Genomic DNA, 126044 nt, shown 5'->3' on the forward strand with positions numbered 1-126044 from the left:
AAAACAGTTTAGGGACCATGTCCCTTGGATTGTTTTGGTGGATTCATAGGTTTTAACAATTTGTATCAGAGCATGTACTTTCTAAAAGGTTAACACCTAGAAAGGATCTCTCGTTATGTCTGATCCACCAAGTCTTGAGAAAGAAAAATATATCGATAGGCCACCAAGATATTATGAAAGGTGGAAGGCAAGGCTGTCTAGGATTGAGATGCTCACTACTGAATATGAGCTCTTCAAAATGAAGGATGGAGAGTCAATTTTTAATATGTATGCTAGATTTTCCTCAATCATTGATGAGCTTCACTCTCTGGGTAAAGAATATGAGGAAGAGTCCCTTAACCGCAAAATGCTGCAGGCATTACTAATGTCATAGGAAAAGAAAGTATGTTCCATCGTTGAATCCGAAGATTTGGCAAAAATAACTCTTAATGAGCTTATATACGATCTCAAGACGTATGAGCTAAAAACGAAGGTTACCAAGGAGGAGGATGAGAATAACCCAGGAAATGAGAAGTATGGATTAAGTCTCATTACTAAGGAACTTTCAAAGATAGGATGCTGCGGCAGAAATGCTCAAGAAGGAAAGGAAAAGAACCAGGTCCCGGTCGACAAGCTCAACTCAAAAACTGCTACTAACATCATGGTAGAAGAGGCTCTGGCTGCTGGGGAAGATACCTCAGACAAATCTAAAGATGAGAATGATGCTGGGAAGGCTTCCTCAATGAATATTGATGGGGAAGCTTCATAACATGATTCCTTCCTTGCACTTGTGGCAAAATCTGAAGATGAGGATGACAATGAGGTAAATCTTCTCGATGTTCAAAAAAATCTAAAAAACTACTCTCAAAAGAAGTTAATATCTCTTGCAAATGTATTGATTGATGCATATCATAGCCTTGTACATAAGATTCTCTAACTGAGGAAGCTGATGTCTTAGAACAAGCAAGAGATGATATGGCAGTCACTATAGTGGATTTAACGGAACAAGTTCAGGAATTATCTAGAAATAATGCTCTGTTAAACAACCAAATGAAAAAATGGATAAACACGCCATGGAAAAAACAAGAAGGGAACGGAAGTAAAATTCATCTTGAGATTGAAAGCAGACTTGAAAAGGCCAGGATGAGCCTCACTGATGAAGTAGATAAGAATAGAGTACTTCAAAAGGAGCTAAAACAAGTCAAAACTGAACTTGAGATGTCACTCCTTTGTACCTTACCCTTAGATAAAACTGCGGCTAAGCGCAATGACGATGATAGAAAATGGAGTTTTGGTGCTAAACAAGTCAAGAATTCCTATAATATGCAGAGTAAATGTTCCTCCGTGACTCAAAATTGGTGGTGCAATAATTATGATCATGTCGCTCATCATGAGGACTTGAGTAAAGCAAAAGGTCAGCCTGCACAGAGAAACAGAAAAGATGTTGAGAGCAGACAGAGAAAATAGGGACCTGGTCCTCGTAAGAAGGAGAATGTGTTACCAGTATGGGCGAACAGACATCTAGTTCACCCATTTTATCAGTACTTGGGACCCAAATTGTCTTGGGTTCCTAAGACCAATAAGCGATCATATATAAAGGCTGGAGTGAGAGGGGGGGGGGGGGGGGGGGGGGGGAGGCAGTCAATAGTGGTTGAAACATGGTGACTGCTCTAAGGAAATGATTGAAGAATTAGAAAATCCTCTCTTACTCAAAGCCTTAAAAAGTGGGAGCGTGATACACCCCAAGATGGTTATCAAGCTTGCGGATCCGACCTTGTATCAAAATATTGCTTGAAGGACTTTGAAGATGCATGGAAGGAGGATTTGAGGCTTGAAGGGATGCTAAAATGGAAGTACAAGACTTCACTTGGAAGAGTACGTGGAGCATGGAAAAAGAGGTCATTTATGCAAAGGGGCTATTTTTGAAACACAAGCTCATATGCCAAAGAAGACTAAGAAGACCCTTATTTCATTAAGGGTAGTTTTGTAATAATCATTATTAGTCTTTATTCTTAACCTAGTATAAATACTACACTATGTCATTTTATGAGGGTTAGATTATGTTGATGTATGAAAATTTGAGCAAGTGCTCTTTGTGAGGATTTTTAGGAATTCCTCTTTCTTTTATGTTTGAAACCTCTGACTACTTTGGATGAGTGAATCCAAGTATGAGTTCAATTTTCTATCCTTCCTTGGTTTATTCTAATAGCTAAATGTATATTTGATTGTTAGTTTTAACTTTTCTCTCATATTTCTCCGTTAATTTCTATCTATCCTACTTGTGTTGTTTAATTCCGTATTTTTCTAATTTGAATCGTATCATTTGGTACCAGAGCCTAGAATAGATTTGTTGAAAAAAACTAGTCTTGGGATTTGTTACAAAAAAGAAAAAAAATTGCAAAATTAGAAATTCCAAAAATAGACCTACTGTTCTAGGTGTTCTTTTTGAAGTAGTATCTTATTATGTGAGTTTATACCAGTCACGAACAGATCTGAAAATATCAAAAAAAAAAAATGTGTGTGTGTTTTTGGTGTTCTACATGACTGCGCTGCTTGACGTGTCGTATATGTGACGTGAATGTTGTTGGGTTACTGGTTTCGGGTCCTTTGGATCTAAAATATACAAATTTTATTTGTTGTTCAAGTTTTATTAATTTGGGTTTGGGATTTCACCATCTTTGTACTCATTTGGGTTTTGTTGTTTGAGCTGAGATTGATTCACAAACTGATCTGTGAGTTGAAAGAATACCGTTTCCGGGCTCACTGTTGAACGACGTTGTTAAGTTTCTTGTGGTTGTTTGAATTCAAATATGGAAAATTTCAGTTGCAGCTACTAGTTTGTAGAGACTAAATCTGGAAATCCCATTGTTGTTGGGTTCTTGTGGTGCTCGGACTTGCGAAATATCGAGTCCGAGATTTGAAGTGGCAGTTATTTCGTTTTTCGAAAAATTGATTTGAGCTAGAAAAGTTGACAAACAAAGCAGGTAACACACTTCCATGGACAGCCATTGTTGAAGAGCTTCGGAGCTCAAACTAGAACCTCATACCGAGCTCACTTGGCCGAATCTGTGAAGTACAAATTTGAGTCTTAAAAATCTGGAAGTGAAGACGGTTTAACGCTGAAAATAGCAAGTATTCATTGATCTGGGCTGAGCGACGTGAAGGAGGCATTCATTAAACTCCATTATCAAAGCTTTGGAGTTCAAGTTAAGTTGGGTTTCCAGATCGTTGAGGGGTTTGTTGGCTCGCTACTTATTTGGAAACCATTTTTGTGCTTGGCAATGACTTTAAGTTCTGAAAAATAGAAGAAAATTGTCCGCCATTGACGAGCTCCGTTGAAGCTTTGAGTTTGAAGTTTCGGGTTGCCGCAAATGAACTCCTATTTGAACGGGTGATATCTCAAAAGAATCGAAACTTCTAGAGGAGTTCAAATCCTGATTTTGGGGGTGTTTGACTGAGATTTGAGGTGTATTTGGGTTAATTTACAGCAGCTGCTGTATGAAGAAGAAGATGAACGCTGCAATTTTCAAATTTTGCAGAAATAACCCAAATTGTCCAATTTGCGCCTAGTGACCAATTCTCTATCCAATTTTGAAAATAGCATTTCCAGCTTGCTTGTCTATTTTTTTTTCTTGTTAATTTTAACTACTTTAACATTTTTATTAGTTCATATTAGTGTTAATTTAGTTATTTCAGTCCATATTTTTCATTTCGTGCTAATTCTTTCGTCTTTTCTATGTTATTTTCGTTGTGAATTTTATTGTTTCCTAGTCCGTTTGTTTTTGTTTATCCATTCTTCGTGACACATAAACTCCACTCCGGACCGATACTTGGAGCTCATTCAAAGGACAGTTGAAGTTGTGGTTCTTGAGATTGAGGATCTAGGCTACGTGTGCGAAAAGGCTTGAGTGGTGAGGTCAATTGAATGAGATCACAAAAGCCATCGACCTTTGAGTGATACACGAGCGAAAATTGAGTGAAATTGATTGAGTGCCACAAATAAAGGTGAGGGTGTGATTGTGAGGTCCTTGTCTTATACTAACCACTCTTCTTTGTTTTAAAATGTCTTTAATAGGTACAAGGAGTTATATGGGTGGGATGGATGGCTATGAAACTTTGAAGTATATTCCTTCTTGTAACTCTCATACTAGTGGAGTATCATATGAATATTGTTATGATTAGTTGAATGAGGGTCCTCAAGATGTAAGGGGAATTGATGTGAAAGAAGGGATTTGTAGATTTGAGGTGGATATCAACTATCAAAGGGGATATACTATTGAGGTGGGAAGAAACATATTCGAAAATTTTATTAGTCCCGCGGTTGTGAAAAGGTTGGGTCTACATTGTTATCAAATGTCTCCTCCAAAGTTCTTCAATGGGACACGGATCAATGAAGTGGTGGAGAATGTATATATTAGTAAAGGGAAATATTTTATAGTTCGCCAATTTGTTATGTGTTTCCTTTGACCACTTGTGATCTATGCTTGGGATATCCTTAGTATAAATGTGGTTATGATCTTATTTATGAAGATGTGCGTAGAAGATTCATGATTCATACTCATTGGGGTTTTGATGAACGCCTCTTTAAGGAATTGCCTATCTAAAAACCTCAAAGGAGTAAGCTTGTGGAAGCCTACCAAGAAGAGAAGAGAAATGCGTCATCTTATTCTACTCCAAGTAGAAGTTTCTATAAGTCCTCACATGATGACACATCAACAAGTCCTACAAGTTCAAGAAGCCATGAAATTAATGAAACAAGTGTTGGCTTGAGAACTACTCAAGAAGTAAGCTCTAAGTGTTGTGACCAATCTAAAATGAAGATGTCAAAGAAGTCAAAAGATGGATCTCTAAGTCCAAGGCTTGAAATTGATTTGAAGGGTCATCCTAACCCTTCAAAGGGCATTCTTGGAGTACACCCTAACTCCCCTAAAGATGAGAGACAAAATATTGAGAGGAGTAAGGGAGAGAAAAATGGCAACTTAAGAGAGGAAAAAGGAGAGAATGTGTGGAGTGATGTGAGAAAGTTGTCACACACTTCTTCTAACTCTAACAATTTCAATATTTCTTCTTCTATTTGTGATGTCTCTTGTGTAGGTACTTTTGGAAGCAAATCATTGTTGGAGGATCCAAAGGGGAATGCCCCTAAAGAACCTGAAATTTTCCCACGCTTAAAAGATAAAATGGAGGCCAAGACCATTTCTTCAATTGGTCAAGTGAACTTGAAATTGGGAAGTCAACGTAAAGAAGATCATTTTCTTGAGCATCAAGGTAAAATAGCTATCCCTAATACTTCAAGTGTTTATTATGTTATGAATGAAGTACTGATACACTAGTTGATCCTTTTGATGACTGAATTGAATCTTCTTGCAAGATTAATTTGTGTCCATCTAGTGTTGACAATTGTGTTATGAATGATAGTGCAATGTCATGTGATAAGAGTGCTCATACACTAGTTGATCCTTTTGATGATCGAATTCATTCTTCTAGCAAGATCAATTTGTGTCCACCTAGTGTTGACACTTGTGATGAGAATGGTACTATGGTTAACACCTTGAATGTGAGTGGTGGCTTGTCTTTGTGTAATCTTGATAATTCATCTTCTTGCATTATGAACCAAAGTGATTGTTATCAGCATCCACTAGTTGATCTCAATTGTGTAGCTAATGAAGTTCTTTCTTGTGAGCTTGTGAAGCTACAAACTAGTGATGTGAAATTTAAGAACGTTAGTGAGCTTGAATGTGCTTCCTTGAGTAATTGTTTAATTCATGATCCTATTGCTACATTTTCTCATAGAAACACTATTCTTGTTGCTAACTTGATAGAGGACGGTTGTCTTTTTGCAAGTGAAATTTAGTTGTCTTGATTCCTTATCTTGTAAAGGCATGAACTCTAGTTGTGCAAGGAACTTTGAGTTGAGTTGGAAGAATGCGAGTGCAATGTCATGTGCTGGCAAGAGTAGAAAGAGTACTTTTCTTGAAAAGAAAGATAGCATGATAAAAATCCATTCCTTGTTCTATTTCATGAATTCCATTAAGAACATTGGTTTGGATGAATATTGTGCTAATTATCCCCTTGTTGATGTGGACCTTTCTCTCTTGAAAAAAGATGATCCTTTAGTTGAGGAAGAATTTGATTTGCTTGATTATTTGAGAAACCCAACTAAATATTATTTGTCACGACCCAACCCCATAGGCCGTGACTAGTGCCCGATCTGGGCACCCAAACACATCTATCAAATGCTATCTCAAATTTTTATCAAACGCATTCAAGTATATAGCAGAAGCCGACAAGGCTATATTTCAAATTTAGATAATTTCCAGAAAAATTTCGGCAGAGTTTCCTTTGTTTTACAGACTATCCAAATTAACCCTGCGCACAGATAATACCAACAATGACCACCCAGGGCCAACAAAGCAACATTTAAACATATGCGGACCGGCCGCCGCGGTGAATGGGATCGCCCAAACACAACATATACACGCATCCGTACAGAAAGACCCCAACCCACAAACATGTCTACAGACCTCTAAACAGACCGACAGAATCATATGACGGGACAGGGCCCCGCCGTACCCATGAACGAGAATATATAAATACAGTAGTGACAGACTGTACCAAAAGATGGGCTCTGAATAAAAGAGCGCTCCAAATGGCAGAAAAATATCCTAGACGGACGGATCAGCAAACCTGTCGTCGGTACCTGCGCGGCATGAAAACGCAGCCCCCGAAGAAAGGGGGTCAGTACGAAATATGTACTGAATATGTAAAGCCTGAATTACAGAAACCAAAATCATAACCGGAAACAGAACGAACAGAAAGGAATGCAAAAATCCAGAATACCAAATGCATATTTCAAAACATAAGGAATGTGTACAGAAACATATGCCATATCATGTCCGGCCCCCGCCAAGGGACTCGGTAGACAGAACGTGGTCACCCTCCCGACGCTGGTGCCACAACACATAAGGATCAGAATAGGGGATAACCCCATAACATAGCATGTCATGTCAAATGGCCATATCGGATCATATCATATCATATCAAATAGTGTACATGGCACAGCATACTCCACAACCCATGTACACGTATACCTGCCCCCTCACCATCGAGGCACGGCGAACAATGCAGAGGAATACGCTTGACAACATATCCTGGCCCGGGCTCAGTGAAGGAAACATTGAGACATCCACGAGTGGAGTAGTGAGAAACTAATGCAACATGAGACATAATACATTTTACAAGGACTCGATGGAGTATTCCGAACAACAACCGTATTAATGAAACCGCACGATAGTCACGGTGCGTATATTTCGGATAACAAAAATAGATTATGTGATAATAGTCTTCTTGGGATCATTTCCATATTCCAAAATAATTTATAAGACTCAATAGAATAACTTAACAAGTGTCATTTAGTAGTCAGAAGAGTAGTTAAGACGTTTCCTTTAAAACTTCTCAAAATAGGTTAAAATGCAATAAGAGTGAAATCGAGCATAGTGGGCCCACCTCGGGTCAACTAAAGTGATAGGCTCAATTTACGTACATTAAGTCTATAGAGTCATCCCTGGAGATCTTCAAACAATCTCCTAACTTTCCAAGCAATTTGTGTAAACTTACCAAATTCTTTCAACAAAACGTACTTATAGGATTCAATTCTATTGAATGAAAAATGAACATTTTCAGATTTAGTTTGCTATAAACAGAATATCCCCCGAGGTTCAATTTCAAACCTAGTACATCTAGGACATGCCAAGAGAAAGAAAAGGATAGTTTTACATACCTGTCGACGACTATCCGTGAATCCCTTTTGCCTCGTTGCTCTTTTCGCCTATTTATATAAAAGTGACGTTATCGTTAGTAACTATATTTCCTAGTTCGCCACTCTATAGTTCATTCTTCTATAGGACCTACATTCCAGTCTATATATGTGTTCTCACTTAAGTATTCTATTATCTAGCATTTTGGCGAAAATTCGGCAGCACTTCCCCTTATAGGTTCACCTATCCAAATTTCCAATTGTGTTCCTGTAGACACAGAAATACCAGCAACAATACATGGGCACACTTATACTTTCAATTCCTTCAATCCAATAAAAAAAAAACGACAATATGATCGTATCAACACAATTCCAACTTTAACTTTCCAATCTTTTCGCCATATAGTTCGGGACAACAACAACTATAGCATCAAATAAATCAGTCCACTAATTTCCCTTACACCAGCCCCTACACGGCTTCAATACCAACATACAAAATTCCATGATTTTTATTCATTTCCACACATTACCACACGTTCAAACCATCCACAATATATGCAAAATAATATTGAACATTACTTCATATAAGCCTTTCACACGACTAACTTTAAATTTCAACAATAACATTTCAACACCAACATACACAATTTCATGCATCAAATTCATATTTGTACATTCACAACACATTCAACTTCATCCCAAAACATATAGAAAATGATCAATTTTTACCTTAACAAGTTGGTCCCTTAACCTTGCTATTCACTTGAATATCCACAACACATTGAGACATTAATCACACTTGGAACTTCAACAAAATTTTCCTCCACTGTTCGGCTAAGCAGTTCTGGCCGAGGACCTCCTTCCTTCTCCAACTTACTTCTTTCTTTCACCTTAGGACTTTGATCAAATTACAAAAATAATTTTTCTCCCTCAAACAACCATGCTGGCCGAAACAGCCATGGCCATGTTTTTCTTGCTTTTAAGCTCACTTTGACAAATATGAAATGAAAATGTTCATTCCACTGTTTACTTAGTCACATATGTATGAGCTCCAATCATCCTACACGTGCCCTTCTAAGGTGGATTGTATTGGATGATTTCATTTTATTCATTTTCTTAACCTCATGCGCATAAAGTTTGTCACCTAGCTCGAGTTCCTGGAAAAGCTTTGCACCAACATTGTTAAATTGTAATATTAAATTGCCCTAAAGATAATACTGTACAAAAGTTGTGTCCCTAAATTTAATCAACCAGGACCACCTAAAAGTAAGTTAATATGTCATGACTCACAATTAAATAACCAAAGGTGGTGCACAGCAAGTAAAGACATGTTAAGGAATTAATTAATGATATATAGTATATACCAAGCCATGATCTTTGAAAAGCCCATCATCTGAAGGAATCCAAAACGGTTTTGTGTCTTTATCTGTGTGGGTTTTGTGATCTAACTATATGACACAGCCTGCATGAACCCCTTTTTTTTTTTTTACTAATTCGGGTGGGGCCCACATGGCCCCTTTAAGCTTAATTAATTAATGAAGTGATTTAAATTTTAATCCCACTTAATAATCTAATCATAGTTAATTTACCCCTAATCTCCAATAATATCTTTATACCAATAAAATTTATACACAATTTATGTTTTAATTAAAATTGAAAATTAACGATTTCTATTTCGTATCCGAAAATAATTCCGCCTTTAACTTGAGTCGATTTGCTTGCGGATAATTCGTCGTATAAATGTACGGGGTATAACATCCTCCCCCCCTTTAGAACATTCGTCCTCGAATGTCAAATTAATCTTATAGGGTCTTGTAAGCATTTTGGGGAAAATATATCACAAAGTAGAGGCTAGACCTGTCAATACACTTATATTTCGAAAAAAGACATTAGTATACCTGTATCCGCGTTTGGTAGCGCCTCCGGGTCCTGTCGACTAGTCAAGGCATAGATGCGGTTCGAAGGACCGCTTGAACTGGGAGCTCCGCCACGACCTCTGCTGCGGCCTGCTGATGTCGACGTACCCTGCCCCGCAGGGCGTATGGCTATCGAAGGAGACGATGACCCAGCGACTGACCCGGTAGGCTGCGCTGCACCTCCCAAATTACCCTTATACGGGCACTCTCTCACAGTATGGCCCTGGCGGCCACAAGAATAACAAGCACCTGTAGCACGGTAGCACTCTCCAGGGTGGTATCTCCCACAGTAAGAACACTGAGGCCTGGGTGGCCTCGTCTGACCGGAACTCCTGTCTACCCGCGAACCTGAAACCCCGGAGCTCTGGCCTGCTCCTAAATACCCTGGGCTATCAAATCTCCTGCCTGAGAACTGCGGAGGTGTGCTCTGTGCCGGCTGGGAAGAATGCCAGCTAGACTGCTGCTGCGGCTGAGGCTGTCTGCCTCGGGAATCTCCAGAATATCCTGCAGACCTGGCCCTCTTGGGCGGCCTCCTGTCCCGATCTCTGCTGGAATAATCGTCCCTGTGTCGGTCCTCCATACCCAGAGCATAGGCCTGTAGTCGGGCGATATCCATATCTGTCTGCAATGCCACCGCCATACAGCCATCAATCAAATAACGGTCTAACCCCATCACGTATCTGTGCATCCGATCGGCCATGTCTGCTACTATGGCAGGTGCATACCGGGCCAGAGAATCAAACTCCAAATTATACTCACGAACGCTCCGACCCCTCTGCTGCAGATGCAAAAATCGATCAACCTGCGCCCGCCGTAACTCTGGGGGCAAAAAGTGGCGGGTAAACGCAGCCACGAACTCGTCCCAAGTAGCTGGGGAAGCACCCTCACCCCTGGATAGCTCCCAGGACTCATACCAGTGAGCAGCAACATCCCGTAGTCTGTGCGAGGCCAACTCAACAGACTCAGTCTCTGAAGCCCTGACCAAGTCTAGTGAGCGTCGCATCCCCCGAATAAAGTCATGGGGGTCCTCGTCGGGCTTAGACCCAAAAAACTCTGGGGGGCCACATAATAGGAACTCTCGAACCCTCAGGCTGTCACGCCTGTCATCATCATCATCATCCCTCCGCCCGCGTCTGCGAGCCTGCCCCGCTACCAGTCGAGTCAATAGCTGAACTGCCTCTCGCAGGGTACCATCATCTGCCCCTGGCTGGGGAACTGGAGGCGCGGCCGTTGGAGCCTCTGGAGCTAATGGTGTAGCCGTCCCCCGACCCCTAGTGGCAGCGACTGGTGCTCCAGACTCCTCTGATGATGAAGACGTAGTAGAGTCTGCTGGCTGGGACGCAATATCACGCATCATCTGAGCAAGGGTCCGAGTACCCTTCTGAGCCCGACTGGTCTCTCCTACCACGCCCTTTTTCTTCTGGGCGGCCGTCGCCTTTTTCGGAGGCATCACTGAAAGAAAAGCAACAACGGATCAGAACAGAATCATCCTAATAGCATAGCTCTATCGCACGATCTTAGATTCAAAGGAAGGAAACACCATAAATGTCCTGCAGCCTCCTGTTTATAGATGTGGTGCACAACACACCGATAAACAAGACTCTACGAGACACGGTCTGTAGACATTCCGAGGACAAACCGCTCTGATACCACTTCTGTCACGACCCAACCCCATAGGCCGTGACTAGTGCCCGATCTGGGCACCCAAACACATCTATCAAATGCTATCTCAAATTTTTATCAAACGCATTCAAGTATATAGCAGAAGCCGACAAGGCTATATTTCAAATTTAGATAATTTCCAGAAAAATTTCGGCAGAGTTTCCTTTGTTTTACAGACTATCCAAATTAACCCTGCGCACAGATAATACCAACAATGACCACCCAGGGCCAACAAAGCAACATTTAAACATATGCGGACCGGCCGCCGCGGTGAATGGGATCGCCCAAACACAACATATACACGCATCCGTACAGAAAGACCCCAACCCACAAACATGTCTACAGACCTCTAAACAGACCGACAGAATCATATGACGGGACAGGGCCCCGCCGTACCCATGAACGAGAATATATAAATACAGTAGTGACAGACTGTACCAAAAGATGGGCTCTGAATAAAAGAGCGCTCCAAATGGCAGAAAAATATCCTAGACGGACGGATCAGCAAACCTGTCGTCGGTACCTGCGCGGCATGAAAACGCAGCCCCCGAAGAAAGGGGGTCAGTACGAAATATGTACTGAATATGTAAAGCCTGAATTACAGAAACCAAAATCATAACCGGAAACAGAACGAACAGAAAGGAATGCAAAAATCCAGAATACCAAATGCATATTTCAAAACATAAGGAATGTGTACAGAAACATATGCCATATCATGTCCGGCCCCCGCCAAGGGACTCGGTAGACAGAACGTGGTCACCCTCCCGACGCTGGTGCCACAACACATAAGGATCAGAATAGGGGATAACCCCATAACATAGCATGTCATGTCAAATGGCCATATCGGATCATATCATATCATATCAAATAGTGTACATGGCACAGCATACTCCACAACCCATGTACACGTATACCTGCCCCCTCACCATCGAGGCACGGCGAACAATGCAGAGGAATACGCTTGACAACATATCCTGGCCCGGGCTCAGTGAAGGAAACATTGAGACATCCACGAGTGGAGTAGTGAGAAACTAATGCAACATGAGACATAATACATTTTACAAGGACTCGATGGAGTATTCCGAACAACAACCGTATTAATGAAACCGCACGATAGTCACGGTGCGTATATTTCGGATAACAAAAATAGATTATGTGATAATAGTCTTCTTGGGATCATTTCCATATTCCAAAATAATTTATAAGACTCAATAGAATAACTTAACAAGTGTCATTTAGTAGTCAGAAGAGTAGTTAAGACGTTTCCTTTAAAACTTCTCAAAATAGGTTAAAATGCAATAAGAGTGAAATCGAGCATAGTGGGCCCACCTCGGGTCAACTAAAGTGATAGGCTCAATTTACGTACATTAAGTCTATAGAGTCATCCCTGGAGATCTTCAAACAATCTCCTAACTTTCCAAGCAATTTGTGTAAACTTACCAAATTCTTTCAACAAAACGTACTTATAGGATTCAATTCTATTGAATGAAAAATGAACATTTTCAGATTTAGTTTGCTATAAACAGAATATCCCCCGAGGTTCAATTTCAAACCTAGTACATCTAGGACATGCCAAGAGAAAGAAAAGGATAGTTTTACATACCTGTCGACGACTATCCGTGAATCCCTTTTGCCTCGTTGCTCTTTTCGCCTATTTATATAAAAGTGACGTTATCGTTAGTAACTATATTTCCTAGTTCGCCACTCTATAGTTCATTCTTCTATAGGACCTACATTCCAGTCTATATATGTGTTCTCACTTAAGTATTCTATTATCTAGCATTTTGGCGAAAATTCGGCAGCACTTCCCCTTATAGGTTCACCTATCCAAATTTCCAATTGTGTTCCTGTAGACACAGAAATACCAGCAACAATACATGGGCACACTTATACTTTCAATTCCTTCAATCCAATAAAAAAAAAACGACAATATGATCGTATCAACACAATTCCAACTTTAACTTTCCAATCTTTTCGCCATATAGTTCGGGACAACAACAACTATAGCATCAAATAAATCAGTCCACTAATTTCCCTTACACCAGCCCCTACACGGCTTCAATACCAACATACAAAATTCCATGATTTTTATTCATTTCCACACATTACCACACGTTCAAACCATCCACAATATATGCAAAATAATATTGAACATTACTTCATATAAGCCTTTCACACGACTAACTTTAAATTTCAACAATAACATTTCAACACCAACATACACAATTTCATGCATCAAATTCATATTTGTACATTCACAACACATTCAACTTCATCCCAAAACATATAGAAAATGATCAATTTTTACCTTAACAAGTTGGTCCCTTAACCTTGCTATTCACTTGAATATCCACAACACATTGAGACATTAATCACACTTGGAACTTCAACAAAATTTTCCTCCACTGTTCGGCTAAGCAGTTCTGGCCGAGGACCTCCTTCCTTCTCCAACTTACTTCTTTCTTTCACCTTAGGACTTTGATCAAATTACAAAAATAATTTTTCTCCCTCAAACAACCATGCTGGCCGAAACAGCCATGGCCATGTTTTTCTTGCTTTTAAGCTCACTTTGACAAATATGAAATGAAAATGTTCATTCCACTGTTTACTTAGTCACATATGTATGAGCTCCAATCATCCTACACGTGCCCTTCTAAGGTGGATTGTATTGGATGATTTCATTTTATTCATTTTCTTAACCTCATGCGCATAAAGTTTGTCACCTAGCTCGAGTTCCTGGAAAAGCTTTGCACCAACATTGTTAAATTGTAATATTAAATTGCCCTAAAGATAATACTGTACAAAAGTTGTGTCCCTAAATTTAATCAACCAGGACCACCTAAAAGTAAGTTAATATGTCATGACTCACAATTAAATAACCAAAGGTGGTGCACAGCAAGTAAAGACATGTTAAGGAATTAATTAATGATATATAGTATATACCAAGCCATGATCTTTGAAAAGCCCATCATCTGAAGGAATCCAAAACGGTTTTGTGTCTTTATCTGTGTGGGTTTTGTGATCTAACTATATGACACAGCCTGCATGAACCCCTTTTTTTTTTTTTACTAATTCGGGTGGGGCCCACATGGCCCCTTTAAGCTTAATTAATTAATGAAGTGATTTAAATTTTAATCCCACTTAATAATCTAATCATAGTTAATTTACCCCTAATCTCCAATAATATCTTTATACCAATAAAATTTATACACAATTTATGTTTTAATTAAAATTGAAAATTAACGATTTCTATTTCGTATCCGAAAATAATTCCGCCTTTAACTTGAGTCGATTTGCTTGCGGATAATTCGTCGTATAAATGTACGGGGTATAACATCCTCCCCCCCTTTACAACATTCGTCCTCGAATGTCAAATTAATCTTATAGGGTCTTGTAAGCATTTTGGGGAAAATATATCACAAAGTAGAGGCTAGACCTGTCAATACACTTATATTTCGAAAAAAGACATTAGTATACCTGTATCCGCGTTTGGTAGCGCCTCCGGGTCCTGTCGACTAGTCAAGGCATAGATGCGGTTCGAAGGACCGCTTGAACTGGGAGCTCCGCCACGACCTCTGCTGCGGCCTGCTGATGTCGACGTACCCTGCCCCGCAGGGCGTATGGCTATCGAAGGAGACGATGACCCAGCGACTGACCCGGTAGGCTGCGCTGCACCTCCCAAATTACCCTTATACGGGCACTCTCTCACAGTATGGCCCTGGCGGCCACAAGAATAACAAGCACCTGTAGCACGGTAGCACTCTCCAGGGTGGTATCTCCCACAGTAAGAACACTGAGGCCTGGGTGGCCTCGTCTGACCGGAACTCCTGTCTACCCGCGAACCTGAAACCCCGGAGCTCTGGCCTGCTCCTAAATACCCTGGGCTATCAAATCTCCTGCCTGAGAACTGCGGAGGTGTGCTCTGTGCCGGCTGGGAAGAATGCCAGCTAGACTGCTGCTGCGGCTGAGGCTGTCTGCCTCGGGAATCTCCAGAATATCCTGCAGACCTGGCCCTCTTGGGCGGCCTCCTGTCCCGATCTCTGCTGGAATAATCGTCCCTGTGTCGGTCCTCCATACCCAGAGCATAGGCCTGTAGTCGGGCGATATCCATATCTGTCTGCAATGCCACCGCCATACAGCCATCAATCAAATAACGGTCTAACCCCATCACGTATCTGTGCATCCGATCGGCCATGTCTGCTACTATGGCAGGTGCATACCGGGCCAGAGAATCAAACTCCAAATTATACTCACGAACGCTCCGACCCCTCTGCTGCAGATGCAAAAATCGATCAACCTGCGCCCGCCGTAACTCTGGGGGCAAAAAGTGGCGGGTAAACGCAGCCACGAACTCGTCCCAAGTAGCTGGGGAAGCACCCTCACCCCTGGATAGCTCCCAGGACTCATACCAGTGAGCAGCAACATCCCGTAGTCTGTGCGAGGCCAACTCAACAGACTCAGTCTCTGAAGCCCTGACCAAGTCTAGTGAGCGTCGCATCCCCCGAATAAAGTCATGGGGGTCCTCGTCGGGCTTAGACCCAAAAAACTCTGGGGGGCCACATAATAGGAACTCTCGAACCCTCAGGCTGTCACGCCTGTCATCATCATCATCATCCCTCCGCCCGCGTCTGCGAGCCTGCCCCGCTACCAGTCGAGTCAATAGCTGAACTGCCTCTCGCAGGGTACCATCATCTGCCCCTGGCTGGGGAACTGGAGGCGCGGCCGTTGGAGCCTCTGGAGCTAATGGTGTAGCCGTCCCCCGACCCCTAGTGGCAGCGACTGGTGCTCCAGACTCCTCTGATGATGAAGACGTAGTAGAGTCTGCTGGCTGGGACGCAATATCACGCATCATCTGAGCAAGGGTCCGAGTACCCTTCTGAGCCCGACTGGTCTCTCCTACCACGCCCTTTTTCTTCTGGGCGGCCGTCGCCTTTTTCGGAGGCATCACTGAAAGAAAAGCAACAACGGATCAGAACAGAATCATCCTAATAGCATAGCTCTATCGCACGATCTTAGATTCAAAGGAAGGAAACACCATAAATGTCCTGCAGCCTCCTGTTTATAGATGTGGTGCACAACACACCGATAAACAAGACTCTACGAGACACGGTCTGTAGACATTCCGAGGACAAACCGCTCTGATACCACTTCTGTCACGACCCAACCCCATAGGCCGTGACTAGTGCCCGATCTGGGCACCCAAACACATCTATCAAATGCTATCTCAAATTTTTATCAAACGCATTCAAGTATATAGCAGAAGCCGACAAGGCTATATTTCAAATTTAGATAATTTCCAGAAAAATTTCGGCAGAGTTTCCTTTGTTTTACAGACTATCCAAATTAACCCTGCGCACAGATAATACCAACAATGACCACCCAGGGCCAACAAAGCAACATTTAAACATATGCGGACCGGCCGCCGCGGTGAATGGGATCGCCCAAACACAACATATACACGCATCCGTACAGAAAGACCCCAACCCACAAACATGTCTACAGACCTCTAAACAGACCGACAGAATCATATGACGGGACAGGGCCCCGCCGTACCCATGAACGAGAATATATAAATACAGTAGTGACAGACTGTACCAAAAGATGGGCTCTGAATAAAAGAGCGCTCCAAATGGCAGAAAAATATCCTAGACGGACGGATCAGCAAACCTGTCGTCGGTACCTGCGCGGCATGAAAACGCAGCCCCCGAAGAAAGGGGGTCAGTACGAAATATGTACTGAATATGTAAAGCCTGAATTACAGAAACCAAAATCATAACCGGAAACAGAACGAACAGAAAGGAATGCAAAAATCCAGAATACCAAATGCATATTTCAAAACATAAGGAATGTGTACAGAAACATATGCCATATCATGTCCGGCCCCCGCCAAGGGACTCGGTAGACAGAACGTGGTCACCCTCCCGACGCTGGTGCCACAACACATAAGGATCAGAATAGGGGATAACCCCATAACATAGCATGTCATGTCAAATGGCCCTATCGGATCATATCATATCATATCAAATAGTGTACATGGCACAGCATACTCCACAACCCATGTACACGTATACCTGCCCCCTCACCATCGAGGCACGGCGAACAATGCAGAGGAATACGCTTGACAACATATCCTGGCCCGGGCTCAGTGAAGGAAACATTGAGACATCCACGAGTGGAGTAGTGAGAAACTAATGCAACATGAGACATAATACATTTTACAAGGACTCGATGGAGTATTCCGAACAACAACCGTATTAATGAAACCGCACGATAGTCACGGTGCGTATATTTCGGATAACAAAAATAGATTATGTGATAATAGTCTTCTTGGGATCATTTCCATATTCCAAAATAATTTATAAGACTCAATAGAATAACTTAACAAGTGTCATTTAGTAGTCAGAAGAGTAGTTAAGACGTTTCCTTTAAAACTTCTCAAAATAGGTTAAAATGCAATAAGAGTGAAATCGAGCATAGTGGGCCCACCTCGGGTCAACTAAAGTGATAGGCTCAATTTACGTACATTAAGTCTATAGAGTCATCCCTGGAGATCTTCAAACAATCTCCTAACTTTCCAAGCAATTTGTGTAAACTTACCAAATTCTTTCAACAAAACGTACTTATAGGATTCAATTCTATTGAATGAAAAATGAACATTTTCAGATTTAGTTTGCTATAAACAGAATATCCCCCGAGGTTCAATTTCAAACCTAGTACATCTAGGACATGCCAAGAGAAAGAAAAGGATAGTTTTACATACCTGTCGACGACTATCCGTGAATCCCTTTTGCCTCGTTGCTCTTTTCGCCTATTTATATAAAAGTGACGTTATCGTTAGTAACTATATTTCCTAGTTCGCCACTCTATAGTTCATTCTTCTATAGGACCTACATTCCAGTCTATATATGTGTTCTCACTTAAGTATTCTATTATCTAGCATTTTGGCGAAAATTCGGCAGCACTTCCCCTTATAGGTTCACCTATCCAAATTTCCAATTGTGTTCCTGTAGACACAGAAATACCAGCAACAATACATGGGCACACTTATACTTTCAATTCCTTCAATCCAATAAAAAAAAACGACAATATGATCGTATCAACACAATTCCAACTTTAACTTTCCAATCTTTTCGCCATATAGTTCGGGACAACAACAACTATAGCATCAAATAAATCAGTCCACTAATTTCCCTTACACCAGCCCCTACACGGCTTCAATACCAACATACAAAATTCCATGATTTTTATTCATTTCCACACATTACCACACGTTCAAACCATCCACAATATATGCAAAATAATATTGAACATTACTTCATATAAGCCTTTCACACGACTAACTTTAAATTTCAACAATAACATTTCAACACCAACATACACAATTTCATGCATCAAATTCATATTTGTACATTCACAACACATTCAACTTCATCCCAAAACATATAGAAAATGATCAATTTTTACCTTAACAAGTTGGTCCCTTAACCTTGCTATTCACTTGAATATCCACAACACATTGAGACATTAATCACACTTGGAACTTCAACAAAATTTTCCTCCACTGTTCGGCTAAGCAGTTCTGGCCGAGGACCTCCTTCCTTCTCCAACTTACTTCTTTCTTTCACCTTAGGACTTTGATCAAATTACAAAAATAATTTTTCTCCCTCAAACAACCATGCTGGCCGAAACAGCCATGGCCATGTTTTTCTTGCTTTTAAGCTCACTTTGACAAATATGAAATGAAAATGTTCATTCCACTGTTTACTTAGTCACATATGTATGAGCTCCAATCATCCTACACGTGCCCTTCTAAGGTGGATTGTATTGGATGATTTCATTTTATTCATTTTCTTAACCTCATGCGCATAAAGTTTGTCACCTAGCTCGAGTTCCTGGAAAAGCTTTGCACCAACATTGTTAAATTGTAATATTAAATTGCCCTAAAGATAATACTGTACAAAAGTTGTGTCCCTAAATTTAATCAACCAGGACCACCTAAAAGTAAGTTAATATGTCATGACTCACAATTAAATAACCAAAGGTGGTGCACAGCAAGTAAAGACATGTTAAGGAATTAATTAATGATATATAGTATATACCAAGCCATGATCTTTGAAAAGCCCATCATCTGAAGGAATCCAAAACGGTTTTGTGTCTTTATCTGTGTGGGTTTTGTGATCTAACTATATGACACAGCCTGCATGAACCCCTTTTTTTTTTTTTACTAATTCGGGTGGGGCCCACATGGCCCCTTTAAGCTTAATTAATTAATGAAGTGATTTAAATTTTAATCCCACTTAATAATCTAATCATAGTTAATTTACCCCTAATCTCCAATAATATCTTTATACCAATAAAATTTATACACAATTTATGTTTTAATTAAAATTGAAAATTAACGATTTCTATTTCGTATCCGAAAATAATTCCGCCTTTAACTTGAGTCGATTTGCTTGCGGATAATTCGTCGTATAAATGTACGGGGTATAACATTATTCTTACAATGTTGGCATTGATAACGACTCTCCACCTTTGTTTGATGAAGATAAAAATGAATTGCTTGATTCTTGTGGTCTCTTGAATTATGGCATTCTTGATTTAAGTGGTGGTTCATGTCATGATGAAAATGTTTGTCTTTTGAAAGAAGGTAACACTTGCTTAGAACATGATACTCCTTTGAATTGTCCTAATCTTAATCTTGTGCTTAATTTTGACGAATCCAAAAGTGAGCTTGAAAATGTGGGCATCATTGATGAGTTTATATTAAGTGAAACCTTTCTTTTGACTTATTTGCACTTGGTGAAAATAGTATTTTAAAATATGAAAAGTGCATAATTTTGGGAAGGTGTTGTTGTGAAGAGTTGCTTGAAGATTCTACCTGTTTGGATGTTAGCAAGCTAACTCATGATATGTTTGATGAAAGCAAATCATGTGAGATGCAATCCTTCAAGAGTGAAGAAGGATTCTTAATGAAGGGGGGACACTTGAGGGTCAACGGTAATGAATTAAGAGATATTAGCTCTAATATCAATTTCTTTACTTACTCTATCCCCGATTTTGAATATACTTTTGGGATGGACTATGCTAGAGCTTCTACCTTAAAGAGTAAGAAGAATCCATATGATGTTTGGCATGGCATACATGAGCTTAAAAATAGAATCTTTTCTTGTGATTATTCCATGTCATTGATTCTTGACTCATGCTTAGATATGGTTCAAATATCTTTTGAGTCTTGTGGGGGGGATACTTTTGTATTTGACCCCGGAGTATTTTTTGTACATTCTTCTTGGACATGGATTGGCGTGTTGTGTAGAGTGTGGAATATTGAGTATAATGCATTCATGTATAGGAAAGTAGATTCTTCACTTGAATTAGAGGGAGAATTATTCTTTATGATCACTAGAGCCAACATGAACTTCACAATTTGTTCTCTTAAGATTGTTGGTTTTATTTATTTACCCTTTGTTCATCATTATGTGGATAGCCAAGTATTTGCATCTTTTGTGTCATAAATGCCCTTTGTTGAATTTCTAGATGCTTGGTTATACCATAAGAGTACATTTTGGGAAACATTTGTTAATGCTTCTCTTGCTTGTGTTATTATTGCTAACCCCTCTTGGAGATTACACGTGCTAGTCCTTGGATCTTGTTTGGGTTTTGTTGAGTTTATCATGTTAGACAAAAATTCGAGGACGAATTTCTTTAAAGAAGGAGGGAATGATACACCCCAAGATGGCTATCAAGCTTGCGGATCCAACCTTGTATCAAAATATTGCTTGAAGGACTTTGAAGATGCATGGAAGGAGGATTTGAGGCTTGAAAGGATGCTAAAATAGAAGTACAAGACTTCACTTGGAAGAGTACGTGGAGCATGGAAAAAGAGGCCATTTATGCAAAGGGGCTATTTTTGAAACACAAGCTCATATGCCAAAGAAGACTAAGACCCTTATTTTATTAAGGGTATTTTTGTAATAATCATTATTAGTCTTTATTCTTAACCTTGTATAAATACTACACTATGTCATTTTATGAGGGTTAGATTATGTTGATGTATGAAAATTTGAGCAAGTACTCTTTGTGAGGATTTTTAGGAATTCCTCTTTCTTTTATGTTTGAACCTTTCAACTACTTTGGATGAGTGAATCCAAGTATGAGTTCAAGCTTCTATCCTTCCTTGGTTTATTCAAATAGTTAAATGTATATTTGATTGTTAGTTTTAACCTTTCTCTCATAATTCTCCGTTAATTTCTATCTATCCTACTTGTGTTGTTTAATTCCGTATTTTTCTAATTTGAATCGTATCAGAGCGTGTCAAGTACTATCATAAAGAGATAATGTACTCTTTATGTGAGCAAAATTGGCAAGACACTCTCCCATGAAATTGATTGTGCGTACCAAGTTTAAGATTTGAACTATAAATGTGCTGAGTTGTGTCAGCCATAGGGAATTCAATATGATATACCTCCTTTGGTCAACAAATGGATACTTGATCTCTCTAAACGATGCAAATAAGAAGGATACTGGCTCTTGAGGCATATCGCTAGAATTGAGATATGCAAGTTTTCCTCTGGTAAATTGTGTCAAAGAAAAGGAAGACAGATCTCCCAGAATATGTCAAGATGTGGCTGATGGAGGATGGTATTCTCATCATGATAGAGGACAGAGTGAAAATTTGAAATGATGATTCAAGATGACAATAGCAAGTGAAGAAGGTTTAGCAAAGTGTTCAGAAGATGTAAAAGAACCTACTTCTTTCAGCATGTGCAGTCAAGCTCATTCTAAGTCTGAAGAATATTGCATCAGAAATGACATGAGAGGAGAAAAGAGGAGGGTATCTAGCACATAGACAGTAATTCTGAAGAAAAAATGGTAAATAAGGAATCTTCTCCTGGTTTTACCAATAGTAGCCATCGAAAGGTACTTTGATCAGTTAACTCAAGTGGAATCAAGGATTTGCTCAAAGGGCCAGGATGAAGGATGTTAAGATCACTGAGGTGTCAAGTGAATCTCTTAACAATCAGCAACTACTAATTCCCGTACTAAGTGCTAAGATGGATGGTAAAACTCAACTAAATTCAGGGGGGTTCTCTTTGATAATAGTTAACAAGGAACAACAGTATCTTAAGGGAAGAAAGGACCTGGTCCCTACTCATCCTTAGGAGATAGCATCAGTCTATCGGATATGCTAAAGTCTTTTGAACTAGATTCCTTATGAATCTGAAGAGTACTCATGGAATGAGATATATTGAGTGAATATGGATGACCTTTTAGATACAAAATTTGAGCAAAAGAGAGGGAGCAGTCTTGATAATGTGGAATATCACCTCTGTGGGACAATGTGAAAAGAATGGCATCTTACATAAGAGTCTGCATCATATACCAATTTGCTCGCTTCTTCATCAAGGCTTTGAGTTGGGTGCATATCAAAAGAAATCATTTGGAGTAGGTGTTATTCAAGATCATCTAACGGTTCCTTTGTGACTGCTATGATAAGAGAAAAGGTACAATGCGTGAAGTATTTTTTGGAGATATCTAACTCGCTCCTATACCATTACAGATATAATCACATGGCAATCTCAGGACAACCTAATATTGGAGAGATGGCACTCATCAAAATTTGTGCCTAAGCTTTTGTCAAAAGTGTCAAGGGACCAGGTCCCTTTGACTCAGGTTAGTAGTCTTTTCAAGCACTTACATACGTTTTAATTTTGCCTAAGTGCTGTGTCACTATTAGTTCCCGCCTCTTCTAAAATGAGCCAAATATTCCATCTTCATAGAACCAACCCGTTTCTTTTCTTTAACCAATAAGAAACAAATCTCTTCTTCTCTAGGCCAAAAATCACCCTTTTCTCTATCTCCTAACTAATTCAAATCTTCAAAACCTCTTTCCGTTTTGTTCCATCTCTCCCCCCCTAGCACAAATTTAACCATGTCTAACCTATAATCTTTATCTCCCACCTCCACTAAAGCTAACCCTACATCCGCTTCTATCGAACCATCCATTTCGTCAGACCCAAAGTCAATCCCTTCTCCCAAAAGATCTCAAAACTCATCCGGTCAAAACCCTATCTCGTCTTCCCCTGTAACAGATGTTCCTGGTCCCTTTACTACTGACCAGTGCTTAACTCATGAAAAAGACTCCTCCTTCGCCATAACCCCAAAATCTTCAGAAAAGCCTGCCTCACAAGGGAGTATGACAACCTCACAGTACCTTGATCTCTCTGAGGAAACCATTGAGAAGGATAACATGATGGAGGTGACAAGCAAGGGTATCACTGAAGACCACTTGATAGTGGAAGAGGACCTACTCAAAAAGGAAGCAGGGGTTTCAAAGGAAACATCTCCAAATTCAGGTAACCCAGATTCTCTGAATAGTGAGAAAGTTGTAGAGAGATGTGTTAATAGAGAACCTCAAAATGCTGGGTGTGAGGAGAATTTGACTGCTCTTATTAATAAAGAGACAATTGTGGATGTCATAGTTGCTGAGGGTGAAGAAATACAGAGGGGTTCTATAGTGGTTAAAAACATAGAGAAATTAAGAGAAGAAAATGTTGAAAATATGGGAATCAATGACGATTTTGGACAGGAATTGCAAATGGGAAGTGATAATGTAAGAGTTGGTTTGACAATGTTGGTGACTCTCTTAATGACATTGTTAGAAAGGTTGTGAATGATGTTGCTGATGGAGAATTTGGAAAGATTTCTGTCGAAGAAGAGTTTGAGAAGGAAATTGTGGAAACTGAAAGAGAACAGGACTCCAACGAAACAAAGGAAATGAACGAAGGACTTGGTCCCGAAGGAGATTGTTGGGATATTACACCTCTATCCACCATTTCTATTCCATGGGAAGACCCCTCAGAAAAAGTACCTGGTCTCCGAAAACCATCTGAAAAAGAAAATCCTGAAAGAAAAGAGATAAACTCTGATGAGGATATAGCATTGGGGACATTCTTCAAGCATAAAACTAGAAGTGCTAAATCGAAAGGAAGTAAAATAAAAGGTAAACCCACACCCGCTCGAGAAAAAGAACCTCCTACCACTAAACAAAGGGCCACAACACAACTCTACTCTGCACTTCAACGTAACAAGGAGAAGAGTACTGGAAAGAAAAGAAAGTTAGCAAAAATAGTCAACTTGAGACGTTTGATAGATGAAAAGGGAGTTGTGACTGTGTCTGATAAAGAAGAAGAAGAGGTAGAGAAGGAAGCACCTTTAGAAAGAAAAAATTCAAAACGGAAGAGGAAATCTGAAATTGATAAAAAGAAAAATGTGGGTGAGGTAGAAGCTGAGAAAGTCGCTGAAAAAATAAGAAAGGTAAAAGAGGCGACCCCCTCTCCTAAGAAAAGAAAGGGCTCAGCCAGTGGGGAAGCAGGTTCCTCTAAGAAAAGAAAAGTAATCTTGACTGAGGGACCTTGTTCCAGTAAAAAGGGAAAATCTAGAAGGGATGAAGAATACTTGAAACAAGAGAATCTAAGAGGTCAAAAGGTGTTGCTTGGCAAAGTGTTTGATCCGGAGGCGATTGGGCACCAAGGATCTGATGATTTAATGGAGATCTTGAGAGTTCAAAGTTGGGATCATTTTCTTGAAGGGCCTGCATTAGCCTATGAGAAGGAAGTAGCAGAATTCTGTGTGAATCTGCAATATAGTAATGATCATACCTTGGTTTTCAAGGTTGTAAAAGTTGAGTTTACATTGGATGAAACTCAGTTGGACAAAATTCTGGATGTCCCAACTGAAGGAATTAAAGAACTGGAAAATGACAAGGACATCAAGGCCTCAGATGACTTCAAAAGTATCATAGTCCGAAGAGGAGAGCGGGTGACCACTGAAACTCTGTACAAGAAACATATGAAGCCACAATATCAGCTTCTTTTCGAGCTAGTCAACAAAGTGGTACTGCCTAGGACTGAAAGGAGGTGCATAGCATCTAAGAAGGACCCGTTCCTAATGGAGATACTGGATGGAGGAAATTTGGTCAGCCTACCCTCTATCATGATCGAGCACGTGATAAAAGCTTTGGACACAAAGGATGGCAAGCATGGTCTCCCTTATGGCTTCCTTCTGGCTAAAGTCTTTGATCACTTCAAGGTAATCACCGGAAAGGTCACCAAAGGAATTAAAAAACAATTTTTTTCTTTAGGCACCCTCGAGGAGTGTGATATTATGAAAAAGAAAGGAGGACCGGGATGCACCTCTACTATCTCTAGTGTCATTGAGGCAAACGAGAAGATCTTGGCTGAAGTGGAAAGGCTGCGGGTTGAAAATTCTCTATTGAAAGCTGAAATTGATAAGGTGAAGCTAGAAGGACCCGGTTCGAGTGAAGTGCAGACAGTAGAGGTTGCTGAGTTGAGAGAAGATAATGCTCAGCTGAAGAAGAAGGTTGAAAAACTTCAGGAGCATATCTTGGACACTCACAAAGCTACAGATGTCGGGCTGGACATGATGCTCAATGCCTTTAACCCTATCAAACCTGCAAACCCATGACTCAATTCTCTTAGTTCTCTTTCGTTATTAAACTTTGACCTTGTTTTTGCAAATACTCTTTTTGGTTTGTCTAATGGCATTGGCACTATGGCAAGGTTATTTTGTATGTTTGTGGCACAAATTGACTGCTAAGCTCTCTTAAAATTTCCTTCAATGGCACTCTCTCTGTTTTTGTGCATATGCGTCTTCTTTGCAGTATTTTAGCCTCTGCTAATGCTCTTCTAAGTCTGACCCTGTGGCCTGAGTTAATATCTTTGAATTTCTTTAAGCTTGTGCTAAATTTGTGTCTCTTTTCGATGATGCCAAAAGGGGGAAATAGTGTTATAATGAGATTGATGTTGTTGTAAGTTCTGGCTCATGTTCTCAAGGGTATAGCTGTGTAGCTGTGGGATTGATATGGTTCATGTTCTCCGTGGGAAGTAGGTTCATTAATATAGGTGCACAACTGTCTTGATTACATAGCAACATGAAGTTGAGGGTCTAATTCGCATGAGGAACTTGGTTCTCAAGGGGAACATCAATTACAAGTTTGTCATCATCAAAAAGGGGGAAATTGATGAGTTATGACCTCTTACAATTTTGTTGGACTGACAAACATGCCAAGGACCAGGTCCTTGATCAAGTCCCCTGAAGACTGTACATCACATGACAGTTATGTGCATTGTTCCATCAGGAAATATCACAGCAGCACAATTTTATGCATGCTAAATTCTAAAGACCAGTATAACGACTCTTTTGAAGTCACATGCATCTCACATGATCATCACATGCTCTCATTTGAGTTCCTATTTAAACAACATGTTGGCATTGTTTTAAGACACCACTTGAAAACCTAAAAATTCAGATTCCTACAAGTGCAGCTGCCACTGTTCTCTTTGGTGCTTTCAAGAACAAAGCTAAGACAAGTTCAAGGACCAGATCTCAACAAAGGAAGATGTTTTTGTGTCCTAGAGTTGTCTAGTCATTATGATCTCTACATTGTAAACCTACACTTCTTCAAGAAAAGAGTTAGGTATTTTGTTTTTATCAAGCTTTTGTTGTAAACACTTGGCTAGAGTTAGTCATAGTGATGTTAAGGTTCAGCTAGAGTTAGTTGAATCAGTTTGGTGGTTGACTAAAGTTAGTCCAGAAGGTTCTTGCAATAGAGTTATTGTAAGGAGAGGGATTAGTGGTCTAATTCCTAGGTTGCAAAAGCTTGTAATCTGAAACATTGCTCAGTTTAGTGAAGTTGGAAATCCTACTGAGGTAGGTCGTGGTTTTTAATCCCTAGAGCAAGGAGTTTTCCACATACATATCTTGCATTAATTACTTTAAGAATATCTCTGTGAAAACAGTTTAGGGACCAGGTCCCTTGGATTATTTTGGTGGATTCATAGGTTTTAACATAGGCTGAAGTGGTTAAAACACCCCTAAATTTGACACGAATTGTTACTTTATTCCCCAAACTATGGTTAGTCTTAAAAATACCCCTAAGCTCGGCTAAGTGGAGTTAAATACACCGCCGAGCTTATACACCTTAGTGAATGTAGTCACTCGTGGTCTAGCTGGAATTTCCAGCTAATGTGTCCTCCACATGGACAATTTAAAATCTAAATAATAAAGGAAAAATACAAACGGGTAAAATACCCGACCCGATAACCCGCCGGTCAATTAAATCACCTTAAACACTTTAGAACTCTCCGTTTCTCTCAAAACACTCTTCATAGGAAAATCTTCAATGTTCTTGACCACTTCAACTCTTGCTCATATTTGTTTTCTTCTTCAACAAACCCAATAACAACATTAGCTTGCTCCGAAAATGGTGGTTCATACTACTCGAAAAAATTGCAAGAACATCGACCTCTCACCTATACAAAGTGAACGAAAATCAGTGACAACACCAACAAAATTACATGCAAAACTGATCCTTCTAAATAGAACAAATCCAGCAACATTATACTAAAATTGACATACCAAAAACAAAAATTATATACCTTGTAATTTTGACAATCCCAAAATCTGCTTCCTAGATTGTTATGGGACCGTGAAACTCTCACCACCGCCAGATCCACATCTACAAATTCTAGTCATGAATAAAATTGAGAGAGAAACAAACAAATATGACTAATTAGCAATTAGAGAAGAAAATAACATGAATTCAACTTGGTGAGTATTTTAATGGAGGATCAATTAAATAGAGGAGGAATGGGGCTTTTTAGCAATTGCAAAAGGAAAAACAATAAAGGGAAATTGTAAAAATGGATTTTTTTCCCCGTTTGGAAGTTGATGTGGCAGGTCTCACGCGCATGGAAGAATTTGAGTACACTTGTTGTGCATTGTGGCAGTTCGGGGTGTATTTAAATCTACTTAGCCAAGCTTAGGGGTATTTTTAAGACTAGCCATAATTTTGACTAAAGTAAAAATCTGTGCCAAGTTTAGGAATATTTTAACCACTTCAACCTTGTTTAGAAAAGTTTCGATAGACTAATAACTAATGTCGGAATTAATTATATCATTACCTATTATTGTAATACAGAACATTTAAAATATTTAACTTAGTCTGTTTGCAATTTTTAACAAATATGTTTGAACTATCAATTTGAACTATGATATAATTATTTCATGGTCAAATTCACTAATTGAGTCTTCTTTAAATATTTTCTTCTACATTACTAATATAACGTATACGTCAAATTAACACTTTAACTCTGTTTTAGTCAAATTTCATCAAACAAAATGAGATGGTTGAAGTATTTGTTTCACCTTATTGCGTGTCCAATTATTAATATACGATCAATTAATTAATATCATCTCCGCCATTAATTGTTAAGAATCAATAAATGAATCTTCTATATTTTTAACATTTAAAGAATTCTTCGTAATTAAGTTATATTAGACTAACTGTCAACCATTTTGAGAACTTTTTATGTTAAGGGTCAAAGTCAACACTCTTTACTCCTTCAGGCATGCTGATAGGAAGAAAGCATAATACTTGGTCACTAAAGCAAAAGCTTATGTTGGCTGATGACCGCTTTAATCTAGAGATGATTTCTTCCTAATTTCAAACTTTCATCAAATGCATAAGGACTGCAGTCCAATTAAATTTTAGTTAAGACTGTAAATTCTATAAATTAGTTTGAAATCTATAATGAAAAATGCAATTATCTTTCATGATTATCTTTTCTTTTGTTTCTCAAAATTTTATCAAACTCATGTTCGACTTGTTTGTAGCAAGTTAATAGATTATTTTATTCTTCATTTTCTGGAAAACCTATATTTAGTATTATAGCATTTTTTTATCTTGAGGGACCTGTGGGTGTTTCACCATACTCAACACAGAAACCGCCAAGATAAATTAATCAACAGAACAAAAAGTGTTGGTCAGTTGATAAAAAGGGCTACAAAATATTTATTTGAAGATAAACATTATTTGATCAAGAATTTCTTAGGCAAAAGTTTATCATTATATCTATTTTAGGAGTAGCATGTTGTTTTTTAGCCAAAGAAGATGCAGTAAAAATATGGCACAAAAGATAATCGGTGGCTAGAATTACATACTTTTAGCTACTTTTTGCCTCACATTTTAATCATTGCTTTTGTTCACTTGATACTTAATATTCACATTTCACTGTGTAAGAGACTATATTGTGAAAAGGAGACAAATTGACGCTAAAAAGGGTGAAAGGACTTTGAAGTCTAATTAGAAGTCAAAGGCATAGGAGAACATGATAGCACATGAATTGATAGGGAGTTAAAAAAGATCACGTACGATTTTGAAGCCTGAGTAAAAATTGAAGAAAAATGATCGGGAACAAATCGGGGAATAAATAACAGAGCTACACGATGTTGACTGACAAAAGCACAAAAGTGGATAGAATTGCAGTGGTTCGGCTAAGCCTGTTATCCGGTTTGAACCGGAACGGACCGGTAACCGGTTAGCAAACTGGCCGGTTTCCGATCTAAAAATCAGAACCGGCCACCGGTTTCGGTTCCGGTTTACCGGTTTCAAACTAGAAACCGGACCGGTCTGGTCCAAAACGGTCCAAAACTTCTTTTTTTTTTTGTATACTATATATATATTATAGTATTTATTAGTATATTATAGGTATATTTATTTATGTTATATAAGTTTATAAGTAAGTTTATATATTTACTGACTATCAGCATATACGTATATATATATTAAGTTATATGCTTAAGTTATACTACATATACCTAAAATATACTAAGAATATACTTATATATATCAATATACTTAGGTTATATAACTTATATATATATATATATATATATATATATATATATATATATATATATATATATATATATATATATATATATATGTTTAAGTTATATGTATACTATATATACTTATATATGTTTAAGTTATATGTATTATAACTTAAGTTATTTATAGCTTAAGTTTTTTCTAAGTTTATAAATTCCTATTTTATAAATTAAGTATATTTATATTATAAGTATATTCTTAGTATATTTTAGTTATTTTTCAAGTATATAACTTTCTAGTTTTTAATTTAAGTAGATGTATATTATAAGTATATTCTTAGTATATTTTAGGTATATTCCTAACTTAATATAAATAAAAATATGAATACAAGTAAATAGAAGAAAGCTCAATGAGCCATATATTTTATTCATTCATGGATAACATTTATTTGCAAGCTGTAGTTTTTTTTTTTACTTGCAAATAATACATGAGTTGCAAAGAAATAGTAGAATAATAAAATCACCAATTGTCAATCATTTGGTTAATATCCACCATATCATATTCGGTCATGGAGATATCTTCAAAGTCTTCCATTTGGTCCGCTCCATTTGCTATCAAATCTTCAATCTCTTCCTCTTCGCCTTCCACCGCTTCTAAGTTTTGGTTGCGTCGCTCCGATCTAATCCAATCGCGAATGCACACTAGTACTTGCAAGCTAAATCTGGATAATGAGTGTCTATGGTCTCCAATTTGTTGTCTTCCTTGGCTAAATGTACTCTCTGAAGCCACGGTAGATATTTGAACTGTAAGGATATCTCGAGCCATTCTTGAAAGTATCAGATGACTCGCCTTGTATTTCTTCCACTATGCTAAGACGTCCAAATCATCTAGTTGGTCGATATCCACATTTTGCTACATCAAATAAAGGTGATATTCATCAAAGTTTGCATTAGAAGAAGGGGTTGGATGTGAATATAAAACTTTTAAATGCGACAAACCCGACAAGCCCTTTTTGCTACTTTGAGAAGTAGTAGCGCGTGGAGCAACGGGTGTAACATTTTCTTCCAAATTAGAATAATGACTAAAAACTTTTCTAAACTCGGCATCAATAGCGAGCTCGGCTTCAGCTAAAGATGGTTCAACTTCCTCTTTAACTTCTAAAAAGGTATAAATTTGATTAACCAATGCTCTAGTATAAGATATTTTTAAACAAGGATTTAAAAGAGAACCCAATATAAATAAAGTTGGGATGGGAAAAAATATTTCTTAAATTTTATTGTCATATTAAAAATAGCCGCTTGATAACCAGATTTATACTTATACTCTTGTAAAACTCTAGCTATTTCCGCTAAGTAGGCTAAAATTCTGGTTACTGTGGGATAGAATTGTCTAGAAAAAGCAAGAGTTGCATTATAAAAATTTTGTAAGAGTTCAACACATTCCTTAACATCTTCCCAATCATCATTATTCGTATTAAAATGGTTGTGAACTTGTTGTATGGGAATCCTATACACTACTAAAAAACTGGCAAAATTCGACGGACAAAAAACCGACGGACTGCGTCTCTTTGAAAAACCGACGGAAAACCGACACAGTGCGTCGGTTTTGTGTATTTCTATTTTTTTTTTTTTTAATTAAAAAACCGCCGGACAACGTCGGTTTTTTCCGCAAAATTTTGAAATTATATATCCGCCGGGACGTCGGTTTTATTAAAAAAAAATATATATATAAAACCGACGGACGACGTCGATTTTTTTTTTAAAAATATTTTAAATAATATGCAATTCAATTTGTTTTTTAAAAAAAATAATAAACAATTGTTTTTTTTAGGAAACCGACGGACAGGGTCGGTTTCCTTTTTTTTTTTTTTTGGGTCAAATCTGGTCAAACGTGCGGAAAAAACCGACGGACAGGGTCGGTTTTGTCCGTCGGTTTTTCTTTAAAAACATTCCAGACGGGTTTTCATACCCATTTCTTCTCCTCTTCCCAATTAAACTCCCATTCCCCTCAAACCCTAGCTACCTGCCGCCCCCCTCCCCTCCGCCCAGCCCTACCGCCCATTTCCCCGCCGCCCAGTGCCGCTGCCTGCGCAGCCCATCCCCACCAACCCCAGACCCGTTTTGAAGTTAATTAATTGAGGTTATTTTCTCTTAAATTAGGGCTTTTAAAATTCTTTCAATTTTAGTTTTATTTGTGAATTTTAGGCCTAATGCTAATCTATTTAGCTTTGTTAAACATCATTTGCAATGTTATTAATGATGAATTTGTGAAAACAATGTAAACTTTATTTGACTAGTTTAGTTGTCATTTTTATTTTTATTTTTTGGCTTGAGATTGTGCTATATTTCATGTTCTTTGTCAATTTATTTGTGTTAGCTTAGTTATCATTCTTTATAATATTATTGATGTTGAATATGTGCAAAAATGTATACTTTAATTATTTGACTAGTTTTGTTTTTTGTTGGATTGTGCTTTTTGTTAGAATTCCATAAGTTATTAGAATTGTTATTGATCATTCCAAATTAGAATTGGTTGAGATTGTGCTTTTCAAAGTTACAATTGTTAAGTTATAGTATTTCTTTAACCTCAATACTAAAATGTAGATTTTATTTCTCTAGATTTACTTTTCAATTTTTAGAATTGGTTGGAATTGTGCTTTTCAAAGTTAGAAGTATTAAGTTATGTTAGAATTATTAAGTTATAATATTTCTATAACCTCAAAACTAAAATGTAGACTTTATTTGATTAGATTTACTTTTCAATTTTTAGAATTAAAGTTAGAATCCATAAGTTATTAAAGTTAGAATTGTTATTGAGAATTCAAAGTTAGAATTGGTTGGGTTTGTGTTTGTGTTTTTCAAAGTTAGAATTATTAAGTTATGTTAGAATTATTAAGTTATAATATTTCTATAACCTCAAAACTAAAATGTAGACTTTATTTGACTAGATTTACTTTTCAATTTTTAGAATTAAAGTTAGAATCCATAAGTTATTAAAGTTAGAATTGTTATTGAGAATTCAAAGTTAGAATTGGTTGGACATTTAAATATTTCTGAACTTTGAAGGTCTATTTAGATCGTATTTGATGTGTTTAGATAGTGTTTGATGTGTTTTATTATTACTTAGGTTGATTTTATGTGTTGTAGCTCTTTTAGAATTGATTTGGAGTATTTTAATGCTAGTTTAGAGTAGCTTTTGTTACTGGTTTCTGAGCAGCTTTTGGTACTGGTTTCTGTGCAGGTGTGGTTGCAGAAAATGCATGATTTGCATGCTGGAAATTTTCCAGAAAACCGACTCAGTCCGTCGATTTTCTGGAAATTAATTTTGCAGATTTTCCAGAAAATCGACGGAAAACCGACTCTGTCCGTCGGTTTTCTGGAAAGTAATTCTTAAATTTTATAAAAAAAACCGACGCACTGTGTCGGTTTTTTAATTAAAATAAAAAAATTTATATGAAAAACCGACGCAGTGCATCGTTTTTTTCATAAAATATATATTATTTATATATAAGATAAAAAATCAGAAATTAATAAAACTGACTCTGTCCATCGGTTTTTTTATTTTTTTTATTTTTTTTATTTTTTAAAATTTTTGAATAAAACCCGACGGACTACGTAACCGACGCAGTCCGTCGGAAAAAACCGACGTGGTCCGTTAGTTTTCCAAAAGCGAGGCTATGAAAACCGACGGACCTTAAAAGGTCGGTTTCCCGTCGGTTTCATTAAAAAAACCGACGCTGGATGTCGATTTTTGTCAACGGTTTTTTCCGTTTTTTTAGTAGTGATACTCATATGCTTGTTGTAACATAATGTAAGTGTAGTTCCACCTAGTCTCAACTTTTACTTGAATTTTCTTAGGTCTAAGGCCATTTTCCACACAAGAATTCTTAAAATCTCTTAGTTTTGCCCTATTAGCATTACAAAAAAGAAACGCAACCGCATTTCTAATTTTTTGAATAGAATCTTCAAAACACTCAAGACCATCTTTAACAATCAAGTTTAAAATGTGACAACTACATCTCACATGAAAAATATTTTTTAGCAGAGGGTTTAATTCCCTTTTTAAAAGACCAACCGCCTTTGTATTATTAGAAGCATTATCTAAAGAAATACAAAGTGTTTTTCTATAAATGTTAAAAAATATCATAATAGTAGACATTGAATCCGCTAAAAATTTTCCATCGTGATGACCTTTCCCTTCATCATATAAAAAAATTATAATTCTTTTTTCCATCACCCAATTATCATCAACCCAATGACATATAATAGCAAAAAAATCTAACTTGTTAAGACTAAGACCTAAATCGGCATTAAAAGAAACATTACAATTTAAATAATTAAATACATGGCGCAAATAAAATCTATATTTTTTTATATAAATCTATAACATCCGCTCTACAAGTACTTCTAGGAATACCCTCAAATAACGGATTATAACAACGTTGAATATAAGTAACAAACCCCAAACCCGAAGGAAAGGAAAATGGTAAACAATCATAAGCTACCATTTTAGCTATTACTACACACTCTTTTTTCTTGTCATACTTAAATTTTTTACAGGTTCGTGGGTCTATCGTCATTTGAATACCCCCAGATTTGAACCTGTTTGCTCTCCCCAAACATCCTTATGTCTATTTTTCATATGATTCGTTAGTGGACCCGTTCCACCATCCTTACTAGTTTGTTGCTTAAAAATAAATTCTTGTTTACATATATTGCATGTAGTTGTTTGTCTTTCCTTATTCTTAGTCATAAATCCCCAGATTTTAGCAGTTGGCTTACGAGTTCTAGGCGGTTTGTCTTGTGTATGTGATTGTGCAGGACCTGCATCTCCAATGGGATTTTCGGGGGCTTGTGTTTCATCATCATCATCATCATCAATTTCATTAAAAGTGTCGGTATAATGTTGTTGCATTGCCTCATGATCTAAAAGTGGATTATTTCCACCAACATCAATACCTAAATTAGGTGTTTCGTTCACAAATGTTTCCTCATTAAACTCACCCCTACAATACCACTACTACCGGCACCACGTCTAAATCTCTTCGCCATTATTAAATAGAATTAATTTAAATCACACTCAAATAAATCACAAGAAAATAAATTGCAACAAATTAAATTGCAACAAATTAAATTGCTAGAATTAAATTGCGTAAATTAAATAGCGAAAAATAAAGATAGAGTTGGAACGAAGGTACCAAATTGCCGAACTAATTTCTAACAAAGTGAAGGCGGCTAGAATTGCAAATCCACCAAAGCTACTTCGGATTGTTGCAAAATCACCAACTCCACCAATAATATTATAATTGCAAAATTAATAATTGAAACTAGAATAAGACTTTATAATATTTAATTGAGAGAAATTTAAAGTGGCTAATTTGGCTTACTAGTTTGTTGCTTAAAAATAAATTCTTGTTTACATATATTGCATGTAGTTGTTTGTCTTTCCTTATTCTTAGTCATAAATCCCCAGATTTTAGCAGTTGGCTTACGAGTTCTAGGCGGTTTGTCTTGTGTATGTGATTGTGCAGGACCTGCATCTCCAATGGGATTTTCGGGGGCTTGTGTTTCATCATCATCATCATCATCAATTTCATTAAAAGTGTCGGTATAATGTTGTTGCATTGCCTCATGATCTAAAAGTGGATTATTTCCACCAACATCAATACCTAAATTAGGTGTTTCGTTCACAAATGTTTCCTCATTAAACTCACCCCTACAATACCACTACTACCGGCACCACGTCTAAATCTCTTCGCCATTATTAAATAGAATTAATTTAAATCACACTCAAATAAATCACAAGAAAATAAATTGCAACAAATTAAATTGCAACAAATTAAATTGCTAGAATTAAATTGCGTAAATTAAATAGCGAAAAATAAAGATAGAGTTGGAACGAAGGTACCAAATTGCCGAACTAATTTCTAACAAAGTGAAGGCGGCTAGAATTGCAAATCCACCAAAGCTACTTCGGATTGTTGCAAAATCACCAACTCCACCAATAATATTATAATTGCAAAATTAATAATTGAAACTAGAATAAGACTTTATAATATTTAATTGAGAGAAATTTAAAGTGGCTAATTGTTGCAAAGTAACTATAATTGAGAGATTGAGAGAAAGAGAAGAGTGAATTGGTGTGGATTAAAATGGAAATGGAGAGGGGTTTATATAGGGGTGGGGGATGGGTTAAAGTGTTAAAAAAAAAGTTTGGGGGGAGGGGGGGGGGGGGGGGGGGGGGGGGTTGGGGGGCCAAAAGGGGAGTTTGTAACCGTTTGGCAACGACCATTTTTGCGAATGGACCGTTGGCCAACGGTCCATCCCAATGTCCCAACGGCTACATTTAAAAAAAAAAAATTGTCTGGTTTAACTGGATTAACCGATCCGGTTCCAATTTAACCGGTTCCGGTCCCAAAAATATCAAAACCGGACCGGATAGTATTAAACGGTTAACCAGAACCTATAAACCGGTTCCACCGGTTCCGTTTCCGATTCGGGTTTTACCGGTCCGGTTACCGGTTTGAACCGGTTAACCAAAACCGGTTGACAGGCTTAGGTTCGGCCCACCATGCATCATCTCAGCGTAAATTGATGTTTCCCTGCATGTGTTTTCAAATCTCTGAAGATTAGACTTAGCACTGTGCTAAGCACGACGGAATACTTGGAAGCTCGTCAGTCAAGACATTTGGAAGTGTAATACTCCGTAAATTCGGATTAGGGGTGTGTGTTAAATGAGTGTTAATGTGACATTTTAGACATATGAAGTCCAATTGAAATGATTTTGGTTGAAAATATTTGTTTTACGATCAACACGAATAGTGGGGTGCGTAAGATTCGATTGAATCGACTAAGTTTTCGATAGGCCTGACTTCCATCCTATTTACGTGAAGATACGTAAAGAATTTGAGAAAATTTAAAACATGAAAGTTGTAGCCTTTGAAATATCTTTCCAACGATATAAGGTGGAGCTCAAACGAAGTTGCGAGCAAAGAGTTATGCCCGTTTTACTGAAACATGTTTGGGACACCGGCCAGAATGCAGCCGCAAACTCAGAATGCGACCCCCCATACCCACTTCGCAATTCAAGTCGGTTTTCAAGTGTTACTGGTTTGCGTATGCGACCAGAATGTGGCTGCAAACTCAGAATACGACCGCATATCCCCAACTGGGCAGAAATTGTATAAGAATCGGATTTTCTTGAAATTTTCAAACTCACATTTTTTGGGCCACTTTTTTAGAAGAAAACAACCTAGGGCTTCTCCAAATATTGCAAGGTGAGTTTTTAAGCATCCTATGATTAAACTATATTAAAATAACAAGGATTAACATTAGATTATCATTCCAATCCATAGATTCTTAAAAAAAATCAAAGGAAGAACAATTGAAGAGGACTTTTTGGGGGTGACAGGAAGCTCACTAACAACTAGTACAGACTAGACGCTTGGTACCTCGATGTATGCATCAGTGACTTTGACTAGATGGTAAAGACATCCATTGGTGATCATCTTCCTCGTCTTAATGTTTGAAATAAAATTACCTTGGGGCTCAAACTTGATAATGTACTCTGAGACATACAAGGCATCTTGCTTCAGAGTCTCAAACGGTATCGAAGGGCGACATTCACTCCCGACAACAACCATCTTAATAATTATTTTGGTGAATTTTTCCCAAGTCATTGAAGGTGTGTCCTATGGCTTGTTCTTCCCCACGCACTTGAACCAAAGGTCATTTACATCTTTCAACTAATAGGCCACTAATCTGACAAATCAATGATCATTCACATCTAGCAAGGTGGTAGCCTTATATGTTTCCTCAAGAAAGTCCTGTGAATCCGTAAAACGATATTGCAATGTTGTTATCACATGGTTCTTATGTTCCTCATTATTCTTGAAGTACATATCATCAATAAAAACATTAATGTATTACCGAGGAACGACTTCACTTAATGGTGCATTAACAGTTGGCCATAATCCTCTTCAAAGCTCTCAAGAACTTTCCCAAATCTTCCAATTTCTCTCTCTCCATAACTGCCCGCGTATATGAAAATTGGATCCTTCCAGCGTGCTTTCACTGTGAGGCCCGTGAATTATGCCCTTCTAGCAGTGCGAGACCATCTCGGGATCTTAACATAAGTGCTAGCTAAACTGCCAATGAGGAGATAATAGCAGTGTTAGACCAGAAATATAGGTCGTAATATAATATTAATACTTAGATGTTAATATTTTTTAAACAACTTAGAGCTATAGCTCAGTGGTTAATGTTGTGCATATTCTACGAATGGTTGCAGGATCGATTCCCGGGAACATCTTTTGGTGCTTATCATTTTTTTGGGTTACTAAAGGCACATTATACAGTGCCAAAAAGAACTAATAGAGCCTCGATCCTGGGTCAAAGCTGTGGAAAGCCACGACTTTAGATAGTGCACCAAATACACTTATATTGTGACTAGACAGCCCGTGCATGGCACGGTCATATGCGCCACTTGTTTGTGTTAATCAGACCTTTTTTTACATCAAAGTAAAAGACATTAGAGTCAACCAGCTTCAACTGCAACTTTTGATGATGAACTATTTGCAAAGTAATTCCCATTGAATTCCATGAAAAGTCTTAATTGATCAGCAAGCAACAACTTTCATTTTTGCTTCTTATTGGTTTTCTTCTCATCCAATAGAATAATACCTAAAGCATAGATATATTTTACTCTCTTCAACCAATTTCCTAGAAATTTATTGAAGAATGATCGAGAAAGGTTCATCTTCAAAATTCTAATTAGAAATATATTCCTTTCAGCAGAAGAAGAATAAATTTTAAACACACAAACATATTGTTATGTGCACAAATTATAACCAATTACAACATTTGAAGGTTAAAACAGAATCAAGTTACCAAGCAAACAGTTGTACAAAGAAAAAGGTCTCTTCCTTGACTGCTAAATTCTGTACACAAATAATAGATGTTATAACATAACAGTGAAACGTACAAACATTCAATCCATGTGAAGCTTTGTATAACAACATAATGCACAAAGAAACAGTTCCATGCCTACTCTCAAAATAATTGGAGGAAAAAAATGAAAGACACGAGCAAAATTCAATGCAGTGTCAACTTACCTGTTAACCGTATAACTGTAGCTAATGGTGAAGTAGTTTGATATACTCAACACTGGACATATTGATAGTGCATTGTCAAGCTTTTTTCAGTCACTGAGATATCAATAAAAATCAATAGGTAAGATTGCATTTGCATAAACACATTTTTGGTTGATTAAGTCAAAGCATACAGAAAATTTAGAAGTACAAAATGTAGAAATCCAAATTAAGTAACATATGATATACACTACAATTTCTTCCAAGTCAACTCTCTTCTATGTTGGCTCACAATCACCTAATGAAAACGATACAACTCATATTGATTCTTAGAAGAAGTACAGAAATCACCCGGCAAGGCCAAGTACTGAACCATGCAACGACACAACCGTACTAACATTAACTCCCTAAAGAAACTAAGAACGTATATCTTCATAAGCAGCAACCAGTATATCCAAAAGACTAAAGCAGTTATGAGCATCGCTCTTAATGGAGCGTGAGATGCCTTGTCAAAGCTTAATTACTTAGTATTTTCTTACCCCATACATCAAATACAAAAGCAAATATAGAAAATTTACACACTGAAAAATATAGAAAGAGCTTCACTCTAGGAGGAAAGTGAATTTGTGCCTTACAACAATTAGATTAAGGGAAACTAAAAAGCAAACTTCCATGTATTACTGTAGGAAGACATTAGCGGATCCAAAATTTGAACTTTATGGGTTCCTATACCGACCTCAAACTAATAGATACAAACAAGAATTGATTCATAGTCAAATATTTATAAATATTTTATAAATTACTTAATACAAGTATAGAGTATGAACAAAGCCTATGGGGTTCACATGAACCCATACCTTATAGTCTACGTTTGACCGTGCACATAAAATACTGGTCATCACAAGCTAGAAGAGTTAATGGGCACCATTGTTTCTGATTTTGAGGGAATAAAGATAAAACTCAAAGTTAGGGCTTCTGTGCTTCAAGATCCATCATATTTGTTTTGTCTTTCTTAGATGAGCTCCCCATCCCATGTGAGATTGTGCGCCTTTAAAAAAAGGACGGATTCATATTTAAATTCAAAAGCAGTGAGAACTTCTCTATTCCCTGATGTTTTTGTTGCGTACTTAGAGCTATAGCTATGCCAATAGAGTTCACACAGACTGAAGTTTTCACCTCTACTCTTCCCTCCATCTGAGAGCTAGTTGTACCTAATTCTATTTATTTATTTCAATCTTGTGTCTAACGACATGTCATCTAAAAGTTTAGTCTCGTTTAAAAAAAAAAGATTAAGTGAAAATTGCCCAGGGAGCTTTCTGAGTACATAAAGCAGAGCACACCATGTCTTTCTTTGTTTTCCTTACCATTTTTAGCATATGCTGGTTTAAAGTTTCACATTTATGTTTATAAAATGTTGAGACACTTCAAGGTGAGTTCGTTTTCCCTTAACTTTTAAGAACTTATCACTTGAATTTTACATTAATTTATTAAATTTTGCTGTTAAATTATACTTCAGTTGAAAGCGATTTGCTCCTAGAGTGAAAGAAGAAGGAAAAAAAATGCATAACTCGAGTAAGGACAGAGCTTAATTCCACAGTACCTATGTTCCAAATTATGCAATGAAGGAACCCATATCTCTTCAAAGCTTGCAATTTTCTGCTGAAGGCGAGGGGCTACATGCAATAGACATTAGAAATAAGCAAATCGTCACTAATCAAGTTCTGACAGAAAACCTCCACCAGTCTGACAACACTTTCAGCCGTGAAAGCTGGAAAAGCAGCCTTCAATATTTTCTAAACGCCTTACCTCATTTAGGGTAAAGAAATTTCACACAACATAGAACATGGAAAAAAAATAAAAACAAAAATTGCTACATCTAAAATAGCGATAAGCAAATACAAATATTTACTTGGAAAATTGAAACAGACATTTGCACACAATTAACTCATGCTGCAATCTTAAGGAGGGAATATGATGAGATAAACATGCAATTGCAGAAACTTAGTATATTCTCATTAGATCTATGTCCAAATGAATCTTAGGATAGTTAAATTGAAGGGACCATGTCTTAATGATATATAAAATATGTGAATACCTCTACTAAACATGGATAGATACATGCCTCTACCAAGTTCTTCGTGAAACCCCGAAGAACTGACCCTCTTTTATACCTGTTCCCTCATCTTTCTTCATAAATATTGAACACCTAGGATGAGCTTTCTTTGGTACACCCCTATCCAAAACTATTCTCACCCTCAAGAAATTGTAAATTCTTTTTTCAGTTATTCAACTTAGTAGATATGGAACAGAAAGAGGCACAATCTTTCTAACTAAAAACAAAGTTAGGGAAAAATTTGGACTTTGGAATCCAATGAGAGGATATATTGCTTAAGAAGAACCGGCGATTGTTACCTTGCCTAAAAATATCTAACTGAAGCTTCAACAATAAAGGTTAGACTCCATTGTTGTTTAAAAGCTAGTATTAAAATAAAAAATATTGGTAAAGCAAGGAATGAAGCCTTTTTAGATTGAAGCACTAATTTCATTCAAAGAGAGATTTAGCAATGAAACTAAACCAAATTCAAAAGTAGCAATGGGCTCACCACGAGTCCACGACGTTCATTCCAGCATAGTATTACAACAATAAAATTTTACTCAGCTCAATTATTAGCAAAATCTGCAGTACGAAATACAACATAAAATTAGAGTAGAAATCTTAATTTTTTACTATTTATTTAAAGCCGTAGCTAACACATGCAAGCACAGATAACAACTTGATGAAAGTCAGAGGAAATCAGACCCTAATTTTTTTTTTAAAACAAGATAAAAACACATGCATGGTTGAGAAGGCAGAGGAAAAACACAAAGTAAACAAAAAAGTAGCAAGAGGCAAGAGAAATCCAAACACAATACCAGAAGGAAGCACATAAAAATACTAAAAGATAAAAGGAGGAGTTCTAAGGAGACATCACAAGATAAACAACAAAAATTGAGCAGAAGGAAAACAGAAAGAAGAACGACAACACACCTGAAAGAGTGAGATAGCAAGCAGAACGAAGAAAGATGGAACACTAAAGTGAGAATAAGGCACCAAAGTGGGAAACAAGAAGATAAAAGGGTCTGTCTAGAGTTGAACACGTGTATAGAGGAAGAAAAGAGTTGCACAACCCAAATTACCATAATACCCTTCGTCGTCAATGGGCTCACACTTATTATATAGTTAAAAGAGTGCACAGTTAAATATATATTACGTTTTCGCAGTATATATACACATTTATATACAAAAAAATTCCTGAAGTTAATGAGTGCACGTGCCCTCCCTCCTCACCACGTGGGTCCGCCTCTGTCTCGGGGCGTGGTTGTCAGCTCAGGACCCTTCCTCACAGTGGTCCCGCGATCAGTTCAAAATGCATTGCCTCTGCATTTAGCCACCTAACGCTTTTCTGCGGCGGACTCACAACACGATCACCTTTGATCTGTTTAGGTGAGCTCCTCGCGGTAGGTTCACCATCTAATAAAATTTCATATTTCTTGGTTTTGGTTGAACCATATTTCCTTGCAGTGCCCTGTAGCTTGTCTCTATTTTCAACTTTGATTTTTGACATCTTTTTGATACTTTGATATTTTAACCTTTTTTCAACTCATTCCTAGCATTTATAATCATACCGGCACTTCACTTTCATCATATCACGTAATCAGAGAGTCCGGAACCAAAATGCCCCAAAAAAAATTATTTTGAACCAAAATACCCCAACAAAAAAAATGTTACAAAAGTACCTTTAGCGCAGTAAAATACTGCGCTAAAGCACTTAACCGTAACGGCCCCGTTAAGTTCTTTAGCGCATTATTTTACTGCGCTATAGCAATTTCTCTCTTCGCTATAGCGCAATAAAATACTGCGCTATAGGACTTAACTTAAACCCGTCGGGTTCCATCGCTGGTCCCTCCAGTGGCAAAAAAAATTTTGAAAACGCCATTGGAGGCGAAGCCGAGGTGGTCCCCACATCTAAAAACGTCATTTTCTATTAAATTTCGTCCGGAAAGTTTAGATTCTCAGTATATTCAATTCAAGGAGCAAGATTCTAAGTTCGAATTTTGAGAAAAAGCGGTGCACAACTCGATTAAAATAACTCTATAAAAAATCTTCGATTAAGGTTTTCTACTATGAACTTTTGTTATATACATTATATTCTAAGCATGCTTAACATTTAATCCTTGCTATTTTCCATAAAAAAAAAATCAATGTTTATTTTTTGTTCTTGTTCGACTGGGCGGTGGATTTTGCCACTGTTCCGATTTTTTTTTTTTTAATTCATTATTTGTTAAATGATTATGAATTGTTAATTTGTTAAATGTTTATGAATTGTTAATTTGTTATATGTTTATGAGTTGTTAATTTGTTAATTATTTATGAATTGTTAATGAATTATTATTTTGTTAATTGATTATTTGTTAAATATTGATTATGAATTTATTAGTTGTTAAATATTGTTTATGAATTGAAAGAAGTTGATTGGTAATGAATTATTATGTTGTTAACACTTTGTTTGGATGATTGTTGTGTATTGTTTCATAATGTATCGTATTGTGTTGTATTGTATAGGACCAAATCAGTGATTACATAAAATAGGACCTTTCGTCGTTACATAACAATAAAATTAAAGTAACAATCAAAGCAAACATTGTATTTAAACTAACAACATAATATAATACAATAGGTAACAACCATCCAAACAAGTTGTATATGATTATGAATTGTTAATCTATATTATTTTAAAAGCGTGAATATATATGTTAAATAAAAAAAGATTATCTAAAAAAGAATAGTTAAAGTTCTTCTTTTCATAAATACATAAGTTAACGAAAAAAATGTAAAGTTTGTAGGAAAATATGTGGTCGACGAATATACTCTTTTAGTCTAATTTTATCGTAGTTGTGTTGGCTATTTGGTCAACTAAAAATATATCACGTATTCAAAATAAAGTTCTAAACAAATATTACTGCTGAATTTCGATTCCCAAACTAATTAACTTAAAAAGTCTTTGCCATCACATAATTCAAAAGTAATTAACTTAAAAGTCTTTGCCATCACATATGTGTCCTTACTATCACATATTAAATTTACTGCATATCCCATGTTAATTATTCACAAGATATAATACTACATAATTCACATATTCCCTACAAATTATTAATTAGCTAATATAATTTATCTTTCATTTCAAGAATAATGACTAATTTAGTTTGTACAGACCGGACTCTTTCATGGATCCGAATGTTCCCCCTGGGCCCGAGGTTACCCCGGGGCCCGATGATCACCCGGGGCCCGCTGTTAGATCAGTATTGTCTTTGCAAGGCAATCATATGTCCGAGTTATTATGGGCCGGTACTATAGGGATATCTACTAGGCTCCGTCCCCGTAGGCTGCAGAGAGCGTGGACTCTTTTACGCGAGCACCCCCCACACCCTCGTGTCTTGGAGATATTGTTTCGGGGCGGCATCTACCGTTGCGTGTCCGTTGGTCGGGTACAACATGATTGGGTGCTCATCACGGCCATGGTTGAGCGGTGGAGGCCAGAGACACATACCTTCCATCTTCGCACTGGTGAGGCCACGATTACACTTTAGGATGTGGAGGTCCTCTTTGGATTGCGGGTAGATGGAGAGCCACTATACACTCGGTACGAGCCTCCTCCTGGTCAGACGTGGGCGACAGAGTTGACTAGGCTCACCCACTTCGTGCCTGATGCCGAGGGCCAGATTTCAAGACAGAGTCGGGTTCAGATTAGTGCACTCTGCACTTATTTGGAGGGTTTGGATCCGGTTGTGGATGGCACCCCGCAGGACGATGTTGATCGTCATGCCCGTTTGTACCTGCTTATTATATTCGGGGGCATCTTGTTCCCGAACTGATCGGGTGCCTTTGTCAGCTTACGTTATTTGGTTTTCTTGGAGCATCTGGACCGCTTGGGAGACTACAGCTGGGGCGGTGCTGTTTTGGCGTATCTTTATAGATGCCTGTGCCGAGCGTCTATTGGTGTTGTCAGAGATATGTGTGGTTTTTTTGGTCTTCTCCAGGTAATATTTTAAGTGTGCGTACCTTTAATGTAGACAAACCTCTTGAAACGACGACTTAAAAATCGTATTTTCTAATATCGCTTATAGTTATGGGCGTGGGAGAGGATGCTACCTTTTCAGCCCGTACCTAGGCATCACCTCGAGATTGACATGCCTTATGCGAGGAGGTGGACAGCGGGTTTTGACCGGGATGTGGATACGCACCACAGTATTCTTCCATTCCGAGACCAGCTTGATCACATGACGGACGATGCTGTAAAACTATTTAACTTTACATTATTAATTTAATTAAACATCTTTTCTACTTGGTGATCACTGATTTGTATTTATATGTTATGCAGCTATTTATATGGACGTCGTACGCTGCTATATTAGATGTTTTGCCGGCCTTTTGCAGGGCAGGTCAGGGGGTTTAGAGGCTGTTTGTGGAAAATGGTGGAGTCCTATAGTGCAGTATTTTAATGCGCTATAGCGGAGAGAGAAATTGCTATAGCGCAGTAAAATAATGCGCTAAAGAACTTAACGGGGCCGTTACGGTTAAGTGCTTTAGCGCAGTATTTTACTGCGCTAAAGGTACTTTTGTAACATTTTTTTTTATTGAGGTATTTTAGTTCAAAATGATTTTTTTTGGGGCATTTTGGTTCCGGACTCGTAATCAGATTCATAATTAGCATAATAAGAGTTCAATATCTACAAGGCTTTAAAGAATCCAACACTAGAAATGCAGTGTTTCGTTATCTTTTTTATACCAGCACAAAATCCACGATTAGCCTTGCAGTGGTTGGTTGTTATTTTTGTTTGCAAGTATAAATAGAAATTATACATGTTAGGTAGGAATTTATGTATTACAGTATTTTATGCTAGATAGAAGGTGGAATAAAAATATCAAAATCGTTAATACTTGGATTAAATTAACTAAAATGACGAAAAAATCCTCATGTATTACATAATTTTTTATATGAAAAGAAATTAAACAATTTATTTAATAACTGAACAAAACATATTTCAATCCTTGAATCATGAATCATGCAATATTTATTCTTGCATTACTGTTCATACATTTTATCCTTACTAATCCATAAATTATAATCCCTCAATTATCTCCTTTTTTTTTTTTTGCACAGCCGATTGCCCTTCAAAGGTGCTGGTTTTTTAGTTTTTGCCCCTCAAATTGCTAGTCTTTAGTTTTTACCTTCGCTTAAAAAAGTGGTCAAAAATATCCTGAGGTTTTGGGTTCGAACTCTCGCTCAGTCAAAAAAAAAATCGTCAGGCAAGGCTTCGCGAAAAGTCTGTCTTATAAGTTATTTTTTTACTATGCTAGAATTCTACAAAAGTTATAAGCCTAATTTTGTAACGAAACTCAGTCTTGCAATTTTTTATTTTTATTTTTGATTGAGCGGATTTCGAACTCAAAACTTCGGGTATTTTAGGCGAAGGGAAAATTAAAGACCAGGAATTTGAGGGGCAAAAATTAAAGGCCACCCCCAAATAAGGCAATCGTGCAAATTGCCCCTTAATTAGTAATCGCTACACAACTTGTTTCTTAACTAAATGACCCATCATTGTTTGCATCGAGAAAACAAAGACAAGATAAGTTTCTATAAATTTGAACTAAAAAATGATATGATAAATACAGAAAAAACTTTAACATAGATAGATAATAATAATAAACCATGAAATTAGTATTTGCTAAAATTGCATTTACAATCTTTCCTGCACTGATATAACTTATTTTATGATAAACAATTTTTTTAATTTGTAATATAAAAAAATATTACTAATTTCATTCTAGAAAAAAGCTTAATCACTTGTTCCTAGAATTTGTTCCTTTTTTCTATTTTGGCACCTTAACTAGGTGATGTTAATATTAAACTCCGAAACTCGTCATTAAGTGTGTCTATGAAACACAATCTGACTTTCATAATATTCTATCTTCAATGTAGTAATATGCTAATATATATTTTAATTTAATTATGCTATCTTTTAGCTAAGATTACCATCAATTGAGAGAAAAAATAAGAGTAAGCTCTTAATTAAGTTGACAGTGAAAGAGCAGAACCAACAGAAACAAACACATTCGTGACCCAAAGAAAAGCCACACGTCTAAAATATTACTTTAGCTTCATTACCGTAATTTAGTTTTTGCTTCTAATAAAAATCAGATTTAGAGGTTTTGATAGACACATTTGAGTATGAGTTCGGTAATTTAGTAGAAATAATACTGAGTTGAGGTGTCAAAGCATATGCATTCAGCCTTCCTAGCTATGTGATAACAAATTATATAGAAGTAGAATACAATATGCTCCAGAAATAATCAGGGTTAGTTGGGAAGCTTTGAAACACAGGTGATGAAGCTGAGTGTGATTACTGCATATTCTCCGACCACCGTGACACTCAATCCCCATCCTAAAACGACAACGTTTCCCTCATTTCCTTGTTCCTTGAGACTCAACAACAAAATGTCAAACTTGTCCCTTACAATTTGTTCCTCCAAATCACCATCCACCGTTGATGGAGAAATTGAGGTTAATGAATCGCTTAAGGTTGAAATCGGAAGCCCTAAGAATCTACCAAGTTTGTTGTTCCTTCCCAAATTGAGCTTGAGTGACAGAGCTTTCTTTCTCTTAGCCTTCATTGCTTGCACGGTAATGACAATTAATTAAATTCTTCTCTTTCCTTCATTTGCCATTTAAACGTTGACTGCACTTTTTTTTTTTGTTCTTCTAAATTGTCAGTTTTTTCCTCCAAATGAAATACTCTTCGAGAAGGGGTATTTTCCAAAATATACAGCTTTTGAAAATATTTACGCCGCGTAGCTCTATATACAATATTATACCGGGGGAGAAAGCATTATACATAATGTTGTATAATAGTGTATAAAAGGTGTTTATACACAAATATGGGCTACTTGGCGTAAATATTTTCAAAAATAGACATAGAGCGTAATTTCCCTTTTTAAAATGTAAGTAAATTTTACTCGATGCATCCCAAATTATATGAGGTGTTTGACCGGGCACTTAGTTTAAGAGTAAAAGTAAGACTTTTGAATTATGTGGTCTCTACATTCAGTTGAACATTTCAACTTACAAAATGATCATTTAGACACCTCAACTCGTCTCTTGTGTCAGTTGAGCACTCCAACTTTACAAAATGATCATCTAGACACTTAAAAAATTAATGTGCCACGTCAGCATCGGGTGTTCACGAGACACAGTGGGACGAGTTGAGGTGTCTAGATGTGAATTCTCAAAGTTGGAGTGGTTAGTTGCCAGTCGAGGCCAAGTTAAGGTGTCTATCTATGTATTGTGCTAATTAAATATAGTCTTTGAAATTGCAATTTGAAAGTGTAACTAAATTTTATGAGATGTTCTTTGTTATGTTTTGGTGTCAATGGGTGATGCTAATGATTGTTAAATGCAGACGTCGGTGGCTTTCACAAGTCTGGTAGTTGCAGCTGTACCAACACTATTTGTGAGTCCTCTTGATCTCTTGCTTGGCAATTTCTTATTACTTTGGTTTATGCATTCCTAATTTTCTTACCTTTATAGAGATCATATTAGAAGGGTGTTTGCAACTCCTTTTGTGTAAAGCATTTTATATGTATAAACTTTTCCGTGAAACTTACATAGGCCGGGCATCTATGCTAATAAATAGAAGGTAAGCGTGTGCTTTGAGGTGAAAGCCAGGTTTTTATGCTACTGAGGATATGTTGAGGGATTCTGTTCGAGTGTATGGTGAGAATGTCTTGCCATGATATATTGTATAAATGTTATAATTGGATGCAATATAAAAAGTTATGTGCAACCCTCTTAGTTTAGTTTCCTTTTGGCTGGAGTGAACAAATAATTTTCTGAGATGTCAGTGTCATTGAAGCTTGTACAAATTCTTTTAGTAGTTAGTTTAATGCTGAGAGACTTGGCTCCATTGAATGTAGAGATACAGAAGTGTGAGGTAAATTGTAACTCTAAACGGAAATGTGTCAAAAATGCGCCTAACGTATTGAAAATGGTTTAAACTTTCCCTTCTTAACCTATTGGATCATACTGCCCTTAATGTTAATTTTCGGGTTAATAATGCCCCTCCTTCACCTATTGACCGTATTTGCCCTTAACGTTTATTTTGGGGCTAAAATGCCCATTGTTTTAGCGGAGTTATGAGATGGCATGTGTGGGGCTTTAATTAAATACGTGGCACTGATTTATTAGTCTCATGTGGCCACATCTGTAAATAACCCGACCTATCCGGGTTAACCCAAAACAGTTAGAAACAGTGTTATCAAAGGCGCGCTTTAAGCGCTTAAGCCCTGAAGCGAGGCTCAAAACATGTTGAGCGCTTCGCCTCGCTTTATGTGCGCTTCGGTGTCGACATCAAGGCTCTAAGACATACTTTTCGTTGCCAATGAGCCTCTCTTGAGGAGGTGACACTAGATGATTGATATTTCACTTTATCTTAATATTTTTACAAGTTCTTTGTCCATATATTTGTTATTCATGCTTATTATTATTAATCTTGGACTAAACATATATATATTTGTATTTTTGCACCATTGCGCTTTTTTCATTAAAGCCCACGCTTTATATGCGCTTCGCGCTTAAAGCCCCAGCTGACCTTAGAGCTTTTTTCGCGCTTTTCGCTTTTGATAACACTGGTTAGAAATCATTTGTTCGTACTCAGTTTCATGGATGATTTATGTTTTGCGACTGAATGGATTCAAAAGACAACCTGGTCTTCTTCATTTGAAGCTGTGATTTTCTGTTCAAAACTGCTGCAAACACAAACTACAATCGGTATCATATCTTGGTTCAATTCAGCTTCTTCACCTTTTAACAATGGTGGATTCTTAGGAATTCATCCCCTACAATTCCGAACAAATAAATTCAGATGGGTCGGTTTATTTATGGGTTGGGTCTAATATCCACATGGACCAATAAATCAATACCACCTAGTAATAAAAATCTACATGTCATCTCATAATCACGTTAAAAGGAGTTACATTTTTAATCATAAAGGGAAATTGGGGTCCAATACGTGGAAGGAGGGACATTTTTAACTCAAAATCAACATTAAGGGCAATTATGGTCCAATAGGTGGAAGAAGGGCAAATTTGAACCATTTTCAATATGTTAGGGGCATTTTTGACCCTTTTAAAATGTCATAACATGTTAGAAGCCTTCTCCACCCTTGTCATAACATGCGACGCCGGCATCTATGAGGAATGGTATGTCACCTTCTCAAAAAAAAATCTTAAAATAGAGAAATAGTTCAGCTTTATTCTTCTTTCTCTTGCATTAGTTTGGGTTGTGAATAGTCTTTAGAAGGTTCAATAGACTTCGAAGTATAACAGTTATACAAGCTCCAAAATTATCATCATAAGTTCCTATAGTTATTTAATTTGTAGGAGTATACTATATTGATTTTCTAAATTTAGTAAAATATCATAACGTATACGTACACATGTATTGTAGTCTACATAGATTAATTCATGAGTAGTCCTACAGTCCTACTTGAGCACCCTCTAAGCTTTACAATGAAGAGATTGATTTACAATGAAGGTTTGTTTTATATATTGATTATTGCGCTAATCAAGGTCAAAATTGATCTCAATGTGTTGCACCCAAGGGTGTGGTGTAGTTGTTAATGAAGTCGAAGGAGAATCATGAGGTCTTAAGTTCAAAATTCGTCCTGTCTGCCTAAGTTTTAGTGGACTGAGTAATAATCGAGATGTGTGCAAGCTGCTCACAAATAACACCATTAATGCCCAAGTTTTCAATCAGACTGCATCATTTTCCATTTAGAGATACTGCCCAAGTTTCACAAGCTAAGCGTTGACCTGATATGACTCCCCACCAACCGTTGTAGCATAATGTTTGTGAATCAATTACATCGTAAGTTGCCCACTTCCATGGAAATGAAAAACTCTCGTTGAAAGCAGGAAAGTTATCCGGTAAGCAAGGTCTTTGATTGATGTTCCTAAATAAGGTTGATCAAATTTAACTGTTGGAGCTTTCTCTATATCTTAATTGATTTGCCATGCTCTTAGCTCAGGTTCTTTCTAAATGAGCCATCCCTTGTTTGTTCTTGGATTGGACTAAACGGCAATCCTTACCGTGGAAGCAGACCTTGTTATTCTTCTCCCTTCAATGAAGTAGATAAGTACACTAGGGTTGAAATGCTCTTTTCTCATGTATGTGGATTACTTAGTCGATTACCTGATTGCACAGGAATATAGTCTCATTCTAAGGTAGAGCTCTTAGAGTCCTACTTAAAGTTAAAGGTAGTTCTTTAGCTAAAGCAAGGAGAGTAGAAACTGAGGGAAAAACCTACGTTCTTACTCGGAATGGGAAAAAGGCTACTAAGATCGGAACTCATGACCTAAGTACTAAGTAACCTTAGGGATAATCTAACCTTCCCCCCTTTGGATCTTGAACTTACCGTTCGTCAACTTCCCTCTTTGTCCTCTCCTTGCCACCCCCATGCTGGCTGTCCTGTAAACCATCTTGTAGTCATCTTCCCTTTTTCATTATGATTTTCTTAGAATAGCTTCATAAGTCATAGCAACCTTCAGCATCTTATTTGTTGCTTCAAAGTTTAACGCAAGGCTGTATGCCCTTTTTATGTATAAGAACTTGTTCGTTTTACCGTGCAACTGAAAGATTGTAATATAATGATAGATTATTGATTGTTGCTTGCATTATTTTTTTCTTTTTATTTAAGATAGATATGTAAGGTATTTAAGAGATACAACCCTGTTTAAATCTTACCTTATCAAAAAAAAAAAAAAAGAGATACAACCCTGTTTCTGAATTTTATGAAACAAACATCATGTCTAGAAACTTAGTTCTGTCTGTAGTCCTTGTGTTCATGATTTTCAACTTACAACCAGATGTTACACTGTCTAACGCTATCTGCCTACTAGTCAAAGCCTAAACGCCTGTTCTTACACCGAGGCAAAAGAAAAAGGTTTCTTCATTAAAATCTGAAGGATATGCACCTACTGAGAAGGAAGACATTCTTTTCTTGTGCTTGATATGAAAATAATTGTCATAAAGATCTGCTCTTCTTATTAAAAGGATAAGTGGAGTACTCATAGAACTTGGTCTCATTTTTTACACATGCCTTTTCAGAAATGGATACTTGAGACATAACACAAATAATTAACATAACGACCTGTAAGATATGGATTGTGAGAAAAATGCTGATTACTGTGCGATTGTGGAGCCAATAGTTCGACTCATTTGATCTTTTTCTGTAGGCGATGCGTAGAGCAGCAACATCTCTGTCAAAGTTGGCAGATACTGCTCGAGAGGAGCTTCCTAGTACAATGGTTGCTATCAGGCTGTCTGGGATGGAGATCAGTGACCTTACACTGGAATTGAGTGATTTAAGGTAACAAATTTCTTCATTCAAAAGGGGACTGACCAGTTTCTTTTAGGATAAACTCAATGAAGTTCTTTGAAGATATGAAATATCTGGAAGCAAGATAGTATTGGTATTTCGAAGGGAATAATCATTCCCTAGATATCTCAAGGACTAAGTTGCTTCAACGTAATAATATGCTCCCTCCTTCCCCGTTTATGTGGCACCTTTCGGGTTTCAAGATTCAAACAAGGCTTTATTTGACCATAATTGGTGACCTCATAACCTAGTTTGTTGTTGTCCTTGCCCTACTTGTGTGTCACTGCTAATCCCACTCTCCATAGATCTTCACTTCCTGCAAAGAAGTTTTATCTCATACCTCTGTCACATTTACCGATTTACGAAAACTTTTAATCTCGCTTTTTGCTTATAGTCTGTTCTCGGAATCATGTATGATAGAAACATATCCTCTAGGAAATGCAAATTAATGCAGTTGTTCACGACATGATAAAGATTCAAATCCATCTCAGGGAAGAATTGTTCAGCTATAGTAATAGCATTATATTCTTAATAATTCTCCTTGGACAGTTTGGAAAGTAAGGTACGAAATCTCTAAACAATTTAACTGGAAGTACACTGGACGAAATTTTTTCTTCTCTCTTTATTAATTAGTAGAATTAAGAAGAGTGAGCTGTATCGACTCTATGGTAGTAGCCGATTATATTTTATTTCTTCGACAGCTTTCCGCTTTGATTGCTCTTCTGTGCTCTACGTACTTGGGTCTTCAATATCAAAAGAACATTAAGTGTCCTCTGGGATTCAGAGTCTGGTGAATCCAACATCAGTGAGGTACAGGTGGAGCAGATTGGATCAAGACTAATTCCAGCTTACTCTCCACCTAACTGGGTTGAGTGGCTAACTAAGAGTTTCTTTTTTTGATTAAGCACCGGGTGTCCGGGTCTCTTAGAGCCCCGACTAATCCCGGGGGTGCACAGGGTGGCTAACTAAGAGTTTCTTGCAACTCTCTGATATCATTGTTGAATGGTTTTGAGATATGACCTTTAGATTTGATCGCCTTTCCTAATCCTCTGTGGTAGGCACAATTGGACGTGACTTCCTGCTTTGGTAATGCTCTTAGGCACAAACAAATTTTTGTAACTATGGGAAATCAAAAATAGTATCATTTGTATTGTCTGAGGATCGGTTTTCTATTGATTAATGTGCGAAGGTTGGAGATCACAAAGTTTTTGAATTGCTAGGGTTGAAAAAGGCAGTTTTCTAGAGGGTTACAAGATGTGAAACTAGAGAAGAAATTAATTGGAAAAATACAAGATTCGTGGTAGTTTCTTGGACATTGGGTTTCTAACATGCTATTTGTTGAAAGAAGTTCCTAGGTATTTACCTGTTAATAAGAAAAGGAAAACAGAAAGAAATGTTAGACATCAACTAAGAGCTCATGGGGAAATGGGAATTAAGAAGAGACCTCGTCAAATTCAAAAACAATTCTGATAACACACTGAGACAATCGAAAATAAGGCTTGTCAACTCTGGCTAAGTTTTGGTGGATAGAGTTACCTAGTACCTGTGATGGTGGGAGGTAGCAGGTACTTGGTGGATTGCAGCTTGTGGGTATTAAAGGTTCATGTTTTACAACAACAACAACATACCCAGTGAAATCCCACGGTGTGGGGTCTGGGGAGGGTACAGGGTAAAGTGTACGCAGACCTTACCCCCATCTCAGAAGATAGAGAGGTTGTTTCCGAAAGACCCTCGGCTCATAAAGGTTCATGTTTTAAGTATCAAAATATCTAACCAGTCAACCTCATTAAACCTGGCCAACATTATTTCAGCTGCTTCATACATGTTCCGGAGAGTAATGTTGTTATTGTGCATGTGATGATCAGCCAAGAGATAACTGATGGTGTCAACAAATCTGCTCGAGCTGTGCAAGCAGCAGAAGCTGGAATCAGACAAATTGGGTCTCGTGCTCACCAGCAAACAATGTGTATGATCTCTCTCATATAATATATTCCTTTTATAGAGGTAGATCATATCATGTCTTCCTAGGTTAAGACTCTACTTAGTGTCTGTTTGATTGTGTCATTAGCAATGATTCAGGAGAGAGCAGATCTGCCAGCCATATCTTTGCAGCCAGTTGTAGCTGGTGCAGCAAAGAAGACTTCTCGTGCTGTTAGCCAAGCCACTAGAAGACTCATGAATATGATCTCTGGAGATGAAAATGGCTCAGAAATGGAAGATGACAGTAAAGTTGACGCGGAATCATAGAGAGTCGGCACTCTTCCACTATTTTACCCTATCATTGGCAGAGTAAACATGTCTATATGTTCCTCACAAAATCTTGAACATGAATAGCACATGTAAAAGCATTACTCAGAATGTTTTTCAGTAAATATTTGGCATCTTTCAAGAATGAGATTGGTAGCTACATCTTTGACTCCTCGCATTGTGGGAAGGAGAGTTTCTTCTGCTCGGATTTGCGCTTGAGATTGTCAGAACTGCACGGCTACCATGGTTATCATGTTATTCACAAGTGAGAGCGACTTAATTTGCTTAATTTTATTTTTAAGCATTTGTCAAAAACAATTTGGAACTTTTATCAGGCAGATGATGGCGTCTTTTTACATCGTGAGCCACAGATATTTCTTGAGAAGATGCTAGATCTGAAGGAACCAGAGTAGTATGACGGTGGTTTTCAATATTAACTATTGAATTGTATGACCACTTCTATAAATTTATTCTTTTAGGTTTACAACAAGCACGTGTACGTGTGGACTGATTTTTTTTATAGATCAAGTACGTGGATATTTTATTTTGGATGAAGGACGATGGTGGGACTTGAAACGTTTGCATGTTCTCTTACCATATTGAATTTCCCTAAATTTGAGGCGCTAATACATCGAGGTCTACCAGATTCTAACCATCAGAAAATGGATTATGTAACTATGGATGTGAGTAGTAAGGTGGATAGTTAGTATGGAAATGTATCATGGCCTATGTTCTTGAATTGTGCGGAATATCTGGCAATACTAGGCCCTGGGATATTGTTGACAGCTTTAACAAGCTGAAGCAGATCACTGATATTTTTTAAATAAGTTAGTTATCTAATAGGTAAAAGCTTCAGTTGACATGTTTAAATGAAAATATGTGGCAGCTTTAAAGGATTGTCTATGTATTTGACCACTGAAACTGACCAAAAAGGATTTATTCACCTTAATACAATCGAAGAAAAATTTGCTCACCGGGTGACAAATAACTGAATGAAAGACGTGATATGTTTTCAAGTGTGGTGCTTCGAGAGATTATCTGGAAGGAGCCTTTGCTAAGAATGGAATGTACTGATTTGGGGCATTTCTCTCCTTATTTAGCTTTAAGTGGGAGAGGACTTAAAGCTGTTATAGAGTCTTAATTTGTGATTTTAAAGTTTAAGTTGCCTGATTTAGCGTAAAACACCATATCCATGTATTTTGTTTAAAGCATTAGTTGAAGCGGTCAAGTTTGCAAACCTCATAGGCCAAATTAAGACTAGAAAAAAGAAGAAGAATAAAGAGTGTTCTTTTGTACAACAGACAAACAACAAGGGATCATTCTTATCATCAATTTACACCCCATAATACAACAAATCACAAATGTTCTCAAGAACCAAAAGGTGGTTTCACCTACAGGATCTCCATGGAAGCACCTTTGCTAGCTGTACATCGATCTTAAAAGATTATAACTATAAAAAAGTTGCTCCCAACATAATAACGAACCCTTCAAAAACATGGTACAAACAGAGACACTTTGGTGTTATGTTTCAGACAGGGAGGACACCAACTGAATGGGATTTCCTCACTGCAGCTAATGCACTTTGATCCGCGGCTTTCTAAAACACAAAGATCGACAAGTTAGAACTTTCAAAAAGCTTTTAATTGTTCCATTGATTTGTGTTAATTACCTTGTTGGACAATGTGTTTTTCAAGACTTTGTCCACCTCCTCGAAGACAACATCGATAGTTGGACGACCTTTGCTTGATTTGGCGACACAAAGCACTGCTATTTGAAGTATGGACTCGAAATCCTCACTGTTTATTTCACCTTTTAGCCGCGGGTCCTCAAAGTCTTTTAGGGGCCGTTTATGCATGCTCACATCCTTCGCCTGCACAATTAACAGTAGCTTTGTGTGTCCATAATTGCTTATTAGTTCTAATTAAGGCTAAAAAAGTGAGGGAGTAGTACCTTTCTTGTTAGTTGGTCTCTGGCATCCAAATCAAGTTCAATGACCTTCTGGCCAGAAAGAACTTGTAAAGCTACTATGCCAAAGCTATAAACGTCACTTGCACAGGTCAACTTTGCATTACTCATATATTCAGGATCCATATAACCTATTGTCCCTCTTACATCTGTAAACACTTTGCTCTCTTCCATTCCCAACATCTTTGCCAGCCCAAAATCTGATAGCTTTGCTCCCAATTCCTCTGTTAAAAGGATATTTGTAAGCTGCATGCATGGTAATTCAAAAAAAGTAAATATTGATCATAAGAAATACTCAATTGACGAGAAAAAACAATTACTTAATTTACTAGCTAGCTACCTTAATATCTCTGTGAACAATGTAGCCATCTATGTAGGTATGGAGATACCTCAACGCAAGTGCACAATCTCTTAAGATTCTTACCCTTTGTTCCCAACTTAGGACCCTGTCTTTCCCTAAAAAAATTAATTAAAAGGATGAAAACTAACAAAGTAGATAGATCTTGAAAAGAAAAGTACCATTGTACTAGTCTACTCACTCAAAAGATGTTGAGCTAGATTTCCAGCAGAGCAATACTCATAGACTAAATATTGCTCACCATCCTCAATGCAACACCCAAAGAGGCAAACAAGATTAGGATGTCTGACTCTGGAAAGATTCTCTAGTTCTCTGGTGAAAGAATCGGACGTATTACTTCTATAAATTTGCTTGATAGCAACTACTTGTCCACTCGGAAGAATCCCTTTGAACACTTTCCCTGCACTACCGCGTCCCAGAAATTTCTTCTCCTCCCCAAAATTGATCGCGTTTTCAATCTCAGCTTTTGAGAAACTATATAGACCTGGGCAATTAGAAGCAAGCTCCTTTGGCTTCAAACGAAGAAGCTTTCGTCCAGCCCTAGCGTTTCTTGTTACATACTTAACAAGCAAGATCACCATCATCATCCCAAATGTTGCTAAAATTATTGCTAGCAATGCTTCCGCTAAAGAACCTGTGCATTTTTTATGAGTAAGTTAGGATGAGTTATGAAACAATTAATGCTACTTTGTCAAAAATTCATACTTACGCTTGATTTTAATGTAATCTTCACTTGACTTTTCTGTACAAAGAAAGACAAATGTTAGTCAACATTGCAGTTAATTAAAACTACTACTCCCTTTGTCCATGTTTGACTTGGCACACCTCTTAAGTTGCAATAAATAAAATGGTAATTTTATAATATCACCCCTAATTATTATGGGTCATGTAAATGTTGGGAAATGACTTGAAAATGGTTAGTACTACTTCATAATAAGAGTGAAATAAGTATAAAATGATAAATGATCTCTTGGTCTTCTAAACTGGACAAGTTAAAGTGGACATATATTTTTAATATAGTGGACAAGTAAAAATGGACAGATGGAGTAGAAGATAAAATAAGGAAATCAATGCTTGCTAATTTTAGAAAATACTAATCTCACTTCCTGGACGGACTCACCAAAAGTATTTAATGCTGGCAAGCAGCTGAAGAAATCATCCATTGAAGAGGGATCATTTAGTTTAGTGGTTGCAACTGATATAACAACAGCCACAACACAAGTAGCTCTCTCAGTTTCATTATCTTTGGCATAAAACTGATCCAGGAAATGATCTCTTGCAGATTTAATTGCACTGGTACAATCCCTGCAAGCATCATCGAACGTGGAACTAAAACCTGAAGTACACTTGTCCCTGACATCCTTAAAATTCTGATATTCCTGCGTAATATTTGTCAAAGAAAGGCTAGAACAATGGGTGCTTCCTTGATAGAGGGAAGCAAGTCCACATTTATTGATGGAAACGGAGGGCTGGGGCTTAAAGGGTCCTGACGCGCAGTGTGCCCATTGAACTCCCGGGAGGAAGAGGCTTCCTTGGGGCTGAGTAATTGCGTGTTTGGCCAATGCGTGTGAGAAGAAGTTGAGGGCATTTTGGCAACATCTTGTGCTGGGGAAACTGTCCCATATATGGATGGTCTCATCATGATCAGCTGCAAGGCATTCGCCGCTTGGTTTGTATGGAGATGAAGTGAAGTTCAGCCCACATTCTGGAAATTAAGGATAGGACATCAGACAGTTGGAAATCTTAAGGAAAATTCTCATAGCTTGAGGCGTGTTAAGGCACCGGTAAAAGTGTAATTCAGGATTCAACAAGCTCTTCTAGTAGAAACTAGGAGCAGAAATAACAAAGATTAAATAGAGAAGAGACTCAGCACAATAGAATATAGAAAGGAGGAATTTCTCTTGATCTTATATCTTCCAAAAGAAAAGGACTTGAATATATATAGATAAGAAAAACCATGTCCTCTGATGGCTGAAGATGCTCTAACGTATGTATAAGAAAGTTAATGGCAGTAAAGAGGCTAAAAAATAAAGGCAATTAACAGTCACTATTATGACATGATAAAAGGCTTTTAATTCTATTCAAGTCTATCAATGGTCTGTTGCAATTGTATGTATAACTTAGAATTATAATGGCTAATCAAGGATACTAAAGGATAAAGGATCTGTTAAATTAATCATAGGCTCATACCTAACGTTAGATTTTATTCAAATGAATTAACTTATTAAAGACACATTAATATGATATTAAGAGAATGAATCTAGACAAGAATTTGAACACTTCTTTTTGAGATATCACATTCATTTTTCCAAAACAAACTAGCTATATATGAATAGCAAGAAAGTTTGGTTACTTGTTATTAAAAGAAGAAAAAGCAAAGCAAATACCTGGATCTTCTGGAGAAGCCAGTGAAACAGCAGTGAGAGCAAAAATAACACATAGTTGGAAAAATAAGACTGTCTTGACTACAACAACCATGATATCTCCCTTGATGATATATAGTTGTTACTAACTTCAAATTCAAGTAGCTTCAGATGATATCCAACAATGACTCGTAAAGTAATTTTCTCCACTGATCCGTGATGTCTTTTTTACATGCTGATACATGGTCACTCTTATTCCATATCTCAGAGTGGTACAGGACATTCATGGATCGGCTGTGGTGCCAGTTACACGATCGAACATCAAACAGTCACTTCACTGACAACTAGAATGATATAGCTAGCTTGATGACAAAATCAAGAAAAGCTGATAATTAATGTTACCATATTCCTTATTACAAGTTAGAAAATTGTTTTTCCAACAGACAAGAAATTGTGATGATCATATATAGGCATATTTTCCTCGTTAGAATCGAAGAATGTATTGAGGATAGGATATTCTTTATTTTATTATTTGTCTTGCTTAGTTATTCTCCGCGCGCCACAGCTTTGACGTGGCTGTTCGTACATAACGATATACTTATATGCATGAAGCATAAGGCAGTTTTGGTCAAATTTTCAATAGTACGTATTTTATATAAGTTTTACATTTCCCAAGTCCACAGACCAATCGGTGTGGCTTTATATTTTGGGAAACTTTGCAGGATTGGTGGTGGAAATTTGGATTCATCAAAAAAGAAAAAAAAATTGTCAAGTCTTGGAAGGCCCGCAGTAACGCTGAAACTGTATATGCATCATCAGTGCTGTATAACATGCTTTAAATTGTAGTACTTTACTTTGATAAGAAGAAAATTACTCGATGTTATCGATTCAATTTTCGAAAATTCTACAAAACAGTATGTCCAAACAGCAAAGACAAAAAGGTTCAACTAGATAGAAACAGAATGTGCGCGCGCGCACACACATACTTATACTCTTTATCTTTCATGTAATAATCTCATTGTGTTATAATTGTAGAATTTGCAATTACTTTTTGTTGTTTTTCTCTTTGAAGGAGCAAAGAAGGTATAATTTCGGTAGCAATGCATCCAACTCTTGGCACAAGAAGGTTTATTATTCCATGTCACTGGAGAAGTAGTTTTCGTTTTGCAGCATTATTTCAGCAGGAAAAGAACGTACCCTTTACGAGATCGCCAAAATATTTAAGTAATCTATTGCTGTGTAAGAGTTCGAATCCAATCGATATCAATATACCAACTGGAGGGCGGAATGGATTGTCACTTTGTCATTTTATTTATTGATGTTTCGGACTGATCTTGATGAGAATGAATACATTATTCGATTTTTGTTCTAATCAAATCGAATGTAGTTCACTCCCTTTACTTGATCACCCAAGTATTTTAGCAATCTCTGTTATCATGGTTTGCAAATTTTACTCCTTGAGGAGTGTTAGAGGCAAATCTATGTCATTGCCTCGTGCCTCCATCCTCTAACTTCGAAAAGCCAATCAATTCAACGAAGCAAAAAAGGTAAAAGCCAAAGACAATTCTCTAATTGAACTGGAGGATGTTTTAGTTTCCTTCTCATAAATGAAATAGAAATACCATTCATCAAACCAGACATATATAGTGTTACAGTACTTCAATATTATCACATATATAAAGCTTGTTCCATTATCCCCTTTCTTTATTCTGTCCTTCCACAAGCATCACTAAGCAGCAGTCAACATGTCTCCAGGCAATTTCTTGGTTACAAAGGGTAAATAAACCTAAGGGGTACTTGATATATTGTAGTGATACTTTAAAAAAATCAAACTTATCCCTTATTCCCTAACCCCCTTTTATTCTAGTATGCAATCCATCTGATACTTATAATTAAAATCTTAAAAACATAGGCTTTAATGACCCTTTGCATCGAAAAGTTAATTTAAATAACTTCTACTCTGGAGGAACATTAATAGGCCAACCAGTGTTGCTGAGCCTCCAAGCGTTGTTCAGCTCCTCGGACACTACTTCTATTGTTGGGCGCCTTCTCCTTGTTTCAGCCACACAAAGTACTGCAATTTGCAATATGGAGTTCAATGCCACTCGGTTTATTAGTTTCCCTTTCAACGTCGGATCTTCAAACTCAGTGATTGGAAGCTTTCCTATGCTCACATCCCTTGCCTGCATCAATTCACGAGGATAATAATATATGGTGGCAGTGTAAACAAGAATGTCAATTTCATATAATTTTTTTATACTTCAACTTCTCAATTTATGTGACATGCTTTCTCTTTTAGTCCGTCGCAGAAACAGTTAATGACGAATTTCAATATTTAGAAATAATTTAACTTTAAACTTTCCATTTTCTCCTGAATGAGATGAATCATGGCCACACAAATGTCTGACATGTTTTAGACCATAAATTTCAAAAAAAAAAAAAAAAAAAAACCTTTCCTACACTCATGCCCAGTCAAACGCTTTTATGTAAATTGGGACAGAGGGAGAGTAATAAGCATGGATCCATGACGTGCAAACACAAGGTTGAGAGTGCACATCTTGGGGTTAAGATGAAACTAGAAAAGAATAAACCTTAAAATCAATATTTTCATTTTCCACCATCCATAAACAATGATGCCCTAAGCTGATACGAATTAGGGATTTGAAGCTTATTAGAGTGGTACGTTGAGCTAAGAGAGTGGGACTTGACCGTTGAGGTAGTTAAAAGAATCAGATGGGTCCCAGAATAAAAGCTAGACAGTTCAGTCCCTTAGTAATTAAATGACAAGTTTTGATAATTACAGATTGCACCCTTAGTTTACTATTTCAGGACACTTTTGGTCCTTGATAGTTTGTTAGAATATGTCAGACGTGTAGTGGGATCCATGCCAGATATTGTACTGGCATTGCCCTTATATTGTACTGATTTGCTCAGAAGAAGATAAGAAATATTCCCTATCTTAATTTACCCTAGCTAGCTTCTTCTTCTTATTTCATTTTTAGCCTTATTTCTTCTTCTTTTTCTTAGCTGTTTTTGTGCACTGCTATCAGTGGTATCAGAGCAGATCTCTGGCTCTGTGGTGAATCAATGGTAAACGAAATGCAAGAGACGATGAAAGTTCTTCAGAAGCTGTCTCAAGACATGAACAACTTTGCTAACAGACAAGAACAACTGGGGGCAAATCAGGAAAAAGCAGCAAGGAATCATGAAAGAGTGTTACGTCCCGTATTTTTATACATTGGGACAACCCGGATTAACTATGATAAATTAAGGCCAAGACTATTCCGGGATTTGAAGTCGGGACTTTTGACCTTTGATTTTATTTTGAGACATAAGTTGTGTATGAAATTGTTAGCTTGAACACTTAGGAAAAATTGGGACCATAATTCATAAATTTGGAAATTAAAACTCTTGCATAAAAAAAAAAAAAAGGGAAGATGTGTGGATTGAAGTGGTCCCCACACATTGTTGTGGCCAATTTTAATTGGTCCAACACATGTGTGGGCCCAAAGACAATAAGAGATATTTTAAGGGGACTTAAAAGATGACCACTTAGTCATCTTTCTCTCATTTCACATTCCCACACTTAGAAAATAAAGCAAGAAGTTGAGGAACCAAAACCATGGCTCACGGCCAAGACCATGGAAAACCAAATCCAAATCAAGCCCCTCTAAAAATATTTCTTGGGTACAAATCAACTAATTAGAGGTCCCTAAGTAACTTGGAAGCATTGTTGGAGTGATCAAGTCTTTCATTTAAGAGATTTGCAAACCCTAGCCTATTGGTGGATTGAAGAAGAAAGGTGAGATCTAATCTTGTTTTTGAGTTATAAATGTTGTATGCATATTATAGTATGTCAATATGGATGAAAAATCATGAAATGTAGTATGTTGGAAGTTGGGTCGTGTATGGTGTGTGAAGTGTAAATGGGTGTTGTGACTAAGTGAAGAATTAACTCTATTTAGTATGTTGATTGTTGTAGGGTGAAGAAATGAATGAGAACTATCGATGTATGTATATAGGTGGGTATGTAGCCGTGTATATGGCCTCCAATTTGTAGCAAAGAATGAATTAATATCGCTTAGCGTCGAAATGGTTGTTGTGATGACTTTTGTGTTGGAAATGAGCAATTAATAACTCAAGATTGATGTTGAGAATTTGTGGGCTGTTTTGAGGTTAGTTGTGCGTTTGACGTAAGTTGTATATTTTATGAAAATCATATCGTTCTATTGTGGATTGTGATACAAAACATGACTTGAAAATGAGGAAAGTGAAAAAAAAAAAAAAGGGGTTGCTCGGCTAAGGGGACTGTTTTCGGGCAACATAGAGAAAAATTCTTGGCTTGTTGGAAAAATTATGTGAATTGTTTAGAATGTTCTTGAATGTTGTTAGTATGGATTTGGGTTAATAATCGAATGTACGAACGATATTGTGGCTTGAAAGTAAGCCGTTGAAACGAATATTTGGAAAGTTGTTGAAAGATGTAAAAGAGAGCTATTACTGTTGTTTTGCCTTTCGAATTGATTATTGATGTTGCTAGGTTGGTTATTGTGGTTGTTGTTGTTGATTTTGAGCGAGATAAATTCTCGGGATGGCCTATTTATAGGGGAAGTGCTGCCGAATTTTCTGTAGAATTTAATGATTAGTTGGAAAGAATGGCTCAAGTGCCCTTAACTAATGTTTGGTATTCGTTGGCGTATTTGTAGACCTTGGGGAGCCCGAGGCGTGGATTGGAAATTTACTTTAGATTGGCTATTTTGGAAGGGCGTACGAGGTATGTAAAGTAATCCTCCTTCTTCGGCATGCCTTAGTTAAAATAGGCTATGATATAAGCCTCGAGGAAACTCTATTCTCACAATCCGAGCATGTTTATGAATCGCATTTGTTCTTTGGCATCCTTGCCTTGTCATGGCAAAACATTGATCCTTATGTACTTGGAATCCATAATTTGTAAAGATTACATGAAAGCTGATTTTTGTTTTAAAGTTCATTCTTTAGCGATTTCAAAACTTCAAACGCCCATAATTTCCTCAGAAAAGCTCGGATTGCTTTGAAATTTTCGTAGGAGTTTGTATGATATAAAATGAGTATGTTTTTCATAGGCGGGCTCAGTTCGGGTCTATACTCGTCCGTGGGTCCCGCGACGCCCTTTATGTAAATTCGACAACTTTGAATCAAAAAGTGATAATTATCATTCCGATTTCGAATATGACTATTTTACTTATCCTTCGGATTTATAATAATGATTTTATGCATATGATTCCTCACTACTCCGCTCGTGCCTACTATGATATCGTTCGCCGGTTCCCGGGCCGGTTCTATTGTCGTGCGCTTTTTGATACATTCCGGTGTTATGCTGTGTTTATGGTTCACCGTGCTCCTCGCTCGAGGGCCGGGTTCCACTTATGTTTGGCGTTATGCTGTGTTTGGCGTTATGCTGTGTTGTGATGTGTGACGGGGATTCGGAGATTTGAAACTTTCTGGTGTTATGCTGTGTTGTGGCGCCATCGACAGGCGGGCGACCACATTTTCCAGTGCCCTATGCATAATTTATACTTTGGAAATAAACATTTTGATATGTATTATTTTCTATATATCTGATTCGATTATTATTCAGATTTATTTCTGTACCTTCTGCTTTGCATACTCAGTACATATTTCGTACTGACCCCCTTCTCCGGGGGCTGCGTTTCATGCCCGCAGGTACAGACGCACAGCCTGGTGATCCACCTGTTTAGGACACCCTTTCTGCTATTCGGAGTGCTCCTCTCTTTCCGGAGCTTATACTTTTGGTATATATATTTATTAGTGCATTTGTATATATTCGTTCATGGGTACGGCGGGGCCCTGTCCCGTCAAATGATTTTGTCGGTCTGTTTAGAGGTCTGTGGACATGTTTGTGGGTTGGGGTCTTTCTGTATAGATGTATGTACATGTCGTTTGGGCGATCCCATACGCCGAGGCGGCCGGTCCGCATATGTTGTTTGGGCGATCCTATACGCCGAGGCGGCCGGTCCGCATATGTTTATATATTGCTTGGTTAGCCCTGTGTGGCTTTTGTTGGTATTTTCTGCGTGCAGGGTATATTGGATAGTCCGTAAAACAAAGGAAACTCTGCCGAAATTTTCTGGAAATTACCTAAATTTGAAATAAAGTCTTGTCGGCTTCCGCCATATACTAGAATGAGTTGATAGAAATTGCAGATAATATTTGATAGATGGGTTCGGGTGCCCAGATCGGTCACTAGTCACGGCCTACGGGGTTGGGTCGTGACAAAGAGCTCTTAAGGAAATTGGAGATGCTGTACAGGGTGAAAGGAGACCAGATAGGGGTAAAAGTACTATTCCTTTGGGAGAAGAGTTATATTCACCTTCAGATACACCTTTGCAACTGGGAAATTCTTCAGACTCTCATTTGGTAAGACAACCTGTTCTTAACAATTATCAAATTTCACAAGGGTTGACATCCCATAGTCAGCAGATTCCTGTTTCATCCACTCCTTTGTCAATCCCTACTCCTCCAGCACCCGTATCATCTAGTTTCACTAGTCAAGGAATCTACCCACAAATCTTATCTAACTTGCAAAACCATGCCTACCCTTTCCCAAGTCAACAAGCAACTATTCCCATATTTTCCTCTCAACTCTCACCTGTTCTAGGAATGCAATCTCACTTTCAGATCCCTTATTCTCAATCTGGAAATCCTTCATACACCCAATACCAAACTTATCCATCATATTACCATCAGAATACACAAATTCCTCAACCAATATACCACCATACCCCTTTTGTAGCCAACACTCACCCCTTACCTCAGTAATACTTACCAAATCAAACCACTCAGTTCACACCCAACCCAAGCAATTTCCACTCCCACTTACCAATACCCAATTTTACCAAATATACTAAAATAAAGTTTCCTAAGTTTAATGGAGATGACTTAAGAACTTGGCTATATAAGGTGGAACAATTTGTTTCTGTAGAAGAAATCCCCATTCACCAGAGGATGGAGCTTGTGGCAATTCATTTTGATGGTGATGCTTTACAGTGGCATCAAGGGTATATGAGGAATAGAGGCCAAGCACCATTACCTAATTGGGAGGAATATATCAATGCTTTAGTTGATAGGTTTGGAGCTGAATACTCAGATCCCATGACTGAGATTATGAACATTAAACACACTGGATCTGTCAAGGATTATCAGAAATCTTTTGATAGTGTCATGACTAGGATTAACCTGTCAACAGAGCATGCTATCAGTATATTCTTAAACAATTTGAAGCCTGATGTTATATCCCATATTTTCATACATTGGGACGTTTTAAAATAAACGCGACAAGTTGGAGACAAGACTATCTTAAGATACGAAGTAGAAATTTTAACTTCCGGTTTCGTTTCGAATCACAATTTGTCTACAATTTTCGTTTGGCATGGAAGTGTTAATGGAAAATTGGGATTAAACTAATCACACTTGGATTAATAAGTGGGATTGGGAAGACAAACAAAAAAAAAAAAACAGCCCACTTTTAGGCCATGTTTGGCCGTGCATTACAATGCTTTGGTCAAGGAATCTTGACCCAAAATTAGTGTGATCCACATGTCCAAATCAAGGAGGGGAACATATAGACACAAAAATCTGCTCACTCCACATTTTCACAAAGTCATTTCAACATTCAAAGTTAGAGAAAGTACAGTGTAGAGAGAGGAGCTCTCGGCTAAGAGCTAGCCGAGAGTGAGGTTCAAGAATTTCTTCAAAAATTCCAGTTTTCTCCACCAATTTAACTCCTCATCTAGTGTATAAGAATGTGTAGTAGTTGTTGAAAAGAAACAAGGAAGTGTAGCACCTCAATAGAGTTGAATTTTCGGCCAAGGTGAAGAACAAGATTGAAAGGTAAGAATGCTTATTGTTCTTATGTTGTATGATGATTTGAATGTATAGTTCATGCATGTTGTTGTTGGATTGTTGTTGTAGTTGAAGTAGAGAGTGAGCCGTGAGAGAGGTGAATTCATGATTGATTTCATTTTGTATGTATTGTTGATGAATTGAATATGTATCAACATAGGTAAATGAACAAAGATTGTAGAAGTTTGGTTGTGATGTTGCATGTTGGATATTGGACTGTTTTTCTTGAAATGAAAATGAGCCGTGTGTTGAAGGTTCTAATGAAGTTATGCTTTATCTTCTTGAACATGTATTGGAAATGGATTGAATGTGTTGTAGTTGGATAAACGGATAAAAATCATGAAATTGTGGGAAGGGTGTTGTAGCCGTGAAAAAGGGACTGTTTTAGGGGAGATTTAGGGACTGTTTTGTGTCACATTTGGATTGTTATTGTTATGGACATTATGGTGTATTGTATGCTTGTTGAATATGTGAATTGAGGTGTTAAAGAAATGAATTATGATGAAGTGTATAGGCAGTCCAAAACCGTGGACAGTTTTGATGTTAGAAGTGAATTTGTGTGTGTTGAATGTTGATTCTTGTTGCAAACGTTTAGTGAAAGTAAAGTGCATTGATTCAAGTTGAAATTGAGATGAATTGTGGGCTGTTGTAAGAATGGAAATGATGCTAAAACAGTTCCAAAAATCATGAAATTAATGTCATTAAACATGTTGTTGTCGTTGTGAGGTTTTAGTGCGACAATGTAGCTATTTGCGTACGAATTTGGTGATATATTTATCGTGTGACTGCTGGTCGTATTTTACTGAAATTATATGAAATGAAGACATGAAATAAGGTGTAAGAATCATATGTGGTTTGCTTGGTATGTTCGTAATCGTTTGCAAGAATTCTGGGCACCTTTATGTTGTTGGTTAGGGACTGTTTTAGGCGTGTTGATTGGTTAGGGACTATTTTGGGCGTGTTGTTGTTAGGAACTGTTTTGGACATGTTGTCTTCTTTAAATTGGAAAGACTAATGATAGTTAAGAATATATTTTGCATTTACGTTGTTTGGGTTGTGGTAAAGTTGTTACACGAAAACGTTAAGGCTACGGATTATTAGGAGTAACTTGAGAATGTAGTAGCCGTATGTGAATCGTTATGGAATGTTGTGAATGTGGGATATTTGGAATGTTATGTGGGTTGTCCGGATTGGTATTGAACATATGATTATTGATGTTGGATTGGTTGTATGTAGTTGGTTTGAATGCGAACGAAACGTGGTCTAAATGTTTGAAAGGGATTGTGAGCGTCAAAATACGTATTGAATTCCCTTGTAGACTAATTGTAGCTCTTGATATCTTGATATAGGATAAGTGTATTTGGGCAGCAAGTACAAGTTAGAATACAACTAAACGCTAAAGGTATGTAAAGCCTATTCCTTCTTTCTTTTGGCATGTCCTAGACGTAAGTATGAAACGATATGAACCTTGGGGTAAATTCTACTCTCTAGTTCCATGCATGACTTATGATTCTATATTTCCTTAATGCTATTGTCACAAGCCTACTATATGATTGACTAATGAATGATGTATAGAAGTTCCTACTCTTAAAGAATTGCACAAATAGAGGCATACTTGACTTTCAAAAGCTACACCATGTTAAGTTGGTACATGTACACGAAATCTGAAACGTTTCTTGTTATAGTTTGTTATGAGACTTAAAAAGAACTGAATATGAATATTATTTTGACACTTTAGAGCTGGTTAGTGCTTCTCCATTGAGTCTCAAAGAATTAATTGCATATATGTGGTTGCTATTTATTCTGCTCGTGCTTACCGCTATATCCTTCACTGAGTCCCGGGCCAGGACACGTTCTCGTGCGCATATTTACTATATTAATCACCGAGTCCCTCACTAGAGGGCCGGGACACGTTATATATATATATATGTATATGATGATATGATGACATGATGATATGGAGATGGTGGCCAGGAGGGCATATTCCCTATTACCGAGTCCCTTATTAAAGGGCCGGGACACGTCTATGTTTATGTTTATGATGCTATGATTTTAATTACCGAGTCCCTCATTAAAGGGCCGGGACACGTTATATATGTTATATACAGAATGATTTTGCAACTTTGATTACAAAATTCTATAACGATATTGATATGAGAATGATACAGATGAAATATGTCCAAAGGCAAGTTTTATGAATTTCTAATTGTTGCATTGGGTCCTACATACTTTGTCTCCTTATGAGTCTATTACTACATTTCATGCTTTACATGCTCAGTACATATTCCGTACTGACCCCCTTTCTTCGGGGGGCTGCGTTCATGCCCGCAGGTACAGACGCTCGTTTCAGAGATCCGCCAGCTTAGGACACTTATTCAGCTATTTTTGACTGCTCTTTTGTTCCGGAGCCTAGCTTGTGGTATAACTCCCTTATGTTGAATTCATATGTGTTTATTTGGGTACGGCGGGGCCCTGTCTCGCCATATGATACGGTCATTACTCTTAGAGGTCTGTGGACATCTGTGTGGGTCTGTATATAGTTGTTGTTGCGTTGTATGAACATGACTTATGTTTGGGGCGTACCCATTCGTGATGGCAGCCTTGTCGGCTTGCATATGTATGTATGTTCGGAATGTTGCATGTAGTGGCAGCCTTGACGGCTTGCGTATATATATATAGGTGTTGTTGTTGAAAAGTTTTAACTCCTCAGAAGACATGTGCTTATGACATACAGAATTGTGACAGCTTTAGAATAACGTCCTGTCTTTTCTAAACAAATGAGTTCATGATAGGCTAGCTGTAAATGACTATAGTTAATAAGTGACATGAGTGTCCAATTCGGGCACTAGTCACGGCCTACGGGGTTGGGTCGTGACACCTGAGTTGAGTAATGCTGTTAAAATTGGGAATCCTACTTCTTTACCTCAGGCCTACTATTTGGCTAGACTTCAGGAGTCTAACTTTGCTGCCCAAAGCAAGGCCATAAAACTGACCACCTCTACTCACAATTTCACAGGCCAAAGGAATTTCCAGAATCACAACACCAGTAACAAAGGGAATGCAGTAAGTTCTAGAAGACCTTCTGCTGCTAATTTCAATAATCCCAAGAAGAAGAAGTTAACACCAACAAAAATGGATGAAAAGAGGGCTCAGGGTCTATGTTTTCTCTGTGATGAGAAGTTCACCCCTGGTCACAAGTGCAAGGCCAAAAGACAATTGTATTCTATGGAAATAGAGACAGAGGAGCTGAGTTGTTTGGAGGATAAAGGAGCAGATGAAGAGATAATGGAAGAACTAAGGGTGGAAGGGGAGGATCCTGTAGTGAATTGTGAGATATCCATTCAAGCTCTTAATGGAACTAAAGGGTACAGGACATTGAGAATCAGAGGTTTTACTGAGCAGAAAGAAATCACCATTCTCATTGATTGTGGTTCTACTCATAACTTCATCAATGAGAAGGATGCTCAGAAAATGGGTTTTATATTGCATGCTATTGATCCACAAGATATATCTGTGGCAGATGGTAGAGTCATTCAATCTATGCAGGGTAGTAAAGGGTTCAAATGGCTGATGCAAGGTACTATGTTTCAAGATGATTTCCTAGTTTTACCAATAGGAAGTTGTGATGTGGTACTAGGAATACAATGGCTATGCAGGTTAGGAGATATACAGATGAATTTTGGGAAGTTGTTCATGCAATTTATGTATGAAGGAAAAAAGGTGACCTTACAAGGCATATACCCTTCTTTCAAAACTGTAGATGCAAAGGCTCTTAACAAAATCTCAGTTGAATCAGCCCAGATATTCATGATCAAAGTGTGTCCAAAGAAGGGTGATGAAGAGGAGAATGACATAAGTGGGGAAGATAAACCAGTGGAGATAATGACTCTTTTAGAGGATTATAAGAGTTTGTTCAAAGAACCAACCAGTTTACCTCTTTCTAGGGGGGTATTTGACCATGGTGTTCCATTAATAGAAGGAAGTCAATCTGTGAACTCAAGACCCTATAGGTACTCACCTGTGCAAAAAGATGTAATTGAAAAAATGGTTCAAGAGATGTTGGACCAAGGAATTATTCAATACAGTTCCAGTTCCTATGCTTCACCAGTGGTTCTAGTGGGAAAGAAGGATGGCACTTGGAGGATTTGTGTGGACTATAGGGCCCTTAACAAAGTAACCATCAAAGACAAGTTTCCCATACCTATTATTGAAGAGTTGTTAGAGGAATTGGGGGGTTCTCAAGTGTACTCTAAAATCGATCTAAGGGTAGGATATCATCAGATCAGAATGGCACCATCTGATGTTCACAAAACTGCTTTCAAAACTCATCCAGGTCACTATGAGTACCTAGTCATGCCATTTGGGCTGACTAATGCACCATCTAGTTTTCAGGGATTAATGAATCACATCTTTCAGAAGCATTTGAGAAAGTTCATTATGGTATTTTTTTATGACATTCTAGTGTTCAGCAAGAACTTAGAGGAACATGTACAACACCTTAAGATTACATTTGACTTGTTGGTGCAACATCAACTACTGGCTAAGTTGAGTAAATGTGTATTTGCAGCAAAAAGAGTGGAATATCTTGGTCATTACATTTCTGCTGCTGGAGTAGCAACTGATCCTAAAAAAATGGAAGCAGTGCAATGTTGGCCTGAACCTACAAACCTTAAACAATTGAGAGGGTTTTTAGGGTTGGCAGGGTATTATAGAAGATTTATAAGGGGGTATGGAATTATTAGCAAACCACTGACAGATTTGCTCAAGAAAGATAATTTCCACTGGACTGACAAAACCACTACAACATTTGAAGAATTAAAAAGAGTATTGACTGCAGCACCAGTTTTGCTATTACCTGATTTCACAATTCCATTTGTGGTGGAGACTGATGCTTGCAATGTAGGCATTGGGGCAGTGCTAATGCAAAAGAAGCAACCAATTGCTTATCTAAGTAAGGGACTCTCACCTAAGCATCAAACACTTTCAGTCTATGATAAAGAGCTATTGGCTTTAGTGATGGCTGTAAACAAATGGAATCAGTACTTGATTATCAGGCCTTTTATTATCAAGACTGACCAAAAGGCACTTAAGTTCTTATTGGAACAGAAATTACACACAGGATCTCAACTTAAATGGATCACCAAGTTGATGCAATATGACTTTGTTATTGAGTACAAAAAGGGCAAGGAAAATAAGGTGGCTGATGCCCTCTCTAGACTACCTTTAGTGGAGTTGGCTACTCTTACATTATCCACAGTTAAGACTGATTTGCTGCAGATGATCATGGACAGCTGGTACTTAGATGTTGAATTGGCTGAAATCATTCAGACTTTGAAGAACAAGAGTGCTGAAATTCCTGGTTACTCATTCATTCATGAGCAACTAAGGAAGAATGGAAAATTGGTAGTAGGACCAAATGATAAGCTGAGACAAGAGATGATACAGTTGTGGCATGACTCACCCATGGGGGGTCATTCTGGTGTAGAACCCACCTACAGAAGACTAGCTGCATTATTTTTTTGGAGGAACATGAGGGAAGATATACAGAATTACATTAAGACTTGTGACATATGCCAGAGACACAAGTATGACACCACTGCCTATCCAGGGTTGATACAACCACTCAAGATCCCCACAACTGCTTGGAGTAGCATCAGCATGGATTTTATAGAGGGGTTGCCTAAGTCTAAGGGTAAGACTGTTATTTGGGTGGTAGTAGATAGGTTAACCAAGTATTCTCACTTCATCGGTTTGTCTCACCCTTATTCAGCTAATGACATTGCAAAGTTGTTTATGGAGCATGTGCATAAGTTACGTGGTGTACCTGAGGACATAGTTAGTGACAGAGATCTAGTGTTTACAAGTAGAGTATGGCAGTAACTTTTTTCAATGATGGGTGTGACATTAAGCACATCCACTGCATACCACCCTCAAAGTGATGGGCAAACTGAGGTGGTAAACATGTGCTTGGAAACATACCTTAGGTGTTTTTGCTCTGAGTCACAGACAGATTGGTTTTCCTACCTAGCTGCTGCAGAATGGTGGCACAATACTACATTTCACACCTCCATCCAGACTACACCCTATGAAGCACTCTATGGTCAACCCCCTCCCTTGCATCTACCCTATGTTGCAGGTGAATCTAGCATGGAAGAGGTAGATAAGAGCCTAGTCACTAGAGAATTCAAGTTTCAGTTATTACAGTATCATCTACAAAGAGCCCAGCAAATAATGGTGACACAAGCACAGATCAGATAAACAATACAAGGAAGGGGATTGGGTTTATCTTAAGATCCAACCATATAGACAAATTTCTATGTCAGGAACACATTTCTCTAAACTTTCCGCTAAATACTATGGCCCTTATCTGATTTTACAGAAGATTGGAACTGTAGCCTATAAATTAGCCTTACCTCCACAATTGCTTTTACACCCCACCTTCCATGTGTCCCAATTGAAACCATGTCACAAAATACCTGAAAACATCAATCACCCCCCAGTACTTGACCTTTCTAGCCCATACTGTCCACAACCACAGAAGATCCTTGATAGGCGAATGATACAAAAGGGGAACAAGGCAATAGCTCAAGTTTTAATCCAATGGGATCAGTTGGGAGAAGATAGAGCCACTTGGGAGGATTACAAGGCATTGAAGACTCGATTTCCTTCATTTCTTCCTTGAGGTCAAGAAACATTTCTAACAGGGAAGGTCTGATACGAATTAGGGATTTGAAGCTTATTAGAGTGGTACATTGAGCTAAGAGAGTGGGACTTGACCGTTGAGGTAGTTAAAAGAATCAGATGGGTCCCAGAATAAAAGCTAGACAGTTCAGTCCCTTAGTAATTAAATGACAAGTTTCGATAATTACAGATTGCACCCTTAGTTTACTATTTCAGGACACTTTTGGTCCTTGATAGTTTGTTAGAATATGTCAGACGTGTAGTGGGATCCATGCCAGATATTGTACTGGCATTGCCCTTATATTGTACTGATTTGCTCAGAAGAAGATAAGAAATATTCCCTATCTTAATTTACCCTAGCTAGCTTCTTCTTCTTATTTCATTTTTAGCCTTATTTCTTCTTCTTTTTCTTAGCTGTTTTTGTGCACTGCTATCACTAAGCACTGAAAAGTCTAATACATTTTACCTTTTTTAACAATATGAGTCTGCCATCTTCGCCTAAGTAAGCAATTTTTGTTCCAGAAAGGACTTGCAGCATTACAACTCCAAAGCTATAAACGTCAGTTGCACAAGTGAGTAACCCGCTCTTCTTGTATTCAGGGTCTGTATATATTCCATTTTCCAAAACATCTTCAAATACTTTGCTTTCTTCCATTCCTAGCATTTGTGATCGCCCAAATCCAGATAGCTTTGGTTCCAATGTCTCACTCAAAAGAATGCTGCTAAGCTGTCAAGTAAAAATTATTGGAACACTATTAGTAGACTATAATAGTCTGTATGTTTATACACACATATAGTGATAGAGAGGGAGGGGGGCTTAAGATTTTCTACAACAACTGATTACCTTAATATGGTTGTGAATGATGCAGCCATCAATATAATTATGGAGATATTTGATTGCGCATGCACAGTCCCTCAGTATTTTAACTCTTGCTTCCCAAGTCAAAACAGTGTCTTCTCCTAAATATTTCATGAACAAGCTGTAAAGTTAACTTTAGCTCGGCAAGGAGACAGAAATTATAGGAGATTCATTTTTATAGGACACTTTTTAAATTCTCTTAAATCTTAATCATATTTATAATATTGATTGGATCACTAATTAAACGTGTTACAAACCTTTTCACTTCCCCTATTTTCTTCTTTTCCCATAATATCACGTAGTTTTCATATACATGGCCCATTTCTTGAGGACTTGTTATTGTGTCCAATTGGTTCAACATTTCCGGTGCTAGCTGGGAGTTTTCTGAGTATGTTACTAAGGTATTGTTGTTTCTTTGGCATCTTGTTATCATTTAGATATATCAATTGTGGCTTGATGTACATTTTATGTAAAGTAATGGTTTTTATTGTTGATGTGGTTTTTTTATCCATTTGTTTTTGTTCTTTCCTGTTTAATGTGATTCTAAGTTTAGTATGCACTTGTATTGTTGCTATGAAATTAAAACTTGTCCTAACTAGAGAAGTTATGTGTCCAAAAAAATGCCATGGTACATGGTTTCTGGTCACAAGATGGATCCTTGATATCTTGAAATGGGACTACAATGTATAAAACAAAACGAATGCTTGTGAGAAATGTCTTGTGAGAGCAATTTAAACCACTTAAAGTCTCAATGGATCTTTTTCAAACTGCGTCCAGTCAAATAAGACCGCAAAAGATGAGATGAAGGAAGTAATATTTATGCGATTTTTACAAAGTTTGTACTCATTGATAGGGTATGCACACTGTGCATGCCCAAAAACTAGTTAAAGAATAAATAAAGATAAATTATTAGTGTTAATATTTTCGTTGGGCGTACCCAAAACCTAGTTAAAGAATAAATAAAGATAAATTATTAGTGTTAATATTTTCTTAAAGGATGGTGAAAAAAAAAACTAACATGACAAGCAAATATAAATTAAACCGACGTAGAGTAGAAAGTTAGAGAGCAGTTATGCTAGTGTGCTTTTTGAGTACCTTCATCTAAACCACAAAAAAGAACTTTTGTCCAACATTACAAATTCACAGAAGATGGAATTTTGCTTGTGGGTTGTGTACATATTATGCAAAAGATAATCCCTAAGCATAAGAAAGGTAGTTACTCCCAACATGCTGTAAGTATATGCCACCATGATACGTAGTGTATTTTTGATGTGCAAAAATCAACTAAATAAAGAGAGTTTAACTTCTGTGCACAGATGATGTATAAGACTTACACTATCAGATTAGAACTACCTACAACAATAAATATGGAACTCTCTGTAATAAGTCTAACTTTGGTAATAAAAATAAAGTAAATGATCTGATATAATAAATTAAAATGCAACTGATAGATTAAACTTCAATCCAATAAAAAGTTTTGAGGACGAGAAACTCACTGAGAAAATATTGAGCTAGATTTCCTGTGGAACAATGTTCATAAACCAAAAACTGATTTCCATCTTCATTACAGAAACCCAAGAGACAAATAATGCTTGGATGCCTAGCTCTTGAGAGACACTCAACTTCCCTATTGAAAGAGTCCATTGCATCTTTTGTTTTATGCATCTCTTTAATAGCCACACCTGTCCACTTGGTAATATCCCTTGATAAAACTCTCCCCTTCTTCCATGCCCTATCAACTTTCTTCTTATCATATTAATCTTCCCAATGTTTAAAGCATTCTCAATCTCAGCACCTGTGAATTTGTAGAGACCATTAATGGTAGGGGATTCCACGTTTTGGGCAATCACTGGCTTATTGCTTCTCTTGGAAATGCATTTCAATAGCAAAACAAGTATTGTGACAACTATTATGGTCACTATGATTGCAACAAATTCTTTTTCCATATAATAATCTTTTTTTTTTTTTTGGGTGACTAAATGCTTCTCTAATATCACCACTAGCTAGGTGCACTTGTATCAATTATGTGGTCCAACTATAAAATTCACTCAGATGATTATATTAGGAGATTTTCAATAATTTCTAACAAAACAAAGCTCTCATGTATTATCCCGGAAAACAAATTAAGAACTTAACTGTTTTAATTAGAAGGGAAGATAAAACAAAAATAAGAATTTTGCATTAGCAACTGATCACTCAGTACCAAACCTCTCAGTTACCAAAAAATTTAAATTAAAAAGAAGCCTTTTTAATCTTTTTTTCTGGTTCTTCCTCTCTTTTATTTCAATTTTTTTGTTTTTCAAACCTTTAGCAGATCATTTCCTTAAGATATTCAAGAAGTAAAGCACACTTCAACTCACATTTATGCTTTTACGAGGATACGAAAATATTCGAAAATCATAAATCGCGAAACTAAAATAAAGAGAGAAATCGATAAAAAGCACTCATAAAGTACGTAGAAGTGAAAATAAAAAGACCTGGACCAAAACCAAAGAAGAATGAGAAGACGAAAGTAGAGCAACCTCAAATGAAGGAATATGTTCAGTATTTATACGTCTGGAAAATAGGAAAATACAAGAACGTCAATTTTCTTGTTAAATTCACTATGCTTCCTTTGTCACTCTCTCAGGGAAACCTTGATATCGCCGGATATCAACTAAGGATAATGGGCCACTTTCGTTTCATATTATTGATGTCAGTCCAAAGGACTACCTAGTTATTGCCTGTGGATCAATCTTCCCTCATGAGTCACATATCCCTGTTTCATCTCGGGTAGCAGTGTACGCCAATCGTGCAAGACCAAAGTAGCTATACAGCTTTTCATGCATAAATTTGCTTATATGATCACGTTTATGAGTTATTCAGATATGCATATTTTCTTATATGCAAGTTTTCAGTTTAATCATTAACCTGCTATTATTACTTACTGTTTATGATCCAGAAATACAGATTTATTGTGCAGATTATTATCCGTATGCAATTCTCGCCTCAATATTCAGTCGATGATGCAAACTGAGTATGTTTGTCTTCATGTTTTTCCTTTATGTCTTTTTTCTTTCAAAATGCAGATCCTTCTATTAGTTCAGGAGGCCAGCCTAGCAGACAACAAAGTTGATAGCTTCAGACAGTGGTGAACCGATCATATTCCTTCAATGGTGGCTCACTTATGTTTTCTATCCATATTTAGACATTTTCTATTATGCGGTACACGTCTTGTGCAAATGCTGTAGATATTTCCGTGACTGATTAAATACTAGTTCAGACTTAGTATCCATTTGGGTATTTCATATGCTTATTATCTATTAAGATGCGACTTAGACTTATAATTTCCTCTGCTTTGATTTATTTACTAGTTTACGTAGGATGTTTAAGTTTTATGATTATGAATTCGCTCGATTTGGGGTAGTTGGACGCCAATCACTATACCTTAGGAATTGGATCGTGACCGGAGGACACGAAACAAATAAATAATAAACTGCACCAATCAATTAGCTAAGTCGGTAAAAAGGAACAGCTCAATTTTGATAGACTTCTTTTTTTATAATTTACATTAAGTTGTATCCTAATTATTAACAATAACTTTCATCTATGCAAAGATTTAATTCAATTCATGTAACTCGATTGAAACTTAATATAATTAAGTTATATGCACCGTCAGAGAGACTGAAATTTATGAAGAATGATAAATTTCTCAAAGTTGTCATTATACAACCCACGTTTACTCTCCCCGTCAATTCAAGTAATGAGTTACATCAAAAAGTAATAGATAATTGAGAGGTACTTAGGATTATTTCAAACTAGGAGCATAAGGTGCAAGTCATGTGCCTATATCACCTTTAATGAATTTGCAACAATTGTGTTCTGCTCAGGTAAGAAAATGAACTGTTCCCACCTTGTTGGAGTTGATTGAGAACCTCATATCTAATTACATTAGAGAAAGCCTCAATTTTTTATATAAAAGTAGCGATAATCTCATTTATTAATTTAGCTATAAATCGACATTATTATAGTAAGAGAAAAAAACCTCTTCATGAGGGCAGTGGCTGCTACATCTCATCCTTACTAGCAATAACATGATAGAGAAAGGAAGATAAATAGACTACATTGATGAGAAGGAACACAAATAGTTAATGACACACCTATAGCTTCGACAAGATGCACAGTAATCTTAGCTCGGCTTGCAAAGTACCCTTGGAATGAAGTAATCACACATGAGCAACCCTGTTTATGGAGAAACAAGTTAATGTGATCATTTACTACTATGTTCTGGACATTAATACCTTCAGAAGGTTATTATTTTATCAAGACAAATATCAAAGCCTAGAGGAGCCAGAAAATTTTCAGAATTAATGCACTTCACAACCAGTGGATAACATATTCTCCTTTTTCTCATAATATGCTTGCAGTGGCAAGACACAATATTGAAACAGTAGGAACTGATTAAAAAAACATTTGAAACAGTAGTAGCAGGTAGAATATAAATTAAAGATGTGCACTGACTACTAAAACCTAAGATCCATGCAAATAAGACCGTTTTATTGTTGCAATTTAGGAATCCAAAAGTGCTTGTGAAGAATCTCTGCTCCACACTAGTTCTCTTAGGTCTTTGTACAACATAAAAAGCAGAGCGTTGATATAAGAGTAAGGACAAAATTATAACCCAGAAGTCAGGATCTTAAGAAGAGTCTCTATGTATTGCAAATCAATGTTCCACAGCCCACCTCTCTTTGAACATAGACTCTCTGTGAATGGTCACATAATGTTCTGCCCAATAGAAAAAAAGAGAAGCGGGAAACTAAAAGAATTGCTGCCCTAAGGCAACATGCACTTGATCTAATGTAAGACAGTCTGAGAGGTTCACACTAGAAGCAGGTAAATGAAGCAGAGGCATAACAAAAATCATATCTCCAAACTACTGATTACTCGCAGTATGAGGGTCAAATTGACACAATTTAACTTTCTTAATTGGTGTCAATCTTCAAACAAAATGGGAGAAAGATAAGCTAAGTTACATGGATTCCTTTATGGGAACTTTTCGAGTACTGATCTGCACAAGTATCCATTACGGACATGCCAATTTTTTTTTGGCTAATTTTTAGAGTACTTTGAAGAATCTGCATGAAGCACTGACACCCCTATCACTTCCCACTGACATGAATCGTCAAAGGCAAATGAAGGATCCACATGAAGGATCCACATAACATAGAAAAGAAATGTATTTTCTAAACCGATATGCAACAGATTAACCACATCTCCGCCACCCATGCATTTTACCTACACCTTGAGTTAATTTTTGTGGGTAGAACCTCCACCCTTCACCATTTCTAGCCCCACTGGAGAAGGGGTTGAAAGATTATCGACAAAAAGACTTACAGACGTAAGTCTAACTTATCTTTCTAGACTTAACATTCTGCCCTTTTGTCCTACGGTAATTGATTGACCAAAATCAGAAGCTCTACTTGAACTCGTTTCTTTTCTGGACTCTAACCGTACCGTATCAGTGGGTCTCCGTCCTTGTGTCCCTCTACGAAATTGCAAGCTATCAGTAATATGCTGCTGGCTAATGAAATTTCACAAAGTTCAGTGGTTCAATTTTCAAGGATAACACTTAATGTGTATGCAATCTCTTCCCCTTATATAGGCAATTGTTGATTTCTTCTCGTTAACCATTATTGAACTCTCCTCCTAAATGGGTATAAATCAATAAATAATTGTTGCTAAAAGGAACAATGGAAGGAGAGGATTTAGACAACAGAAAATATAGAAGTTATAAACAGAAAAGTTCAGCATTTCATCAATCACAAAATACTTCCAGTTCAGAACAATTACCAAAATAATATAGTTCTAAAACTCGCGAATAAAGGAAACTCTAACTAAATGTTCATAATTTTACTTGAGCTCAAGAAATGAAACTCAAATAGCAGCACGTAATTAAGGAAAATAATGGTAAGAAATACAAAAGAGTAAAAGACTAAACCTTGATAAAACAAAGAAAAGATCCAATAAAGGAACCCCACACTGCAAGAATAGCAAAACACTGACAGCTATAAGTTACCTGCAAGAAAGCAACCCAAAAATATCAAGAAAATTACAATAGTGAAAAATTGCAAAAATCATTCCGTTCCAAATTATAAAGCAGAAATTAATGTCACCTTCTCTATGGTTTCCTCCACCCCTTCTAGTTTCTCTTCAGGAATATGAAGCACGCTTTTATTAGAATCCGATTGAATAACTAGTGATGAAGCATGAACAGTAGATTGGGTACAATGAGTAGCGGATTGTGTGATGAGCATTCTAAAGCTCACTTTTAAAATGCTATTATTTAATTTATAAAATGCCATGATATAATTTAAATACACTCTATAGTATGTATTTTTCATCAGAAAAGTCACGAAATTTGATGTTCCAACTTTAAAATAAAAATTAAATAGCTCGACCAAACGAAACGTGGCAGTATTTTCATACCTATATGTTGAATCTTATTATTTGTTAATTCTATATCCATCTTAAGACAAAAGTGACAAGTCCTCCTCTCAAGATCGATTAAAGGCAGTCCTTGATATAAATACTTCATGGAGTACATCAAAAGAAAATATTTGGAATAGAATGAGTCTGCACCATGTGATTTCAGAGAGTAAATCAAGAAAGGATGAACAAGCCTATAAAGAGCATCAGTAATAAAATGAACGATAGTAATATTTGGAACAGAATGAGTCTGCACCAAGGGATTCATCTTGCGAAATGAAAACATATGCTGCAGGGAAAGAACCGTGGGCATTCTAACTGAGATCAAACGCCTACAAAAGAATGAGAAAATACATTTAAGACTTGAACAACTAATATCATCAGTATTCTGCTTAAAAAGTCTGTGTCCTCTACCTTGAAGACTGATATAGATTCTCAAAGTGTTCCCTTACTCTCCATAACGTGCAACCCGTAAAGAGAAAAAATCATCAGCGATCATAAAGATCAAGAAAATCATCCGACCTTCAGACAAGGGGGAGCGAAAAGACAACTATGGCATTGCAAGAATCACAAGCCAACGTATTTGCCAACTTTTCCCTGACATGGTTAAAAGAAGGTGCTGATATGCATAAAAGAGGGCATTTAATGCCAGAGTCATTTACCTCATCCGTGGCAGAAAACGCAGAATGTTTGATCAAACTGGCACATATTCTGCATGAGCGATGAGAAATATCTTGCAAAAGGAAAGATGAGCAAAGTTCTTATGGAAATAGTCAAAGGAGTCCTTCACAAAGTTCTTCTTCGGAAGAAGAATCCTCTGTAGTCAAATGACCAGTGTCTTTCATTTGCCTATTCAGTCCTCCTAGTAGACAATAAATTTCATTTGTTTGGCCACTGGAGGTATCTGCAACCAAAAAGGGAGAAAAGCCAGAACCCGTATCGACCCAAGCACATCCTGGAGACTTTCTTACACCGAAATCCCGCATGATGGCCCTCACTTTTGCCAGTTTGTTCCAACACCCAGCATCCGCATACATATTAGCAATCAAAACATAGTATCCAGGATTATCGGGCCTCAGCTCCAGCAGTTTCTCAGCTGCCCACTCTCCTATCTCAGTATTCCTATGAATCTTACATGCTCCAAGGAGTGTTGCCCACATTTCAGGTGTTGGTTCATAAGGCATCTTTATGATGATTTCCTCTGCCTTTTTGAGTAGACCAGCCCTACCAAAGAGGTCAACCATGCAAGAGAAGTGCTCCAAATGAGGACTTATACCATAAGTACTTTGCATCTGTTCAAATAATTTCTGGCCCTGTATCACAAGGCCTGAATGACTGCAGGCAGACAAAGCAGCAATCATGGTCACATGGTCTGGTTTTATATGGAGCCTTACCATCTCATTAAATAGTTCAATTGCTTCTCTTCCTTCACCTTGAATACCATATCCTGCTATCAGCGAAGTGTAGGTAACTGCATCTTTCTTGCTCATCAAATTAAATAGCTTTCTAGCTACTACTACCTTTCCAGATCTTGCATACATATCCACAAGCGAATTCCACAAGAGCAAATGTTCCTCAAACCCTTCACGCCTTGTAAGATAGCAGTGAAATTCTTTACCATGTTGTAGATTTGCCACCCTAGCACAAAGGGGGAGAATGGCTGCTATAGTGATATAATTTGGCTCAACACCAGAAAACAGCATTTCTCGGAAAAGAAATGAAGTTTCCTCAGACCTGTCCCAATGTGCAAAGCCAGATATGATTGTATTCCAGGTAATTACAGTTTTAGAGCCAACAAACTGAAACAATATGTGCGCCTGCTTAAGTGCCTTGCACCTGGCATACATATTGATTAAAGCGTTTCTTACATTATCAAAATCATCAAGGTGACTTCGAATCACTAAACCATGAATTTCTTTTCCAATTTTTATCAAACCAGTGTGGGAACATGCACCCAAACCAATAAGTGTTGCCACAGGTTCTAGCTGAATTCCACAAGTTCTCATTTGAGAGAACAATTTAAGAGCCCCAATAAAGTTACTCGTCTTCACGCAACCTCCAGCTATGGTGTTCCAAGTAATAATATTCATTTCAGCACCAGTAGCCCTCATTGTATCAAAAAGCTCAAAAGCTTTACTCCACATACCTTTGGAAGCATAAGCAGAGATCATTGAATTCCAAGAAACTGCATCCTTAACTGGCATCCTATCAAATATATCACGTGCAACATCCACTTCCCCACATTTCGCATATATGGAAACTAAAGCATTCTGGACAAACAAGTTACCCTCTAGGAAACTAGCATCTATAGATCTGTGAATATCCCGGGCAAAAGCAAGATTTAATTGTTCACCACAGGCCTTTAGAACAGATGGATAAGTGAATTCATCGGGTCTTATACCTCTATTCACCATCTTCCTATAGGCAGAGAATGCCTCTTCATTTTTCCCTCTTCTAACATAAGAAGAAATAAGGAGATTCCAAGGGAGAGGGTGCAAAATATTTGAAGTTTCGGCAATTACATGAGCATCATCAAGTAAACCAAAGGTCGTATAAAAGGTAATTATCCTTGGTACCAAATTCCAACTATGTGCAACGCCCAAATTAATAATGCAGGCATGAAGCTGTTTCCCTTCGGAAAGTGACTCACTATTAGTACAACATAATAAAAGAGATGCTAATGATTGTATAACAAGATCACAAGGGGTTTGAGAGGAGACATGAGTCTGAATTAGAGAAAAAGTTCTAAAGGCTTTGCATATGTGACCTTGGCCCGCAAAGTCCTTCAAGGTTGTCAGTAGGCAATCCACCATAGTTTCATTACTTTTACAAGGCCCTGAAATACATTCATGAGAACTACACAGCAAGGACTGGCCACAGTTTCGGGGGTCTGATTCTCTGACACTCCTCCACTTTTTAGGTATGAACTTCTGAATTTGGGACAGAGGAAGGTTTCTTGGCTGCGCACTGAAGCGGGAGGGCATAAACTACAAATGGTGAAACTATAATGTTTCACCATGATGAGTAATAACAAGATTGGGGATGGGTATTGTCTGCATTCCCACGCATTTGCAACACCAACAACAATTTGTAACAGCTTGAAAAGATTGATTTTTAGCCAATCTACCCCTGCAAAAGAGAATTATATAGTGTAAGAGACACAATAATGGAAAAAATTCCATAAAACTCTGCGTGTTTAACTAGAAAGATAAGATGCAACCAAAAAGGGAAATAATTAGTAAGCTTTCAAACACATTAATATGAAACTGGAAATCATACTGTCCAAATTTTTATGACACTCTTCTATGTTGGAGCATCCAAAAGTAATTAATACCCTCATATTCCTATACAACTTTCACGACTTTCAAGATTTCAAATTAAACTATTCAAGTTTTGAACTTTCATATCACGGTTTACTATCAAACTAACTTTTCAATAATCATTTCCATATTTTCTTTCAATATCACTGATACAACACATGACTTAAATGAACATCTTACACTTCATGTCCAGTCAAATATCATCTTATAAATTGGGATGGTGGGAGTAAGACTTATAAGCAAAAACAGGGCTATGTAGGACCTGTAGTACTCTTGCATTTAAGTAGCTAGTTAGTTACAGCATTCTGGTGCATTTGTAAAATACATAAATAAAAGGCAAGAAGAAAAAACTCATAATTTCCATCAAAATCACCCAAAAATTTTCACTTTATCAACCCACTTAAAATTTTCATTTTTTAATATCTCTGCAATCATGCAGAATGCACTTGAAGTTTCTGGAGGAGTTAATCCGATATTCAAGATTACATGATATCACATATTGACCCCAAAAATTGGTCCAAAGGAACCTTAGCAGCTAAATGGGAAGATAAATAGAGATATAGAGAGAATATATGTACCACGTCCGAAGGCTCCAGCCACGGTGGTCGCCGGTGAGAAGGGAAAATAGTAGCTGTGGAGATTGGAGGATGAGACAAGTGAGAGAAGAACCTTTTTTATGGGTTTAGTGAAAGGGTTTTGACAACTTTTTCCCTTTGGACCTTAGAATACCTTTTACTAGTCAATTTGTCTGCGCGAAATAAAATGGTGTTGATGCATAATGATCTACATAGATACCATGAAGGCATAAAATACATAAAGAAAACATAGATCCCCTTTGTTTATTTCATGTTCAGTCATACATTCTTTGATTGGGAACTCAAAGCAATGAAGATAATCTTTGTAGATATTGTTATATTAGAAACCATTTATCAAACGCCACAAAAATACCGTTTGTATTATGATTTTGGCAATTCTATGTAACAGGAGTCCTTATATCTCATTATTCTAAGGAGGAAATATATCTAAGAACAGTAAAGGTCTCCATTTCTTCAATTCATTGCAGATATGTATTATGATCATTGCTTCGTTGAGGATATTTAGCATGTTTGTTTTCAGCTTTCCAACTCCCACATTGATTATACTTGAATTCTCATCCATCGAATATTTAGGTGTATCATTGTTTACTTGGTTCCCATCACTGACTATAGTTAAATTCATTTCTTTTGGACCAGGTTTTAGTGAATCATTACTTTCCTCGTGATTTTTAGGCTTCTGGGAAAGTAATTTTTAGGCTTCTCTTTTTGAAATTCAGACTATTAGTCATTACCTGTGCTGGAAATAAATCCATTTTCACCCTTAAAGAGAAACATAGTCAAGTTTGTTACAATGAATGAACCTAAAAAGAAATTTTAGAAAAGCACAACACAAAGACAAACAGAACACACCAGTAATTTCTTTTTGCATCTGCTATAATCGTTCTTCAAGTCTTGAAAGAACTGGCGAACACTCTAAACCTTGCTTATCATGAGGTAGTTCAACAAAATAGACTTTCAAAACACCTGGTATCAAAATATTGTATAGCAATAAGTACTTTAACAGGCAAGAATTAGTAATGTACAATCAACACCATATGTGTGTGTGTGTGTAATAGTTCAAGGATACAATTTAAATGAGACACATGTTACATCTAACAATGATTAAGACTTGTGTTTTACGTCCAACTTAAACATATCAAAGTATGCAGCTAACACAAAAGAACTTCATTATTTCAATTGAAATTTAATCTAGATCCACATATATCCCAACTTCAGATGTTACTTACCACACTTGAAATTGAAGTCATTAAGATTTAACTTGATTCCTTAAAAAAATTACTCGCATACACAAAGAACTATCCAGAAAAGCTTAAGGGGTCGTTTGGTGTGAAGGATAAGCAAAAATAGTCCCGGGATAAAATTTTAGTGCCTCCTTATCCCATGTTTGGTTGGAATAAAAATCCGGAATAACTAATCCCGGGATTGTAGCCTTATTTTATCCCACCTTGAGGGTGGAATAACTAATCCCGGGATTAGTTATCCCAGGATAAGTTGTTTCCCAACCAAACGAGCCCTAAGTATTTTATTACCTGTTGTTTTCATTCTAGATGAAAATTTTCAAAGTTCGACAAATACAACAAAATACCCAATGTAACCCCACAGGTGAGGGTCTGGGGAGGGTAGGATGTACGCAGACCTTACCACCTTTGTGAGGTAGAGAGGTTGTTTCCGATAGACCCTTGGCTCAAAAGAAATGTAACTGACGCAGGATTATAAGAAAAATGAGACAACAAATTAGCAATATAGAAAACAAGTGCAGCAACAGATATTAATAACATTGGAAAGTTCGACAAATAACTATAGAGATTATAGTTCCTCGCTAGTTCATAATGTTCTCCCATTCAATGGCTCGACACATGAATTTCGCAGGAGAAAGAGGCATTCTCAAAGGATTTTGAGCGGAAGTGTAAAGTGCCGATGCATTCAATGAACCAGCACAAAGAAATTTTATGAGGATACTTATCCACCATTAGATGAGAAGAAACAATTTTTCTGATCCATCTCTATACTCTATAGCAGTTCAGAAGAACGAGTATTGATTCTAACTCGATTGATTCTTGGGATAATTACACCCCAATACCTTTGGATCATCTAGTTTACAAAATAGCCAGCAAATGTATAGGTTCTGTATATTTATACTTAAATATACATATCAGAAGCATAGGTTTTGGGCTACTGCCGTTAATTAAGTTTGGCATACACGAAAGAATCCCATTGATTCTTATCAGAAATGCGTAAACTATTATAAAAGCTCTCTTTGGAATTTATTCAAACACCTTGGGTGCCAACGTAGAAAGTTTCCTTGTAGAAATCCATGGATTTTCTTAAAATAAAACAAAAACAAAAAGATGACCAGCATAAGCATATATCCCAAAATTTAATTCCTCCTAATTAGAAACACTCAGAAGAAAGAAAAAGAAAAAAAAAAAACAAATATCCCCTTATACGCGACTCAATGTTAAATAACTACTTTCAGTATTTATCAAACCTTCATTTAATCAAACATTGAAACATTACCATACAATTAGTATGTTAGAACAGTTGAATAAATTAAATTAAAGAATGAAGGAACAACATTTTCAAATTATTCACAAATGTATAACGGAGTTCCACAGAAATATTGACATAAGCTTAAAACAGATATCCAGCAAACCTTTGAATGTATTTATATTACTGAGTGGGAAGCTCTTTCTTGCTATGGTTGCAAGTATCAACTATCAAGTCTTTTTGAGTGAAGTGAATCTTTTCTTCAGAGAGAAGGCATGTGTCCCTCCACTCTCTGTTTATAGTTATCTGTGTGTAGAAAATACTAGTCCCTTAAAGTATGCAATAAACAATTTTGATCCTTTAAGTTTCTCAAAAGTTAACATTTTTTAGTCTCCATCAAATATTTAACATTTAGTGTTGTTTAAATTTGACGAGAACAATGGCAAAAGAGCTTTAACCATAAACATCAAGGAAGTCCCATTAAATCCCATTAAATTAACCTCAAAAAGGTGCATCAGACTTTAAAAGTAAATCAAAAATAGCAGAAATTACAAAGATTATAATTCTAAATGCAAGTTCATTCTTGAGATAATTACGTTGTATGTTAATTAGGGTAATAATGCTACCAAAATTGACCCACCTTTTTAAATCTTACAAAAAATGACCCACCCTCTCCTCCTCCTCCTCTCTCTCCGCCCCGTTTCCTCTAACATCTCCTCCCACACTCAAAACCCTCTTCATCGGAATTATAATCAGAGAAAAAGAAGACTAAGATACATCTGATTATTGTGAAACCCTCGACCATCTTATTAACAACTCCTATTTCAAGGTATTTTTCTTTTCGATTCTGTTACACATATTACTGAAGTTTTTCTTTTTATATATCCTGCGCTTTTTAATGATCGGAAGCCTTTTTTTAAAAAAAATTGGATAGATTGTGTCAGATGCAAGTAAGAAGAGAGAGGCGTAGAGAGGAGAGGTAAAGACAGAGCTAGAATTTGAGCTTTGTGGGTTCTGAATTCAAACCCTTTAAGTTACTGGGTTCTAAATTACTAATTTAAACATATTACATAAATTTCTTCAAATAAATATAAGGTTTGAATAAAAGCTTGTAGGTTCAGTCGAACCCGTCTTTGACACTGTGCCTCCGCCACTGAGAGGAGATGGAGTAGCAGGAGGTGGTGGTGGAAATTGGGTTTTTCGAGTTTATTAGTTGTTTGGATTAGGTGGTGCTCCAATTGGAAACATCACGAGGAGTTCAAAACTTAAATTTTGAAGTGATTTGGAGTAGATTTAATCAGATTTGAGTTAAACTTCAGAAGAGACGCAAGGAAGAAGACGAAGTTAGTTTTTGTATATTAGTGTATATTATTGTATAATAGTGTATATGGGTGTATACACACCTCTTATACACTATTATACATTTTTATACACCTATATACATAATGTATCTGCCTTGTATAAAAGTGCAATTCTTATTCAAAATCAATCTAGATCTATGTTTATACCCACTTATACAATACAATATTGTATAAATTGTATAAGTGGGTATAAATGTGTATAACTGCACATTATTTGTATAATTGTGTATAAATGTGTATACGTGCATATTTTCGTGAATAATATTGTATAATTATATTTTTTAGTGTATCTACCTACACATTATACAATATTTGTATAATTATGTATAAATGTGTATACGTGCGAATTTTCGTGTATAATATTAGATAATTATATATATTTTAGTTTATATACCTACACATTATACACCTTTAAACACCTATATACATAATGTACTTGTCTTTTGTATATAAGTGTATAACATTGTATAAAAGTGTTTTTGGGCTAAAGCTTTGCAATGTAAAAGCCAGTTTGGATGGACTTATGCCTTTTGACTTATAAGCCAAAAGTCATAAGTTGAGAATTCTAGCTTATGACTTTTGGCTTATTTTTGTTGTTTTGGCTTAAAAACAAGTGCTTAAAAGCACTTTTTTATTTTACTCAAACACTACAAAAGTGCTTAAAAGTTACTTTTGGTTTAAAAGCACCTAAAATAAGCCAATCCAAACAGGCTCTAAGTTTTGGGCTATTTTTTTGCAATGTAAGTGAGCAAATTGTATATTTCTGTCAAATCTAACATTGCTCTTTGATAAATATTTGGCGGAGACTAAAAGTGTTAATTCTTGGCAACTTTAAAGGACTAGAACTGTTCAATGTATTCTGAAGGGACTATTTTGCACCTACCCTCAAACATAAGAGACCATTTTGTCATTTTCTCGAGTGGAATGGTTGGTTAAGTTTAACAGTTTATTTTGACCTCCACCCTTAGTTTTAGGGTTAAGGGTTAAAAGTGTCCACTTTACTTATCCATAGGGGACTCTTTTTGTCAAGTGTTATACATTAAGGACCAAAGTTGTCCAACCCCTATACATTAAGAATCATTTTGATCCTTTTTTAGCCAATTGCCAAAACTTCCAAAAGGAGAAAAAAAAAAGATAGTGCACAACAAAGAAATGTGGTTGACGTTGCAAAGCTAATTATCACAAGATGTCTTATCCTCCTCCATCCATTTCCCCTTCCCTCAACTACTTCACACTTAAACACCCTAATTTAGAAAAAAAAGATACAAACCCGATAACACTCTTTATGCTCAATGTTCAATCTGCATAGCACTCTACTTACATGAGGTGAGTTATTGGCATTTCTGTTTATATAGCATTTTCATTTTGATGTCTCCAGAGTTTGTGAATCAGTTGGAAACTGGAAACATTTTCAACTGACTAATTAAGACATGCACACAAGAATTAGTTTTTGCTGCACTTGCGCCGAGGGTCTTTCGGAAACAACCTCTCTACCTGCTCGAGGTAGGGGTAAGGTCTGCGTACATCCTACACTGGGTATGTCCTTGTTGTATACAAGAATTAGTTTATTGGTCTTATACTGATAGAATATGATTCTGCATTGACTTATATGATGTGCTTGTATGCATGTACTTTCAGTCTAGTTTAGAGCATGCTATACTTTGGTCTTCGGGGTGCAAATGGAAAGAAGAAGAAGAAAGAGAGATACTGTCAATCAGGCTATTTTTAGATGCTTGTACATGCTTAATTGTGTAAAGGTGCAATTTTGAATGTAGAAAGAGTAAACTCAAGGGTAACAGACAGAAAAACGGAAGGGTTTGGGGGCGGAGGCTGAGTTCTTGATTGCTTGTGTAATGCATAGCACAAAAAATGATTATGAACTATGCTAAAACCTGTGTTGAAAGTATTTTGTTTGTAGTTGAAATCGAAGAGGATCGTGGGAGGTTGAAACTGACATGGAAGTCGGGGTGACAGGGAACAAATCAAGGGCTTAATTATGTTATGACGTATGAGCAGTATATAGATAAGTATGAAAATGATAGCTTTTGGATAGTTTCATTGGAATCTCATTGCTGAAGTAGAACGCTCGAAGAGTAAGAGCACAGTGAACACGTGAATTTGTCTGGGGATTGGTTAAGTAAAGTCTGGTTTCTTGACAAGATTGTTGTGAATCCAACAATTTGGTGCTTTATTAACCTCAACATCCTAACAAAAATAACCTCAAAATTCCCCGACGGATATCTGCTTTGTCTGGTCTGGAGCTCATCCACAGAACTGGAAAAAGAAAAACTTAAGTCTTTTTCGGGTTTTATCAAAAGCTGTAGCCCATGAAAGTTAGTCCCTTGACCTTAGAATGATTACTATCATCTTAATGCAACCCCTCAGATCTTTGTAACAAGCTCCGTGCTATTGGAGACTAATTAACTGATCTATATTTGGAGCAAGATTGGAAGTGTTGGGAAATGGAAGTGTAGCTTTTGTTTGCTTTATAAGTTTTGTTTAAGAGGGGTGTCGGCTTCGCAGCCATTATATTTGTTAATTATAAGCTTTTAAGTGCTAGAGGTAATGGCATACTTTATCTTTGAGATGCTTCATAGGTTTTAGCTACAACTTTTTCATAAATATTTCATCATTGGATCAGCCTTAATCTTGATGAGGTGAAAATTTATTTGCATCTCAATATTTGGCCTTAAATCCTACTTATGTATTATAGAATTTCCATCTACTTGTGAATGTGGTAAAATTCTTGGCTGTGAATCTGATAGTAAGATTTGTATCTGCACACACCTAGAATATGCATCTTAGACCAATCTGTCACACGAGGATCCTCTTGATGGTTTAGTTCTTTCCACGGTGCTAAATCAGAAAGATAGCACAATCTGATATACTTCATTTCTATAGGTTGCAGTTGGTGGTCATCTGGTTAAATAATGGCTCTCGCCCCTCATTCAAACTTTCTGGCCAACCATGAAACCATCAGATGTCATATTGGGTCAAAGCTTCACAGTCATAAAAGATTTAATTACTTTGGTAGTATAGTCATAGCGAAATTTTCTTCCAGTAGACAGATACCTACATACTTGCAGAAATCTCCTAGAATACGCTGTGGTTTGGATTCTAGAGGTCTGGAACTATGGAAACAGAAGCTCCCTTCCGCACATAGCATTAACCAGAATGTCCCTAAGGTGACTTTTGATAAACCTTTATTCTGTTGCTTCAAAGGGAATGTGGGGATCTAGCTCTGTCCCCTACATTCTTTTCTTCCTCTTCTTTCTCTTTGCTGACAAGAAGTCCACTTTTTAGGGAAATACAATATGCAAATTTCCAGAAGATGTAGCTTTGATAGTTCGGAAGAAATGGGGCCAATTGGCCAAAACAGCAATTGTAGCTATATTCATTTTGTCAGTTACTTCAAAGGCTGATGCCGTTGATGCTCTCAAAACTTGTACATGCTTACTGAAAGAGTGCAGGTAATTGTGCACATGTTACTAGAATACTTCCTTATACTAAGCTACCAATATATTTTGCTGCATAAAAATCATAGCCTAATTTCTTCTAAAAACCAATGAATTTGATAAGAAGATGTCAGTAAACTACATAGACCTTTCCTGATTGCTTTGCTACCCCTTTTATGTTTCCTTCACAAGTTCTGAGCTTGATTTCTTCTATTCCATATAAAAATATAAGGATGTGATATTAGTTCTTGTTTGTACACACTGGATTATCATCCTGGCTTAACAATTGAATGGTAAAGATGTAAAATTCAGTTTTGACGGATATATTTCATCTTAACCTGCTTACTCTGAAAGATATCAAGTCGACCTAAATTGTTTCTAACTTTTTCTGATCAACCGTCCTCAATTTTAGTTGTTGGAATCAAATAAATCATGTTTTATGCATGTCCGAATTGAACCATAATCCCAACCGTAATGCTTTTCCATCTACCTCCATTTTCATTTTGAGACTGTTAGACCTCCTGTGTTCTAATTAGGCCAAGAGAATAGCAGTATGAATTTGACTTATTTCCAGCAAGTTTTTTCAGACCATTTTTTTCCCTTTTTGATATGGTGGTAAAAATAACTGATACTGCTGCTGTGCTATTCAATTTTCCCTGAAACTCGGAAGATAGCTTACTTTGTCTCGATGGATATGTCGAAATTTGATGAACTTGATTCTCCCAAAACTTCTTCTAACAACCCAATTGTTTCCCTTGTCTCACCTGGCCACTAGAACAGCAATGCTTTATTAGTATTGAGATGAGTTTCTGAATTTTATTCCAGCATGCATGTCTGGCACTCTTAGCTGACTTATGGAAGTATTATGCTTTCAGGTTAGAGCTTGCCAAGTGCATTGCGAACCCTGCATGTGCAGCTAATGTTGCCTGTCTCCAGACTTGCAACAATAGACCTGATGAAACAGAATGTCAGGTGTCTACAAACAGCTTATTAAACTGAATATTGATTTGATCACATTTATGTAATATTAATATGTGATGGAATATGGCTGCAGATAAAATGTGGTGATTTGTTTGAAAATAGTGTTGTAGACGAGTTCAATGAATGTGCAGTCTCCCGAAAGAAATGCGTACCTCGTAAATCTGATGTGGGTGAATTTCCTGTACCTGATCCTAGTGTTCTTGTCCAAAAGTTTAACATGAACGATTTTAGTGGAAAATGGTACATCACTCGCGGTTTAAATCCCACATTTGATGCTTTTGACTGTCAATTGCATGAGTTCCATACAGAAGATAACAAACTTGTGGGAAATCTGGCTTGGAGAATACGGACACCTGATGGAGGATTTTTCACCCGATCAGCAGTGCAAAAATTCGTGCAAGATCCAAAGTATCCAGGGATACTCTATAATCATGATAATGAGTATCTTCACTACCAAGATGACTGGTATTTCCCTTAATACCTCTTTGATATCGTGTCTCCATACTGGCCTAAACCATCCTGATAGATAAATATTTAGGCTTCGCGAGAGAAGTTTGAGTCAAATTCAATCTTGAAATTCATTGTCCTTATCTCGTGTGCAAAATTGTACCGCTATGTTGTACTTGCATTGCAGTTGAGCTATCTTCTATATTAAATAAACATGTGAATTCATTTTTTCTGCAGGTATATTTTGTCATCCAAAGTAGAGAATAGTCCAGATGACTACATATTTGTGTACTATAAGGGCAGAAATGATGCATGGGATGGATATGGCGGTTCAGTACTTTATACAAGAAGCGCAGTTTTGCCTGAAAGCATTATACCTGAGTTGCAAACCGCAGCTCAAAAAGTTGGTCGTGATTTCAACACATGGATAAAAACAGACAATACTTGTGGCCCTGAACCTCCGCTTGTTGAGAGGTTGGAGAAGAAAGTGGAAGAAGGAGAGAGGACAATCATAAAAGAAGTCGAGGAGATAGAAGAAGAAGTTGAGAAGGTGAGAGATAAAGAAGTCAGCTTATTCAGTAGACTGTCTGAAGGTTTCAAAGAGCTGCAACAAGATGAAGAAAACTTAATACGTGAGCTGAGCAAAGAAGAAATGGAGATTTTGGATGGACTTAAAATGGAAGCAACTGAGGTAGAAAAACTCTTCGGGAACGCATTACCAATAAGGAAATTAAGGTAGATACTGTTGAAAGAGTATTATTCAAGCCATAGAAACTATCCACATACAGAATGTATAGCTTGGATTTGATTCTTTTTTGCCTGGAATAAATTGATCATATATCACGTATTGCCTTCTCTCTTAGAGGCATAATAATATATATTTCTTCTCCTTTAAAACCCCTATCAGGGCTTGAATGATGTTCTAATATTTGTAAGTGCCCATATTCTGTTGATCTTTCTCATTTGAAGAGCAATACAAACAGCCTTGCAATTAGAAACAAGTGCATCTATGGTGTCACTTACAGGTCAATGCATAAAGTCTCTTGTATCTCCCTCATGTGCAATGATTGTTAGCTCAACTGGCTTGACCTTATACATACTTTATAGAAAGATCAAGCCCCATCTTTACATGTCGCGAGATTAACTACAATTCAGGGAGTAAGAAATTATAAAAGGTATTTTCAGATTTTGTTCTAAGAGTATGAAATAATGTTGAGCTACATTGAAGAAAGCTAAAGCTTATAGCGGACCTAAATACTTTTTTCGCACTCAAAACGCTTATATATCGGACAATTTTGATCAACACTTCAGCATGCGCTAAGTGATAGAAGTTCTTACACCACGTCTTGCATTTATTTGCTGTGTGCAAATATCGTAAGATTCTTCCTTGATGCATCAATAAGCTATTTACATTTCCCACATTCAGTAAAATCTAATATGCCAACTCAACAGCATGTTCAAATAAGAAGTTCGATACATTACACAACAGAACTATTTACAATCTCATCCAGTGTTCCTTACTGATGCCGCTAACATCAGAGGCCTTGGTTCATTACAATCCATACACAAACTACATAGTGCAGAAAACATTTCAGCGTTTTGGGTTTAACAATTCAGCAATATACATCTATACATTCTACGGCCACCACAAAATTCAAAAGGTCAACCGAACATAGCTTGTGAGTCTAGCAGTTTCTGCAGATATTTTGCAAAAAGAAAGTGAAGGACCACGAAACATGGTCAGCTTGAAGAACCATCAGACAAACAGTGATCCCAGATTAACTTCAAGTTGTCTTCAAGCATTTTAAGCACCAGGTTTTCGTCAATCGTTTGCTTCTGCATTTTCAGTAAGAAAATGTAAATCAAATTAATTATTTCAGTAGTGAAGGGGCAAATCAGAAAAGAAACACAAAGGCTTATCAATTAAAAAATGAAGAGACACTGCCTGATTTTGTTTGTATTTCCTTGGCACATGCCAGTTATGAAACTATTCGCTAACATGAGCTACTGTATGTCTTTATTATAACTTTTTAATGCAAATTCTTTGAAGACACAAAAAGTTGGATAATTTCCAACAGAAATGAACTAGATTGAAATCAGTGGTAAATTTTGTTGCCCGAGCTGCTCTGGATGATATTTTGCCCAATTCGGTGCATGTAATCATTAAGTGGGTACAGGATACAATATTCAAATCTTATTCGTAAGAATATCATGATATGGTTTTGAGGTAAACCGCGCCAAATGCAAGCACGCACAGATGTATTACCCACAGAAATATATAGAACAGCTCGTCAGGAAAAGAAAACCTACCTGCAATTGGGATACAATCCCAGGCATTTTCATGCTAGCCTCCTGTGAAACCTCACCAGTTGAAGACCGGAAATCAAATCGATCTGCATGTCGAAGCTTAAACCTAATTGACGAATTTCCATATGAGTTTGCAGTTGTGTGCCAGACAGCGATAACAGCGTATGGACTACCTGAAGAATCCTCGCCAAAGGGCCATCTCAACCCACCCTTAACTTCTGAGTCCAAAACGGCAGAACCAATAAGATTTTTAATTCCATTGATCTCCTCATCCTGGAAAAAAGCACAAAGTAATCTAAATTAGAACACACACTTAAGCTATAGAGATAACACTACTGGCCCCCTTTCAGTTAAGAGTGCAGAAGTCACGAAGAGAAGATGGAAATTTAAGTGCATATAAAGTCATTTACACAGGAGAAGGTCCTTGTTCACTGGAGTGGAGTTAAAATATGTACATCAAAATTGCAAACAAAATCTCACTGCTACTCTCAAGTCTATGGGTTTTGTTGTGCTCTGATCCATGCTACCCTTCTCATGAAAAAAACCTCGCTTTCCCGGAATGTCAGGTTCATGCAGTAGCCAAAAAGCATATGTTCCTCAGAAGCTTGAAACCTAGACTTTAATGCTTTACATAATTACTGACTAAATGCTTTTGATAAGACATGCATACTTCCAAATCTCTGTTTTTTCCATTTATTAGGGTGATATCACTTTGAATCCCGGAGTGCTGTTAGTATCAGTACTTGCCTATGTAAATGTCAAACGTGTCATCCCTGGTACTAGATAACTGGACAATTATTCACCTGGCAGGCAACACTATCCTTCTGGAAGCTAAAGGCATTAGACTTGAAACATCAAAAGACACCTTTTTTCCACCAAAAGGAACTCTGCTTACTTGTGTGTAACTTCACGTTTAGTTGGGATTTGGAAGCCCTTAAATCTTCTTAAGATAATAGTAGCTACTTTGAGATCCCAAAGCAAATCAAATTCATTAAGAACCCGCCCTAACGCTAAATGCCTATGAAGAATATATTCATTTCTACTTTTTGCCTCCGTATCTTCCTTTTCCTTTTTTCTCTTTTCTACTTCCCCTCATCTGTGTTTCGTTGTAGAAATGATTCATATCTAGCTCATTCCAGCAACTAGAGGACTCCAAAAATAATGCCACCGTATTTGAGCATTTTAACCCTACCGGAGTCTATACGGTCAGCCCAATATGCTATTCACTTTACTTTTTCAAACATCCAACACTCCCCCAAAGCCATAAAACATGGGGAAAAAAAAACAAGAAATTTGCACCAAGGGTAATTGAATGGAGATGTTTCTCAGTTGAGCAAATATAATCCAACCATTGGGCAGATCTTTTAAACATGACCTACGAGTTAACAAAGGTAAAAGAATAGAAAGAAATAACAAACAAATGGAGAACTTAAATTTAAATAATATATTGATTCATTCTAGCAGACATAGAAAATTAATCCTCAATGGAGAAAGTAACTTACGGATAAAGCCGTCATGATTTTCTTGGTCTGTAACATCAACCTTAGGTCTAAACTTTTGCCTAGACAGCTCATATCTGCAACCATGTTGCGTACTGGGTTCACCTCAATCTAAAAGAAAAAGTGTAGCGTCGAAAGATAGTTAAAGAAAGACAAACTGCAAGAATAAAGCATGCAAAAAGATAGGTAAGAGGAGGTAAATCTGTTCATGACAAGAATAATGTTGTTTTGCTAAAGTTGAAAAATAGGCAGTTAATTGGGCATCTTACAAGTTCATCAAGAAGCGGGGAACTGAGAACTAACCTTATAGAGCTGAATTTTTTTCTGATCCCTGGCCACCGTACATTTGCAGAAGACAGTTGAATCAGAGCGCAAGTTATCTGAAAGCTACAATACACAGGGGATAGAACTAAAAGAACCAATGCATAAAGAGAAAGACATTTGTTAGAAGCATGAAAATAATACCTTGACGTAGTATAATTCCTTCTCTCCCATATATTTTAAGTCAAGTTTCTCAACTGCAACGTTTCTTATATATTCCATATATGACAGAGGAACATTTGTATAGAATTTTTTTTTCATTTGCCTCAATGTGGTTTCATCCAATGGGTTACTTTTCAGGGATTCATGACTATTTGCAGAATTGCTGCATCACAGAGAATATGAGGAGGATTACATGTTGAAACATGGATTGGATTTAATTGACAAGACAAAGTAATGCTTAAGACACCACAAAAGAAGTAACATCATAACATCTAGGAGAAAAGTCAAAGAGTCAGGTATGAAGTTATTGACATAATATTGTAAAAGTATAGATAGATCCTAGATGCATGTGCAATCATACAAGTTGGACAATATTAGAAATAATTACATTTAATAGTAGGTGGAAGTAGCACACATTGAAGATAACATGAGATAGCCAAATCTTACAACAAACCTATAGGACAAACTATGGTGATTAAAAGTGCTATAGAAAAAGATGAGGAATACCTAAAATCATAGGGAAAAAATTATGTTAAAAGACCTATAATTTTTTGAACAGAAAAGGTCCTAAAATACCCCTAACGTATGGGAAATGACTCACAAATACCCTCTATCCACCTATTGGTCCAAAAATACCCCTCCATCCATCTATTTGGTCCAAAAATACCCCAACCTATTTTTTTTGGCTCAAGAATACCCCTCCAACTAACACCCTAATTTTGATGGTATTTTTCCAATTTTAAAATGCCACGTGGCTTGTTTTGATTGGCCACATATATTATTTAATTTAAAAATTAAACCCCATCAACTTTGAAACCCAAACCCGTTGACCCATTTTTTTAAATCCACATTTCATTCTCACTCCCAACAACATCCAGTGCTCGAATTATCGATCATCAATGTCGCATGATTTATCTTGATTTTTTCGAGTTTTGGTTTATGATATATTGTGGCCATTTTGATGTTATGGAAGCTTAATAAAAAGGCCTATAATTTTTTTGCCAAGAATTAAGAACTTGCATTGGTGCATATTTAAAATCGGGTAGGTGCTGTTGAGCTAATTAATTCCTTAGACAAGTTTTTGTTCAAATTGCCCGAGTTGTTGCATATAACCTTTTATGTTAGTGCATGATGATAAAAAGAAGTTGTTGAAATTGAATTTCAAGTATTAACTGTTCTGATAAATAATTCATCGGAAATGATGTTCCCGTAAGTGAGCTAGTCCAGGTATTATTTGATAGTCTGCGTTCTCTCTTGTGTTAGTCTCTTAGGAGAGTAAGTTTCGAACTATCATGTGGCATTAGGTAGTTTCCTTCTTGGGAGAACTCTAGTTGCTCTTCTTACAGTAACTTTGAGTACATCAATGCCGGCTCATTACCCATGGTTGCTCATCAGATATGCTTGCAAGTATGGCCACAATATATATATATATATATATATATATATATATAGAGCAAGAGAGAGAGGAGGGTTTAAGTTACAAAATGGGTTTGATTAAATGGGTGGGGTTTAATGTGGCCAATCAAAAGTGGCATTTTAAAATTGGAAAAATATCATCAAAATTAGGGCGTTAGTTTGAGGGGTATTCTTGAGCAAAAAAATAGGTTGGGGGTATTTTTGGACCAAATAGGTGGATGGAGGGGTATTTTTGGACCAATAGGTGAATGGAGGGTATTTGTGAGCCATTTCCCATACATTAAGCGTATTTTTGGACCTTTTCCGTTTTTTGAAATTAACGTAGAATCAGCTAAGAACAGAATGCAGATAAGCAACACTACCTAGTTGGGTTTACTAACTAATTGTTGTTAAACTTACATTAGACTTAGAGTTTGTTAGGAGTACTTTGCATTTAGTTAGGAGTTGTATGTCAACGTAAAATAAGTTTGTGATTGAGAGAACTAGTAGTTTTAGAGAAGTCCTAATTTGCCTTATAAGACAAAATATTGAGTACTATAATAAAAAGGACTTGAATAAAGCTGATATACAGAGAATTCAAATAACGACTCCTAACTAGATCGGAATTGAAGCATAGCTGGTTGACTAAATATTTTCTTGAAGTAATACAACTGGGAGACATGATCTTAGAGTAGCAAATTGCAAAGACCACAACTATGGGGCATCAAGGCTACAATACTACAACTATGACGAATGAGAGAAACCAAGTACACTTCTAATTCAGAGGACAAACTTCTTGGGCATAATCTCTATACCACTCTTTTGTGCAATTCTATATGCCAGTTTATGAGAAATCAGAAAACATAACGTGCCCATCAATATAGTAGAATTTTTTGTGATCTTTGAGTTTTGATAAGGTCCTTTTTATCTTTTGATGTAGCAGTTTTCGCAGGGTACGAAAAAAAAAATGATAAAGGAAACAACTTCCAATAAGTTTGTTCAGAAAAAAATGCAGCATTGATGTCTTCAATGGGTTTGACTAACTTCCTAATGACAAAAACTAGAAGAGATTACCCAACTAACGAATATCTTTGTTACTTGGTCATATATAGACAATATATTATTCACATCAATGCTCACATATTCTATAGTGATGGTGTCCGGATAGCTTGTGTGCACCTCAACTGTTCCCAGTGTTTTGGACGGCGCGCGGCGACTAAAGGCGACAAGGGCCTGCCTCGCCTTAAGGCGTGGCGCGCGGCGAGGCGCTCGCCTTTTTGAAGGGCGGCGCCAATAAATACCAAAAAATTAAAATATTTAATTGCATATGTAAATAATCAAAATCTCACTAGCAATAACAAATTAGCAAATATTTCAATTCAAAAATTAAAAATAGATAGTAGATACTAAAAGTCCATAACTTGAACGAGTCAATGACTCAATAATTCATAAGTGACAAGACAAGCAATACTAAAATTAAAGCAATAGTGCAATACTAAAAGTCTATTCAAATTCAAGATCTTCAAGATTTCCAAATTCTTGATATCCAAGATTCTCAACATTATATTGCTCCTCATCTTCTTCCTCCTCGAGCTCGGGCTCGGTCTCGGTCACGGACTCGGAGTTTTCATCAATTAAGCACCGAGACCGAAGTGAGCTTGTAGCAATAGTAGCTACTCTTTTGCCCTTGTTATGTGACCTTGAACTTGAAGAACCACCCCTAAGACTATAGATATTCTCCTCAACTCCAGACGCCCTAGAAACAGTACCCCAATCAAGATCACATCCCTCGTATACTAGTTCCTCTTCTTCATTTTGGGGGCATCCAATTAACCATTCATTTGCTTCGTCAATATTATCCAACAGAATTGGATCAACGGTATCGCCAACATCATAACGACGTCTCAATGTTCTATTGTACTTAATGTACACTAGATTGTTGAGACGCGATAGTTCAAGCCTATTCCTCTTTTTGGTATGAATCTGCGCATAAGTTGTAGAAACTAATTAGTAGATACTAATAATAATGTATATAGAAATTAGAATATAATAAATCTTCTTCTCACATGTTCAAACACGCTCCAATTTCTCTCGCATCCGGATGCACTACAAGTTAAACTTAATACTCTTATGGCAAGCTGTTGCAAGTTTGGAGTATGATTACCAAATACCGACCACCATTCAGCTATTAAAAAAAATTAAAGGTTTAATAATTATAAATAAGTCAAATAACTTAAGTAAAGCTATAAAAATAACTAAATCAACCCACTTACAAGGGGATGTTTTGTCTCTGTTTCTTATAGCCTGAGGCATACCAAAAGTCCCCAATGCATTTTTATACATATGAAGCTCTTTGATGAGAGCATCTTGTGTTGCATTAGGGACCATCTTATTAACACATTCAAAGTAACCATTCCACACTTCTGTTGATAAAGTCTTATTTTGATAATTAGCGTAAAACATTCCCGGGTTCAAAACATGGCCTGCTGTATGCAAAGGTCTATGAAGTTGGTCCGTCCACCACCGATCAATGATTTCGAAAACTTTCTCATATTGCTTCCGATCACCATGAAAACCCTTTTCAATAGCTTCTTTGGCTCTATCCATTGCTTCATAAATATAGCCCATTGATGGTTTTTTTTCTCCATCCACCAAGCGAAGCGCTACTATCAAAGGTGAACCAACTTTAAGTGCCCTAACAACATCATTCCAAAAAGATGTAGAAGTAAGATGTCTGACAACTTCTTTTCCCAAAAGTTCCTTTGCAAATCTACTTTCTGTCCATTCGGTTGAGAAGATCATAGTTCTCAAGTTTTTCTTTTGCATGTAAAAAGATTGCAAAGTTAAGAAGGCCGTTGCAAATCTTGTCTTAGCCGGTTTCACCAAATTTCTTTGGTTTGTATATCTTCTCATCATGTTCAACAACAATGGTCTCATTGCTATGTAAGAATGTATCTTAATGGCCTTCTGAAAAACTGTAAAAGGATTATTTCAGTAGCTAAGTAATAAGTAATAAGCATATAGTATAAGCTATAAAGAAAGTTAGAGCTATTTTTTTTCACCTGAAGCATACGGGTTTATTTTGAAGATGTCACCAAACATCAAATTGATACAATGGGCAGCACATGGAGTCCAGTAAATGTGCGGGTACACACCCATTATCATGTCACCGGCTTTAACATTCTCGCTAGCATTATCGGTAACAACTTGTATAACATTTTCCGGTCCAATTTGCTTAATAGTCTTCTCAAACAAGTTGAACATCTTGGTGGAATTTGTAGATTCATCACTAGCATCGACTGACCCAAGAAACACACCACCTAATGGAGAATTGACCAAAATATTGATGATCATTTTTCCATTTCGTGCTGTCCACTTGTCCATCATAATTGAACACCCAAACTCTGTCCATATCAATTTATGTTCCTCAATAATCTCATCTATCTTCTCCACCTCTTTTTTTAGATGAGTAACTCTAATTTCGTGATAGGTAGGAGGTTTCATTCCTGGGCCATATTGTCCTATGGCCTCAATGTATTTATCAAAACTTTTGTGATTTACACAATTAAAAGGGAGCCCTGCATCATATACCCATACTGCAAAAGCACTTACAGCGCGATCTCTTAGCAACTTCTTGGATGCATCAGACGCTGCCGTGCTACTGCTTCCCTTCCCCTTTGATGTTTGCGGGTAATAAAGATTCATGGGACCTTTCACATTGGCAGTCCGTGCCGTGGATGATGCATTGGATGACATTTTTTGTGTTTTTGAGGGAGGAGGCCTCATTTCATCATCTTCATCAGAGAAATTAGCCAAGGATGGTTGGTGCAACATTTGAGTTTTTAACAACTGTTTACTTTCAACATACTTTTTTACTTCTTCCCTAATTTCAGGAGGACAAGTTCCACATTTTTTTACATTTCTGTAACCACCAATCAAATGTTGTTTGTGTCGAGTAATTCCGCCATTGAAAGTTTCTCGACAAAAGATACATGTGACTGAATCTTTTGTTGGGCCTTTGGCACCATAATTCCAACCTATGTCTTTTTTGCTAGTGTCCGACGATTCCATTGAATTTGAACCTACTGTTTATAATTGTATAACAAAATTTAAACAATTATTGAACAGAAAAAATAGGAGCAAAACAACCACTGTCTCACTGGTCCAAACAGAGAAAAAAAAACAGAGGAGAAAAAAATAGAGCAATTAACAGAGGTGAAAAAAACTGAGGGTAAAAAAACAGAGGAGAAAAAACAGAAAAAGAAGAAGAGAATAGAAGAAGGAAAAAAAAAACCAGAGGTGGCCGGAAATAGGCCAATTGTCGCCGGAAAAAAAAGAAGAAGAAAGAAGAAGAACAGACGAAGAAGCAGAAGTCGAAAATACAGGAGGAAGAAAGAAGAAGAACTGAAGAAAAACAAGAAGGAGAAAGAGACATACCTGAAACTTTCCACTAAGAACTTAGTGGAGCTTTTATTTATTAAATAAAGAAAACAAATTAGTGTCAGACAACAAAACGGAAAAAGGGGACATGAAAAGAGTCCTCCACTTTATTTAAGTCCTCCACTTCTTTTAATTGTTTTTTTTTTAAATTCTGGTCGCCTCGCCTTTCCAGCTCGCCTCGCCATGCGCCATTAGCGCCTTTCTCGCCATTGGCGCGCCTTTTGAAGGTCTGCTCGCCATGGCCATGAAAGGCGCAGCAGCCACGCCTTGCCTCGCCTCTCGCCAAAGGCGAGAAGGCGCTCGCCTTTAATAACACTGACTGTTCCACCAGGAACCTACTTGCTATCTCCCACTCGCATAGGTACCCAGTAACTCCGCACACCCAGGCTTAGAAAGATAAGAAGAAATCACCTATTGTTGTTTTTGTCACTGTGTGTGTGGGAGAGGGGGAGGCAATTTAATCATGCATTATATTAATTCTTCCTATATTCGTTGATTCCCCAATATAAGTTATTGCTTAAAGCCTTAAACACTTCCCGACTTTCATCATCTGTATTTTCTATTATTCGCAAGCCAAAGGAGATGAATGATACGGGGTACAAAAGAGAAACAGCCACCCTATTTTTTCGGGGGGAAGGAGGGGGGTTTTGATTGTTAAATGCCTGCTATATGTTTCGAATTAAAAGGACACATGATAGGTATTAGTTTTCACAAGGGTACAAAAGACTTCAAGGATTTCTAGTATGACGAGACTAACCTATAAAAGAGAATTCTTCCAAAACGAGAAACTAGAGTCGGCTTTAATTCTTCCATATTAGACTCCTCCATTTCACGCTTCACATGTTGAAATGACAAAAGTAAATCCTCCATCACACTTTTAGCTACAAAGAGCCATGGCTCATCCATAAGCTCATTTGTTCCTTCGCTGCAACCTAGAAAAGTATATATATATATCATTTAGTAAAAATCGCAGAATTAAGATTTCAGAAATAAAAATAAAAATTGTAGTCCACGAAAATCAGACGAAGGAATTTAGAGATACATACGTCTTTGTGTCAAACCCTGATCTACCGAACTAGAAAATCCAGCAGAAAACAAAAAGGTGGGTACAACACCACCAACGATAGATTCCTTGCTCTAACACATAATATGTACTAATCTTAAAGTAGCAATTCTAACTGATTAAGTTTTAAAGCTTAACATAAATTTGACGTCCATCCCATTTCAATATTCTGCATAAGACTAGATGGTCTTTCAGTTTCGTCTGTCTTTGCAATTAATTTTTTTCCTTTCCAATTCTTCTAGTATTTCGTTACATTAAAATAGAAAGAAAGACAGTCGAGGCAGCATTTTCAGATGAACTTCCTTCTATCTTTCCCAGAATATGAAGACAACCAAAACTCATCCACATCGAAGTTGCTATTCATGTTCAAAAACCTTCACTGCATGTACCGCGGGGGTTCAGCCCCTGATGTTTAATGTACTTAATTTAAAAAAAAAAAAAAAAAACTGTGTGCGTACAACTAGTAAAGCACAAAAGTACAATCAGCTAATGCAGCATTCATCAAATACATTGGAAACACGTATAAAGCAGAAAGAAGTTTAGTGTAGTTGGATTATCTTCCAGAAAGTAGTACTACCTTGACTTAGGACGAAAGAAAGAGGGTCGCCTGGTTTGAGCTCAAATGAAAGAGGTTGGAGCTTCAACTGAGAATGATCATCAGTGAGAGTGAAGCCAACGGGGAACCATTTCCTAACAGCATGATGAGCATAAATGAAGGCACCCAAATACTTTTCCTTTCTAGACTTGAAATGAAGGTTTTTTCTGAAGGCAGGGATCAGAGATTCAGGTTTCGGCGACGAGGAACCCTCAGTGTGCCGCTTGTGCGGTGGAATGTAAGACATGCCCAACTATTACGATCACTTTCTGCTCCTCCCTCGACTCTTCACTTTTCTCCTACGCTCACTTCACACTCTAATTATAACTCTTATTACTTTCCCTTTTCCTGTCCCCATCTTTCTTATACATTAAGTTTCCCAATTTTAAAATTCTAATTACATGTCGGTACTAAAATTAGTTATCTTAAATTATTTATCGTTTTAGAATTTTAAAATATAATTAATATTACTCCGATTTAAAAATAGTGTTCACTTAGCCATTTGCATGCCTTTTAAGAAAATAATAATCAACTCCTAGACAAAAATAAGTAATTTGACTAAACTAACTCTAATTAAACAAACATTGAGATTTGATCACTTAATACTTAATAAGGACAAATCTATAAAAAACAAGATTAATTCTTTCTTGATTAAATGGACACTCTTTTTTAACCAAAAAAATAACGCTTAGTGGACACTCTTTTTGAACCGGAGGGAGTAATTTTTTATTTTTTTTCCCACTATATCCTTAGAAGAATTTTGTCATTATGGATGACACATAAATAGAGTAAATATTTAATTGAGAGAAATGACATAAAGAAGAGTAAAGTTAGTCAGACACCCCTCCTAATTAATATTTCTTAAGGGTGTAAAATAAAAAAATGACAGATAATTTGAAACGCAGGGAGTACATGGTATGTTTAAAATACAACAAACATCCTTAATTTAAGACCATAAAAAAAAGAATATCTCTTTAATTTCAACTTTTCACATAACATGTTTAAGACCACAAGATTAAAGGGCATTTTCGTACATTTCATTTATTTAATTTAAAATTACAAAATTCAAAAATCTTCTTTGTATCAGATCAAAACCAAACAAACAAATTGAGAGGGGTGAATACTTAGTAAGTATTTTAACGGTATAATCATTACAAAATCTATTTATTTGTTCGTAGTGTGATTGTAGTGTAATTGTAGTTTGATACTTTGTCTATTTTAAATAACTTTTAATTACAAAAAAATATTTTTTTGTCAATTGAACTTGTATTAAATTTTAATGTGTGATAAATATGTGTATACTAATAAATTTGCTCACGCAATACAGGGCTATTAAATTTAAGAAATGATTAGCCTAATAAACATAACAAATTTAGAGGCCATCCCATATTGGATGAGAAAGAAAACACTTATAAACGGTAACGGTCTGACCCTTGATTTTAAGACTTAACGCTTATTTTTATGTTTGGAAGCTTGGTACATGTTATATTTGCGATTTGGTACTTGTTTGACGAGTTGGGGTTGGAATCCAAGGGTTTCAGTTGAGAAATGCTCATAGCAGATTTTATTTTATTTTTTGGTGCAGCCACATTTGCAGGCCATGCTCGCATTTGCAATGGCAGCATTTGCAAGGGGGCCTGGGTTAAGGGAGTTCCGCTTTTGCAATGACTGTAAGGGATTTTGGATCGTGGCAGGAATGAGCGGGGTTGGGAAAGCTACAAGAGAAGAGTGAATCCGCGATTTAAGTAGTATAAAAAAAGAAAAGTTGAACCAAAGTAGTACAGAAAAAAAAAACACATAAATAGAATTCACGCACGAATTTCGTGCGTGAAAGGACCAAAGTGCAAAAATGAACCTTGGGCCTTTCACGCACGAAATTCGTGCGTGAAGGAGGCTTTGCCCAAAATCACTTTCGCTTCTTTCTTACTGTGATGGAAATCTTATGCTTCTTTCTTACTGTAATGAAAATCATTATTTGCAAGTTGCAGACATTTATTATCATGATTTGCAAGTTCTACGTGCAAATGGGCCTGACAGTATATGTAAGTTGGTCAAAGTATGGAAAAAAACACTAAGTCTTTTCAAACAAAACTTACTTCGGACACCTTTTCAACCCTTAAAATAACGATCTGAACGTCTACGTATCTTGATGTATTGGGCCTACATTATTGTACGCAGAAAAAAATATCAGGTTCTATATAAAATATTGACGTTTCGGAGTCTTGACACACGACTAATCATTGGTCAAAGTATGAAAAAAAAACTAAGTTTTTTCAAACAAAACCTACTTCGGACACCTTTTCAACCCCTAAAACTTTATTATATTAGTGTTTGCTACGAATACAAAGTCTGTACGTTTTTTTTTTGACATTGTTTGTTTTTTTAATATGGGATTCACTTTTTTTTTATGTTGCTTGATTTTGTTAATATGGGGTCCATTTTTTTTTTCCGTGAGTTTGGAGATGATGGGTTCCACTTTTTTTACTTTTTTTTTTTTAATATTGGTTGGTTTGTGTTTAATATGGGGACCACACTTTTTATTTTTATTTTTTATATTGGTTGATTTGTGTTTAATATGTGGGCCCACAATTTTTTTTTGGGCCCACAAACGGACGACGAAAAAGTGCACCAACTGGTGCTTCTATATAGTAGTAAAGTAAAGTAATGACTTATGAGCAGTATATAAATATGAAAAGGATAGCTTTTGGATAGTTTCATTGGAATCTCATTGCTGGAGTAGAACGCTCGAAGAGTAAGAGCAAAGTGAACACGTGAATTTGTCTGGGGATTGGTTAAGTAAAGCCTGGTTTCATGACAAGCTTGTTGTGAATCCAACAATTTGGTTCTTTATTAACCTCAACATCCTAACAAAAATAACCTCAAAATTCCCCGACGGATATCTGCTTTGTCTGGTCTGGAGCTCATCCACAGAACTGGAAAAAGAAAAACTTAGTCTTTTTCGGGTTTTATCAAAAGCTGTAGCCCATGAAAGTTAGTCCCTTGACCTTAGAATGATTACTATCATCTTAATGCAACCCCTCAGATCTTTGTAACAAGCTCCGTGCTATTGGAGACTAATTAACTGATCTATATTTGGAGCAAGATTGGAAGTGTTGGGAAATGGAAGTGTAGCTTTTGATTGCTTTATAAGTTTTCGGCTTCGCAGCTATTGTATTTGTTAATTATAAGTTTTTAACTGCTAGAGATAATGGCATACTACCCGCAAGGGTGGCTTAATTGGTTGAGCATGAGGCTTCCATAATGAAAGTCTTAGGCCCTGCCAACAAAAAGCATGTGATTTGCCTTCTGAGTCGAGCTCATCGCACAAGGCTTACCTAGTTCGGGTTATCTCTTGTGTGGTTTGCTAGCAAGCCATTGCATAGGAGCGGAATTTACCCTGTGCGCAATGAAGCAATGAAGGGTAACGGCTGCGAGTTCGCTTGTCATCAAAAGGGAAAGAAAGCATCTTTGAGATGCTTCATAGGATTTAGCTACAACGTTTTCATAAATATTTCATCATTGGATCAGCCTTAATCTTGATGAGGTGAAAATTTATTTGCATCTCAATATTTGACCTTAAATCCTACTTATGTATTATAGAATTTCCATCTACTTGTGAATGTGGCAAAATTCTTGGCTGTGAATCTGATAGTAAGATTTGATATGATCTTAGACCAATCTGTCACACGAGGATCCTCTTGATGGTTTAGTTCTCTCCACGGTGCTAAATCAGAAAGATAGCACAATCTGATATACTTCATTTCTATAGGTTGCAGTTGGTGTTCCTTACTGATGCCACTAACATCAGAGGCCTTGGTTCATTACAATCCATACACAAACTAAACAGTGCAGAAAACAATTCAGGGTTTTGGGTTTAACAATTCAGCAATATACATCTATACATTCCCCGGCCACCACAAAATTCAAAAGGTAAACCAAACATAACTTGTGAATCTAGCAGTTTCTGCAGATATTTTGCAAAAAGAAAGTGAAGGGCCACGAAACTTGGTCAGCTTGAAGAACCATCAGACAAACAATGATCCCAGATTAACTTCAAGTTTTCTTCAAGCATTTTAAGCACCAGGTTCTCATCAATCGTTTGCTTCTGCATTTCCGCTAAGAAAATGTAAATCAAATTTAATTATTTAAGTAGTGAAGGGGCAAATCAGAAAAAGAATATATCAATTCAACAATGAAGAGTCATTGCATGGTTTTGTTTGTCTTTCCTTGGCACATGCCAGTTATGTAACCATTTAACATGAGCTACTGTATTTCTCAATTATAACTTCTTAATGAAAATTCTTTGAAGACGCAAAAAGTTGGATAATTTCCGACAGAAATGAAATAGATAGAAATCAGTAGTAATTTTTGTTGCTCGAGCTGCTCTGGATGATATTTTGCTTAATTTGGTGCATGTAATCATTAAGTGGGTACGGGATACAATATTCAAATCTTATTTATAAGAATATTATGATATGGTTTGGTTTTGATATGATATGGTTTTGAGGTAAACCGGGCCAAATGCAAGCACACAGACGTATTACAAACAGAAATATATAGAATTGCTCATCAGGAAAAGAAAACCTACCCGCAATTCGGATACAATCCCAGGCATTTTCAGGCTAGCCTCCTGGGAAACCTCACCAATTGAAGACCGGAAATCAAATCGATCTGCATGTCGAAGCTTAAACCTAATTGACGAATTTCCATATGACTTTGCAGTTGTATGCCAGACACTGATAACAGCATATCGATTCCCTGATGAATCCTCGCCAAAGGGCCATCTCAACCCACCCTTAACTTCTGAGTCCAAAACGGCAGAGCCGATAAGATTTCTAAGTCCGTTGATCTCCTCATCCTGGAAAAAAGCAGAGTAATCTAAATAAGATCACATTCTTAAGCTATAGAGATAACACTACTGGCCCCTTTTCAGTTAAGAGTGCAGAAGTCATGATGAGAAGATGGAAATTTAAGTGCATATAAAATCAGTTACACGGGAAAAGGTCATTGTTCACCGGAGTGGAGTTAAAATATGTACATCAAAAGTGCAAACCAAATCTCACTGTTACTCTCAAGTCTATGGGTTTTGTTGTGCTCTGATCCTTTCTACCCTGCTCATCTCATGAAAGAAAACTCGCTTTCCCGGAATGGCAGGTTCATGCAATAGCAAAAAAGCATATGTTCCTCGGAAGCTTGAAACCTAGACTTTAATCCTTTACATAATTACTGACTAAATGCTTTTGATAAGACATGCATACTTCAAAATCTCTGTTATTCCTTTTATTAGGGTGATATCACTTTGAATCCTGGAGTACTATTAGTATCAGTACTTGCCTATGTAAATTTCAGACATATTTTCCCTGGTACTATTCACCTGGCAAGCAACACTATCCTTCTGGAAGCTAAAGGCATTTGATTTGAAGAATCAAAAGACACCTCTTTTCCACCAAAAGGAACTCTGCTTACTTGTATTTAATTTCACCTTTAGTCGGGCTTTGGAAGCCCTTAAATCTTATTAAGATAATGGTAGCTACTTTGAGATCCCAAAGCAAATCAAATTCATTAAGAAACCAACCTAATGCTAAATGCCTATGAAGAATATATTCATTTCTACTTTTTGCCTCTGTATCTTCCTTTTCCTTTTTTTTTCTCTCTTACTTTTTCAGACATGTATTTGAGCATCAGCCCAACATGTTATTCACTTTACTTTTTCAAACATCCAACACTCCCCCAAAGCCATAAAACATGGAAAAAAAAAAAAGAAGATATTTACACCAAGAACAATTGAATGGAGATGTTTCTCAGTTGAGAAAATATAATCCAGCCGTTGGGCAGAACTTTCAAATATGACCAACGAGTTAACAAAGGTAAAAGAACAGCAAGAAATAACAAACAAATGGAGACTTAAATCTAAATAATATATTGATTCATTCTAGCACACAGAGAAAATTAATCCTCAATGGAGGAAGTAACTTACAGATAAAGCTGTCATGATTTTCTTGGTCTGTAACATCAACCTTAGGTCTAAACTTTTGCCCAGACAGCTCATATCTGCAACCATGTTGCGTACATGGTTTACCTCAATCTAAAAGAAAAAGTGTAACGTCGGAAGATAGTTAAAGAAAGACAAACTGCAAGAACAAAGCATGCAAAAAGATAGGTAAGAGGAGGTAAATCTGTTCATGACAAGAATAAATGTTGTTTTGCTAAAGTTGAGAAGTAGACAGTTAATTGGGCATCTTACAAGTTCATCAAGAAGCGGGGAACTGAGAACTAACCTTATAGACCTGAATTTTTTTCTGATCCTTGGCCACCACACATTTGCAGGAGACAGTTGAATCAGAGCGCAAGTTATCTGAAAGCTACAAAACACAAGGGATAGAACTTAAAGAACCAACGCATAAAGAGAAAGACATTTGTTATGAAAATAATACCTCGACGTAGTATAATTCCTTCTCTTCCACATAATTTAAGTCAAGTTTCTCAACTGCAACGTTTCTTATATATTCCATATATGACAGAGGAACATTTGTATAGAAAGATTTTTTCATTTGCCTCAATGTGGTTTCACCCAATGGGTTACTTTTCAAGGATTCTTGACTATTTGCAGAATTGCTGCATCACAAAGAATTTGAGGAGGATTACAGGAACATGTATTGGATTTAATCGACTCGACAAAGTAATGCTTCAGACACCACAAAAGAAGTAACATTATAACATCTAGGAGAAAAGTTAAGAGTCGGGTATGACATAATTGACATAATATTGTAAAAGTATAGATAGATCCTAGATGCATGTGCAATCATACATATTTGGACAATATTAAAAATAGTTACATTTAATAGTAGGTGGAAGTAGTACACATTGAAGATAATATGAGAAAAGATCACATGAGATAGCCATACTGACCCATAAAAGAGAATTCTTCCAAAACGAGCAACTAGAGTCGGCTTTAATTCTTCCATATTAGATTCCTCCATTTCACACTTCACATGTTGAAATGACAAAAGTAAATCCTCCATCACACTTTTAGCCACAAAGAGCCATGGCTCATCCATAAGCTCATTTGTTCCTTCGCTGCAACCTAGAAAAGTATAGATATCGCTTAGTAAAGATCACAGAATTAAGTGTTCAGAAACAGAAATAAAAATTGTAGTCCACGAAAATCAGACGAAGGATTTTAGAGATACATACGTCCTTGTTTCAAACCCTGATCTACCGAACTAGAAAATCCAGCAGAAAACAAAAAGGTGGGTACAACACCACCAACGACAGATTCCTTACTCTAACACATAATATGTACTAATCTTAAAGTAGCAATTCTAACTGATAAAGTTTTAAGCTTAACATAAATTTGACGTCCATCCCATTCAATATCCTGCATATGACTACATGGTCTTTCAATTTTGTCTCTCTTTGCAATTAATTTTTTTCCTTTCCAATTCTTCTAGTATTTCGCAATTGTGACTATTCGCTCGTGTGATAGTTACATTAAAGTAGACACAAAGACACCTCAAACCTAGCAGAAATAAAGGCAGCATTTTGAGATGATTTTCCCTCTATCTGTTTTTTCACCCAGAATATGAAGACAACCAAAACTCATCCACATCGGAGTTGTTAGTCACGTTCAAAAAGTTTCACTGCATATACCAATCCCAGCTGATGATGACAACAACAACAACATGCCCAGTGTAATCCCACAAGTGGCTCTTAGGGAGGGTAGAGTGTACGCGCAGACCTTACCCCTACCTTGGGAGGTAGAGAGGTTGTTTCCGATAGACCTTCGGCTCAAGGAAAAACATATCAAAGCAGTACGGAAAAGAAATAACGGAAGTGAAGAAGCCACGGCAAAAATTCTAAAGATAGAATGACAAAGCATTCCGGGAAGAAAAGAAGAAGAAAAAAAAAACAGTAACTACAACAAAATAATACTATAATCGAAGTACAAGAAGAAACAACAGATAGTAACAGAAATCGATGAACAAGAAACTACAAGAATATACTTTGACTAATAGTATAGAAGGAAAAACACTCTTGTGCGTACAACCAATAAAGCACAAAAGTACAAAAACTTAACGCAATAGCGTTTATCAAATACATTATTAGAAGCAAATCAACACATATACTAGAGAGAAGTAGACTGTTATTGGATTATCTTCCAGAAAAAGAAGAAGAAGAAGAAGAAGAAGAAGAAGAAGAAGAAGAAGAAGAAGAAGAAAGTAGTAGTACCTTGCAGTAGGACCAGCGAAAGAGGGGTTTCGCCTGATTTTCGCTCAACTGAAACAGGTTCCAGCTTAACAAGAGATGTCAACTGAGAATGATGAGTCAAGCCAACTGGGAACCATTTCCTAACAGCATCACGAGCATAAAGGATACCGCCCAAATACTTTTCCTTTCCCTTCTGCTCCCTAAAGTTCAGGTTTTTTCTGAAGGAAGGTATGAGGGATTCAGGTGCCGGAGTTGGTTTCGGCGACGGGGAACCCTTAGTGTGCCGCTTGTGGGGTGGAATGTAAGACATGCCTCACTGTGATCACTTGCTCGCTGCTGCTCGGCGGACTGGTAACTTCTCTTCTACACTCACTTCGCACTAATTATAAGCCTTTGTGTAGTCCTACTTTCCCTTTTGCGTTCCCAAAAAGGACTGCCTCTTTCTCGGTACGCGTTTCAACATGTCGTTTCATGTCACCGATCAGCGTTTGGACAAGAGATTTATTTCATCTCACAATCACCCAAAAAGGCTCCAAATCATAATTTCAAAACTTTTAAATATAAAACTTAATTCATAAATTTATATATTACAAAAAAATTCATAAATTGATAGATATTTTTAATAATTACTTTCACCAAATAGTTATCAACCTCGTTAACTTTTACTAACCTTTATTTATATATTAGGATTATATTAAAGGTTATTTATGTAGTAGGATTATATAAAAGAGTATATACGTTGATGTTAATTTTTTTTTTTATTGAACTAAAGTTTGATCAATTGATATTGTATTTTTTAGAAAGACCTTCTAGTAGCATATTAATTTTATTATGAACTATAATTTGCTCATTTGGTAAGATTGTATAAGAACTGAGAAAGTTTTGATGATTTTCATAACTTGTGGGATTTCACGTCTATAAGAAAAAATTCAAATCGCATGTCCAACCATGATTTCATCTCATGGTTTCAAATCATTATTTCATCTCATGGTTTCAAATCATTATTTCATCTCATGGTTTCAAATCATGATTTCAAATAATGTCCAAATGTATACATTAGGTTTCCCAATTTTAAAATTCTACTCGCTCCATCTCAAATTATCTGCAGTGTTTAAATTATTTGTTGTCTTAGAATCCATTATACCCGTAGTAAATTTTATCACTATTGGAGATAACACATAAATAGAGTAAACATTTAATGAAAAAGGATTATAATTTAGACATAAATAAGGATAAAGTAGGTCAAATGTCCCTCTTAATTAATATTTCTTAAGGGGAGTGTAAATAAAATAAAAAAACGATAAATTTGATACGAAACGAGTAGTAAGTTTTTCAATTCCAAATTTTTTTATGGCAAGTTCAAGACCAAAGATTAAAAACTTTTCCCTTTGTTTCTTAAATTCCATGTCCGATCAAAATAAGATACTTAAGCTCCCATTTGGTCATAGATTTTGGGAGCATATTTTGAAGATTTGTTTTCAAATCTTTCTTTGGCCATAAAATTTTAACAGATTTTGAAACCAAATCTTCAAATTCCCAAATTCTAGCTCAAACCTATTTTTGAGCCAAATTTTATGTTTTAGGCTTTTCAAAACTTTTAAAAACTACCCCAAACTTTTGTATTTTACAAAAAAATATCTATTTATGACCCAATTAAATCTATCTACCATGTTCCTCCATTAAAGTCGTATCTACCATGTTTCCACAATTAAAGCAGTCTCTTCTATAAAGTGAAAATTGTTCGTACAATGTGGGAAGATTATATTAAAGAATAGCTAGGTACTACCGTTGTTTTTTTCTTACATGGATGGATCTTTGTATTGTAATTTGAATTGTAGTAGCTAGTAAGTGTGTGTCACGCCCCGAACCATGGCTTGGGCGTAACACGGCACTCGGTGCCTTGCTGCATGTGACCGAGCGAACCACATGACTTGCTTAATCAACATGAGGCATGAGCTGATACAGAATGTAATATAAACATGCATGGTGGGAGTAAAATATGGGATTAAATAATTATAAGTATGAAAATATATAATAAATGCTGAGCCATTAACTGGCTATACGACTCTAAACATTTGACATGACATAAATGAACTAGTCTAGTCTATGAAACCTCTTACATGAGTCTGACTGCTAAACCATTTACCGGGTCAAGGCCCTCCGGCAAGCCTTAACTGCATAACTGAAATAAATATAAATAGAGATAAAATTCCAAATGAGATGGGGCTTACCAATAGCTGATACGAGCCAAGTCCTAACGAGCTGATCCGTCATCCTATAAATCTGCATCGTGAAATGCAGGCCTCTAGGCAAATAAAAGGGGACGTCAATATACTTGAATTGTACTAGTATGTAAAACAACTGAATAAAATAAGCATGACACATGAAATAATAGAACTGGAACTGAAACTGTATCTGTAAGCTGAACATGAACATGAGTATCATGTGACATGAATATGTATATATAATATGAGTAAAACATTTTAAGTGAGAGAGCTTCAGTATAACCGACATGTAACCACCACGTAAGTACATGGCATCTGATCTCTGCCCGACCAGCTAAGCCTTCCTGTACCTTGCCGGGATACAAGAAATGAACATGAACATGAACATGAATGGATCCAATAATGCACAATGGGTAAACATGAAGGTATTGTCCTAACTGGACGGAGTGATCCTTATCCTACGTTGGCATACGTAGTTTCAGGCTATCTGAGCCTTCTCAGTAATCTGTGCAACTCCCAAAAATATGAACATGGATATATTTGACGTAGTAGGCCATGAAGTATATAAACATGATTATACACATGATTCGTGATTGTATTATAATATGAAGATAAATATATAATATAACTTGTATGAAAACATGGAAACATGTAGAAGTTCACGAAAATAAACATAAAAGTTCATATCTTGCCTTTAAGAACCCATGGAATACAAAGTATGGGTTTTCATGAATTACGGACAGATTCTCAATAACCAAAATGGAATATTAAGAACACAATAACGAATTATTAATACAACATGGTCTATCATGGTACATGTACTTAGGGTTATCATGAACATGGCGGCTGGAAACCCTAGTTTTGGTGAAATTTCATATAATGATGGAAGAATGCAGTGTGGGAGGAACAATGATGTTCCCACACGTAGACAAAAACCCTACATACCTGTAATCGCTCTAATCTAACGAACTAAACTGCTTCTCTGATGAAGAACACCAAAACCCTAGCTTTGAATCACTTGAGAAGGATTTACCTTGGAAATCCTATGTTTTGGTTGAAGAATTGTGTTACTAATCATGAATTAATGTTAGAATTACTTAGGAATCGTTAGAGCGATTCTACCTTGATGTGAGCGGATGAGGAGAGGAGGAAAATGGCTGCTTAGGGCTTTAGGACGAAGTTGGAATGTATGATAAATGAAATTTCGAGTTAAAGTGTTGAATTTATAGCACAGGTCATTTTGGACCCCCCAAGCTCGCCAAGCAAGCTCCAAAGCGAGGGGTGACCTCGCTATGGGCCGCGCTCAACGAGCTCCCCGACGTTTTGGACTTAGTCGATTTTCTTGAAATTTTTCCACTTTTAGACCCCCTACCTCGCTGAACGCTGTCTAGGGAAAGCACTAGCGAGCTCCTCTGTCTATTTCACACTTCGTCAAAATTTTACGTTTTTTTACTCGTCGATAGTGTTCAGTAAAATAAGCATAATGTTTTGTACAAAGCTCATTTTGAGCTTCACAATATACCGTTGGAAAGATATTTCAAAGGGCTCAACTTTCATGTTTTACGATTTCTCAAATTCCTAACAAATTTTCACATAATCAGGCTAGAAGATAGAGCTTCCATAAACTTAGTCAAATCTATCGAATATTATGCACCTTGCTATCCGTTTTGATTCCAAAGCAACTATTTCCACCTAAACTCATCCCAATGGAACTTCATATGGCTAAAATGTTGCATTAACACTCATTTAATACATGCACACCTAATCTGAATTTACGGAGTGTTATTACCAATTGTTGTTAAAATAACATGTTCTGTATAATTAGGAATTAACAAGTATGTATGTTTTGTATGGTTGGGTATTCTTGATAGTTTTTAAAACTTATGGGTATAATTAATGTTTCATGTTTTCCAAAACAAAAAGTGAAATATGTTTTGAAAAACTAAGGCCAAACACATTTTCAAAACTTGAAAAACTTCACCCAAATCAAGTTTTTCAATTTTTTTTTTTTGGAATCTATGGCCAAACTCTAGCTTAAATTGAGAGGGAATACTAGGATATCATTTACTACTCCCGGTATTTCAATTTGTTTGTCTTACATTCCTTTTTAGTCCTTTAAAAAAGAATGAGTCTTTCCTTTTTTGGAAACTCTTTAATTTCAATTTTCCACCCGACATGTTCAAAACCACAAGATTAAAGGGTATTTTGGTACATTCCACCTATCTTTAATTTAAGTCCACTGATTCTTTTTTACCTTATACTCCATGCCAAATCAAAATCAAATTGTGAAGTTGAGAAGATATTTAAGACAATTCCTACTCAAAAGCAAAAAGAAATAAAAGGAAACTTTTTTCTTTGTTGGTTTTCAAGTGTTATTGGGATTTAGATCCTTTCTAGGAAAGGATTAGACCTAGTAGTATAAATACATGCTAGTTAGGATTTATTAAGTAGGACAGAATATAGAACCTAAGAGTATTCAATCTTGTAACTTACTTTCTCCCTCGATATTAATAAAAGTGTCAGCCATTCTCTATGGACTAGGATCACATTGATCCGAACCATGTTAATTACTGTGTTTTTATTGTTTTCGGGTGAACAATTGGTATCAGAAGCCTATAGGTCGTGAGATCTAGGAGACGAGAAAACTATGGCATCTATGAAGTTTGAGGTAGTGAATTTTGATGGGCGAAGTAATAACTTCAACATCTGAAAGATCAAGATCATGGCGTTGATATGGAGAGAAGGATCAGTCTATGCTTTGGACGACTCATATCCCGAAAATACGAAAGAGACCGATAAGCAGAAGATTGAGATGGATGCGTTAAGCGTAATTCAATTATCCTTGTCAGACAGTGTGTTATGTGAAGTTAGTACTAAGAAAACAGCTGCGAGTTTGTGGAAGAAACTTTAAGATCTCTACCAGAAGAAATCAGTAACAACTAGAATGTTTTAAGGCAGCATTTACACACCTTCAAGATGAAGACAGGTACAACTTTACAGGATCATCTTGATGCTTTTAATAAATTGGCTATGGATCTTACTCATGCTGATATTAAAGTGGGAGATGAAGAACTAGCGTGCACTCTACTCTTTTCATTATCACCGGTGTACAAAGACGTAGTTTATTCAATGATGTATAGTAAGGAGGTGGTCACATTATAGATGGTAAGACATGCATTGAATTCAGATGAATTAAGAAACCATATCAACAATGGTGAGAAAGAGGACCATAGTGAGGGTTTGACGGTTAGAGGTCGCTCAAGCCAAAGTGTCACGACCCAAACCGGAGGGCCGCGACTGACACCCAAGACCCTACTCGGCTGAGTGCCATACTACCATTCCATCCATGAGTCACAACTTTTTGTGAACCTTTAATCTATGAAATGACGCTTCCGTCAGGTACAGAAAAACTTTTCAATAAAACTCTTTTGTCAAATCAGGGACTTCTCTCTTCTCGTAAATTGAAGAGAACCTTTAGTCACAAATAAAATCCTTAAAAATAAAGCTCGAAAACACATTGACCTATATGGTCGCTTTATACCACTTTCGACTCCTCGACGCACTATCCACAGGACACTGTCTGCAAAGTCTCTAACATATACAAAATACCATAACATAAGTACTTTGACTCGGCAACACTCCGAACTGAGATGGAGCTCACCAATCTAGCTGATAGCCTGAGAACATCCTATAGCCAATGTCTTCTACTCATCTGTATACACCTGCGTGGCATGAAACGCAGCGCCCCCAGGCAAAGAGACGTCAGTACGAACAATGTACCGAGTATGTAAGGCAGAATAATAATATAAGATCATAGTAAGAGACGTAAAGCACAGCACGACATAGAGTAAGGAAATAACCTGTACCTCTGTTTGCCTCTTAAGGCGGATATCATGCATGCTAACCTTACCTTTGGAAACAACATATAAATATTTACAAGTAAACTGCCCGACCATATAGGTACGGTGTAATGCTGCCCGGCCATTTAGGCACGGTGTAATGCTGCCCGGCCATTTAAGCACGGTGTGATCGTCATTAGCCCGCGTCCGGGGTAATCATAAACTGTCCACTGCAGTGGTGTGTCTGCCCGGCCGCCTATTGGACGGCACGGTGTTATACTGCCCGGCCATGTAGGCACGGTGTTATACTGCCCGGCCATGTAGGCACGGTGTTATTAAAATACATACATAATTACAAAGCATGCATGAGAGCCCAAGTGAAAGCTACAACTCTATCGGAGTGACGTAAGGTCGGTAACCTCCGATTTATATTATGGAATAATCATCATCGCTCTATCTCACCTTGAAGGAACAATTATTATAAGGTGAGACTATCAATGAAGAATAGCATCAAGAGAAAACATAGAATAAGGTCATAAATCTCATAAGGCGTCAATTCATATACTACTTTGAAGTCTTTTGAAAACAGAGTCATTACCAAAGAATAAGATCGAGGATCAAGAAATAGCTCAATATTCTCATATTTATATAGTCATTGAAGTCATAGCTTGGAACCTTTAAACATGAAATAGTTCTCATCATAGTCACCATAGAAAAATATTCTCATCTTTGGCATCATTGTCATCATGATAAAAACATGTCCATCATTGTTGTCATAAGAGCTTACAAAATCATAAACCTCTGTTTTGGAAGAATACGAATATTTTGGAAAACATTTATGGGTTATCAGGAAGGGAATCATGCCTTGGAATCTTAGACTTTTAAATTTTGATAACAAGGAAAATATGGAAACATTTATGAAATCATAACCTAGAGATCATGCCTTTGAAAGAAAGGGACGAGCCTTAACATGTTTGGAAGCTCGCTTCTCGACTTTCCAACCTACCTCCTGTCTTGAAATCTACATATAAAACCATTCATTCTATTGTTAGGATCGTTGTTATATACTTATCCTAAGCCTCTAAATAAATCTTTCTAGAATCTGCCGAAATTTCGGCATCATCTCCTCTATTTATATGCCTAGCCCAAAATCTCAATTCAGCAGCCAACAACAACAACAACAATACCAACATCAATAACATCATTTCCATCACCAACATGTACCATAAAACAGCCCACACACTGTTTTCCAACTTCTATAACTAACCAACTTACTACACAATTATTTAACGACTTTATCCTCGCGAATAAACCGGTATTAACGTAATTAGAAGAAGATTCATACCTTATTCTCGTTGAAATAGCAAGATCTCCAATATCCTCTTTGAATCCACGCTAGAATCCACCATACCACAATGCTAGAATCACGACCACGCGCTATCCGAACCTAAACTAATACTCCGTCGCTTAAAAATTGCTCACTTTTTGTTTCCCTCTCTCTCTCTCTCTCTTCAATTTCCGGAAATTTCTAGCAAAATCTGATGAAAAAAAGGGGTCCTTACCCTTTTTATAAGGGTCAAATTCGGGTCGGGTTCACTGTAGCATTTTACTGTAGCACACTGTTGCAGTACTGTAGCACGCGTTTCTGCTCTGTCAGCTAAACTTGTAACGTTTATAATTATCTATTCCGAAGTCCAATCGACGAGCGATTTGTTGCGTTGGAAACTAGGCTCGACGAAATTCATTTTAGGCTTTTGTTTCACCTTAAAACACTTCATATGCTAAGAGATATTTGTCCGCCAAGTTGGACCAAAATTGTTCCTCATATTTTCTCCAAAGTTCGACAAACTTAATTTCCTTCATTCACTTGCCCGCTAATCCTTTCGGTATTTCTCATATATGATCTTAAATCCTTACAACCATAAAATAGGCACATATCACTTCAGTGTTCACAATTAAGCAGTTAACACCTACGGAACTCAATGTCTGAACTGCGAGGTGTAACACAAAGAGGGAGAGGCAAATCAGTAGCTAGGTCAAAGTCTAGGAAAAGGGTGAGTAGGAAGGATGCTGAATGTTGGGGTTGTCATCAAAAGGGTCACTTTGAGAGGGATTGTCCGAATAAGAAGATTGATAAAACAACAGCCAATGTATCTACGGTTCAGGTAGCTCAGTGTCACGACCCGGCTAGGGGGCCGCGACGAGCACCCGGTGCTACCCCACCCGGGCACCCCCCCTTATCGTACATAACATAACATCTAGGTGAACCATAAGTCAATTCGTGCTTTTTCTTTTTATCGTTAATCATATTGATCCCATTAGACGACCATCATCATTTAACATATCAAAGGCATCTATGCCACATCATAAGTACAAGGCCGACGAGGCCAACAAAAGATATACAAAACATGGGCCGACATGGCCGAACATCTCTACCCACATACACATGACTACGACCTCTAAGAGTATGCCATATCGTATGAGTGGGACAGGACCCCGTTATGCCCATAATTATATACACAAAAGAATAAGTAACCAAAAGCTACGGCTCCGAAAGAAATGGAGCTCTGCTATGCAATCTCTGAATAAGCAGTTATGGATCAAGTCGGTTTCCCTGTGCACCTGCGGGTATGACGCAACGTCCACAAACAAAAGGACGTCAGTACGAAGAATGTACTGAGTATGTAAAGCATGATCAACATCGATATATAAGCATAATGAACAACGTATGAAATAGCATAGGAGGGGAGACAATAATATCATTGTCATAGTACTTACCTGCCTTTCGTAGGACTTTCCATTTTTCATACGTATTAGTACACCTACGTCGTCATTCGTATTCCATAATAGTACTCGTACCATACTTGTGCTCATATTCGTATACATGTCCTTGTTCGTATTCTTATACATAGTCTTATCACATTCATATTCATATTATATACATAGTCATTTCATATACATAACATTTACATAGCATACCCGACCTTATAGGATCGGTGTTTTATATATATACTTGGCCAACCAAGGCTCAAGATCATGCATACCTGGCCCTACCAAGGCATCAGGGTTATCCGTACCATCTGCAGAGGTGTGCGCGCGTTACGTAATCGTATACATACTTTATACATATTCATATACATATATCCTACCCGGCGTTATAAGCTCGGGGTATCATTATAGCCTTTCATAGGCACATATAAGTATAATAGCCCGTAGGCGCCTTTAGTATCATTATTATTATCATCGTCATCACTATCATCATCATTTTGGCTACATCTATATCTTATGCTTACTCGTCATATGGGGTGCGTAGTACAATCGTAGCACATATCGAGGATCGTGAGCTTATGAGCTCGGAGTGTCAATCATTTGAATACAACATACTCATATAGAGGAATTAGAAATTTGGCCAAGAACCATGCCTTATGAAAGAAGGGTTAGCCTTACATACCTTTTCGTCGGACTATTCTACACTTGCACGTTTCCTTCCAATGCTAGCGTTTATACCTTCATTAATATCATAACAATGACCATTAGTCATTCACATTATCCACATTATCTAGACTCCTCAATTTGCCTCTAATTCACCCACATTCATGGTCATAACACCCAACTTCGTCCATTCGTCTAAAGTGTCTAGTTCATGATCTTAATACCATTTATAACACATTCATATCACAACACAACAACATTCATAACTCAATTCAAACTATTTCTCAAAATGTCACTATTCATCATTCATGACCTAGTTGACCACATTTTCTACAATCCATGTATTTTAATCCTCCAACCTTAAACATCATGTAAAAATCATGAATCTTACCTTAGAAGTTGTAGGAACAAGCTTTGGTTGATAATACTCCTCTTTGAGCAAAACCTTAGTTTTTCTCCATTTGGATTTCTTAACTTGGATGATCCTTGATGATTCTCTTATCCTTGATTCACTTGTCTTAATGTTATTGATGGTTTATAATCCTTGAAAACTCATATAATAAATGTAGAGAGAAGTGGTGTAATGTTTTAATGAAATAAAACAAGTGTTGGTCCCTTTATTTAATGACTTGTGAAATCTGTGCTGAGATGAACAGTGGTCGTCCATCGTGGTTTACGGCCCGTATTCCACTATACGGCTCGTCCTCCATGGGCGTATTTAACCATTTCCAGAACCAGAAGCTGGACTGCCTTCATGGTGGTTTACGACCATGGTTTACGGGCCGTAAATCACTTTACGGTCCGTCCACCAGGTCGTATTTAACCATTTCCTCGGCTGGCAGAAAGTTGAAACCTTGCATGGCAGTTTACGGACCGTATTGCACTTTACAGTTCGTATTTTGCAATATACGACCACTGGGCAGTTGCAATTCTGCAACTTCCCATATTTCTTAGACTTCTCATTTTAATCACCCCCGTCCACGCACATGCATTGCTCACCTTGTATCTCATCTTAACTTAGCCAACTTCCTCGTCTCACATCGGATACTTTCGAAATCTCGCCTAAGGTCATCAAACGTCGTTTCTTGCTCATGGACATCATGCACTCATATTCATCACTAGTTCGTTCTCTTGCGTACCAACGAAAAATTTTCCGAGGTGTAACACTCAGACATCTAGAGAAGATTATGTTCTAACCGCTTCAACAGATGGCATTCAGACACACAAGTTGATTTTAGATTCAGCTTGTATCTTTCATATGTGCTTCAGAAAAGATTGGTTTACTAGCTACGAGCAGACGAGTGGGACTACACTTATGGGTAACGATGCAGTATGTGAAATACAAGGCATTGGTTCAGCCCGTATACGGTGTCATGACGACATCATAAGAATATTGTCTAATGTTCGACAAGTTCTTAAAATGAAAAAGAATCTGATCTCTCTTGGTACTCTTGATAAGCTCGGATATAAGCATGCGGCTGAAGGTGGAATCTGCATGGTGACCAAGGGTTCTTTAGTCATGTTAAAGGAAAAACTAGAGGGTGGTCTTGATGTACTTATGGGCAGCACTATTCTAGGTCTTGCGAATGCTGCAACCTCACAATTATCAGATGATGACAAGGCTAAGATGTGGCATATGAGATTAGGTCACATGAGTGAGAGAGGGTTGGAAATTTTGAGCAACTGATACCTTTTGAAAGGTGAGAAGATTAGTACACTTGATTTTTATGAGCATTGTGTCCTTGGAAAGCAGAAACGGGTCAGCTTTAGCACGGGCAAGCACAAAACCGAAGGGGTACTTGACTACATTTATTCAGATTTATGGGGTCCATCTCAGGTTCCATCCAAGGGTGGAAAGAGGTATCTTCTTACTTCATTGATGATTTTTCATGAAAGGTTTGGGTATACTTCTTAAAGGCTAAAAGTGATGTCTTTGAGAATTTAAAAAACTGGAAGACATTAATTGAAAATCAGTGTGACAGAAAGATTAAGTGTCTTCGAACAGATAATGGCTTGGAGTTTTGCAAAGAAGAGTTTGACAATTTCTGCAAGATTCATGGTGTATTGAGATATAGAACTGTTAGGCATACACCACAACAGAATGGAGTTCTTCAGAAAGCACGATGTATGCTCTCTAATGCCAAGGTGCCTAAGGAATTCTAGGCGGAAGCAGTAAATACTGCTTGTTATGTTGTTGATCGTTCTCCAGCGTCAGCGATTGACTTCAAAACTCCAAATAAGGTATGGTCAGGTAAACCGCCTGATTTCTCGTACTTAAGAATCTTTGGATGTCCCACAGATTATCATGTAAGTGATGAAAAATTAGAACCTAGAGCTCGAAAAGGTTTATTTATGGGATATGCTGAAAGGGTTAAAGGATATAGAATATGGAGTTTTGATCCTCTTAAGTTTATAATCAGTAGAGATGTTACTTTTGGTGAGGCCCCTATGCTTGATCCTGGAAAGACTTCTATTGAGTTTGCAGGACAGAAAGTTCTTATAATAG

At 36.9% G+C, this 126044-nt stretch overlaps 8 protein-coding genes, 2 long non-coding RNA genes and 1 pseudogene across 17 annotated transcripts; 3 read left to right on the top strand and 8 right to left on the bottom strand.

The window, feature by feature from the left end:
* Positions 1-6165: 6165 nt before the first annotated feature.
* LOC132615951 (uncharacterized) lies at positions 6166-17303 on the bottom strand. 2 transcript variants are annotated; one of them, XM_060330553.1, is made up of 5 exons: positions 16909-17303; positions 14791-16260; positions 11752-11836; positions 9634-11103; positions 6166-6679 (listed from the first exon to the last, which is right to left on the bottom strand). In XM_060330553.1, exons 4-5 carry the CDS (start codon positions 11099-11101, stop codon positions 6645-6647), a joined length of 1503 nt encoding a protein of 500 aa, XP_060186536.1. In that variant the 5' UTR covers positions 11102-11103; positions 11752-11836; positions 14791-16260; positions 16909-17303; the 3' UTR covers positions 6166-6644. The 2 variants fall into 2 exon arrangements, with proteins under 2 accessions (XP_060186536.1, XP_060186535.1); XM_060330552.1 differs by lacking the exons at positions 6166-6679; positions 9634-11103 and having other exon boundaries at positions 11356-11836.
* Positions 17304-37285: 19982 nt separating this feature from the next.
* On the bottom strand, positions 37286-42233 carry LOC132615636 (uncharacterized). Of its 3 annotated transcripts, XR_009572779.1 has the most exons (6): positions 42121-42207; positions 41696-41769; positions 40693-40765; positions 39117-39209; positions 37933-38150; positions 37286-37829 (listed from the first exon to the last, which is right to left on the bottom strand). It is a non-coding gene; the product is annotated as an uncharacterized LOC132615636 (long non-coding RNA). The 3 variants fall into 3 exon arrangements; XR_009572777.1 differs by having other exon boundaries at positions 37766-38150; XR_009572778.1 differs by lacking the exon at positions 41696-41769 and having other exon boundaries at positions 37766-38150; positions 42121-42233.
* Positions 42234-47404: 5171 nt separating this feature from the next.
* On the top strand, positions 47405-55388 carry LOC132614381 (uncharacterized). 2 transcript variants are annotated; one of them, XM_060328828.1, is made up of 5 exons: positions 47405-47815; positions 48591-48641; positions 52423-52556; positions 54377-54531; positions 54634-55388. In XM_060328828.1, the coding sequence occupies exons 1-5, from the start codon at positions 47519-47521 to the stop codon at positions 54810-54812; spliced, it is 816 nt and encodes a 271-aa protein (XP_060184811.1). In that variant the 5' UTR covers positions 47405-47518; the 3' UTR covers positions 54813-55388. The 2 variants fall into 2 exon arrangements, with proteins under 2 accessions (XP_060184811.1, XP_060184812.1); XM_060328829.1 differs by having other exon boundaries at positions 47408-47815; positions 54431-54531.
* A 952-nt stretch (positions 55389-56340) lies between these two features.
* Positions 56341-59613, bottom strand: LOC132612938 (wall-associated receptor kinase-like 20). The gene is made up of 8 exons (XM_060327008.1): positions 59523-59613; positions 58256-58840; positions 57845-57877; positions 57317-57778; positions 57118-57233; positions 56763-57023; positions 56482-56682; positions 56341-56409 (listed from the first exon to the last, which is right to left on the bottom strand). The coding sequence occupies exons 1-8, from the start codon at positions 59611-59613 to the stop codon at positions 56341-56343; spliced, it is 1818 nt and encodes a 605-aa protein (XP_060182991.1).
* Positions 59614-61071: 1458 nt separating this feature from the next.
* Positions 61072-82156, bottom strand: LOC132616194 (probable receptor-like protein kinase At5g18500; annotated as a pseudogene).
* On the top strand, positions 62490-65564 carry LOC132616195 (uncharacterized). 2 transcript variants are annotated; one of them, XR_009573042.1, is made up of 3 exons: positions 62490-63300; positions 64205-64272; positions 65202-65564. It is a non-coding gene; the product is annotated as an uncharacterized LOC132616195 (long non-coding RNA). The 2 variants fall into 2 exon arrangements; XR_009573041.1 differs by having other exon boundaries at positions 62490-64272.
* On the bottom strand, positions 81519-88122 carry LOC132616193 (pentatricopeptide repeat-containing protein At1g71490). The gene is made up of 4 exons (XM_060330805.1): positions 87975-88122; positions 86171-86284; positions 85304-85356; positions 81519-84534 (listed from the first exon to the last, which is right to left on the bottom strand). The coding sequence occupies exon 4, from the start codon at positions 84387-84389 to the stop codon at positions 82179-82181; it is 2211 nt and encodes a 736-aa protein (XP_060186788.1). The 5' UTR covers positions 84390-84534; positions 85304-85356; positions 86171-86284; positions 87975-88122; the 3' UTR covers positions 81519-82178.
* A 2181-nt stretch (positions 88123-90303) lies between these two features.
* LOC132613898 (violaxanthin de-epoxidase, chloroplastic) lies at positions 90304-94949 on the top strand. Of its 2 annotated transcripts, none has more exons than XM_060328187.1 (6): positions 90304-90495; positions 92071-92354; positions 92473-92639; positions 93500-93596; positions 93679-94070; positions 94290-94949. In XM_060328187.1, exons 2-6 carry the CDS (start codon positions 92100-92102, stop codon positions 94789-94791), a joined length of 1413 nt encoding a protein of 470 aa, XP_060184170.1. In that variant the 5' UTR covers positions 90304-90495; positions 92071-92099; the 3' UTR covers positions 94792-94949. The 2 variants fall into 2 exon arrangements, with proteins under 2 accessions (XP_060184170.1, XP_060184171.1); XM_060328188.1 differs by lacking the exon at positions 90304-90495 and adding an exon at positions 90519-90705.
* Positions 94950-95508: 559 nt separating this feature from the next.
* LOC132614284 (uncharacterized) lies at positions 95509-106164 on the bottom strand. Its single transcript, XM_060328699.1, has 7 exons — positions 105817-106164; positions 104934-105108; positions 98324-98504; positions 98162-98245; positions 97862-97969; positions 96363-96632; positions 95509-95888 (listed from the first exon to the last, which is right to left on the bottom strand). Exons 1-7 carry the CDS (start codon positions 106079-106081, stop codon positions 95793-95795), a joined length of 1179 nt encoding a protein of 392 aa, XP_060184682.1. The 5' UTR covers positions 106082-106164; the 3' UTR covers positions 95509-95792.
* LOC132614283 (uncharacterized) lies at positions 98512-104926 on the bottom strand. Its single transcript, XM_060328698.1, has 4 exons — positions 102799-104926; positions 102010-102711; positions 101803-101921; positions 98512-101719 (listed from the first exon to the last, which is right to left on the bottom strand). Exons 1-4 carry the CDS (start codon positions 103805-103807, stop codon positions 101240-101242), a joined length of 2310 nt encoding a protein of 769 aa, XP_060184681.1. The 5' UTR covers positions 103808-104926; the 3' UTR covers positions 98512-101239.
* Positions 106165-109594: 3430 nt separating the features above from the next.
* LOC132614604 (uncharacterized) lies at positions 109595-114528 on the bottom strand. Of its 2 annotated transcripts, none has more exons than XM_060329088.1 (7): positions 114064-114528; positions 112744-112918; positions 112269-112449; positions 112113-112196; positions 111812-111919; positions 110423-110692; positions 109595-109939 (listed from the first exon to the last, which is right to left on the bottom strand). In XM_060329088.1, the coding sequence occupies exons 1-7, from the start codon at positions 114350-114352 to the stop codon at positions 109844-109846; spliced, it is 1203 nt and encodes a 400-aa protein (XP_060185071.1). In that variant the 5' UTR covers positions 114353-114528; the 3' UTR covers positions 109595-109843. The 2 variants fall into 2 exon arrangements, with proteins under 2 accessions (XP_060185071.1, XP_060185072.1); XM_060329089.1 differs by having other exon boundaries at positions 109595-109950; positions 114064-114526.
* Positions 114529-126044: the final 11516 nt, after the last annotated feature.

This window comes from Lycium barbarum, chromosome 10, assembly GCF_019175385.1.
Source record: "Lycium barbarum isolate Lr01 chromosome 10, ASM1917538v2, whole genome shotgun sequence".
Lineage (NCBI taxonomy): Eukaryota > Viridiplantae > Streptophyta > Magnoliopsida > Solanales > Solanaceae > Lycium > Lycium barbarum.

Coding starts and splice junctions, on each gene's coding strand:
- LOC132615951 (XM_060330553.1), bottom strand. CDS start 11,101: ATGCCTCCGAAAAAGGCGACGGCCGCCCAGAAGAAAAAGGGCGTGGTA. Junction 6,680..9,633: donor GCTACCAAACGCGGATACAG/GTATACTAATGT, acceptor CATGCCGCGCAG/GTACCGACGACAGGTTTGCT.
- LOC132614381 (XM_060328828.1), top strand. CDS start 47,519: ATGAAGCTGAGTGTGATTACTGCATATTCTCCGACCACCGTGACACTC. Junction 47,816..48,590: donor TAGCCTTCATTGCTTGCACG/GTAATGACAATT, acceptor TGTTAAATGCAG/ACGTCGGTGGCTTTCACAAG. Junction 54,532..54,633: donor TGCTCACCAGCAAACAATGT/GTATGATCTCTC, acceptor TTGTGTCATTAG/CAATGATTCAGGAGAGAGCA.
- LOC132612938 (XM_060327008.1), bottom strand. CDS start 59,613: ATGGTTGTTGTAGTCAAGACAGTCTTATTTTTCCAACTATGTGTTATT. Junction 58,841..59,522: donor GGCTTCTCCAGAAGATCCAG/GTATTTGCTTTG, acceptor CTTAATTTCCAG/AATGTGGGCTGAACTTCACT. Junction 57,234..57,316: donor TCTAGCTCAACATCTTTTGA/GTGAGTAGACTA, acceptor TAATTTTTTTAG/GGAAAGACAGGGTCCTAAGT.
- LOC132616193 (XM_060330805.1), bottom strand. CDS start 84,389: ATGCCCTCCCGCTTCAGTGCGCAGCCAAGAAACCTTCCTCTGTCCCAA.
- LOC132613898 (XM_060328187.1), top strand. CDS start 92,100: ATGGCTCTCGCCCCTCATTCAAACTTTCTGGCCAACCATGAAACCATC. Junction 92,640..93,499: donor TGCTTACTGAAAGAGTGCAG/GTAATTGTGCAC, acceptor TTATGCTTTCAG/GTTAGAGCTTGCCAAGTGCA. Junction 93,597..93,678: donor CTGATGAAACAGAATGTCAG/GTGTCTACAAAC, acceptor ATATGGCTGCAG/ATAAAATGTGGTGATTTGTT.
- LOC132614283 (XM_060328698.1), bottom strand. CDS start 103,807: ATGGAATCGTCGGACACTAGCAAAAAAGACATAGGTTGGAATTATGGT. Junction 102,712..102,798: donor AATAAACCCGTATGCTTCAG/GTGAAAAAAAAT, acceptor ATCCTTTTACAG/TTTTTCAGAAGGCCATTAAG. Junction 101,922..102,009: donor CAGAGACAAAACATCCCCTT/GTAAGTGGGTTG, acceptor TTTTTTTAATAG/CTGAATGGTGGTCGGTATTT.
- LOC132614284 (XM_060328699.1), bottom strand. CDS start 106,081: ATGTCTTACATTCCACCGCACAAGCGGCACACTGAGGGTTCCTCGTCG. Junction 98,505..104,933: donor GGAAGAATTCTCTTTTATAG/GTTAGTCTCGTC, acceptor TCTGTGATGCAG/CAATTCTGCAAATAGTCATG. Junction 98,246..98,323: donor AGGAATTATACTACGTCAAG/GTATTATTTTCA, acceptor TGTGTATTGTAG/CTTTCAGATAACTTGCGCTC.
- LOC132614604 (XM_060329088.1), bottom strand. CDS start 114,352: ATGTCTTACATTCCACCCCACAAGCGGCACACTAAGGGTTCCCCGTCG. Junction 112,450..112,743: donor GGAAGAATTCTCTTTTATGG/GTCAGTATGGCT, acceptor TTTGTGATGCAG/CAATTCTGCAAATAGTCAAG. Junction 110,693..111,811: donor AAATCATGACAGCTTTATCT/GTAAGTTACTTC, acceptor GCTTTTTTCCAG/GATGAGGAGATCAACGGACT.